The sequence below is a fragment of the Nuphar pumila genome, chromosome 5, assembly GCF_984573655.1.
Source record: "Nuphar pumila chromosome 5, dmNupPumi1.hap1.1, whole genome shotgun sequence".
Taxonomy (NCBI): domain Eukaryota; kingdom Viridiplantae; phylum Streptophyta; class Magnoliopsida; order Nymphaeales; family Nymphaeaceae; genus Nuphar; species Nuphar pumila.
The window spans coordinates 10878464-11022642 of NC_143253.1; the positions used below are offsets into that span (position 1 = coordinate 10878464).

At 37.2% G+C, this 144179-nt stretch overlaps 4 protein-coding genes and 1 non-coding gene across 5 annotated transcripts; 2 read left to right on the forward strand and 3 right to left on the reverse strand.

Annotated features, from left to right (window-relative positions):
- Positions 1-4215: 4215 nt before the first annotated feature.
- On the reverse strand, positions 4216-7946 carry LOC149836764 (GDSL esterase/lipase At5g45960-like). The gene is made up of 4 exons (XM_090007908.1): positions 7670-7946; positions 7423-7553; positions 5946-6179; positions 4216-4227 (listed from the first exon to the last, which is right to left on the reverse strand). Exons 1-4 carry the CDS (start codon positions 7944-7946, stop codon positions 4216-4218), a joined length of 654 nt encoding a protein of 217 aa, XP_089864034.1.
- An 8930-nt stretch (positions 7947-16876) lies between these two features.
- Positions 16877-24635, reverse strand: LOC149836765 (GDSL esterase/lipase At5g45960-like). The gene is made up of 5 exons (XM_090007909.1): positions 24341-24635; positions 23659-23789; positions 21319-21552; positions 18447-18711; positions 16877-17067 (listed from the first exon to the last, which is right to left on the reverse strand). The coding sequence occupies exons 1-5, from the start codon at positions 24633-24635 to the stop codon at positions 16877-16879; spliced, it is 1116 nt and encodes a 371-aa protein (XP_089864035.1).
- A 13921-nt stretch (positions 24636-38556) lies between these two features.
- TRNAE-CUC (transfer RNA glutamic acid (anticodon CUC)) lies at positions 38557-38629 on the reverse strand. The gene has a single exon. It is a non-coding gene; the product is annotated as a tRNA-Glu (tRNA).
- Positions 38630-39941: 1312 nt separating this feature from the next.
- Positions 39942-83712, forward strand: SNI1 (negative regulator of systemic acquired resistance (SNI1)). Its single transcript, XM_090007109.1, has 15 exons — positions 39942-40059; positions 40180-40246; positions 42200-42293; positions 42574-42657; positions 42786-42878; positions 57467-57538; positions 69636-69717; positions 69813-69862; positions 69975-70190; positions 70280-70350; positions 70436-70505; positions 73091-73156; positions 79346-79498; positions 82388-82518; positions 83429-83712. The coding sequence occupies exons 1-15, from the start codon at positions 39942-39944 to the stop codon at positions 83499-83501; spliced, it is 1440 nt and encodes a 479-aa protein (XP_089863235.1). The 3' UTR covers positions 83502-83712.
- A 10390-nt stretch (positions 83713-94102) lies between these two features.
- Positions 94103-98358, forward strand: LOC149836768 (peroxidase 19-like). The gene is made up of 3 exons (XM_090007910.1): positions 94103-94327; positions 94420-94605; positions 97276-98358. The coding sequence occupies exons 1-3, from the start codon at positions 94103-94105 to the stop codon at positions 97849-97851; spliced, it is 987 nt and encodes a 328-aa protein (XP_089864036.1). The 3' UTR covers positions 97852-98358.
- Positions 98359-144179: the final 45821 nt, after the last annotated feature.

Here is a 144179-nt window from a genome sequence, read left to right on the forward strand (position 1 = left end):
ATAACATATAGAGTTTTTTTACTGCCTTAGAACACATATGAACATGTTATATATCATTTATGATAGAATCACATATAAAATTTTTGGCTTTGCCTGCCTTAGAGCACATATGAGCATGCTATATTCACATATTTAATTTTTTTACTGCCTTAGCACACATACGAGCATGATCGAATCACATATATAGTTTTTTGTCTGCCTTAAAGCATATCTGAACATGGTAGAATCACATATAGAGTTTTTTTAGATGCCTTAGAGCACATATGAACATGCTATAATCACATATTCAATTTTTTGACTGCCTTAGAGCACATATGAGTATGATAGAATCACATATAGAGTTTTTTTATTGCCTTAGATCACACATGAGCATATGATAGAATCACATATAGTGTGTAATTTATTTCATTATATTTTGTTTATCAATACTGACTGTTCTTTTCTTGTGTAGGCTGCTAACGATAATCAGGGTAGTGGAGCTGAAGGGACAGATAAAGACAATGAACAAGAAGACGCACAAAATCTTGGCGATGATTAGAGGACTGTGTTGAAGAAGTTCTATTTTTTTTATTTTTCCTAATTGTAATTGTTGAATTGTAAATAATTAAACTTCTTAATTTTAAGGTGGAACGATTAATTGTTGTAGATTCTTGTTATATGAATTTTTTTGTGTGGTTTGTTTTTTATTTACAGGAAATATAAATTGTACAGGAAATAGAAATTGTACAGTTCTCGGTAATTAATTTTCAAATAAATTTTTTTTAATTTTTTTTCGTGTTTGCGACGGATTAGCGACGGAACCATCCGTCGCTATTCATATTAATCTAGCGACGGAATTAAATTCGTCGCCAAGCGGTTGTCGACGTTGAGTACCGGCGGATTGGCGACGGAATATAGCGCTCGTTATTCCGTCGCAATTAGCGACGGACCTGGCGACGGAATAATTCCGTCGCCAGTTAGCGTCGAAATATTCGCGACGTAAGCATATTGTCGCCTCGTTGTCGCTAATCCGTCGCTAACCATGTTAGCGACGGATTAGCGACGGAATGTGGTCGTCGCTAATCTACTGCTTTGTTGTAGTGGGGGATCATTGAACTTTATCATCGTATAGCCGATCATCAACCCTGTATCGACGAGCACATCCAACCAAAGAGTCTAAATGTGTTTTGCCACTTTCACAGGCAAGTGTACGTTGTTACAAGGGCCAAACCATGCTGCTGCGGACATTCCAACGTCTAACACCGGTCATAAGGTACCTAACACATCACTTAAGTGTTATTGATGTATGTTGTGCTTCTAAGTTTCATTCCAAAGATATGGTCATTTCAAAGTCAAAATGCATACCTCCCATGTCATGAAGCGTATAGCGATTACATGAGCACCGTTCATACATAACTTCACCCACTAATGGGAAAATTCTTCTGACCCCATCTAAAAGATCAATTGATAATTGAAGTCATAGTGATCACTATGAGCACCACCCAAACTCATTCACCGACAACTTTTATGCACTTGTACGGCCCCACGTGTCTCGCATGCATGAGACAACACTGCCGCACCATGAACACCTCAAAGGCTTGAGCTCACTTTCACTGGAGGATTTGCACTATGCAGACACCCTCAAACAGTTACATAGGAAAAATTTGTACCAAACCTGTGCCAAGATAGGCAAATCAGCTCAACAAGAAATCCTAAGTGTTTTGGGAGTTGACCCCACCATAGGAAGAACCTAAAAAAAACCTTTGGGAAACCATAAATTTTACAACTTCATCGAAACTCCAATCCAACACGTTATGAGTAGTTCATTAGTTGGTGAAATATCAATATTGGACCCAAACAACTCAAAATGCACATATTAAAATCTTCATATAAAGTTTTGAGCACCTAGTGCAGTGCCAGCGTCCTATGCATGCTACAGCATTTGTGCTGCTTGCCGCAGCACCGCACATGCTTGCTCTCCAACATGAAACTTCCGCCCAAATCAAATGGTTAAAGAAAAAGCCTTCCGAAAAATTATCCTAAAAATATGGTCCCACCGCATGGCATGCCTGCAGCTGCACGATGCAGGCTACGGCCTGAACACATGTGGGTAGGCCCAAAATGAGCCAAATAGCCACGGGGCTAGCCTGGCTGCCCCACGCACACGGTAGCCAGCCTATCTATGCTTTCTAAGAAGCTTCCTCACTGCACATCGCACACACCCTTGTTTGTGACCATGCACAATGCTGTCAACTTGGCACCGAGCACATTCCGTAGCATACAATCACCAGTTGTGGACCTCGCACCGCACCACTTTTTATTGTGCGGCACCCCCACAAGGGCTTCCAAGCTCGAGGTGTGACAACGAAAATCACCGCTGAAATGAAATGGACTCCTACTCGCTCTAGCTATGCCTACCCTACTTACTGTTGTTGTCCCGGTGGTGTAAACTGGAGGTGCACCCTGGCCTTCACGGAGTCAAGTTGCTTCGTTTAAATACTTGTTTTTACGTACCTAAGCAATGCACAAAACTACGTTTTCCTTTGTTACCCCAAAAAAAAGTCATTCAAATGCACATTAAACATTATTTACACTTCTTAACAGCACGTAGTAAAATTGAATCCGGTGAAAATAATTAAAAGCAAGCCTCCTAAGGGTAAAAAAATGCAACAAATTAGATTTTATCCAAATCCAAACGAAAAATAGTGAATTGAATCCGCTCTGAATCCAATGATAACTTGCTAAAGAAAATCTGAATCTGATCCAAATGTAAATTCAAATCTAACTTTGAATATTTTTATTTGGAAATGACTTGTCAAATTTGGATCCGATATCCATTTATCCTGTACTTGGCATTGGCCAAGTAAAATGGTGGGTATGTGTGAAGAGGGGATCAAATAGACTGGACATAATCAAATAATTGATCCGAATCGGAAGTAAAAATGGAGGGTATGTGGTAAATAGGGGACCAAACAAATTGGGCATATCGGATACTTAATCCGAACTATCTAATTTGTTTGGTTTGGGTGACAGGGAGACTTAAAGGGTCGGTTATTAAACCAACACCCACCATTGTGGATTATAAAAAATCTAACGGTTATGAATTTGGTACCACCGTAATGGTGGTATCGGACCACCATATAATCGCTCACATATATATATATATAAGGAAATGTTCTAGTCAGACCTTATTTTCGTTAAGCCCCAATTTAGGTTCCAGTGAAAAGCGCGACTGATTGATTTTTGCTTGATTTAAACTGTTAGATATGTTTATCATAATTTACTTAGCAGTTAACATATGATCGTAGCTTTCAGAGATTGGCTAAGGCAAGTTGGTTGTGGGGTCCCACTCGGGGTTTTATCTTGTTTCGACAAGGGTTCTTCGTCACAATAATATATATATATATATATAGAGAGAGAGAGAGAGAGAGAGTAGGGGTGGCAAAATCTGACACGACCCGCCAACCCGCTTCTTAGTCAGGTTCGGGTTTGGCTTAAACGGGTTCGTGTCGTAAATGGGTCGACCCGCCTAATTAACTTGTTTATTAAACGGGTCGGGTTTGTGTTAGGGGTATACCAACCCGGCTGACCCGTTTAATAAACGGGTTAGGTGGGTGGGTCAACCCGTTTACCCGAACCCGACCCGACAACCTGTTTACCCGACCCCGACCTGCCCGTCAACCCGTTTACTCGAACTCGACCCGCCAACCCGCCCGCCAACCCGTTTATCCGAACCCGACCCGCCAACCCACCCGCTAACCCGTTTATTAAACGGGTTAACCGTGTCGTGTTAGGTTACCCGTTTAATAAACGGGTCAGGTTCGTGTTGAGGTATGCTGACTCGCCAACCCGACCCGATTGCCACCCCTAAGAGAGAGAGAGAGAGAGAGAGAGAGAGAGAGAGAGAGTAACATGTATTTTTCGACATAATCCGGTACTTTTTGTGCCTATGATCACTCGTGATTTAAAAAAAAATTGCTTTGAAAACAGTTTTTAGGTGGTCAAAAAATGCCGCTAAGGACTTGTTTGGGATGCACGGCCGCATGTGCCCGATCATCGTTTGATACAAATCCGCTTGATGATGCGGGATTTCCTATCTATCTATCTATATATATACGTGTTTTTCAAAGGGGTGAAAAATCAACATCTCATGTTGCGCTAAAATTTGGTCACAGAGTATTTTATTTTTTTGGTAATTTAATTTGATCCAAAACATATTCTTTGACAAATAAACAATTATGAACACATCTGCAAGCTCACATCCAACAAAAAAATACCCACAACCACAATTTTTTGTTGAGACCCGACTAGAACATTTAGCATGTGTGTGTGTAGGAGGGAGCAGGGGTGGGCAACGGGTCAGCCCCGCACGGCCCATCAATAGACTAGCCAGGCCAAAGGCCCGGTTTGGACTGGCTCATTTTGAAAACCTCAGCCTACAGCCCGCCCATTAAGCCCGTGGGCCTTAACGCCGTTGGGTTGGGTTGGGCTGGATGCACGTATATATTTATATTGGTGCCGGGCCGTGTGGGCTCGCTTGTCGGTGCGCCATCAATATCGTAATAGGCACCCACGCTTGTTGGCTGATAATTAATCCCTCATAACTACGGTATCCAGGGGTCGGACATGACCCGAAATGGATCCGTACTGCATCCGGTAGCATACGGGCTTGGTAATAAAGTAGAAATGGATCCCTACTGCCCTGAAAGAGACCCTTTGTCTTTTACATGAGACACCATAATTCCACATTGCAGTTGGTGATATAACCAAAGTTTTTATTTCAGATTTGGACATACCCAACAACCCACACCCATATTTTGTTGCCCATGTGTGGTTAATACAACCATAAATGTGGACATAACGAGCCCTACCTCTCACTTGGGCAGCTCAACATCCTATTAAGTTTTAACCTCTTTAGTCATCAGTAGTTGTTACTGTATTATTTCTGCTATAGTAATGGTAGATATTTCTTAAGTACTATCCTTTCTTCCATGTTAATGGAGTATAATTTGTAGTGAATCGCACAAGTTCTCAATTGTCCTATGTATTAAACCATCCAAAACAGCTTAAAAAATTATTAGTAATGATAGGGGTGCTCCCGGAGTATCTTCTCTCACCTAATAAAAGCTTTAGATTTTCAAAAATATTTGCTTTTTTTAAATCGAAGACGCTATAAATATCATCTGCAAGCATTATTTAGTAGAAAACAGGTTTTGGATCATGTGATTATAGCATACAAGTAGGTCTTTTAAAACCTTTAAAAATCAATGGCTTAGATTGTATCAAAATTTCATGACTTAAAAAATCCTGTTTTTGTATGGAAAAAACATGATTCCTATCAAATGAACTTTGTTGAATACATCTATAAGGTCTGATTGAGAATTTACAACCTACAACTATGATTTCTAGTATGTGGGAGTAGGTACTCCCAGAGCACTGGATCAATACTCAAAAAATTATATGCATGTGTTTGCTTAATTTGAACTTACAGACGTATTCTATATAATTTACTTAGCAGAAAGCATACTTTAGATTGTGTATTTTTTATGTTTAAATTAAAGTGTTTTTAGAATGACGTGAGGCCTCACATTCTATTAGAACTTAATAATGAAAAATCAAATTTTTTGATTAAATCGATTGGATTCAAAGCATAATGTTTAGTAAATAAGCGACACTAAACATATCAATAAGTTTAGATTAAGCAAAAAACATATGTAACTATTCTTTTTCTTTTTAAATTTGAAGTTTTTAGGAGAACGTTGTATATATATATATATATATATATATATATATATATATATATATATATATATATATATATATATATATATATATATATATATATATATATATATATATATATATATATATATATATATATATATATATATATATATATATATATATATATATATATATATATACTTTTTATTAAAAAAAATGGACTATACTTTATATACACTCACCTCAATGTTCTGGCGCAGTCGATCCAGCACAAAGTCTTGGTATTCCTCCAAACTAAAGTTTAGCCTCCTCACAGGTAGAACAAAGTAATTCAGAATAAAATCGTTGGACCCGGCCGATATCAGCACCACCGAGTCATGTATGATACTCTCAGCTCTTGCCTTCCCCACAATCATCTCAATTCTAGAGATGTATTCTTTCATGAAGTCCACTTGCTGGCTTACAGGTATTACATCCTGGCACATACATAAGCACCAACTTAGGTTACGCGTACCCAATGAGATAGCTGGATGGTTAGGTCACACTGGGTCTTGGGTTCAATTCCCATGGGGATATCCCCAAGCTTGCCTGTTGTTGAAAAAAAAAAAACTTAGACAGAATGTACACACGAGGGCGGATCAAGTGCAATCACAATGTGTACTTTAAGTATATATGCTGCTGCACCTGACTGCCATCGCAATGTGATTGCACTTGGTCCACCGTTCATGCATACACATACATGGTCTGAGTAGGGGTGTCAATGGATCGGGTATGACTCGATCCTGACCCATACCGGATCCTGATGCAGTAGAAACCATGAAAGCTTTGCAAAGGAAAGCAGCAAAGGCTGCTTGTATATTTTGTTAATCTTTTGCAGCATAGAAATCATCTAAACTAGGGATGGCAGTGGACCGGTCTCCACCCCGCTCCGTACCCTTCATCCCCACACGGATTTTGATTTTAACCTTCGTCCCCGTTTCATGTCCTACATCACTAGTCCAAACAGGGCAAGGCAGGGCGGGACCCCGTTTCTCCTCAGTCCATTGCCATCCCTAAAGAAGGATTCGGGGCGGGGCCCAGTCCAAACTGGCAGGGCGGGGACCTGTTTTCCCCATTCCCAGAGTCCACCGCCATCACTACTTATTAAGATCCCCAACCATTTAAAAGCTAAGAGGATGATCATCCAGTCTTTTATTGCAATGAAATAGTAAAATTTTAGGAGGGGAAACTATGAGAAGATTAGCTAGAGAGAGAGAGAGAGCTATGTCACAAGGACACCATTTTTCCTTTATCTCTAGTGATACGACACTTGACATGCACATGACAAATATGGGAAACATTTTATTATTTAATAGTTTTGTATAATATTTTCAACAACATAATTTTTATATTAAAATATCTTTTTTTTTAGGCCAAGGGAGCACGTTGGTAGGTTGATAAATCTCTTGAGCGCCCCCAGCCATCAGAGGAAGGGTCGCCTCCACTGGCTTTCGAACTTGTGACGTCCCCATCAATTAACTTGATGGCATTCACAAGTCTTCTGCCAGATCAGCGGAGCTCTTGTAGGATTAAAAAAAAAACATTTTTAGTCATCAAAACAATGAATAATTTTTTGTATCCTCACGTCCTATTTTTAAAAGAATTAGCAAACTCACGTCTCAGATTCGGGTCGTGTCCCTGTTCGTGTCTGTGTCTTTGTGACAGAGAGGAGAGGCTTACACTGATCCTTGCCGTTAAGGGATCAAAACCAGAGCCAGCAGAGGCGAAATTTACACCAGTGAGAAGGTCGTTCTTACTGAGGGTGGGATCCAAGTAAGGAGGAATTGTATCTTTAAGCCCCAAGTATGAAACTGCACCCATTCAAGAAACAAACAGAATGCAGATAAAATGGTGATTCTGAACTTGTCCCAACAAATCATAACATCTATTTTCAGATGCATTTTCAGAAAGAGAACAAGAAACATACTCAGATAATCAGCACCAATCTTTCCATTGGTGAACCTTCCCGTGGGAATATGATCAACGAAATCCCTTCCATACGGTGGGAAATTGCTCTTGAATGCAGTCGGTATGTAGTTGTTGTTGCCGGTATCTGCACTCGAGTCACCAAACACAAAGAAGGCAGAAACGTTGTGCAGGGATTGCAGAGAGTTGGTTAAAGAGACTCCATGGATCAGCAGCAGCAGAAAGAGGAGATGATAATGGGTGGTGGTGGCTGGGAAGTTGGTTCTAGACCTCTCCATCTAAGTGGGTCGCTCTAGTTTGCCATCAAAACAAGCCTAAGCCTTATAATAAAGGCTCAAAAGAAGAGTCATTCAAAATTCCAACTGTTGAGCAGGCGAAGTACAAAACCATCTCTCTCTCATATTTATGGTCCTTATGGGGTAGGCAACTTTTTAGGTGCCCGTACGCTTCAAAATGTTGATAAACCGGCAAGTGTTTGTTGGAAGAGTCTATTTCCTATCTCATTTTTTTTTTTAATTATGGAGTTTAGCCCCGAATATAGAATTTAAATTGGATCTAAAAACCAAAAAATGTTTAAAATTTGGGTAATTTGAGAAAAACATCAGAATTGATATTTTTTTATATATAAATGCTTTAATCTGTGCTATATTGGATATAATTATAAAATTTTATAAAAAATTTATGGGTTTTTCACTTCAAATATGGATCTTAAATTGGATCCAAGTACCAAAAAATGCTTAAATTTGGGTAAATGAAGAAAAAATAAGAATTTTGATTTTTTATATACAAATAAAAAAATCATGAATACATCATAAAAACCTTAAAATAAAATAAAATAAATTATAAATAAACTAAAAAAAACCATAAACTACAAAAAAATCAAAATTAAAGAAACCATAAATAAATTCTAAAAATAAAAATAAAAATCTCTAATTCAAACCCTAATAAAAGAAAATCAAAGAAAAATAACCCTAATCAAATACAAGAAAATCCCTAATCAAATTAACTATAAGAAACTCTAAATAAAAAAAAATGATTCAAATCCCTAATCAACAAAAGTTTAAAAAATTATTAATAAAATAAATAAAAAAAGCCCAAATATAATTAAATATCAAAAGCCCCAATTAAAGATATTTGATTCAAAGCCCTAATTAAAAAAAAAAACAAATCAAACAAAAAACCTTAATCAAGTCAAAGAAAAGCTCTAATCAAATTAAATATCGAAAGTCATACTTAAAGCTATTTGATTCAAAGCCCTTATCAATGAAAATCAAAGAAAAAAAAACTTTAATCAAATCAACACAAAACTCTAATCAAACTAGACATAAAAATACATAATTAAAGAAATTTGATTCAAATTCCACTAGAACAATTCTGCGAATTAGCAATAGATGTTATCCATCGTTGAACTGTTTAGTGATGGATTGGCGATGGCTTAATGATGGATAGCGTCTGTCTCAATTCACTGGTTTCTAATTAGCGACAGAACTGATCTGTCACTACTTTTATCGCTAATTTGCGATGGATTAGCAAATGTCGTGATCCATTGTGAGTCTGTCGCTAAATAAACACTAATTTGATTTTTTGATAGATATATATCCATCCCTAATCCGTTGCTAAATTTACGACAGATATTATTCATCGCCAAATTCCGTCGCCATTTTGCGACTAAATTTTTTTAGAAAATCCATCGCTGAATATTAGTGACGGATAATATATGTTGCTAATCCATCATCAAATTAAAAAAAAATGTTTAAAATATAAATATCGAGAACAAAATTCTCATTATAAAATTTATATAACTTGTGTATAAAAGACAAAGTATACATAAAAAAATACATATACAATATAGGTGAAACAAATTTAACAACAAGTAGATGAACATATACAAAGAATTTTGTTTGAAACAACAAGTACATGAAGCAAATTCAACACATGAAGCTACTCCCTGCCAAGATTCAGAGCATCATCATCTTCATTCTCTCGATCTTCCCCTCCATCCATGCCTCCATCAGCTCTTCTACGCTGATCATCTCCATCATTTTACAAGAGAACCAAATGTTAGTATTGATAAACAAAATATAATAAAATAAATTATATGCAATGCACCTAATCTAAGGCAATCAAAGTAACATGGTTGAATGACACATAGACTAACAATAAAGTGAAGGACATTAACATAATTCAGAGGTTGTCAAAAAAAATTTATAGTGATGAAATCATGCTTATATGTGTCCTAAGGTTGTCAAAAAACTTTCATAGTGATTCTATCATGCATATATGTGTTATAAGGCAGTCAAAAAAATCTTATAGTGATTCAATCATGCATATATGTGTACTAAGGTTGTCAAAAAAAATTATAGTGATTAAATCATGCATATATGTGTTTTAAGGATGTCAAAAAATTTCATACTCATTGAATTATTTATATATCTATTCTAGAGCTGACAAAAAAATCATAGTTATTCAATCATGCAGATATGTGTTTTAAGGTTGTCAAAAAAATGTCATAGTGATTCAAGCATGTATATATGTTTTTTAAGGCTATCAAATAAATTTCATAGTGATTCAATCATCCATATATGTGTTCTAAGGCTATCAATAAAGTTTCATAGTGATTCAATCATACATATATGTGTTCTAAGGTTGTCAAAAAATTTTTACAGTGATTCAATCATGCATATATTTGTTCTAAGGTTATAAAAAAATTTATAGTGATTCAATCATGCATATATATGTTCTAATGCTGTCAAAAAAAATTTATAGTGATTCAATCATGCATATATATGTTATAAGGTTGTCAAAAAAAATTCATAGTGATGAAATCATGCTTATATGTGTTCTAAGGTTGTCAAAAAACTTTCATAGTGATTCAATCATGCATATATGTGTTATAATACAGTAAAAAAAAAATTAAAATGATTCAATCATGCATATATGTATTCTAAGATTGTCAAAAAAAATTATAATGATTCAAGTGATACCTCATTATCAATTATCCTACGGTACATTCATTCATGGTTTGCAGTCATTTTGTCCTATGATGTTACATATATTATCTTAACCAGTTAAAAGATAATCATAATAATGCTATAATGAAGAAAATATCTAATTTATCATGTATTGATGGCGAATATAATGATTTGATATATCACACACACACACACATACACATATATATATATATATGATGTTATTTTCCTCGAAGAAAACTACTGTCAAGCAAAAGTAGTTTTGCATAAATTCATATTAAATTACAAAGTAGGTTCCATTTTTCCAAGTTAATGGGAATAAAATAACTTATTTCTCTTTATTGGTTTGATATAATTTGCATATTGTAGGTCATAAAGTCTTCATTTTACATGTTGCTTGCGTTGAGTTGGTTAACACTTTGTTGTGATTTACAAATCTGTTAGAAATTCTTTTTTGGTGATTGTTGGTGAGCAATTTATTTATTTCAATTAATGCATAAATTTTTTTCTTTTTCTACCACAAACATGTTTAACATAAAATACAATTTCATGAACTATTATGCATGCATTGATAATTCAATATTTTCGTGTGTAACACCATCACACCATATTTACACACATCAAAATGATATTTAGAAAGATAAAATCACATTCACAAATACAATACATTTATTTTAAGCATATTTTCATGATACAATTTCACATGAAAGGCATAATCAAATAAAAAATAACTTCATGCAAGCATGGATACAGGCAAATCAAACATGACAATACAATCAATCATTCATACCACAACAATGTCAAACATGTACCTACAGCAAACACACTCCAATATCCCACTAACTACAGCCATGACTAGCATGGTCTCCGAACTACAAAAATAAGAGCATTTCTATTCTCATACATTTAAATTATGCTCAGCATAATCTCTAAACTCTAGCAAAATAGTCCTAGATATTTATAACTAAGTGTGTGCGTGAGCAAGAAGGTGTTGCATCAAAGAAAGTAAATAACATGTGATTCACTTGCGTCACTTACTCACTACGGGTATTTACCCAATTTGCATGCTTTTGACATTGTATTTTTTTTATTTTTTTTTCATGGCATTTTTTAGTCGCATACGATGCTTAGCACTAAGCATCGCGTAATTAGCTCAGTTATACACCTGCAAAGCACAAATATACAAAATAATACAATACATTTCTACATTGTCTCCATGGTGAGAATTCAGTGTGCGTACAAACTAACTTTGAGAATCTATCATACAACCCAGTGATTCAACATAATTTGAATTCAAAGTAGAATTTCATTTTTGGATTCCATTTGAAATTCAAATTCGAACTTCATCCAATTTCAATTCAATCTCAAAGTAAATTCAAATTTGAATTTAAATTCAAAATTCATATTCGAATACTATGCCAAATCCAATATTCGGATTCAATTTTGAACTTAAACTTAAATATTGAAATTTAGGTTTGATATTAACTAAAATTTAGACTTTAAAATCAAATTGAAATTCCAAATTCAAGTTCAAAGTTAAAATTTAATTAGAAATTTAGATTCAAAATAAAATTAAATACTTAAACCTGAAGTTGTATTAAACATGTAACTTAAAATTTGATTTCAAAGTAAAATTTAAAGTGAAAATCAATGATGAATTTTGAATTAGAATGTGAATTCAAAGTTGGATTTTTTTAATTCTAATTGAAATTGAAATTCAAACTTTATCCAATTTCAATTCAATGTCGAAGTTATTTCAAATTTAAATTCAAAATTTATATTAAGATAAAATAAAGGCAGGCGTGTCAAGAATCAGGGAAAATAAAATTTTCAATGATCTAACATTGGGTTGCAAAGAGCCAATCAAAACACCAAAGACTATTCAGTAGGAAAAACAGAAAAATCTGAGCCTATTTTTTCTTTTAAGCTTCCAATATAAAGTAGACAGAGGTGTTTTTTAAAATTCTGCCCAATAGAAGAAACAATCTAGAAAGAATAATGTTTCAAATGGCATAAGTTTTGTCTAAAAAAGATGTTGGATCACTAAGATATTATGTTGTGCCTGTGGTGCGAATGCATGTCACACAGGGCCTCTGTTTTCCCTAGATGTGTACTCATGCAAGCCAGAAGAACAAGGAGATACCCTTCGGCATTGGGCGATCATGCAGAGCTGGCGGAGATGTGGAAGTCTGGTGTCAGCGGTGGAGGCACAAGGTGCAGCTTGCTAACTGGCGAAATTCGGGGCTCAGCTAGGTTCACGAGCGACAACAGCTCGAAGATGGCTTTCGATGAGGGATTTACATCTGACGATAGATACCCAAACAAAGTAGGATTGCGGGTGGCGATGGGAGACCCAAGCGGCAGCGGCAAGTCACGGCACCGCTTCCAGTCAATGCTCGGACGAAAAGGAAAAAGTGGCGACAGACCAGAGAGAATAGAAGAAGAAAGATGGGGAAGAAGTTGACGATGACCCGATTCTGTTCGGTCTCTGGTCGAGGAAAGGAAAAGAGGAGGATTAATGGACTTTGGTGACTGCATGCGAGGGGGGAGAAAGAAAACAGAGGAGGTGGCGGTGGTGGTCACGACGACAGCGCGGTTCCGGCCGATTTGGGGGTAATCAGAGAGAGGGGGGGGATTTTGTGCCCTATATGGGCTATTTTATATCAAAAAGTAGCGGAGGATTGACGACAGAAATATTCTGTCTCAAACATCGTCATAAATTAGCGACGGAGTAGCGACAGAAAAATTATGTCACTCATTCATCGCGAAGTTACGACGGAGTTTGAGACAGAATGTTTTCATCACTAATCTGTCGCTAATTAGCGATGGATTTTGAGACAAAAAATTTGTTTCGCTAATTCTACAACTAATTTCAATTTTAAGGATGATTAGTTTTTTCTAGCTAATCTATCGCAAATTTGTGATGAATTATTTATGTCGTAAATTTACGATGGATTATTTTCGTCACAAATATTCATCACTAATTAACATTTTTCTTGTAGTATTCCTAATAAAAAAAATTCTTAAAGCAGGCCTTTCAAAGCAAGCCTCACTGCCATCTGATGCAGAGAGAGAAAGTCGGGTTAGACCCACTCTGCGGGTGTTTTTTAAGTGGTGTTTCCCGTCCCCATTCCCAATGTGGGGCTCTACCTATCAAGCCTTGTGGTACCCAGAACCCAAAGCAGCTTTGATTGTTTTCTCATGATTATGCACCAAACAGTTCTTATGCCCATAAACCTAACTCCTTTGTTAGGATGCCCTTAATTTAAAGGGAATGCTGCAGATTCCTGCCAACCACCTTGACATTAAGTGCCACATGGTTAGCTCTCACAGTGCTCAAATATGGGAATACTGTCCATGCAACATATGTAAGTCTACCTAATTACAGAGGAATTTATGAGGAACCCTTGGAATAAAAACCTTTTGCTAGCTAGCAGTTGGTCTTTGGCTGTTATGGGTTAGAATCTGGTTTCTCTTGTTGAAGGCCAGTATTTGTTTGCCTACTTGTGTTTTGCAACTTCATGAAAATAACGCTTCCTTTTGCTAATGGCCATGCAATTCTCTTTCAATAATTGCATCAGAGGATTTTATGAAACGAGCCAGTTGTTGCTTTTGGACAGCAGAAGCATCCTATATATCACAGGGATACGCAATTTTGGTTGTGTGCCCCTGGTGACACGTCCGGACACACTCGAACATGATGACACTCACACTGACATGTAAGGATACTAATATTAAATTAAAATTACATTTTTGTATGTATTAAAACATCATAAATTAGTTTTTTATTAATTAAAAAATAAAAAATCCATGTCCTCGTGTCTTTGGATCTAGTCTAATCTAATGTTGTCAGTATCGGTATAGGCTCTTAATTGTTTGGCCAACGATTCAGGTGAATCGACGGATCAAATTCTCAGGTGAATCATTTTAAATCGGCTATAAAATAGTTTAAAAATATTCTTTTGTCAATCATAATGTCACACGTGTTAAAATAATATTGAAATATTAAAATTTAATTTTAAGCATTTTTTTATATTTATTAAAAAATACCCCTGTTCAGATTAGTATCGTATTGATTTTTTACCGATACGATATCGGGATCTGATTAGACTAACGTTGTCAGTATCAGTGCATATCGGCGTGTATCGTTCGACATGTGTGGTATCGGCAGAAAATGGGTATGCTTCACCCCTGAATTGGTTATTTTTTAATAAATGTAAAAATTACTAAAAATTATTATTATTATTTTAACAGATTTAGTATGTGTCACGTTATAATTGGCTAGTAATATTTTTTTTTATTAATTTTTGTTTGATACAAAACGATTCACTTGAGTATCGGTATCGGCCTATATATACAGCTGAATCGTTGGCCAAACCATTCAGGGGCGATACTGATACGCTGACAACATTGGATAAGACAAATGAATACATTTTGCATGTATTGGCCTGGTCACATTATCAAAGTTCAATTATTTATTGGAGTTGATTTGTTTTACTAATCCGACTAAGCAGATTCAGATTTTAGTTGGATATCTTGCCAGAATCCAAACTATTTAAATCCCTAATACTGGAAGTTTCCCATGCCAAAGATGGCACGTTATTCTCAGTCAGTACCATAATGGTCTATATATCAACAGCTTCCCTTTCGAGATAACAAAGTGCTTGACTTGAGATGTAAGATTATTTGTAGATGTTCATGTAGAATCCTGGTTGATGAATGATCAAATGCACTACTTTGTGATTAAAATTTGATACTGTATGTGCCTGACATGAAGTGGATCCGAGCCCAACGACCCATACATGTTTTCCTCATTTCAGTCTTCAACAAGTGGATCTGAGCCCAACGACCCACATCGACTCGTTAGTTTGGGTTTGGGTCTAAAATTGGACTCAATTTGGGTTTCTCTTACTCAAACCCTGGACCAGGCTGCCTCATCTCTGCAGTGTAAAATCAATCTTGAAGACTAGAATCAATCCATTTTATTTGCTAGTGAAACGTAGAAGTGGAATCATGTGCATCTGGGATGGGAGTATATACATTTGGGATGAGAAGTGAGGCCCTTTCTCCTTTGTATTTACACTAAAGAGTGAATTTGGCAGATGCCACTTTTTCAAATGCATAAACGCACATGATTCCATTCCAGCTACCAGGTTCCAAACAGGGCCTTAAGGGAATCCCTACCTGTCATTGTCATTTGATAAAAAAATTAACGATAGATTTTGTGCAATATAGGTCTTACCTACACATGTGACTGGAATTTATGGATAGATCCAAAACTGAAAGAAACCTGACCAGACCTTGGCTTTTAAATCAGAAAATACAGACAGTTTTTTTTTCTTTTCTTTTCAACAATCAAGCTGGTTGGCTACCCCGGCCCCACCATGAAGGAGGATCAGGTGCAATCATATTGCACAAATGCATTGTGCCGCTGCACCTGATCTCCCTTCATTTTCTGTTGTAAAGCCTGTCAGAGTGGAGCCCAACAGCAGATTGATGGTGATCAGGTATAACGGCACATTGCATTTGTACAATGTGATTGCACCTGATCCCAACACTGTCAAATATCAGAAGGCGAAAACAATCAAATTGTATTGGGTAGCATAATTGGTTTCATAGGGAGGGCAGATCAGGTGCAATAACATTGCACACCAAAAGTGTGCTGACTGCCCTCCATCTCTGGGTACGGCCTGTCAGCTGTGGGGTTCAACAGTGAGATGGAGAGTGATCAGGTGCAGCGGCACACTTTTGGCATGCAATGTGATTGCACCTGATCCTTGGGCTCTCATAAGTGTTGAAATCTCCTAAGGAGGCGCTTGCTTCAGCCTCTTTCTTATGAAAGAGACTTTCTCACTTTCTTATGAAAAAGTGCCTCTGTCTCACAATTGGTGAAACAAAGGTCCCCACGAGAAAGAGCTGGTAGAGCCCTCAAAAATCCCTTTTCTTATGAAAACGGTGTCATGCCTCCTCCCATGGAAAAGCAGTTTTTCTCATAGGCATCCATTTTCATGCATGGGAAAGTGACTTCCTGTGGGTGGGCGTGTAACAGTCTCCTCCAAAGAATTTAAACAACGTAGAAAAGGATATAGAGGTAAAATATTCCTTGGTTATTCATATGGGATTTTCACATCACTAGATGAATTAAATATCCCATGATAAATACAAGAATTTTTTTATTCAAGATCAATGTTCTAACAATAGTTGACATTGGAGATGTCTAAAGGCAGCCTTCATGTCTATGTTAATCCAGCCATAATGTCTGAAATAACACTATTGAAGATAATATTGTAGGTTTGTTGTGTTGGGTGAACAGAGTCCCAGAATACAAATGTTGATGCATCAGGGCAAATAGGAGTTAAAGGGTTACACAAATAGCTGATTTCAAGCAAGCCTGTGCCACAACACCCTCTCTTTGTCTCCACGAAACCTACAAATATTAGCACAAAAGAAAGGAAACTGCAAGTTAGGTTTACTTTTTTTATTTATGACGAGAAACCCTCACCGGGAACCGAGTCACTTAATGAGCCCGGCCGTCGCGAAGTAAACCCTAGGTGGGGTCACCGTCGACACCCAAGCCCTTATGGAGCCCACCAGTTAAAGGCACCCGCACACCCGGTGATCTCTAGTGTCTTACACAGAGAACACAAATTAGTTTCCAAATTTCCAATCTTCTATTACTTTTTGAAACTCTAGGTTTCATTTATGCTCAGAAAACATAGATTATCATGACATTACTTTTGGTCTGAATGAAAGACAAAACAACAGAGAGTTTAGTGTTTCTAAGCCAAGAGAATGAGGATTAGATTCTAGACTACCCTAAGTCAATACCAACATCAGAAAGCCAAACATGCTCACGTTGCAAGTGCTAAAAAGTATGGCCCTGTTTGGAAACTAGCAGCTGGGATGGGAAGTAGCAGCTGCCAAATCCTGGATTTGGCAGCTACCACCTCTGCAATTCCATGTTTTAGTGTAAATACAATGCCACTTTCCATCCCAAATGCATTAACTCCCTTCCCAGCTACTAATTTCCAAACAGCCACCAGGTGGTAATTTGACCAACTTTTTGCCAAATGCATCAACTCCTATTCCAGTTCCTAGATTCCAAACAGGCCCTTGATGGCACGTCAACTGTGTCATACGCGAGTTCAAAAAAATTTTAAAAAATGAGACGATAACAGGCTTTTTTTAATGTTTCAACCAATAGAAAACTATTTTGTGATATTTTAATATATAAAATGTATTTTTTATTAAAATATTACTAAAAAGTATTCAAAATTATCAAAAAGATTAAAACAGTACCCCCCATACGTGTCAGAGTCGCATCTGTTTGCCATGGCACGTCCAACTCATGTCACCCATGACGCAAAGTGGCATGTCACTGTGACATAAGTTCAACCAAAGGCGCTTGGAATAGAGCCTACATCACAGGGAGACGCCGTTTTTGGCCCTATGTCTAGGGACACGATGATGTGACATGCCATAACATGCATGGACATATTATATATATATATATATATTTTTTAATATTTTCAATAATAAATATACTTTTACATATTGCATATATATAAAAAAAAAACTATCAACTAAATAATAAAAAAATTTGCCCCGTGAAGTATTTGTGAAACAATTCACAACAAACGCGTGTCCAAACTTATATCGAGTCATGGTTTGTATCCGTGTCATTGTGCCATAAAATAGAGCCCTGCAAAAAGGGCTCCTGATTGGCAAGACAATATCAGCGTAAGATTGGGCGTTTCCATGGCCAGCTACACCTATCAGAACATGCATTAGTCATTATAAACTTACCGTATTTATCGGGAAACTTTATCATATCCAGCAAAGGGCTATAAATATCGCCATAGACTAACTTGGCACCATCGAATCCACTCTGATTGGTCATGTTCAATGCTTTCTGAAGCTTTAAATTATAATTAGTTGCTATCACATTTCGACTTTCAATGCAGTTCCTTAGGATTGCATCTGCAAGGTCTGTTGTCATCTCCATTGGCAAGCAACCCACTGGTGGGACCCCTGCAACTATAAACCTTCGAGCTCCAAGACTATATAGTCCCTGAAAATGTATTAGACATGAAGAAAATATTAGAAAATACTGGCTTCTTAACAAATACATTAAAAAAAAGTGGGAGAGTCCAAAAATGATGTGCTATCACATAGGGTGTCAATGCAACCCAGACCCAGACCCACCCGAGTTTCAATTAAGACCCATAATTTTTCAATGCGAAAATGATAAAAAATATGGTTTTACCGGGTCTAGTTCATGTAGTTCTTATCGAGTCCTAGTATGGTTTTTCTTATAGTAGACTCGATTAGACCTGGGTCTGAACCCGATACCATACCGGAAAACCAGGTCCAAGTCTGGTTCCACCTGTGTCCGAACCAAACCCGACCCGTTGACACCTCTACACACAAGGGCACTGCCTTTCTAACTAGGGGTGACCATGGTTTGCCACCTAACATGGGATGACCATGGTCCTTTGCCACAGGGTCAAAGTTGGGTGTATTCCCCAGTAGGCAAAGAGACTTCAAGAGTTTTACTAACCCTAGGCCTGTCAATATCCGGTTGATGATTAAGGGGCCTTTTTTCCTTGGCCTAGACTCTAGCCAAAAAAAACAAGGACATGCGATCTAATCAAAAGAAACTGTTTTGAGTACATAATTCAGTGGCTCACAATAGAAGTTGATGCAGTGTTTGGTAGTAGTAATAATTTGCTCTATCCCACAGGGTCAAAGCTGGGTTTGGGGACCTCAGGGTTTTTACCAACAGATGGCCAGTAAGTGATGAAGGATTTTACCCTTGGGTTATTTTAAAATGAATAAAAGTTGGCTCTAGTATTAACAAATCAACCTTGGTTGCTCAAAGGTCAATGATACTCAATATTTCATTAAACTCATGATGTTTTACTGTAACATTTATTTTCTAAATCATAGATCGCTAGTCAGTTTATGATGGTAATTGAAGGCTATCAGACCAAATCATTTATTCTAAAGCAAGAAAATGTACTGGTACATCAAGTGAAATTCACCAATCTAGATATATGTTATTTTACTAGTGTAAGAATGTAGGTGGTATATCATCCATCGTGTCGTAAATTCGTAATTAAGTTTGTTAATATTCCCTTGGGTTTGTGATGCAAGGTCTTCTAGAAACAGAGCTCAGTAAACCATACTACATAATGGCGGTCTTTACTTCTCATTATAATATATATATATATATATATATATATATATATATATATATATAGGGTAACTGAAATATGTTGTTTTACTTTTTTTCAAAAATTTCACCGGATATGATCTGTACGTTTGATATCATATTGTCGGACCATCCCTCTACAATGTATAAGAAGGGTCTTTTAAAGGATGAAAATTAATGGCTTAGAATTTTTATAATTATTCAGGAATAAAAGATCGTATTTTTTTATCTGATTACGATTATCCAACAGTTGATTCCTAACAAATAGACCATGTCAAATGCATCTGTTAAGGTTAGATTTATAAAAAAAAAAATGAAAATCTCGATTCATATCAACAAACATATTTGACTGGTAAACGTATTTTAGTTTATATATACTACTGTGCTCTGAGAGCACTCACCTAGTAGAAATAACATATGTAGGCTTTATAAATGTATTGAACATAATCTATTTGATAAGAATCATGTCTTGGATAATGTTTTTAGGGCATAAAATAAGTTTTTTTTATTATGAAACTTTGGTACATTGTGGGCCTTCTTAAAAAACCTATACAATAATCACACTCACATGATTCAAAACTTGTTTTCTACTTAAAAATACATGTAGATCACATATATAAGGTCTGATCAATAAAAAAAAACTCAAAAATTTAAAAAAAAAAAACATAAAGCTTTTACTAGGTGGATGTAGGTGATCTAAGACCCAGAGTACCTATCAACACTAATATATATATATATATATATATATATATATATATATATATATATATATATATATATATATATGGGGTAATGTTTGCCATCCTCGTGGGTAAGGAACCATTTGTGAAAAATAAAATATTTTTTTTTTCTTTTTTATCTCAGCCTGCAGACGTGATCTACATATTAAGCTTAATAGAAACGGACTTTTAGATCCATCAGATTTTATGAGGTGTTGAGTAATCAATGGCCTACAATATACAAAATTTTGAAAGCTCAAAAAAGCATATTTTATTGATCCCTACTATTTTGACTATGCCAAACACATCCATGAGTCAGATTTCTTCAAAACAACCTCCCCTGTGAGTTCCAACTTGGAGGTTCCTTGCCACTAAGATAGCAATATATATATATATATATATATAAAGTGCAGGAATAAAAACTGATAAGTGATGCGTCATTTTAGTTACTTTTGCCCTTAAAGGGTGCGTTTAAATCGGTGGACAAGCTGCCAGGACATGTTAGCAGCTTTTGTCCAGAACGCAAATGCCAGACCCTACAGCAGGATTCGACATTCGAGTCCTGAGATTTTGTTACAAAACGGCCCCAATGAGTCCAATTTGTCCCGCGCAGGCATTTCAAATGCCGGATAATCGTCCTTGGGGACAGTCGTGTCCTCGAGCAGGATTTTCCCAGCGTATCAAACGTGCCTTAAATTCTCATGATTTGGCAAGGTTGGAAGGAAAGCAATAACATGTTAATTACCTTAAGGATTGCTAGAAGCTGATCGATTAAAAAATTTTGATACTCCTCCACAGTAAACCTCTTTCTTGTCGAACGAAAATTGAAGTAGTTGAGAGCAAAATCATTTGTTCCTGCGCTTATGAGGAAGACTGCATCTCTGATGACATTTGCTGCCTTTGCCTTCCCCACCATGATCTCCATTCTGTCCAGCCATTCCTTCATGAGTTCAACTTGTTGGGGCATCGGAATTGCATTCTGATATACAAATAGTTTTGTCATAGTGTGCAAATATTTGGTGTTAATGAAGGTATGGAACTATTTAGTAGAAATCACTTTCTTAAATTTTTTATTTTTATTTTTTGTACATCAGAATATACGTGTGATTGTGACATGCAAGCAGGTTTTTTACAAGGCTTCGGAAATCAACAGCCCTCAACGTAACAAAACTTTAATGACTAAAAAAATCTTGGTCTTATGTTAGAAAAATGCGATCCAAACAAATTTCGAACACTTCTATGTGGTCAGATTAATTCGATACATCTTGCACCTGTGATGTTCAGTTAATATTTATATATGGTGATGGATATCAAATATTTTCGCCGATGTAACATAAAGAGAACTATTTGATTAATCACAGACGAAGGACAATAAAAAATACGCTAAGGCTCAGTTTAGGTCTTGATCGACTCATTAATGTGCCGTTTTAGGTCTTGATTGACTCCCCGGGAAACATAATTTGTTCTGTGAAACTGCAAATACAAAGGAAACATGGGTCGCTTTCCACCAGGAAAAGGAACCCAGCATTTGCGTTGCTGTGGTAGGGCCCATAAAAAAGCACAGGTTTACGAGGTTTCCATGGCACACAAACGCATCCTTAGACAGCGTTTGATTCGCGGGACAAGTCCTTGCAAAGGAACGACAGACCTGTCTCGCATCTGAACCATTGTTATTTTTTAACAAGGGCAAGTGGGACGGCGGCAGCCCCCCCCCACACACACACACATGCCAGGCAGTGTTTGTCCAGCCAATCAAACGTGCCCTTTACAGATCATGCATGTTTATGATAGTAGCAAACAAGTAGACAATACTAGCATAGGCCCCGGGGGCAGGGGTCCTAGCCTCGAAGTTTTACACTGTCGGCACGATGACGGTAGGTATGACAGGCATGAGCCAGCACGACCAATTCTTCGGGTGCAGTTTCTTTGGATTATAATTAAAAAAAAGGTAGGCACTAATTGAAAATCATACCAGTACACTTTGATAGTAGCAGTCTCACAGTCCTGTCCGTCCCATTAAAGCCCCCTACTAAATATTGAGACCACCACCCAGTGGCAGTGGCTGGTGGGCCCTCTAACAGCTGGTAAATTCTGTGCCAGGACCTTTGCCACAGATTGACCGGACCTATCCCCAGACCTTGATATCTTGATTTTTACGTTCTACATGATGTTTAACACCACTAGCATTCCACCTTTTATCCCTAAAGTTTGAAAAGTAGAAAAGAACAGAAGACAAATCAATGCGTGGTGAACGTTCCAGTTTGCAGCTGTTGTTGGCGGATGCATGGGACATCTGAAACACGGCATCCCACGCATTCAGCGTTTAGGGGTCCCCCGGTGTTCCACCCCTCCCCTGGAGCTGTGGTGTCCGGGACACTTAAGACAAAAACCAACCCAAAAACAAAGAGCAGAACACAAAGGACAAAACTTGACTTGTCTAAGACACCACCGCACCCGACCAGCAGTGTCCAGACAGGCCGGTTATACACAGTTCTGTTCATGCAATCAGCCGCCCCCTAAGAAAACTTTTTCCTTTAGGCCAACGGCAAAGTCCATTTCTCGTTGGCCCTAATTAAGATGGGTGTGAACCCGGCTGGCCCTAGTGCAGGCCTTCGCAGATAAAACCACTAAGGTCAACTATTGTTTTTGGCTTTGCCTTACAGAATAGGAAAGGGTCCATTCGAGGGTCGAACTCGTGATGCAGGACACCATGCAACCCTCCGTAGCCATGCGAGCACCCCTCTCGGTGCTGACTACCAACACTTATTAAGGAATTTAATCCAACTACTACAACGTATGGACTGTTATCGTGTTGCTTTGACCTGACCCAGATCCAACACAGCCCCCGGACCTTCCGAACCCACACCCATTGTCCCAAACTGAACAGGACCCATCAAGTAATACAGAAAAGGATTCTCTAGGTAAAAGCTAAATAAAATCAGAAAATGTTCACATCATAAGTCAAGGATTGCCTTGTCTCTCAAGAAAGGAACATGGGGTAAACCAAAATGCATCATTAACAAGAAGTCATGGGGAAGAGATACAGCTACCATCATTCTAGAGAGAGAGAGAGAGAGAGACTTACAATGATACGGGCTGTGAATGGGTCATAGCCTGAACCAGCAGAGGCGAAGCTTACGCCAGTCAGCAAGTCTTCTTCAGTGAGTGTGAAATCCAAGTAAGGAGGTATCACCTCTTTGAGCCCCCAGTAAGAAGCTGCCAACGTCACACACATTAATTAGTCTTTTACCGTCCATGTCAAGAAAGAATAACTGTTTTTTTTTTTTTTTTTGATAATGGGTATAGAAACCAATGCCATGGTCTAGACATCTCCTTACAGGGAAGGTATATCAGATGCAATGTGATTGCACACTTTTAGCGTGCTGCTGCACCTGATCACCCTCCATCTTCTGGATATAGCCTGTCAGCTGTGGTGCCCAACAGCAGATGGAGGGTAATTAGGTGCAGCAGCACAGTAAAAGTTTGCAATCACATTGCAGCTGATCCTCCCTCCCTTACAGGCTTAGAAGTGCCATGTTAACCGGGGCTCTGCAATGTAAAACTCCTTGACTACTCCCTCCTGCTCACAGGCATGGTTTCCTGTTGGCTTCTGCCTAGCAACAAGGGATGTGCACCACAGATATCAAACTCTTGGCACTCCTTCAACTTGAACGCCTTAAGCCGACCCACCTAGCTAGATGTGTAGAGCAATTGTGGGCATAAAGAAAGAAAAACTCGCATCAGATTCATTAGTGAATATGAAATACCGATATAATCGATGACAAGCTTCCCATTGCAGAACCTTCCAGTAGGAACATGGCCGACGAAATCTATTCCATACGGCGGGAAATTGGCCTTCAAAATGGTGGCCAAGTAGTTGTTGTTGCCAGGATCCACTGTGGAATCCCCCAAAACGAAGAGAGCAGAGAAAGAAGCATTATTGGCTGCCAATGCCGTTGAGTTGGACAACAGTAATTGCAGAATGAAGATGAGAATGACATGGCGAAAGTGAAGGAATGGGTGGACATGAAGACTGAAGTTGGCTGTGAAGGCCTCCCCCATTTGTTGAGTGGGCCTTCTTTGGACACTTAGCCAATCTTGTATATATTTCAGAACTCTCTGTCATCACACAGGAATTACATGTTGTATATATAGTCGATAGAACCACCATCCTTATCATTGAACAAGAAAACAAAAGTGTAATTCACACGAAATAAAACGCAAGAGATTCGAACTAAGGACTATAGCAATCACCATCACTAGTCACCACAGTCATTTCTTATATAATATGATTAACTAATAACTATCTAAGTTAGGAGAGGAGAATTAATGCTATAGTTGTCAAATCACATTGCATTTTCAGCAACAGTACTGATTTATGAAGCTAGAATGGTATTCTTGGTCCGTATGGTATAATAAATTGCAGAATAGGAGCCGATAGATGTGGTGGCAAAGATCGAGAGGGTTGGTGCTTCACTGCATTTATTCTATCCAGCTTGCTTATGTAGTAGTTGCATTTATTCTAGCCAACTTTCGCATGCAAGTCTTCTGCAATGCAGGTCAGGGGGGAGATCTTATTCAAAGCAACAGTTTCCTTTTAGGGTGTGTTCGAATGCATGGTTCCCAGGAGTTTCATGAGTGTGTGGGCCCACACCAGGCCCACTCTGATCCATGGATTCAAATGCACCGTTAGCTGTGAGAATTTTTGTTTTATTGAAAGGCAAACTGGGGTTACGCAGACCCCACCAGTTATTATTCAATTGTACCACTGGGGTCTTGAACCTGCAACGTCCCACCACAGAGAGACGTGCACAAATAGCTCTTACCAAGGGTTGAATGAGCTAGCGGGATGGCTTGGGACTGAGAAGTGAAATCAGCCGCTTGTGGCTCGGCTCGGCTTGTGCTCCGCTCGCAAAGAGCTTGTTTGAACTCGTAAAGTGGGTTCGCAACCTCAACATCAACAGTTAGGGACATGACTTGGCTTGGCTCAGCTCATAGTCTTTTTAACTGATGACTGTTAACTTCTTAGTAAATTTTATATCATACAGTATAAAACAAATGGTTGACTTGTTTGGCTTGCAAACAATAGGTTTAGAGTTCTAATTTTGTTGTTTCTCTCTCTAAAAATGTATTCTTTTGTAAATACATCAACTCAAGCTCAGCTAATAGACCTAGAGTTCAAATCCCATTACTCTCAACTTTGCTTCAATGTATTAATTTGTAAATGAGTCAGCTTGAACTCGGCGTGTTTAACTCAATTCATCATGAACTCAAGCTCGGCTTGGCTCACTGCAATAACAAGCTGAGCTTTAACTCCTCAAGCTTGGTTCATTTGGCTCGTGCACCAGCCCTAGTTATATCAGATTATCATAACTGAGGGATCTTAGGTTCGAACCCCAGGTTATTTTCCTGCTTGCATATTAAAAAAACAAAACAAAACAAAAGGATTTGTTATATACTGATGTCTACATAGAGTGTCTCATAGATACAGGGCCACAAATAATGTGTCTCCATGATATAGCCAAACTGGCATTACCAATAACAGCAGATCAAGTGATCTGTCAAATCATGGCAGGAAAATGCTCTAACATTCCTACCATCCATTCATCATTGGAAGCCATGTTGGTAGCCGTTGATCTCCATAATGGACGTGAGGATGCAACATCATTTCCTCCACGTGATTTGGTAGATCATATGATCCTATGACACCGGGACATGCCATTTTGGTGGCGTGTTCCTAATGACAAGAGCAGACACGCTCGGACATGTGGACACTGACAAGGACATGTACTATCAATATTTTAATAGTATTTTTTTTAATGTTTTAAGGTTTTATTTTAATAAAGAACATTTTTACATTAAAATAACAAAAAAAATTATAAATTTTCTTTAATTTATAACCCGAAGAAATCGTACCCGGCAAGAAGACCTGATCGTGTTGGCTTCAAGGCACCAGGAAGAATAAAGATGTCACAAGGCTCAAGGTAACGTTGGGTTTCAAGGTGACGTTTGGGGTTTCAAAGTGACGTTGGGTTTCAAGGTGACGTTTGAAGTTTCAAGGAGGCCTCTTTCATCGCTCAAGGTGGCCCTTCGTTTTTTACCCATGTAATCAATTCTCTTTCCCTGTACTCTCTGGTTTCACCTATATATAAGTGAAGTTGCATAATGAAAATCATGCTTCTGGTGTCTGTGGATGTAGGTCTTATATGACTGAACCACATAAATACTCTCTTTCTTTTCTTTATCATATTTGCATGAATGATATGCTTTTCAATATGGTATTAGAGCCAGAGCCAGGTTGTTTGGTTCGTATTTTTTTATCAAGTGATAGCATAGTCAATGACTGAATCAAGCTCGTCATCTTCCCAATCCTCTCAACAAGCGATGGTGATTCAAGAGCAAGCCAATCCTTAGTTGAAAATCACTATGGTACCTTTAAATAGTTTTAACTATCTTCCTTGGTCAAAATTTGTTGCTTTATTTCTCAGTGGTAAAGGAAAATTAAGTTATGTAAATGAAAAAAAACCTAAACTTGTTGATAATGATGTCAAATATGAAGAATGAGAGTCCAACGATCACATGGTTATGTCGTGGCTCCTTAATTCTATGGAACCACATATTGTCAATGGGTTTCTTTTTCTTGATTCATCTAAAGTTGTGTGGGATGCAACCAAAAATCTATATGGCGAATTATATAATGTTTGGAGGCGATATCAGTTAGCTCAAGAAATTTATAATTTAAAAAAGAAAAATAAATCTTTCACTGAATATCTTGGTCTGCTTCAAGTCATGTGGGATGAGTTTAATTCTCATATTCCACCTATTACTGACCAAATTGCTTTTCAAAAGTGGTGTAAGCAGGAAAAAAAATTCAAATGTTAGTTGGGCTTGGACAAGATTATGAATAAAGTCTGGAGTCAAATTTTAATGACCCTTAAACTCCCTACCTTAAGCTCGGCATGCGCCACCATCATGAGAGAAGAGACACGTCAAAAAGTCATGAATAATAAAAATGAAAAAATTGACAACGGCAGGTCTGCTCTTGTCTTGAAACGTGAAGAAAGGCAGAATGGTGAGTTCTCATATGATTTAAACCACACAAAATTTAAAGAGAAAAAATTATTTTGTACCTATTGCAAGAAAGACAATCATACCAAGGATCGTTGTTGGAAGTTGAATAAAAACTTATTTTTCAAAAGGAAACAACAATCAGGATCGTCTCGAAGCCAACATAACTCGGTCAGATTCTAAAGAGGAGCCCTTAACTATTGAAAAACTAACTCAAATTCTCAAGGAGTTTACCAAATGAAATATGGCAGCGACAGTCTCCAAGGAAGCAAGTATGTCTTGTTCTTGCTTTATAATTGATTTCTCAAACTGCTCATGGATTATTGATTATGGGGCTTTTAATCATATGACTGGAAAAAAATCATGTCTAGAGAATGTTAAAAATATTAGCAGTATTAGACCAGTTGCTGCTGCCAACATATAGAGATCATCGAAAGGGGTGAAGTAAAGTTTTTTGAAAAACAACTTGATCATGCATTATATATTCTAAGTCTAACTTTGAATCTTTTGTCGGTTAGTAAGATTACTCATACTTTGAACTGTAATGTGATATTCACTCCTACTGAGGTTATATTTCAGGATCGCAAGACAATGATGACGATTGGTAAGGGGAAGGAATCAAAGGGGCTTTATATTATGGATTGAGAAAATAAGGCATTTCTTATCAATCGACATGATGAAGGAAAAGCATGGCATTTGAGACTTGGCATCAATCAGGCTCAATTTTGAAAAGGTTAAAACCTGATTTATTTTTTATTGCATCAATTGTGAAGTGTATCAATATGCTAAGACGACCCGACTTCCTTTTCCTCAATCAGAAACGGTGTCATCTCATGTTTTTGAACTCGTTCACTCTGATGTTTGGGGCCCCTCGCTCGTGACTTCTTATGATGGATTCAAATATTATCTAACCTTTATTGATGATTTTTCTTAAGTCACATGGGTATATTTTCTAAGAAGAAAAATGAAGTGTTTGATTATTTTCTAAAGTTTTACAATATGATTCAAACACAATACAGCTGCAAAATAAAAAATTTAAGGACAGACAATGGGACGAAATATATGAATGAAAAATTTATAAATTTCAGAAATATGCATGGAATGCAACACGAAACAACTTGTGTTGGCACTCCTCGGCAAAACGAAGTCGCATAACCAAAAAATCGTCATCTTCTTGAAGTAACAAGATCTCTTCTATTCCAAATGAATGTCCAAGAGACTTTTGGGCAGATGCAGTCAGTACTGCAAGCTATATTATAAATCGTTTGCCCACTCACATTCTTGATTTCAAATCTCCACTTGAAGTTTTTGATAAAAGAAAACATTCTATTAAACATTTGAAAACTTTTGGCTGCATTGCTTATGTCTGGTAACATCCTTCCAACATAAACAAACTTCAACAAAGAGCCATCAAGTGTATTTTTATTGGTTATGACTCTTCTAAAAAGGGATACCGCTGCTATGATGTCACAAACAAAAAGCTTTATGTTTCTCGAGATGTGAAATTTGATGAAGAGAATTCATTTTTTGAAAAACAAGGGCAAGAATTTCAGGAGGAGCAAGCTTCAAAACCGGGATTTGTTTTTCCTAATATAACTCAAGAATATGCGGTTACTTGTGAAAACCAGGTTGGAGAAAACGTTGAGCTTGGTGAAGGTAATTCTATTGAGAATGTTGGTGATGAAAATAGGTCTGTTTGGCGGTCCGAAGGAACTATTCGGATGCCAACAAGATACCATGACTTTGTCACTTATAGTGTATTGACATATCCAATTGAAAAATATTTGAACTATGCTCACGTGTCACAAAAATATTTTGTTTATCTTGATAAGGTCTCAAACATACAAGAACCAGATACATTTGAAGAAGCTTGTAAAAAGAAAGAATGGTGTGATGTTTTGAATGAAGAGCTCAAGGCAATGGAAAAGAATCATACTTGAGAAATTGTTGACATTCCTAAAGATAAAAAAACTTGTTGGTTGTAAATGGGTGTATAAAGTCAAGTACAAAAGTGATGGAACCATTGAGCGTTTCAAGGCACGGCTCATTGCAAAGGGATATTCTCAAACAACAGGTATAGACTATACTGAAACTTTTGCCCCTGTTGCAAAAATAAACACTGTTAGAATTTTGCTGTCTATTGCTTGCAATTTAAATTAAGATTTATTTCAGCTTGATGTTAAAAATGTTTTTCTTCAAGGAGATCTCAATGAAGAAGTTTTTATGCAAGTACCACTAGGGCATTCAAGCTATAATAAAACAAATGTTGCTTGTAGACTAAAAAAGGTCATTTATGGTCTTAAACAATCTCCGAGAGCGTGGTATGCAAAGTTGAGCCAAGCTTTGGAAGGGAATGGATTTAAAAGATGTGTTTCTGATAACTCATTTTTCGTAAAGAAAAATACTCAACATATCACTATTGTGCTCATCTACGTTGATGATATTATTATTACCAGCAATAATAATGATGAAATTACAAATGTCAAAAAGTATTTACATAAAGTATTTGATATTAAAGTTTTGGGACAGTTGAAATATTTTCTTGGTATAGAAATCGAGCATTCTAAAAAGAGGTTATACCTGTCTCAAAGAAAATCTGTAATAGACTTGTTAAATGAGACAAGAAAAATGGGTGCAAGGCCAACCGATACACCCATAGAAGTAAATCACAAACTCGAAAAGGCTGATGAGGAGCGAGTAGAAGACGTCAAGCAATACCAAAGAATTGTTGGCAGACTCATTTATCTCACAGCTATAAGACCAAATATAGCATATGTTGTTGGTGAGGTAAGTAAGTTCATGCACAATCCTCAAAAAACTCATATGAATGCTATTGACAGAATTCTATGATACATCAAGAAAGCTCGAGGACAAGGCCTTTGGTATAAAATAAATAGAAGGGTAGATGTCTATGGCTATTCTGATGCAGATTGGGTTGACAGTGCATTGGATAGAAAATCTATCACTGGTCTTTGTGTATTTGTTGGAGGTAATTTGGTTGCATGGAAAAGCAAAAAACAAAAAGTTGTATCTCGATCAAGTGTCGAAGCCGAGTATAGAGCTTTGACAACAACTGCATGTGAGTTAACATGGACTAAAGCTTTGTTAGAAGAAATTGGCCTTGAAGTTAAAACTCCTATGCCTATGTATTGTGATAATCAAGCAACTATCCATATAGCGGCAAATTCAGTTTTTCATGAAAGAACAAAACACATAGGAGTTGACTGTCATTTTGTTAGGGACAAAGTTCAAAATAAGGAGATATCAACTCCCTTCATCTCCAACTCAGAACAATTAGCTGATGTTTTGACTAAAGTTGTGCCAAAAGATCAACTTCACTATGCTTTGAGCAAGCTGGGAACGTATAATATATATGCTTTCCAGCTTGAGGGGGAGTAATGAGTTGGCGGTATCAATGCACCAGGAAGAATAAAGATGTCACAAGGCTCAAGGTAACGTTGGGTTTCAATGTGACGTTTGGGGTTTCAAAGTGACCTTGGGTTTCAAGGTGACGTTTGAAGTTTCGAGGAGGCCTCTTTCATTGCTCAAGGTGGCCCTTCATTTTTTACCCATGTAATCAATTCTCTTTCCCTATACTCTCTGGTTTTACCTATATATAGGTGAAGTTGCATAATGAAAATCATGCTTCTGGTGTATGTGGATGTTACTCTCTTTCTTTTCTTTATCGTGTTTGCATGAATGATATGCTTTTCAACATGGCTCAACCTGACATACCTACTAACCCCGTGCCCACTGCAAAAAACTCTGAGGGTAGGACCCTTCCCTCAGAGCCTATGCTATGCATTGGCTTGCGCATAGAGGTGATGCCCATAAGAATGGAACCTTGACTGCTCGTCTAACGGCCAAGGCCTCACCCTACTACACCAACCCCCCCTTTGGTGCATTTTTCTTTATTGATTAAAATTTAAAAATTTTAGTGTCCTCGTCCTATTTTTTTCCAAAAATACAAATTAAACTTTCACATCAAACCTGCATCATGTGGCCTCGTGCTCACGTGTCTGATGTTCTTTTTTTTATGACAAGGAACCTGCCTAGAAACGGGTTTACTTAATTGGGGGGCCCTCCTAGATAGTAAACCCCAAGTGAGTGCCCTGGCGGCAGACTACACCTACCAGATAAGCCACCAACACAATTCCAACGGGGGATTGATCCTGGGCAAGATGGGGTTCCACCATCTTTTCAAGACCGGCCTAACAACGGGGAAACCATCCATGTCAAGTGCTTTCAGCTTTGATAGTGGCCAAACTGCTTGCTTTATCTTTGTTTCTGAAAATTGGCTTGGAATAAAACATTTTTTACCAAAGAGATCTTGGAAAAAAGATTCACAGTGAAATCCCACACAATTGATGAGACCCGTAGAGGGATTTAAAGTGATTATAATAACCAATAAAAGTTCATCATGGTCAATCTCGTGACCATTCATCTGAACCGATGAAATCCGGTTCAGACGCTTCTTTTGCTATGCAAATTGATGTAAAAAGTGAGTGTTATCATCTCCATATACATAAACCAAGTAGTTCTTGACCTTTGTCGCCATTTGTGACGCAAGAAGATCCCTCTGCATAACAAGATTTTGGTTGCTTGATTGATCACATTAAGTTACAATGGTCTCATCTATTCGGCCTAGCTTTGCTTCTCACTTAGAAATATCCTTGAACTTAGACACTTTCATATTGGAGGCCCATGACTTCACATCATTACGCAGATGCTTCAACTTACCACATAGACAAAACCTGACCCATTGTCCATCAATATCCTCCCACCATGAATGCTTAACAAAGTCCATGTTAAACACAACTCTTTACATGATTAGATCTAATTAACACAAGAACAAACAAAACGTGCTTGACGAAGTATGCATGGTATCATGGATAAAAAAACCATTAAATATTTTCTTATATATACAAATAGGGAACCTTTTATTTATTTATTTATTTTGTTCATAACCTATCTAGAGGTCCACCTCTTCATGTGTTACATTTAAAGAGTGGTTCACTTTTGCAGTATGTTCTATCTCAAACCCCATGACAATGACCCAACAACAAGAACACGATTAAGGCATCAAAACGTTGACTTGCTTCAATATAACTTTAAAAGAATCAAACACCTTGAAAAAGCTCAATCACTGAAATTTATACGTTCCATCATGGAAGCCTTTAATGATGAGACATATTTCTTATTATTAGTCTCCAAAATAGTTTTTTAGGGAAAATTCACACCATTCTAGAAGTTCATATAGACTCTAGCTAACTTAAAGAAACAAACAATATTCTATTTTTTTAAAGTTTAGAAAGTTACTGTTCAAGTTGACTTTACTATAACTTTCCCTAACATGTCAATGCTCTTTAATTCACTTACTAGGCCTGTCTAGGAGCAGGTAAGTTTATGAAATTTAGATGCAACTCGTATATTCTTCTTTATTGCAAGCAAAAGATTTCCTCATGCCTTTTGCAATTTTGCAAAGACATAATTGTTTATCCAGCCAGCTTTTTTTTCTATTCTTTTTTAGAAGAAATATCAACAAAGTTAAACCATGGCTAGGTGCATCCAAACAGTTCTTCACTGGCCCAAATAAGATATTTGGACAAGTTAGAGTCAAAACTATCTTAACTATGGGATCTAGCCTCTTCCAAATAGAACTGCGAGCCAAATGAGCTGAGCTTGAGGCATTCAAGTTTGACTCCTACTTGTGGCAAGCCTAGCTGAGCTCGAGTTCATATATGACTAACTTGAGCTAAATGATCGGAGCTTGAGCTGGTTCGGCTTAAACAAAAAAATGCATTGTCTCATAGTTGGAAGTAATAGGATTTAAACTCTAGACTATTGAACTGAGCTCAAGTTTGCCCATTTATGAAAAACACATTGTTTTAGAGCTAGAAGCCCCATCCTCGATCCCTGCCCCGCCCCGCCCCGTCCCTGATCCTTCTTTAGAGATGGCAGTGGACCGAGGGGAAACGGGGCACAGCCCCGCCTCGCCCCATTTGAACATGAAGCGGGGATGGAGGAAATGAAACAGGGATGGAGGTTAAAATCAAAACCCGTGCAGGGATGGAGGCCGGGATGGAGGGTAGGTTTTTGAGATGGGGCGGGGGTGGAGACCTTGTCCCCAGCCGCAGTCCACTGACATCCCTAACTGAGCTCAAGTTTGCCCATTTACTAAAAACACATTGTTTTAAAGATAGAAACCATAAGATATGAACTCTAGATCTATTGCTTGCAAGCTAAAACATGGCAGCAAGTTGTTCATGCAAGGCACTAGACCTACCGATTATGTGGAAGAATCCTCGTCGAACTACATGATGTGAGATATCAAAAATATACTTATCACTACTTAATAAGTTCATATAATATACGAGCCTAGTCAACCAACACCTATTCATGTTCAGCCTCCTGAGCCTATTTTATGAGTTAAATAAGCTCTTTGTAAGTAGAACACAAGGTAATTATGAGTAGCTCATCTCATTTTCCAAGTCTACTTTCAAGTGCTAGTTGGAAGATAAACGTCCCTTTCACATATTTAAGTACTGATCTTAAGCAACCAAACAACTTCTTACAATTTGATTTTTTTCTTTCCTTTTTTTTGTTTTATGTGTGTTCTTTCTTGAGAGCTCCTAGTTTTTGAAAGCAAGAACTTTGTTGCAAGTGTCCAAAAAAATTGCTCTATTAGTTAGGGGAGCAGATCAGGTAAAACTATTTATGTGAAACGATGAATGCAGAAGTGACACCAGTCCTTTGTAGTGGGACCCAGTTCCAAACAGGGCCTTAATGTAATCCCAAGGAGGAGCATGAAGATAGTGATGCCATAGGGTATGGGTGAAACTGATTTGGAGTATACTCCCATATGAGGAGGAAACCTCAAGGGTTTTACAACCAGAGTCCTACCAATGTTGGAAGTGGGTTCTTCCCTTGACCTAAAAAAAGTAAAAAAAAAAAGTCTAAAAAGAGGACCTTGGTAAGGTAAGAGACACTTACCCAGTCTGCATTACTTAATAACTCTGTGATCCATGTCTATATTTTGAACTTGGACAGCATTAAATGTGTATTTGATAAACTACAATATCTCTAGGTTCACCATTTAGAGGAAGGTGTGCCAACCTCAACCGCAAGTGGACCACTGGTTTTCAATCTTTAATAGGTTTTTTTTTTGGGTAGGAACAAGTCCAATGGGTGCAGCAATAAATAACTAAGAAGTTTTCTTTGTCCTTTTTTCTTTAAGCATAAGATAAATGCTCTTGCTTTTCAAATTTCAAAATAGTTTTATACTGAGGAGAATAAAGGTTAGGAGAGGTATGTACTATCTAAGCAATAAAGCAAGACTGGAACCATATTTGTGTGGATTCTTTTCTCATATCCAGCAAGGGGTCATAAATGTCTGCATAATGGTATTTTGGCATTGAACATAATGCTGCAGTTTTTTTAGTATAAATGGATGCAATCGAATAGTAGTATTCAATGCATTTTCCTGTATAGATTGGCATCTCTACAAGAAACCGATTGGTTGGCCCTCCAACTCTGAACTTTGATCATCTGTTACCAAATCATACAATTTGTTTGACCACTGCGATGGTCACTCATGTCATCAGCAGGGTCTTTGTGTCAAGCTGAAGGCCAAAGATCTAATCTTGCTGGTGCATGAGAGCTTCCATTTATCACGGTTGGGGCAGGTAAGGCTGGGTTATTGTGTCCTCGCGGGCCCATTAAGTGACTCAGTTCTCGGTGAGGGTTTTTCTTCATCATATATATAGTCACTAGAATATGAGAACTGAAAATATAAGAACTAATGTGTGAACAATAATTTTTATGATTTTTTTATCCTTTTTTCTTGAATCTAACCATATGGATGTGATCTACATGTTTGGTTTCATAAGAAATCATCCGATTTTGATGCATAAATAAGATTTTTTAAGGCTTTAAAATCAATGGCTCATATTCTTCATAAATATTCAAACATTCAAAAATCATATTTTTTCATCAAAAATATACGATCCAATGATTTATTCCTAGCAAATTCATCATGCCAATCCCATCCACATGATTGCATTTGCAAAAAAAACGATGGAATGCCCATATTTTCAGTTCTCATATTTCAGTATATATATATATATATATATATATATTAAGGGCATGTTCCAACCTTGCTTCTCAAAACTGAAGGTGAACGATCTTCCTAATGATTCCTGGAAGATTTCTGGCCTAAATCTTCACTTTTAGGATTTCAATATATAAGTATAAATGAAAACACCCACAAGAGCTCTACACACCTAGTTAGGTGGGTAAGCTTAAGGCTTTCAAGTTGAATGATGTTAAGAGTTCGATACACAATGTGTCCTTTTTCCTAATGCTCAAGTTAAATGAGAAATTATCTCGGCAGGGCAGCTTTAGCAAGTGAATCACATATTTTTGCTCCAAATTAATCGGCAATTAGACCATAAATTTCGCTTGTCAATTTGTTTCTAACCTATTCATGAGATAGTCTAAGATACTTTGATTTCTTAAGTATTACCCAAGACGGTCGTATCTGTTAAGATAGGTTTTGTTAATCTATAAATGAATGAGAAATGACGTATAGAAAAAAGAAATAAAATTTATAAAATTATATTATATTCCTATTTCGAATCCATGCTTCTCTACATGTAACAGTAGTTCCACACGTGTCATATTAGGCAGACCGTGAGTAAGTCTGGACAATGGGAGGGCTGGGTCATCCTAGCTTGCCCGTCCGTTTAGTGGATGAGCTTGACCAGGCAATTGACGGGCCAGGCCTGGTCAAGCTCGACCCGTTGTTCAACCGGTCCGGCCTATGCCCAGTTCTGGTCGGGCTCGGGTTTAATACAAAACCCATGGCCCACCTGTTAGGACCATGAGCCTAATTCAGATCAGGCCGGGTTTTAAGTCATTCTATATTTAGAATATTTCACATTCCTTTCTTTGAAGTCAGGTTCTTTTAACCAAAAGTTAAAATATGTAAAAGAATAGATGGGATCCAAGATGGGTCAATTTTCATACTTGACCTGATTTCAATTTATATATAGAGAGCAATGGTACGTGCTAAATGTGTTTTTAGGGGTTTTTTAGATTTATTTCTAAATTCTGACCTTATAGATGTGATCTATTTACTTGATTTATAAGAATCAACTCTTTAAGTGTTCAATTCCGACACACAGGTGGATTTTTATAACGTTCTAAAAATCAATGGTCCAAAATCTTTGTAAAATTTTAAGGCTCTAAATATCATTTTTTTCATCAAATACACATGATCTAGGTGTGGATTCTTCATAAATCGATCATACCCAACACATTTATGAGGTTGAAACTGCATTTCATTTAGCACTAACCCATTACTTTATATATATATATATATATATATATATATATATATATATATATATATATATATATATATATATATATATATATATATATATATATATATAGCCCATTAACCCGCAGGTTGGCCTGATCCGAGATTTTGTGAGGTGGGGTTTCCGGATTGTGTCGGGCCTTCTTTCTGAAACTAGGCCCAAGCCCGGCCCATTCGAGATGCCGGGCCCATTGTCCGGACCTCATTTTTTTCTTGACAAAATTTCATTTAAGGGGCCTCGTTTTTGCCCCTCATTCCAAAAAGGACCGCACCTTTCTAAATTTTCTAATATGAACCTCTGTATTTCTGAAAACTGTCGAACAGAGACCCACACCCGTTGACCATTAACTCAGGTTACAAGTAACAATAATACCTTGAAATAATTAAAATACCCTTTTGTTTTTTTATGAGGGTAATAGGCATTTTTTAACTCAAAAGAACAATATAGAAAACTCAAAAGTCACGTTTTTCCAATATATTGGAGGTTAACCGGAGGTCTCTATTTGATTGACACTATGCAGAAAAGGTGTTCCCCACGTCAGGAAACTCAGAAAAGGGTGGCCAAATTTGCAATACTGATAAAATGTTAACCCTAAAATGAAAATTTCCATTTCCCCCCAATACATTTTGCAAAAACATAAAAACCCCTGGCAATCCAGTCGGGTTGGCGGGTCAGCATACTTCAACACGAACCCGACCCGTTTATTAAATGGGCCGGCTGTAGCAAACATGAACCTGACCCATTTATTAAACAGGTAACCTGACACGACACGGTTAACCCGTTTAATAAATGGGTCGAGTCGAGTAAACTGGTTGGCAGGCGGGGTGGCGGGTCAGGTTCTGGTAAAGGGTTGGCGGGTCGGGTAAATGGGTTGGCTGGTCAGGTTCATGTAAATGGGTTGACCCGCCTGCCTAACCCGTTTATTAAACGGCTAAGCTAGGTTGGTGGGTTGGCATACCCCTAACACGAACCCGACCCGTTTAATAAACATGTTAGGCGGGTCGACCCGTTTACGATACGAACCCGTTGAAACCAAACCCAAACCCGACTAAGAAGTGGGTTGGCTAGTCGTGTCAGATTTTGCCACCCCTAATCTCAACTATATATATATATATATAATTTCTAGATTTTCTTAAGAAAATATCACAGTATATGATAATACAAAATAAAAAAGATAAAATATACACATGCAAAATAAATAATACAAGAATATTTTTCAAGTCGTTTTGTCAAGTTAACATCATGATAAAAACACAACATTTTTAGAATGAGGTGATATTTCAAAGTATGGTGTCTCTTTCATATTATGTTGGCCTTTAAAAATATATGAATAAAGTCATAAATCTTGTAGGGACTTTACGCTCCACCTTTAGACAGTTCTTATTTCCCAAAACCTAAATTTAGATGATTCCTAAAATTCAAATTGTGAAAATCGTAAAGTAATGTACCGTTTTTTGCAATTAAAAAAAATCCCATTAAATGACGAGTAGCGAGATCCTCTTACAAAAAGCATATATTTAACAAAAAATAAATTCCGTTGCCGGGACTTGAACCCGGGTCTCTCGGGTGAGAGCCGAGTATCCTAACCAACTAGACTACAACGGATTTGTGCGATGAAATATCAAACACAATAAAATTATAGTATAAAATTAAGTAGAATTGTCCACCTGTACGGTAATCAAAGAACGATTCACCAGCACCCACGTATTCAAGTCTTGGCTACCTATTCCAATGGCTTCAAAGTCAAGCACCGAACCTGAACCGTATCAAGCCCGTGGCTATCAACTTGAGGCAAAACCTTCTAAATTTATCGTAGAGTTATGTCAAGCATGTGAAGCTTTCAGCCTCATTCAGTGGCTTCTAAATATAGCACCAGGCCGTATCAGTATCTCTTTTTTTCATGACTCGCCAAGAACGGGGTCCCTTAATTAGCCTGCTTTCTAGTGAGGTAAACCCTGTGTGGGGTCACTGGCATCCAAGCTCTTACTAAGCTCATCAGTTAAAGGCATCTGCACACCCAGTTATAGTTAAACATGAGATAAAGGGGGCAGCACCTTATCCCCAGCCTATATCAATGTTAGAGTAGGAATGGCAGTGGACCGGAGGAAATGAGGCTCCGTCCTGTTTCACCCTGCTTAGACTGGGGATGGTGGCGGAGATGAAGGTTAAAATCAAAACCGGTGAGAGGATAGAGGCGGGGATGAACTTACGCTTTCTTCTGCCCAATCCCGTCTTCGATTCCTTTTAATAAAATACTAAAATACTCTTTAAGGATGACAATGGACTGAGGAAAAACGGAGCCCCACCCTACCTCACTCCGTTTGAACCAAGGATGAAAGACATGCAATGGGGATGAAGGTTAAAATCAAAACTCGTGCAGAGATGGAAGGTAGAATTTTGAGATGGGGCAGGGGTGGAGACCTTGTCCCCCGCCCCTCCCCGGTCCACTGCCATCCCTATGTTAGAGTCTAGTATTGATTTTCTTTTTATTTTTTTAATAAATTTAAGTCATGGTATTTATGTTTTTTCATAAATCTTGAGGTATTTTAAAAATCTCACAAGAAATTGCTGTTTTAAACTTTCAGGCAATTTCTCGCTAGCGATATTTGTAACTATGGTTTTGAACAAGCTCTTTACTATCCGACCATGACTCAAGCCACGAGCGCCACGTCTTGCTTCCCAGCCCTACACACAGACATAGACCCACAAAACACACACATGAAAAGCCAAGTAGGGAAATTTTCACCGCGACAAAAACCTTATAATTTTCTTTTCAGGATATATTATGAAAATATCGCGTTATTTTAGGGTATAATACGTGCCTTTGTATGGCGGTGGCGTACGTCGCTCCTATTTGATCCCGCGCAGCATTCTTGGCGGGCGTTCCTTTTGAACTTAGGGTTGCTGCTGGGCTCCGATGGTGAATCGGAGGGGTGGCGATGGCGGACGAGGGAAGGGCTCCCTCTCCGAGGAGAACCTCATGGCCATCCTCGAGTCTTCCGGCTGCAAGGACGCCCGTGATATCCACGAAGACAGTGAGCTTTCCCCTTCTCCCAACCCCCAAAATCAATAGGGCTTTCCATGTTGAATTTGTGTGAAATTGGGATCGTCTGATTCCCTTTTCATTATCGTCTTTTGATCGATCGAAACCTCAGGGTTTTCCTTCCTAGAAGCTGTTCGATCGGCGTCGATCGTCAACGGCAACGGATCCGTTCCTACCTGGTCTCTTCTTCACACCTACCTCATCGCCATTGTTTTCTTTTTCTCTGTTTTCTCTGTTCTTGCATATCTGGTTGTGGCTTGGGGCTAGTTCGTTTGTTTCGTGTGTGCATGCGTGCGTGTATCTAAACTGTGCTTCTGTAAAATTGAACGGCGATTTAGTTTATGTAACTGCTGAAGTTCACAAACATTTGGAAAATTAAGGGTGCATTGAGTCACATGACTGATTCACGAGGATGGGGGGTTATACGAGACACTTTAGTAAGGGTGAAGGATCAGCGAAGGTTTCCATCTAATGCCCGGGGAATCGGTAAGGGATTTTCTTGGGGGAAGGGGTTGTTGAGGCAATAATGTAGGGGCATTAACCGATTAAGGGAGTGTTTGATGGTGCTAGGTAAGGGGGAAAGGAGAGGGAGGGAATGAGCTTGGATAGCAAAGAAGGGAAATTCGATATGTCTGCATTGGGAAGGTAGCATCACATGAAAGGCATCGAAAACACAGAAAAAGGAAGAGTAGAAACAGGTTGAGGCCCTGATGTGAGTCTGTTCATTGCCAAAATTGTTGCATGGAAGAAGTTTGAGTATGACCAACAAAAACTGTTAGCAAGAAAAGGGTCAGGGAATGGAGCTGCAGGTGATAGGTGATATGTTGGGGCTACCTCGGTGACCCAATATAGATATCATAGCCAAAATGCTGGTCTATGCTACTCCAGAAACCCTTTGAAGGTTCCGTATGTGTGTTTATCTTGTCTGACGTATAGATAACGGGCATGCAAAAATCAATCATCCTCACCTTTTCCCCTCTAGTACCTCTTGATTCGCCTCTTTGCTTATGTTGTGGGACACCGAGAATAATAGGATAGAGCTGAACAGTCATCAACACAATTCTGTTGTATGGCTTGCTAATAGGTATTGCAGCCCCACTATTCCACCCTCAAGATAAATTCTTTTTCCTTTCTGAGGATTCAGTTGGCACCAATGATGTGTAAAAGAGGACATGGATCCGAGTGGCATAACTGCCTCTGGTAGACCAGATCAGATTGTATGGTGGTGGAACTTCTTGATTTTTGTAGTTCGGCTTGAAGTTCTGTTACTAGCAACTGTTTTGATATGTCAATAGATCTCTTAACTTCTACCTCTCTCGTTTCCTAGGAGAAGCTGTTCATGTTGTGATTCTGGATAACATTTCTTTTTGTTATGTTTAGCTTCCTTTGGGAAATTACAAAGTGCTCTTCACAATGAAGAATGTGTAAGTACTAATTTTGTTGAATGTCTCCATGCAGTGTGATGAATTCGTTCACTCCCAATTCAATATTTTCTTTTATATTCTTCAGCATTTTCTTAATAGCAGCTCTATTGCGGATGGTCATAAACTGTGGATGATTGTAGCGTGGTGTCTATTTTTTCTTTTCCATTTTTGGCTGAACATGTCACTGATGTCCTAAACTTCTTTCTTTAGATAGTAATTTACTTGGTCAACCCAGTACTGAATCTCTCAATGAACCTTATGTTTGTATTTTCTTTCATTTTTGTCTATCCTCTTGCACACATTACATTCAATTCAATATGATAAACATCAATATTAATTTTAACCTTATAACTTGTGCTTTTAAGCTATTTTTGATGGACTAGAATATATATGCTTGTGTGGTCAATCTAGTCCAAGTGTAATATCCTTTAATTGTTATTATACATTTTTGAGTGAGGATCCAAGAAAGAATTCCAATGCCCTGGCTAATAAGTTTGCATAATGTTCAGATAATGTTTTATTGGGTGACAAACAACCAAATTACATTTCATCTGTCTAATATAATTTACGTGCCTTTGCTTGTTAGGGAGATGTTTAGTTTTTATGATATTTTTAATTTCTTAAGCCCAAGACTATTGAATAAAAAAACAGAACCTGAGTTCTTTCCTCCACTTTATGTACTGACTGTAATTGTTGGTCAATGCCAAGGAAAACTTTTGATGCAGTTTTCCAGATCCTTAAGGATGGCTCATCTTTGGAATTGACTATGGCAAGTTATAAACTTCTGGTGGACCTGGAGAAGGTAATTAACATCTGAAGTGTTCATTAGGTTCCTTTTTATTTTTCCCAATTATTTTGCCGTGATTATGCATTCTTAATTTCTGATGGGCTAAGATGTGTGGTTCAAAGGTCCTTTTGACTAATTTTATTAGTTCAGTGAAACGGTAATCTTTATAATTGAGGCTAGATGTTTTTTACTAGGGGAAATAAAAAAAACTTGGACTCAACTATATTATCACTAGTTGAAGTGGATAGACTGATTACTGTCCATGATGCTGACATAATTCTTATGTTTAATGCAGTGTTATCCTCGAGTATACTTGCCAACTCTAGAGAGTCCAGGATCCGCTTCCAGTGGATCAATTGATTTAGTTGTCGTCTCTGAGGTACCATCATTAATCACTTGCGTGCTACTTCTTTTATTGGGTTCCTTTTTGTTTTCTTTACTAGAAATATGTGAATGATTAACTGGGGCTGATTCATCTTCAATCAATTTGTTCTGTTGCATTTGTAGGCATGGTCACCTTTTATTTTTGGTCCCAAACAATTGGACTATTCTGGAGAAGAGGGAAAACCAAGAAATGCTACAACTTACATAGACCCCATGGTAAGATGTTCTATGAGAGTGAGTCAGTTGGTCATACTTTGTAGACATCCTTGTTAGTGAACCTGTGCTTTCCATGTCACGTTCTTCTGATATTATAGTTTAGCCTCCATTGGTCATTCACAAGGAAACTGTATAAAAAACATGTTATTTATTGGAGTGTTATTCCTGTGCTTACCATCCGTTAGTCATTTTAAAGGAAACTATGTACTAAAAACATGATATTTATTGGAGTTATTCCTGTGCTCCCTCTTTTGGTTAATTGGTGGCATTTCTCCATAAGCTGATGATGATATGTCATTTGATATCTACTCTTTGCTGTATCATCGAGTGGTTCAAAAAGTTTTTTGAAATTTATTGGTGAATATTCTCATAATTATTGTTATGAAGTTCTCTTTTAGGTCATGGCTTTCAACCTAGAACCTGCCCACTGTCTCTGTCAGATTTCTTCTTATATTATAGTTTATTAATATTATCCACTAGTCATTCTCAAGGAAACTGTATAGAAGAACATGTTATACAGTGGAGTGATATTCCTGTGCTTAATATCCACTAGTCATTTGTAAGGAAACTATGCATAAGAAACATGATATTTATTGGAGAGTTATTCATTCTTTTGGTTAATTGGTGGCATTTCTACATAAATTGATGATGATATGTTAAATTGTCAATTGGTATCTACTCTTTTCTGTATCCTAGAGTGGTTCAAGAAGTTTTTTGAAAATTATTAATGAATATTCTCACACTCATTGTTATGGTGTTCTCCATTTTAGGTCATGACTTGCAACCCACAACCAGCCCACTGGCTTGTATGTCACTTCCACACCGTTTCCCTATATCTAGCAACCTTCATAATGCATGACTTTGATAGAAATTATGCATAATATATTTTTATGCACAAGGTTGTAAGTATCATATCGTTACTTGTATCGGTCCGGCCCAAAATAAGATAGGTATTGTAGCATATCGTAAAGAATTGTAAATTTTTAATAAAAATGTTTAATTTTTTAAAAAAAACCAAGAAATAAAAAAATCTAAAATAAATCATAATACATAAAACAATGATGAATTGTATAAAATACAACCATCAAATCACATATGAAACATTTATGTCTCTATGAGCTGCATAAGACATCATCAAACATCAACTATCTCACAAGAACAATGCAAAATATTAAATATCTTGCAATTAAGAACATGCCACAAGACTCATACTTTCATATTACATAAATAAAAAACAAAATAACCAAGTTTATGAACACTTAAGTGTTAAATAACCAAGTTTTTTGAAAATATAACCTCAATCATCTTCAAACCGCAAAAGCCCTCTCTTGCGCACTGATCGGCCCGTAAATCGCTCTCACAACTCCTAGGGTGCGTGGATCTTAGTTATCATAGGTGCTAGGCGGAGCCTAGGCGGTGAGCCCTTAAAAAGGCCTAGGCGGCCTAAGTGGTACCCCGAATAAAAAAAACAAAAAGAACATAAAAAACATAACAAGAAACATGTATACAACATAAAACCAATCAACAATAAGCAATAGACAAATAATATGTCGTTCAATACTATAAATCAATTATATTATAGAATCATGTATACAAAAAAATTAACACAACAATAGACATAATACAAGCAATAGACAAATAATGTTTTCTTCTTCTTCTTGTTCTCAACAATACACATAATACAAACAATAGACAAATAATATGCCTTCTTCTTCTCAACAATATACATAATAAAAGCAATGGATAAATAACATGTCTTTTCCTTCTTCTTTTCCTCCTCCTCCTTGAAGAAGAAAACAAATGATATGTCTTTAAAAAAAAAACTTCCCCCCCCAAAAAAGCGGCGCCTAGGCGATTCGTAGGCAGTAATATAGGTCGCCTAGGTGGTGGGGCTGCGCCTAGGTCGCCTAGGCGCCGCCTTTGACAACTAAAGTGTTGATACCCCTCTAATGACCTCTACACAAATGAGGAATTCAGCCTTCAAGAGGTCTTTAAAACCCAAAAATAAAAATACGATTCAGCCCTTTTTAAAGTGCGTCGAAGGTGTATCACACGATACATTATGATTATCATACGATACACCCGATACAAATACGATACACCCGATACAAATACGATACACACTCCTATCGTGATACGAGTGTGTATCATATCGATTTTGCCCATAGTTACGATACATATCGTACGATGCGGTACGATACTTACAACATTGTTTGTGCATTCTTATTGAAGTTCAATGTGAAATCTTGTTAAGATATATGTAATATTTGTTTGATTGGTATATACCTAAGTATAATCATGTATAATTAGATGTATTTCTCCTTATATTTATGTATTTGTCCTATATATTCAAGGTATACTAAGGATATACCTATCGTTCATGTGTTTGAGACAAGGTATACTTAATGTATACCTATTAGATTTAGGTTAAGTATACTTAATGTATACTTAAGGTTGGATTAGTTTTTTTATTTCTTTTTGGTCATTGTTGAAATGATTAAGTATTTTATTTTTGTATGCTTTATTTTCTGGTTTTTGGGTAATTTTTTGAATGCCAACTAGTTGTTGGGATTGCTCCAACGGCTAGTTTGACTTGTCAAAGTAGCCATTAGATGACCTCTTCCATAATCTATGTATTTCTCCTTTTTGTTTTATAGTTGAGTCTGTGATGGGTGTAAATTTGAGTGTGTGCTTGATTGTTTGTAGCAGGGTTACCGGAAGCGCCTAGCTAAAAGGGGAAGCGCGCTTCGGAAGCGCGAAACGTCGCGCTTCCGAACCCCTTTTTTGGGAAGCGCGCTTCCCTTTAATGGGGGACACATTTCCCTTTAATGGGGGACGCACTTCCCTTTAATGGGAAGCACGCTTCCCATCACGCTTCCCCCACGCTTCCCCCTCGCTTCTCCTGTTTTTTTCAATTTTTTGTATTTTTTATTTTTTATTTTTATTTTTTTTCGCTTCCCCCTCGCTTCCGAGACACTTCCTAGGTCGCTTCCGAGACGCTTCCCAAATCGGTCCTAAGTGGTCCCACGCTTCCCCGCTTCCTAAAATTTTGAAAGTGCCTCGCTTCCCGCTCCCGCTTCCCGTATCGCTTCCCGCTCCCGCTTCCTCAACTAGCAACCATGGTTTGTAGTGCGGATGCGTTTTGTAAATTTTGTATATTTTTGTGATTTAATAGAATTATTTATTTTCTTACCTCTTGTTGTTCTTGTAAATGTATCAGTTTGTTGTTTTTTTCAATGTTGTCATTATCGATATCGGTATCGGCCTTGTATCATTTGGCCAACAATTTAGGTGAATCAGTTGATACTGATACTCAAGTGAATCGTTTTGAATCGGCCAAAAAATAATTAAAAAATATTATGTGTCAATCAGAACGTTATGCATGTTAAATCCATTAAAATAATATTAAAAATAAGTTTAAATATTTTTTTTATATTTATTAAAAAATAGCCGGTTCAAGGGTGAAGCGTATCGATTTTCTGTCGATACAATACGTATTGGCTATGTCACATGGGTGCGGGTACGGGTATGGGTGCGACACGGGTGCAAGGCAATTTCAAAAATTTTGGACACAGGGACACGGCTATATATATATATAAGAATAATAAGATTGTAAATTTTAAGGCAATAAGTTGATCAGTCAAAGTTGACAATATATATAGATATAGACAAAAATAGACTCTGTCAAAGTTAACCGAGTCCAAAATGTGGACAAACTCGGCCCCGGTGCATTGACTGAGTCTGACACTTCGTTGACCGTGTCCGCCCCGTGTCCAACACCGCACCTGTGTCAAGGCGTGTCGACGCGGGTGCATCGACCTTTTAGCCGAGTCCGCGTGACTTAGCGTATCGGTTGATACACACCAATACTGACAACATTGGTTTATTGTGTTGGGCTAAATGCATTGTGATAATGCTTTTGGTTTTTGTTTATTGTTTATTGTTTTCAACCTTTAGTTGTGTCTCAGGTTCTGTGCCACTTCATGTCAAAGCTATTTGTCAAAATTATATACTAGATGACATACAATATCAAATAGATGCATAAGCGCCTTACATGAGATTGCATCCTTGTAAGAGCATGTAGGTTGCTCTCCATGTATATATTTACGTGAAAATTATCAATTATCAAATATCTTTTTCCTGTCAAAGATTGGAAGAAAGATATAAACACAAGTAGGGCGCCTAATTGCTCCAATAGAACAAAGGGCAAAAATATTTCTGGTTCTTTTTATGGCAAAGTGTTATGGACCTTATACCTAGGGGCTGACATCAGGCGGGGTATCCACCTCGTGTGACCGGCCCAATGAGCCTGTATTCTCCTTGGAGCTTTTGTGACATCCAATGTGAAGTCCAGACACTTATAGTTGGTACACTATGACAAAATTCTCCATCAAGAGATGGAACTAAAGTTTGTGCAAGATGCTTTGGTTGCCTACTGCCAATTTATTTTTGGATATCATATCTTGGAGCTCACTGACCATATTCAACACCCTAACAGTTATAAATCTATAAATTTTGCATCTTCTTGCTGTGCAATCCTATATCTCCTTCCCCTTTCTTTCTTCATCTTCCTAACATATGAAAACACAAACTAAAGGCAAACAAAGAAACTGTCATTTATGCCATTATCACCAAAATGTTAAAGTGACAAAAATGCTCCTTGGTTCAATGTTATTGTTCTACCAACTTTGTCCCATTATTGGAGGCCATCTTATAGGTGAGCCTACTCAGCTTGATGACCATTACTGTGGACTACCGACCGATAAGCCCAATAACAACTATGTCACATAGACATGGACACTGGTACGGGATGTGATGTGTAATGAAATCAAGCGGAAAGCAAACCATAATGTTTATAAGCACAAGAACAAGTCCTACAAGGGACAATACAAATGCGAAAGGCAATACAAAAGCACCTAAGTGCATACAATGACTACAAAGAGCTTAAATGTGCACAAGCACAAGTCCACAAAGGGGCAATACACAAGTCAATCAATGACAAATACATGAGCTCATAAGAGGCACCAAAGAGCATACACAAAAGAACACAAAAAACATAAAAAAAAATCTTTATTGAGATAGAATGCTTAGGAAAGCATCCCATTTAATGGGACAAGAGGTCCCTATTTATATACAAACAAGAGGGCCAAGTGGAGCCATATAGCCGTTGGAGATTTCCAACTACTATATTCACTAAAAGAATATAGCTTGTGGAGATTCCCAACAGCTATATTAACTAAAAGACAAAACTGACCTTTACAAAAGTGTAAAGGACAAAATAAAAAAAGAGGTCAGTTCTGGCTCTAAAGGGCAGAGCCTATTACATGTACAAAATTACTATTCTGCCCCTAATGGGCAGAGCCTATTACATGTCCAAAATTGCCACAATACCTCTAAAGGGTATTACCTATTACAAAGGGAATAAAAACAATTTAAAATTCTATAATATAATGAATATATACACTTGTATATATATATATATCAACACATTTTAACAATATGGGCACACTTGGTACTACCCAAGGCTTTTGTGAGGGACATGACCGTATGTGTGTGTGTGTGTGTGTGTGTGTGTGTGTGTGTGTGTGTGTGTGTGTGTGTTGAGCATGTAACCATGTGCTCCCAAAATTCTTAATTTGAAGTAGCAAATGCTATATCATTTTAAGTGCAGATCAGATTAAAAATATTACTTTTTGAAAGTTAAAAATTAAATTTGATGTAATAAGTGGCAAAATTTAAAGCAAAAACACTTGAGAGTAAAAAAAAGATTAAACCTGTAAAGAGGAATAAATCAGTTAAAGATGCCGTGTTGACCTCATCCAACACAAGTTTGAATATGTCCATGAAGTGTCATGGGGTGTCCAGTGTCGTGGGGCCCAATTAGGAGTTGTTGGCCCCCCAACGGTCATATTAATGACAGTTGGGGGTCCCAACAACTCTTAGTTGGGACCCCCAATGCATTACAATACTTAAAATCAAAAGAAAAAGATAAAACTAAAAATAAGATAAAAAGAAATAAAGAAATAAAGAAATAAAGAAATAAAGAAATAAAGAAAAAGAAAACAAGAAAGAAATAAAAGACAATACTACCCCTATTGGGTAGATTTACAGAAATACCCATTATCGGGTATGAAGTAATATATATATATATATATATATATATATATATATATATACACACACACACACTTAAGTAGATATGTTTTAACACCCTCCCTCAAGCTTTACGGGGAGATGACCGAAAGCTTGTTGAGTAGAAACATAAAACAAGGAGCAACAAGAGCTTTGGTGAAGAAGTCCGCCAACTGGTACTCGGATGTAACGTATGGAAATGCGATAGTTCCTCTTAGATATTCATCACGTACATAGTGACAGTCCATCTCAATGTGTTTAGTACGCTCATGGAAGGTGTGGTTGCTTGCGATATAAATTGCGCTTTTATTATCACAACACATCTTCGAAGGTGTAGAGATGACTATGCTCAAATCACTAGGAAGACTTCAAAGCCACACAAGCTCCATGGTTGTAGTGGCCATTGCACGATATTCAGCTTCTGTTGAGGACAATGATACTTTGTGTTGATTCTTGTATCTCCAAGAAATCATAGTCACCTAAAAACACACAGAAACCTATACTTGAGACTCTATCATCGGGATTTCCTCTTCAATCAGTATCAGTATAAGTAAATAAATCAAGTGACGAAAATGAGGAAAGAAAAACTCCCTTTGTTCTAGTGTTTTTAATATATCTGATGATTCTTAAGACTGTACTCATGTGTACGGTTGTAGGTGCATGCATGAGCTATGTCTGACCGAGTGATAGATAAGTATGGCAAAGACTCGACAAGTTGACGGTAGGGAGTAGGATCTTCAAGAAGTGTCCCATCTTCCAACCTCAATTTGACATTAATAACTTCAAGGGTTTCTGTTTTCTTGTCATCTGAAATGCCGGACTTTGAACAAATGTCAGCTGCAAGTTTCATTTGAGAAAGAATGTACCCTCTGGGGGAGTACGCCACTTCAATACCTAAAAAATATCTTAAGAATCCAATATCAGACATGTCAAAGATTTCTTTTAAAACTTTCTTAATATCATTAATTCCCTGCTTATCGCTTTGAGTGATAATCATATCATCTACGTAAAATAGGAGAATAACCACCGAAGACCCTGTACTTTTCACAAAAAAGCAGTGTCAGTATAGCATGAACGAAAACCCAAACGTGTCATTACATTACTAAATTTATCATGCCAAGCTTTTAGAGCTTGTTTTAATCCATATAAAGCTTTGTTGAGTTTAAGAATTTTATCATTACCAATACATACCCTTGGCGGTGGATCCATGTAAACCTCTTCATTTAGTTTACCATTCAAAAATGCATTTTTAGCATCTAATTGATAAATAAACCATTTTTAATAGAAGCGACAACAATAAGGGTTCTAACACTAGTCATTCTTGCAACCAGCGCGAAGGTTTCCTTATAATCAATGCCGTATTCTTGAGAGTATCCTTTAGGTACTAATCTAGCTTTGTAGCGTTCTAAGGACCCATCACTCTTAGTTTTGATTTTATAGATCCATCTACATCCTATAGATTTCTTTCCCATAGGTAATGAAGTTATTTTTCAAGTTTTTGCTTTTTCAAGGGCACTAAGTTCTAAGTTCATGGCTTCAACCCATTGGGGAAGATCTTTAGCCTCATTATAGTGGGATGGTTCATGGAATGAGTGTAACGCAATTAGGCATGACTTATATTTTGGTGTTAGTGAATCATAGAAAACAAACCTATTAGGAGGATTGGAGATACGATCGAATCTTCTAAGTGAGGTTTCCTTTATGCTAGAATCTTGAGAGTATTTTTCCAAGGCATTCATGGGAACTTGTTGACCACGCCAAATATAGGTTTGAATTGGTCTACTATCATTGTTATCGTTTTCATGTATTATTTCATCAACATTATCATTTTCAATATTGTTAAGAGGAGTGTCCTCTTGGTCATTCAACAAATTTTCATTAGGAATCAATTCTTCTTATTCAACGAATTTTCATTAGGAATCAATTCTTCTTGAGGGAGAAGATCAAACAAGAAAGCATACAACAAACAACAACAACAACTACGCCTTCATCCCAAAACAATTGGGGTCAGCGATATGAACCAAAAAAGAAATTCATTTTGGGTCTTCCACATGAATCCTTTTCCTCCAATCATTTCTATCCAACGCCATGTCCTCGGTGAGGTTCAAAGCATTCATATCCTTTCCTATCATCTCCATCCAAGTCTTCCTAGGCCTACCCCGACCTCTTTTAACTAATATATTTTCCCATTTCTCCAACCTTCTAACTGGAGCATCATTAGGCCTTCGCCGAATATGTCCAAACCACCGTAAACGATTCTCTCGCATCAAACAAGAAAGCATATTCACTTTTATTAATGTCTTTAGTTTTCTCAGATCCATTTTCATTTTTCAAAAATGTTACATCTTTAGATATATGTAGTTTGTTATTTTTGGAGTCGAAGCATCTAAATCATTTTTTATTTTCTCTATAACCTAAGAATGCACATTCAATCGCTTTTGGTGATAATTTATCTCTTTTATGTGAAAGAACAAAGCATTTACAACAAAAAATTCTTAATCTATTGAAATCAGATATTCTTTCAAATAGTTTTTCATAGGAAGATATATTTTGTAAAGATGATGAAATCATTCTATTTATCAAATAGATTGATGTTAGAGCGGCTTCGGCCCAAAAACTTTTTGGAATTTCTTTTGAAATAAGAAGAGTCCTAGTAGTTTCCATAATGTGTCTATGTTTTCTTTTGGCTAAACCATTTTGTTGAGAAGTTCTTGGACAAGATTTTTGATGGCAAATTCTATTGGTTTCTAAATAATTTTGAAACTCCTTTGACAAATATTCTCCACTCGATACAGATCTAAGGATAAATATATTACTTAAAATTTGTTTTTTGACAATCATATGGAATTTCTTAAAAAATGAGAAGACATCAAATTTTAAGTTAAGAAAATAAATCCATACATATCTAGTAAAGTCATCAATAAAAGTAACATAATATGAGTATCTTCCTTTTGATACGACGAGAGAAGGGCCCTACATATCCGAATGGACTAATTCAAAAGGCCTCTTAGACACAAAAGTTCTATTTGGAAGTGGAGTGAATTTTATTTTTCCAAAAATACAATCCTTACAAACAAAATTTTTCTCATTACAATTTTGTTTTCCAACGGGGAAAATGGTACATTTTTGAGAAACTTGGATGTTCAAGTCTTTTGTACCAAGTATCAATATTTTTATCTTGGACATAATTACAAAAAGAGTTGGTGGGGAGTTTCAAGTTGTTCATGTAATAAAGATCCTCCCTCCTATGGCCTTGCCCAATCTGCTTCTCGGATCAGAGATTCTGCACAAAGCACCTCTTAGTTGAGAAGGAGATTTCACATCCATGATCGAAAATTTGAGAAACAGAAAAAATGTTTAAATTTAGTTGTAGAACAACTCTAACATTTGGCACCAGAATTTTTTTTAAAAAGTTTAATGTTCCAACACTTTTGATTTGTAAAGATATTTCATTGGCAGTTGAAACATAAGAGGTTTTTGAATTAGAACTTAAACCAGATAGCGCATTTTCAACTGGTGTCATATGAAAAGAAGCTCCTGAGTTAAGGATCTAATAAGATATACTTGGAGGAGAGGAAGAGGCAATGGCGGCACGCGATGTAGATGGAGATTTGAGTAGAATTTGAAGCGGGTTCGATAGTTGAGCAAGAAAAAAAGAATCTTTCCTTTGGTTGAATCTTCCTTCCTTGGTGTGGTTTCTTCAACGGAAGCAACTATAGGTTTGGGAGCTTTATTTATCTTGAGACAATTTGGTCTTATGTGTCCCGGTTCTTGACAATAGTGACATATGACCTTCTTATAGTTACCGTTATAGTCATTTTGCCTCTCAAACTGTGGAGGCTTGTAGGTCTTAACATGGTTGCCGGGTTTGGATATGGCTAAGACTTCATCTCTTCCTTTTATCATGCCAAGGCGGGTTTCTTCTTGGCATATTTTGGCAATCACATCTTCTAGGGGAAGAAGCTTAGTTCTATGGAGGAGAGAAGATCTAACTTGCTCATAATCGGGCCGGGCCTAAGCCCATGTAGAAATTGGAAAAAGTGTTCTTTTTTTCATTTGTTCTCTTCTAAGCTCTACATCCTCACTAGCCACCCACTTGGGTTCTAGGATAGATAGCTCATCCCATAAGGGACTAAAAGAGCTAAAGTAGTCACGAACACATGTCTCATTGCTTAATGGTGCAAATCTTTTCTTGAAGAAAGAATTGTCTAGCGAGGTCTTTTTGAGTGTACATACCTTTCATGAAGAACCATGCCTCGTTAGCTCTTTGGAATTTGACAATGTTTGCTTAAATTTTTAACTTCACATTGTTCATAAACATTACTAGTATCTTTGCATGTTTACTTTCCCAATCCTCAATCTTGGATTGATGTTCTTCTATCGCTTTGATTCGTGCACTTCCTTCCAAAGCCTTTTCTTGTTCTCCTTCCATTTTGGTAAGTTGAAGTTGAGGTTTCGGAATGGTGCCCATCACATAACCCCAAAGCTTTTTGCCTTTACCATATGGCTTGTACCATTTAGCTTGAAAGAAAGATCTATCTTTTGTTCACCCTCTATAGTGATTTAGAGAGAGGATGAGCAAGGAGAGAGATGTCAAATCACACAAGAGAACCAAATATGACTTTAACAAGAATCAAGAGCACAACCTAGCTTTGACACCATGTAATGAAGTAAGCAAAAATAGATATGAGGAATACTAAAGCATACACAATGTCCTGGAAAGGACAATCACAAGCGCAATCGCAATGAACAAGTCCACAAGGGACAAATACAAAAGCGCCAACAAGGGCTTACAAAAGAAAAGAAGATGTTATTGAGCACAAGGGCTTGGAAAAGCCTACTTTACAATGGGGTGAACACCCTTATTTATACAGCTGAAAAAGGGAGAGAGATGGCTGAAAAAGGAGACAGCATTGGGGGGCCCAACTAGGAGTCGTTGGGCCCCCAACGATCATATTAATGACCGTTGGGGGTCCCAACGACTCTTTGTTGGGACCCCCAATGCATTACAATATTTAAAATAAAAAGAAAAAAGATAAAACTAAAAATACAAAAAAAAGAAATAAAGAAAAAGAAAACAAGAAAGAAATAAAAGACAATACTACCCCTATTGGGCAGATTTACAGAAATACCCGTTATTGGGTATGAAGTAATATATATATATATATAATGTACTTAAGTACATATGTTTTAAGTTTTAACAAAGTGTTCGTCTAACAGAGAAGTTTAATAGTTGATCTTTGAGTGATTGTTTTTAAATTTTACAAGCTCTTTGTCATTTTGTGGATGTTCACTGCTTATGAATTTACTGAGATTTTCCCTATATTTGCTCAAGAAAATAAAAAAAAAATTAAATTTATTGCGAGATCTTCCCCAGCTTATAAAATCCTGGGACCGAGATTATGACTGATTATAATAACAATATGGTGGAAGTTTACGAGGATTCTACTTCACCTTCTTGTTGTTGCTAACTATTAGGATATTGTATTGGTTTCTGATTACCTATGGATAAACCAAGAAGGAAATGATATGGGAAGCAGAAGTGAGGCATTTTAAAATTTATAGGAAGCGGGAAGTGAAGTATCAATTTAAAAGCGAAATATTAAAAAAAATGAAGTAATATGGTAATTGAATAGGAATCAAATAAGAAACAAATAAAAACTAAAATAAAATTGATTATTCTTATATTTCATGATTTTTCAGTAAAAGAGTTAAATTTTTGTTAAAATCTAACAATGATGGTTACTAATTTAAAGAAAGTACATGGAAAGTGAGTGCAAGCGTGAGAAAAAATACATGAAAAACATGAAAAGAAACATGAGAAAAGCATATAGGAAGCATAAACCATGTGTGTAGGAAGCATAGAAGAAGCGTGGGGGAATTGAGATTCCCATGAAGTTTCCGAAGCGAGGAGTATCGTGCTTCCGAAGCGAGTTTCCGAGAAACGAGCTTCCCACCTACCTAAGAAGCTATGTCACACGGACTCGGCTGTCGATCCTTGTTTTGGACTCGGTCAACGTTGATTGAGTCCAAAAATGTCCATTTTTAGGGAAAAAAACAAAAAACAATTTTTTATATATATTTAAAAAAAAAATATAACCAGACTGTGCAACTGCACAGTCACTGCATTGCACAATCTGTGCAACTGTTGACGTATACAGCAAGATATTTGTTACTCACTTGGAATGTTATCAACATCAAGACACATGATCTTAGCCGTGTCCCCTAATGGGCTATATATATATATATATATATATATATATATATATATATATATATATATATATATATATATATATATATATATAGCCGAGTCCCCGTGTCCAAAATTTTTGAAATTGCGCCGCACCTGCACCCATGTGACATAGCTAAGAAGCTTCCGGTAACTCTGGGATAAACCACCCTAAAAGTTGTCTTGTACCATTGTTTGATGTATCTCATGCTAAAGACATTTTTTCATAACCACTTGGTCATGGAACTGATGGTATTCTTGCTGCTGGTTCTGATTGAGTGCTCGGGCAGGCTAAGGAGGCTCAACCTCTATTGCTTTTTTGTGATCATCTAGGTGCAAAATAATTTATCCTTTGATTGTGGGAGCTTGGTGTGTCTGTACCATGATTGAATTGGTGATGGATTGTCTTTAATGATTCTGAATTGGTAAAGGAATTATCTCCTTATAAGGGGGATTATCAGCAACCAGAATGCGGCAAGGATCAGCTGTCAAGAAAATATTTGCATCTGAATCCTGAAAGTTTATAGTGCATATTCAGCTCTATAGTCTCCAAATCTGTTTCAGGTTGCAGGTTTTCAACTTCCTAAATGTCTAGGTATGCTAGGTTATGCTGGATTTTGGGTCGTGGGTTTGGGGCCCATAGTACAGAATATTCCACTCATCCCTTTTCATGTTAGGCACACAGAATTTGAATAGGAACAAACTTGAGTTTTTTTTATCTTGAATGGTCTTGTGAAAGCTCGAGTGGCATTTGGGATGTTGAGGGGATACTTGAAAATTTTGCCCCTGTTTTGTGTTTTGACACATCCAAAAAATAGAGTTAGCGAATACCTTTCCTCTAGAAGATATTTGCCAAGTCCTTATGTTTATCTCTCAAATATTCTTTATCAATCTTGGAAATCCTTTTTGAGTAATAGGGATGATGGTGAATGAAAATTTCTATGGGGTTTATTTTAGTCACTAAGACCTTAAATCTTTGTTTTAACTGTAATATGCTGTATTCATTAATTGCTAAACCTGTTTGATGAAAAACCTTTGACTCCACAAGAGAAAGATATGAGAAGAAACTAAGGAAGAACATGGTTGACAAACATTCAAGAACCAAACTGTACTAGTTCTCACTGTCTCGTCTCGGATGTTTCCTGAACATAGTGAGTGCTCAAATGCCTCGTATATAGTTACTGACCGTGTTCCAGATCTCTGGGGACCTGCTGCTTGTACATTTGCCAGACTGCCGTGTAAAATTGTTTTATGTAGCAAAGTGATAGTAGCCTTTCTTAGAATTTAGCCTTGCTGCCATTTTGAAAGTCCTGACAACTATCCTTGGCAACCAGAGCTTGGTAACATGCCATAGCTACCAAGCTGTTAGCTTGATAGTGCTGACACCAGTTTTGAGGGAACAATTAATAAAGACGATCAGGCCCTATCTGATATATGTTGGATTGTTGGTCACTTTATCAGTTTTTCCACAGACGTTAGCCGGGAGATTAAGATTCTCATATTTGTTTAAATTATGGGTCATGTTTCCAACTGTAAAGGGGATATGTTTGGTAATTGTACTACCCATATGAACATAATCTTTGGATTACAAGAGGGTTGTGAGAAGGTACTAAGAAAAATGCCCTTATGACGGGAAACTTGTTATTTTGTTTATTATTTGTTGATTGAAAAACTTACAAGGATCATGGTACACTTACCCATTGTTGCCATCTTTCCTCCATATGTTTCCTGAACATACAGAGCATGGCCATCTTTAAAAGTCATTGTAAATTTCCTTCAGCAAGGACAGAACAAACTGGTCAACATGGCATAGTCACTGTGGGTCTGAGAATACTCATGCAAGTGATATTGTCAAAATGGACTTAAGGTTTAATATAGGCGCCTTTCATGGTTGCTGTGGTCTAAACCTGGGAAAGTGTACCCTCGTGAATGTGGCATCCTCATTGTTCAATGTTCAATATAGCCTACCTATATGACGTGTTGAAGCTTCAGGTTTGAAAATTTTCATTACAGTACATTCATTTTACATCCTTATGCTTGTAGATTTTTTTCTCAGTAATCGCAGTGGATTGTTGGGTTGCTGATTGTCTGTAAATGGATCTTTGAATGCGATGAGAATCATTTATTATAATTCATCCAAAATGTTTGTTGAACTGTTGTTACCTGTAGTTTCTGAATAGCGGTGGCCTTATCTAATCTATTTTTATTTTTTAATGTCCTACAGAGATTTTTCCTCTTAACTCAGGACATTGCTCAAGAGCTTTCTGAAATGGATGCATGTGCATCAGGATCCAAAGTAAGTTATGAGGGGATAGATTATGCTTAAAGTAGTCTCCAACTTCCAAAATTCATGGGAGCTTTCCTCTTTTTATTCTCTTTCTTTATTGTTATTCCTATGTCACCTGGGTATGGGTACAGAGGGTATGACACGACAATTCCAAAAAATATGGGTAAGGGGACACGACAAAATGTATACTGAAAAATATATATTATATATCTAAATTATACTGAAAATATATATTATATATCTAAAATATACTGAAAATATATATTATATATTGAAAATATAATATATAATATAATATAAGACACGACAAATGTCGTGTCCAGGTACAAGTACCCATGATAAATAAACTAAATCATGATATTTCAGTTTTTTGCAGACATGATAACATCCATATTCTCTTTTCTAACATGATATAATCTATTAACATGCTCACAACAATCTAAATCAAACAAGAAAACCATTTCACAAAAATCGATTTTGCCTTTTTGAAACTAGTTCTCTTCAAAAAACTTTTTCTCAAAACTGATTCACCAAAACACCGTTTTGGGTTTTTAAAAAATCTTTTTCATGCAAATCCAATAGCCATAGACGTTCTAGGCATAGATTGTTAAAAATATAAATATAACTATATATAATATATGTAATATTTTATTTATTTATTTATTTATTATTTGTTTAGTTCAATTTGAACTAGACTTTAAACTAGTCAAGATCCAACTAGATATTGACTAGTTGGTATAAATGTTGGTGCTAGTCCAATGACTACAATTAGAGCTATTGGATTAGCTCCAATGACTCTTTATGAGAGCTCCTTAAGAGCTCTTCTCTCCCACTATCTTCTTGTGTATAAATAGGGGTGAGAAGCCTTTTAATGTATTCAACTCCCTGTTTATCATCTCCAGTGATAATCATATTGTCCACGTAGAGGAGAAGGATAATAATACCTGCATCAAAAATTTTAACAAACAAAGATGTGTGAGTCAAACAAGATTGAAATCCAATATCCAACATAATTTAACTAAACCTGCCATACCAAACCTTTGATGCTTGTTTAAGACCATACTGGGCTTGGTCTAAGCGAAGAACTTTTCCTTTAGGGATAACTATGTCAGGCGGTGTTTACATATAAACTTCTTCAGCCAAACTTCCATTAAGAAATGCATTTTTATCATTCATTTGATATATAGGCCATTTTTTCACAGAAGCAAGAGCTACTAAGGTCCTAACTGTGGTCATTCTAGTAACTGGAGCAAAGGTTTCCTCATAATCTATTCCATACTCTTGGGAATATCCCTTGGTAACTAATCTGACTTTGTACCTTTCAAGAGTTCTAACACTCATGTTTTAACTTTATACACCCATCGACAACCTATAGGCTTCTTTCCTGGGGGAATGTCATAAATAGTCCAAGTATTCGCCTTTTCTAAGGCATCTAATTTCACTCTCATAGCTTCTACCCACTTAGGATGTTCCGTCAGCATAGTTGGAAGGTTCTATATGAGAATGTATTGATGCAACCTAAGCTTGATACTTAGGTGAAAATGACTCATAGGACACAATTTTTTCAGGAATTTTTGACACTCTTGTTGACCTTCTCGTTTGTATCTCTCTGTTTTTTCATTATTGGCATATTTTTCAAGAGCGCATGGATGTTATAAATTACCATGTTTGGAATATTGGTTACAATCTTGATCTTTATGAGATGGTTTTTCACTTATCAAATCATTTTTAACTTCTTGGTCTTCATCAATATCACAATCACTAATCTTTGGAATTAAATCCAACAAAAAAGAATACTCATTTATTTCCTTAGTTTTCTCGGTTTCTAAGAAACTTTCTTTTTCTAAAAAAGATGCATTCCTTGAAACATATAGCTTTTTAACTTTAAAGTCAAAACATCTGTAACTTTTTTTATTATTTGCATATCCTAGAAAAACACAAAGAATAGCATGATGAGAGAGTTTGTCATTTTTGTCTGTAAAAATAAAACACTTGCGTCAAAAAACCCTTAACCTAGGATAATCAGGGATTTGTTTGAAATTTTTTTCAATAGGAGATGCATTTTTTAAGGAAGAGGATGACAATTTGTTAATAAGATAAACTGCAGTTAATGTGGTTTCGGCCTAAAAATCTTTAGGTACTCAGTTTGTAATAAGTAAAGTCTTTGTTGTTTCTATAATATCCCTATGCTTCCTTTCAACTAAACCATTTTGTTGAAGGGTATAAGGACATGATTTTTGATGTGTGATACCATATAGGTCTAGGTAATCTTTAAATTCTTTTGATAAAAACTCTCCCTGAATTAGTGCGAAAGATGAAAATATCATTCTTAAATTAATTTTTGACTAAATTATGAAATATTTGAAAATATAAGAAAACTTCAAACTTATGATTAAGGAAATAAATCCATGTGTGTCTCGTAAAATTATCCACAAAAATTACATAATATATAAAACCACCTTTTGATATAACCGGTGCAGGTCCTATACATCCGAATGTATTAACACAAGTGAGGGAGAAAAAACAAAGGTTCTTTTTTGAAATGGTAATCTTCTCATTTTACCAAGAATACAATTTTCACATGTAAAATTTTCAAAATTAAAAAAAAATTGATCTTAAAAAAAACTGAATCTTGGATATACTAGGATGGCCAAGTCTCTTATATCATAGATTCAAATCCAATTTTTGAACATTACAACAAAATGTATTCTTGAGTATTTTCAAAAAATCCATATAGTAGAAGCCTCCTTTTCTATTGCCTTCCTCAATCAGCTTCCCTGATTGACGATCTTGCACTCGACAACCGCGAGAGGAGAAGAAAATATTACATCCATGCTCAGATAATTGAGAAACATATAAAATATTTAAGTTTAGTTTAAAAATATATCTAATTTTTGGAATACAATTTTTTTTTTGAGTTTTGAGAAATGTTTTCAAAATTTTTTATTCCTTTTATTTCAAGAAATGTTCCATCGGCGGTGAAAATATTTGACCTACTTGAGTTATGACATTCAGACAACATATCACTATTTGGCCTCATCTTAAAAGAGGCACCTGAGTCAAGAAGCCAAAGAGATTTACCAGAATCGGAGAAGCCGAAGGAAGAGACCACGACTCCAGTGGATGAAGATGCTCCTTTGAGTAGAGGTTAAAGAGCCTCCATTAATTGTGTTAATGACATGTTTCCAATAGATGGTTCACTCAACTCCCGTGGAGATCCAATAGAGGCAACTTTCTCTCATAAGGTTTCTTCAATTTAACACAATATGTTTTGACATGTCCCGGTTAACGACAATAGTAGCAAATAACTTTCTTTCATACTCATTGCCTTGCTTCTCATCATTTGGCTTTCCATAGTGTGGAGGTTTGTAGGTACAAACATAGTTTTTCGGTTTAGATACGGCTAGAACCGAGTCATCATCACTCTTAGTGATTCTCTTTTTAAGACCATTTTCCTCCATACTTAATTCTTCTATCGTGTCTTCTATCGAAGGAACTTTCTCTCGATAAAGAAGAGCGGATTTGGTGAATTTAAATTCCGATCTCAATCCATTAATAAATTAAAAAAATTGCTCTGTATTTACTTGATTTTAACAGAGTTCTGTCTTCCGGATAATACCACTTTGGTTTAAGAAGAGCTAATTCTTTCCATAATTCGGACCAACTATTATAGTATTCTCTAATACTTTTGTCCCTTTGAACCATATTCCGTATCTTATCTTGTAAGTTGCATACATGCGCAATATCTTTAAGAGAATATATTTTATTAAGATAATCCCATGCATTGTTTGCATGTTCGAATTTAGCAAGACTTGAAAACTTCTTGATGTCGACGCGACTAATGAGCAAAGACATAATCTTGGCATGTCCCATTCTTCATTCTTTTCACTTTTTCTTATAAGTGGTCATTGCCTTATTTTTCTCAACCTTCGTAAGAGGTACCTTTTTCTCACCTTCTACTTTGGTAAGAATTAATTTTTGTTTCGGATCGGTCCCATCCACTAATCCCAACAACCCTTTTCCCCATATAAAATGCTTCATAATTGAAACCCATGTTATATAGTTAGAATCATTGAGCTTAATGGGTTTTATGGTGACATTATCAGTCATCCATTTTTACAAGGGTACAAAAAAGAAAAGAAAAGAATAGAGAAAGAGGAGAGAAAAGAATAGGAGTAACGGTGGAAGTCGCGAGCACTCTACCACCAAGCAAATGCCACCAATCATGAGCACTTCAAATAAAAATTGCAAGAGAGCTTCAACACTTTCAATTTTGGAGTGGCATGCTTCCCAATATTCCGAAAACAATTTCATTTTGATCTCAACACATGCAAGGAACATTACAAATGGTGGGGTTTTGACCCCATATTTATACATAAGAAAAGAGACTCAAGAGAGAGACGTTGGGGGTCCGTTGGACCTCCAACGACTCTCAATATTGACTCGTCAACAAGTGTTGACTAGTCGTATCTCAACAAAAAAATAAAAAACTAATCCTAACTAGACCAACCCTAGTTACTAACTTAGATACACAATATATATATATATATATATATATATATATATATATATATATATATATATATATATATATATATATATATATATATATATAACAGTGGACACTCCAAAATTAATGAACTAAACATATCAAGATGGATTGTCAGTATGTGCATGAAGAATATTTGAAGAAGACTATCACCTTGCCTTTCGTCACATTGGAATATCAGTTGGTCGACTTCTTTACCAAGCCATTCCCGTTCCCTTAGTTTGACTTTCTACTTGATAAATTTTTGGTGATATCACCATAAGTTTGAGGGAGAATGTTAAAATAGTATGTATTTCTTTGTAAATAAATATAAAGATTGCATATGCATATACGTGTTAATATATGTATAGTAGGATTATATATATATATTGTTTCTTATGTATTTTTCTCTTTGTTATTATTATTACTGTTTCTTTATTGTAATATGTAGTGCCTATGTCACAGGGATTCGGCTAGCAGGGTGTCGCACCCGCGTTGACGCGACGCGACGCGACGCGACGCTGGTGCGGTCAACCCGACCCTGGGTGCGGTCAACGCACCTAGGGTCATTTTGGTCCAATTTTTCAGGCTTAAAAAAAATTTGCCAAGATTTTTTTTAATATATGTCACAGGGATTCTCCAACTAGGTGCCGCACCCGCACCCGCACCCGATGCGGTCAACCTGACCCTGGGTGCAGTCAACGCACCCAAGGTCATTTATGTCAAACTTTTGGACTATATATATATATATATATATATATATATATATATATATATATATATATATATATATATATATATATATATATATATATATATATATATATATATATATATATATATATATATTTTCCGCACCCCCGCACCCGGGTTTTTTGGAAGTGCCGCATCCCCGCACCCGCACCCACACCCACACCCTTGTGACATAGGTTAGTGCCCATCAGGGGCACTTTTGTAATTAGTCTTATAGCTGTTGGGGTTAGGTCAACTAGCCGGCTAGTTGATCTCTCTCTCCTATTCCTTGTATAAATATGTGGGATCTAACCCTAATATTTTATGCTTCTCTTAAGCATTTGTGATAATAAAATTATTTATTTTTTAAGTGTGTTTCATCCCTTTAGTGGCCTTGTTTGTGCTATCTATTGAGGACTTGTATTTGCCCATAGCTGCTCTTTGTGTTTGCCTTGTGTAGGTTTGTATTTGTATAGCCCTTAGTGGCATCTACTTGTGCACACTCTTGTTTCACTACTTGATAAAGTATCCTTGCGATTGAGATTGCTAAGTGGCATTTTTTTTGGGTCCAATTCTTCGGCTAATCTGTGTGCTCTTTGGGGCCTCTTCGTTTCCACATTCTCTTTTTCTAAGAGGCAAGATGATTAAGTTGCCGATTATTGGTCGCCTTCAATTGGTTGGAATATTAAGCTCAGGTAGTAAGCCTATGTGAACTTCAAAAGCCTATCGTTTTTGCTTCAACTATTGATGCATCTCAAGGTGAAAGATTATTTGGGGTGGGCCATCTCCTTTAGGGGTGTTTTCTCTATTAGGTGCTATTGTTATTCACTATTATCCACAGAGTCATACCTTTCCCGCCTAAGTTAATGGGTTTTGGCTCCTCCTTGGAGCCAAGGCCTTTGGGTTGTTGGCCCTGCACATTGGTGTTTTAAACAAAAAGAACAAAAAATGTAAAAGATGGGATTGCACCAAGCTTCTATGTCCGTCCTTTGTTATAGCTAGGGAGTGGACATTGATTACTTATTTGGTACATACCTCAGTTATCAAAACCACTAGTCCCTAGGTGGGACCAAAAAAATAAAACATTAAGTAAAGCAAAAATAATACAATAAGTAGTTAAATTTAGTAACAAAGATATGATTGTAACTATAAATGAAGTATAAGTGTGTAATTCAGTGTAACATATTACAAAATTCATAAAATCGTGTCATTGAACATAAAACATGTTAAATTGTATATACATATAATATATATAACATTGAACATAAAAACATGTTAAATTGAAAATACCAAAAAAATACCTTTTGTTGTAATGCTAAAAAATTGGATTTGGACTTGTAACGCAAAATACTTGGTCACCCTAATGTATTCAAAATTCAATATTTTTCAGGTTTGAAAAAATTTTGTAATTCTTAAATTTTTACTTGTAAAGATTGTATTCTTGGTAAAATGAAGAGATTGCCATTTTAAGAAAGATCTTCTCTTCTAGATCACTTGAGTTAATACATTATGATGTTTGGGGCTCAATATCAGTTATATCAAAGGGCGAATATGCATTCTGTGTAATTTTTGTTGATGGTTTCTCTAGGTATACTTGTATCTACTTCCTTAGACATAAATTCAAAGTCTTTTTATATTTTCAAGTATTTCACAATTTGATTAAAAATAAATTTGAAAATGATATTTCTATCTTTCGTACCGATTCAGGGAGAGGAATTTAATCATAAGAATTTAAGAATTATCTAAATTTGCATGACATCACATATCAAAGATCTTCTCACACACCACAACAAAATGGTTTCATTGAAAGAAAACACATACACATTATGAAAACTACAAGAACCTTATATCAAATCAAGTACTAATAGATTTTTGGTTTAAACTGCTCTAACCGCTATATATCTCATTAACAGAATGCCATCTTCTTTGCAAAATATGATCAGTTGTCAAACTCTTTAAATTAGTTTTTGATTATTCCAGACTAAGAAATTTTGAATACAAATGCTTTGTTTTTACTAACAAAAATGATAAACTTTCTCTTCGTGCCATCTTTTGTGCCTTTTTAAGTTATGCAGATAATAAAAAAGGCTACAGTTGCTTTGATTTAAAGAATAGAAAAATTATATGTTTCAAGAAATGTATCCTTAAAAAAAGAAAGTTTCTTTGATTTTGAAATTTCTAAGTAACCGAGTATTCCTTTTTGTTAGTTTTAATTTTGAAGTATGATACTGATGATTGTGATTATGAATGTGACATTGATAATGGTAATGACTTTAGAAATGATATGACAAATGAAGAACAATCCCATAATGCTGTGATTAGTGAAGAGCAATCCCATAGGGACATGAATTGTTTGCAATACTCTAGTCGTAGGGATCCTAAGCATTCATGTGCACTAAAAAAATATTCTGATATTGAAAATCAGTCTAAAGTACCAACCGGAAGGTCATCTAGAATCTTAAAACCACCTAGAAAGTTTGTCTTATGACTCATTTTCACCCAATTACAAGACATATATTACATTAATTCATTCATATGTAGAACCTGTAATGAAATAGCGGAAAAAATGCCACTAAGGGCTTTCTAAGATTACAATAACAAAAGTGCGTAAGCACAAACCATGCCACTAAGGGCTTACAAGATCACAATCACAATGTGCACAAGAACAAGTCCACTATAGGACAAAACAATAGCCAACAAGGGACAACAACACAAGCACTAAGTGCATATAAAACATTAAGAAACTAAATAGAAGAACACTAAATATAATAAATATTCATCTTTATTGAACATAAATGCTTAAGAGAAGCATTAATTATGAGAGAGGGGTTCAACCTCTATTTATACACAAAGGGAGAGCATGCAGCTCTATTGGGGAGCGCCAAATAGAGTCGTTGGGAACTCCCAACGACTCTATGGTCTTTTGACCATAGAGCCCATGCTCTTTAGAAAAAGGACATTAAATAAAAAATAAATAAAAGAAAAATAGTTCCTAATGAACAATATTGTTACACGAGTAAAATGTCAAAAATACCCCTAGAGGGTATTTACCTATTACACACACACATATATATAAACTTAACATAACCTTCAACCTATGCTCAAGCTAAAAAACACTCTCAGTGAGTAGAAGCCAATGGGTGGAGTTAGAAGCTCTAGAAAAGGCCAATATTTGGACTATTTAAGATGTCCCACATGTAAACAAACCTATAGGTTATAGGTGAGTATATAAGGTGAAAACTAAGAGATAAAACTCTTGAAAGATATAAAGCCGGATTAGTTGCCAATGAATATTCTCAAGAATATGACATATATTATGAAAAAGCATATGCTCTAGTTGCTAGGATGACCAGTGTTAAGACCTTAATATCCTTAGCCTCTGTTCGAAAGTTGACTATATACTTAATGAATGCCAAAAATACATTCCTTAATGAAAGCTTAGTTGAAGAAGTATATATAGAGGCACCACTTGAGGTGAATATTCTCAAGGGAAAAACTCTTCATTTAACAAAACAGTTTATGGTCTTAAACAAGCACCAAAAGCTTGGTATGACAGGTTTAATAAGGTTACACTTGATATTGGATTTAAAGCTTGCTTGACTAACACGATTTTGTTAAGATTTCTGACGTAGGTATTATTATTCTCCTCTTCTATGTGGACGACATGATCATCACTGGAGGAGACAAATAAAACATTAAAAAACTTCTCAAAATTAATTTTGAAATGACTAATTTGAGTTTCTTAAGATACTTCTTAGAAATTGAAGTTGTTTATTCTCCTAGATGGTATTTGTTATCTCAGTCTAAATTTACTTTTAATATTGTCTGCAGGTCTAAAATTACAAGATAGTTGATACTCCCGAGGTTGTCAATGCCAAGATGATAATTGATAATAAAGAACCTCTTGAAGATCAACTCATTGCAGACAGCTTATCGGAGCACTCTCTTGCCTTTCAATTTCTAGATCTGATATAGCACATGCTGTGTACATACAACCAAATAATTTTAGCATGCTCCTACTTATGTTCATATGAAAGCGATTTTATGTATTATTAGATATATTAAAACTTTTTTTTTGAGGCCTCTTTTTGCCTGCTTCATCTAAGTTGGATTTAATTGTTTATACTGATTCTGTCTGGGGAGGTGAACCCAACAATACGCTAAACCACGATTTTTTGTGTCTTTTTAAGTGAATCTTTAATTTTGTGACGGTGCAAGAAGCAATAAAAGATATCTCTCTCGTCAATTAAAGTTGAATATCGGGTCATAGCTACCACAACGATGAAGGTGGTCTGGCTCAAAAGATTGCTGGTGATATGAGAGTTCAAGTAACCGGAGCCTTACGAATGTGCTGTGACAACAAAAGTGCAATCTACATTGCCGGCAACCATGCATTTCATGAATGCATTAAGCATATCGAGATGGATTGTCAATATGTACAGGAGGAGTATTTACATGGCAATATTGATTTGTCCTATGTTACATCAGAGTACCGGTTGACAAATTTCTTTGTTAAAATGTATTAATTCATATATATATATCTAATAATTTTAAATTATTTTTCTTTCCTTTGCAATAGGTAATACCTTTTAGGGGTATTGTGGTAATTTCATATATGTGTTAGGCTCATCTCATTAGCGGCAAAATGATAATTCTGTACATGTAATAGGCTCTGCCCTTTAGATGCAAAACCAACATCTTTTTTATTCTGTTCTTTATACTTTTGTAAAGGAAAGTTTTGTCTTTTAGTAAATATAGTTGTTGGGAATCTCCAACAACTATATTCAGTTTTGTCTTTTAGTGAATATGGCTGTTGGAGATTTCCAACAACTATATTTCGTGTTGGAGTCTTTCCCAACAACTATATGAGTCCTCTTGGCTCTCTTGTCCCATTAGATGTAATGCTTTTCCTAAGCATTCTACTCAATAAAGATGATATTTTTTATGCTCTTGTGTTATTGTTTTGACTCTTTGAAGTCTTGTATATGCACTTTGTGCTTGTGTAGTGCTTTAGTGCTTTTGTTTTGTTCTTTATTGAGTTTGTAATAGTGTGTGCACTTTGTATTTGTTTTTTTACATATTTCATTACATTCTTCACCAAACCTCTCGTTGCTCCTAAATTTAACTTCTTTTTAGGCAAACTTTTAGTCATTCTACCGTAAGTTGGAGGGGAAGTGTTAAATTGTATGTACATGTAATATATATGTGTATATATATGTATTATATATGTATATATATTTATATTTTTTTGTTGTAAATATTTTTCTTTTTTATTTATTTTTTGTTCTTTTTGACTAGTCAACTTAAAGTTGACTACTTTGACTAGCTCCAACGACTCTCTTTGGCTCTCTATGATGTATATAAAAAGGGGTGAAACCCCTCATTTGATGTAATGCTTCTTACATTTTGCGTTATCAATAAAATATATATTTTTTACATTTTGAGCTTTCTTGTGTGTGCCTTTTGTGGGTTTTGTGAGTGTTTCTTTAGTGGCCATTTTGTTGCTTGTCCATTTGGATCTTTGGTGAACACTTTGTTCGTAATTGAAGGCTCTTGATTCATTAAAAACACACACACACACACACACATATATATATATATATATATATATATATATATATATATATATATATATATATGTGTGTGTGTGTGTGTGTGTGTGTGTGTGTGTGTGTGTGAAAAACACTGGCATACATGTAAGGAACAAAAATAAATAGAAGGAAAAAAGAAGAAAAAGGGGAAGAAGAAGAAGAAGAAGAAGAGAGTGAAGTGGTGAGAGGAGGAAGAACTGAAGAAAAGGAAAAGAAAAAAAGAAAAGGGAGAGAAGGAAAAAAAGAAAGTAAAAAGAAGAAAAAAGAAATGGCTTGTGGCGAGTGGAAGAAGAAGAAAAAGAGAGGAAGGAGAAAAAAAGAAAAAAATGAAACCATGCCCCCATGGACTAGGTAAGAAAACAAGGCCCTACTGTCGATACCCATAAGCCTAGGCGACTCCTAGGCATAGCTTTTAACAACAAAGGTGCATGCTTGATCTTCTGCCAGCTCTATCAACTTTATCGGTAGCAATGTCAATGCATCAGATTTTATCCGATATTCGACCAAATTAGAATTTGTTTAGTTGCATTGGTAAGCCAAAACAATATCTGATTTTAATTGGATGCATATATGGTTTTGATTTTTTGTGACCGAATCTGACAAATATCCGAATTTGATGAATATCTAAATCCATTTACATGTAAAAAAGTGGATCTGGTATGCACTTTTCACCATCTGTATCCTAATCCATTTAGCCAACAACCAATTAGTCGGATATGGTATTGACGACATTCGATCTGAATCTGAACCATTTACATACCTCCCTATCGGGGAGATGAAGTGAACTCTGTTGATCTGGTTAGAGACCTTTGATTATTTCTCGTCTCATTCTGTCATAAAGGAAAAAGATGTTTCATGATTTGGAGACGGTGACTCCATCAAACATGGTGGTTCATCTAGTAGAAAGAATATGCAGATTTCTGAAGGAAAACACATGCCAATTACTTCTTGGTGCAGTGGGAGGTTTTCATGTGCTAGGTTGCAATGGCCATGATCTAATCTGACACAACTGGCACATGGATATCATCAGCTCATGCCAGTTCATTTATTTAATTCTGTTTCTTGTTGATTTCATGTCATCATGAGATTTCTTTGGTTTATGTGTACTTTTTCGTCAAAAATGATTCTTTGGGCTTTAATTGTGAAGGTTTGTGACTTTACTGGAACATGAAAACCTCAACCACCTTGCAGCTTAAACTCTATGGTCAATATTATCATTATTTCTAAAAAATGGCTTAATTTGCTTGCTCTACAGACTTTGGGTAACTTCTTGTTATTCAATTATCTTATCACCATTCTTGAAGAGGATTTCTTGCCTCGGTACAAGAAATATAAAGGTAATTTGTGCATTGGTCTGCGTCATTTAATTTTATCTTTGCCAGTCTTTGGCTGTTTCATGGAACTAATCATTCTTTAAATAATCCTGTGACAGAAACATTGGACTGGGATCTTCCAAGGGAATGCTTACTCAGCTTGCTTTTGGTAAAGATATTGCTGATATCATCAAATGAATAGAGTTCATGTGTCTTAATTATATGTGATGATACACACGGGTCTGCCCAAATGCAAACTAATTTAAACTGAGTAAATGCAGGGATCACGAAGGATAAACTTTAAAAGCCTGATCAGAGAATGTTTATCAATTATATCCAAAGTTTCTTATCATCATAGCAAGTTCAGCCATGTCAATGGAAATGTGGCACAAAATCTCCCACATACATCAACACTTGATAGTGATACTCACCTACAAAGTGCTGCTATCGAATATAGAGATGAAGTTTGTATCGCAGTGAAGAAGTTTTTGATATTTGTGCGTATTCTTCTTGCCATCTCCAGTTGAAATGCATTTCTGATATTCAAGACCTATCTTGCAACTTAATTTCTTCTAATGTGTGCTAGATCATGGAGCTTGACAAGATAAAAAAGGAAGCAGATGTGAAGGGCTTAACAACAAGATTGGATGGTTCAAGGTTGAAATATCTAAAATTATTCATCAAGCATTTAATTGATCATCACTTTTGTTGCTGTTCTGAGTTTATATTGGTACTCTTTTAGAGCACCTCTTGTTGAGATCATTGTAGATGAGCTTACTTATAATAAAGAAATGGTGTCACCCTTTCTCCAGGTGAGTTACATACATACATTAATATCACACTTCTACATGCCTCTTCAAATTTTTTGATAGACCGTCATAAGGTTTTGTACTATATGTTTGAGTGTGTGAATTGTCATATATTTACTGAAAGACACTGATACTGAAATTGTGTTAGGGATCAGCGATCATAAGTTCATTATTCATGATTCAACTAAGTTTAAGAAAGATCCAGTTTCTTAGTTTCGAAATCCATATTTTCTTTGAATCGTGTTATGGACTTTAAAGATCAAGCACTATAGCCTATGTTACATAGGTGCGGGTGTAAGTGCGGATGTGGCACTTTAAAAAAACTGGGGTGCGAGTAAGGTGTGTGTGTCTCTCTCTCTCTATATATATATATATATATGGGAAAATATACGATGGTTCTGTACCATGATACCATATGGTGGTACACACTCTTATATATATATAAACTCAGGATCAGACTTGGGCCCTGACCTAGGTCTGAACTAGTTGGAACCAGACCTAAACCCAAACCCAAGTCTGATTCAGACTGAATGAGACTTGGGTCCAAACACAGGTCTCACTTAGTTGAATCAGGCCTGGGTCAACGTCCTGGTCTGATTTAATCGAATCACACCTAAACCAAGACCCAAGTCTGATTCAGACTGAATTAGACCTAGGCCCAGACCCAAGTCTGGTTCAGACTGAATGAGACTTGGGCCCAAACCTGAGTCTCATTTAGTTGAATCATGGGTCAACACCAGAGTTACCGGAAGCTTCTTACGTAGGTGGAAAGCACACTTCCAAAAATTCGTTCAGAAGCACAATACTCCTCTTCTGAAACTTCATGGGAATCTCAGATTCCCCCATATTTTATGCTTCCCACACGCATTGTCCGTGCTTCTTATATGCTTTTGTCACATTTTTTTCATGTTTTCCATGTGCTTCCTCTCCTTCTTCCACTCACTTCTCAAGTTCTTTCTCTAATTGGCAACCATCATTGTTAGATTTTAACAAAAAATCATTTCTTTTACTGAAAAATTATGAAATATAAGAATAATCAAATTTATTTTAGTTTTTGTTTGTTTATTGTTCGATTCCTATTCTATTCTCATATTGCTTCCTTTTTTATTCCGGTTTCGCTTTCAAATTGATACTTCGCTTCTCTCTTATAAATTTTAAAATGTATCACTTCTCGCTTCCTAGTTTGGCAACCTTGGTCAACACTTAGGTTTGATTTTGTTCGAACCAGACCAGGTGAAAATCCAGGTCTGATTCATGTTGAACCAAATTAAACACCTGTCCCTGCAGGCCTGGGTGTTTGTGTTAACACCTGGCCCTACAGGGTGAGGTGTAAAAGTCACAGAGAGAGAGAGAGAGAGAGAGAGAGAGAGAGAGAGAGAGAGAGAGAGAGAGAGAGAGAGAGAGAGAGAGAGAGAGAGCTGTCGGTGAGTGAAGGAGGAGTGCAGCAGGAAGGAGAGTTGGGGGAGAGGTGACAAAAATGTGCTCTAAGCCCCCCCCCTTTACCATTTTTTTTTATTTTTTTTATTTCTCACTAAATTTGGACAAAGATGGACTTCATCAGCATTGACCGAGTTCATTTTTGGGCATTTTAAGCCTCTTGTACAGACTTTTTTGGACCCAAGTCCTCCCGCACCCGCACCCGTGTCGAGTCGCGTTGACGCAGGTGTGGCAGCCTCTAAGACAAGTCTATATTACATATACTATAGCTAATTGACCCAACTCAAATGGCAACAACAGTCTATTGTGTCATAAAACTCAAGCTAAGAGGTAATACACAGATATCAATGCAATCACAGCTGATATGGACAAGATTGGTGTGAACATGATAATCCTTTTTTTTTTCTTAATGGATATGCAAAAAATTAACTCGGGCTCTAATGCATAGTGATATGAAGCAAATAAATAAATAAACACATGCACGCACACACATGTATGCAGCATAGTAAAGTATGATCTTACTCATTATCAAAGTACAGACTTGCTCTTAAATGTATGATATTGCAAGATACAAACTGAATGTTAGTACACAAAAACCTTTTGCCCTCACATAGAAAAGGTTTGATACCTCACAATCTCACTTGTACTCAACTGTCTAGATTTCATATCTGCATGATTGCAGATCTTGTGATTGTGTGTGAGCTACTACAGATGGGAAGCTGACTGGAAGTAGTTTGTATTGATGTGGATTTCAAAGACCAGTTCCTTTTTTTTTGTAATCCATGTCAAGTTTGAAGCAACCAACAAACACAAGTTTGTTTTATCTTCATTTTACCTGTAATAGCTTTATCTGATACCTTGATTAAATAACCTATAGCCTAGACTTCCTTCCAGCCCACTGTCCAAGCTAACTCGATTCTTAAGTAATGTTTTTTAAAGAGTTGCTCTAATATGTGCTCCAGACTGATGGTCTTATCCCTTTATAATCCAAAAGAGTTTAAGCTCGAAATTGAAACTGGTTTGATGCATAAATATGTGATGTGGATTTACAAATTTGTGATGTACATGTTTTTGTATCTTCATCTTTATTGGTGTATCCTTTTCTCTTGTCAATATTATGTTTTTTAATGGTTGATTTTATGTTTCTTCAGGCCTTTACTGATCCAAAATGGAAGTTGGAAATAATTTTGCAATACTTTTGGAAGTATTATACAAAGGTTTGTGTGCCTTCAATGCATTAATCATATCTACTTCCATGTATCTGGAAGTAACTCCTTGGGTTTGTTTTTTTTGTTTTGGTTTAAGAATGAGAGAAATTATGTATGCTGTTTATGTGGAAGATACATTGGTCATCTTACTGGCCTGTCATTGCAGGGTCTATTGTTTCCCTGTTGTATTATGATATACAGATAAGTATCTATCTGTTTATTTGTTATATACATGCATAGAGATGTAAAATGGTTTGGTTTCAGGTTGGATATCCAACTGAGTCCAGATCCATTTAGTTAGATTCATTTTGCAATTAGCATATAATATCATATCATGAATCCAATTCGGATCTGGTACCAAGTTTTGGATCAAATTCAAATCTGAACTGAATCTCAATCTGATGGTTATTTGAATTTGATTACGTGTAAAATCATAGTCACCAATATCCTTCTCTGTAATTTCTTGGCAAGGTTCTTTTCAGGATTTTTTTTTTCAAAAAGTTGTTTTGTGTAGGGAAAATATTGGAAAAATATTGGGGGTTTTAAAATTGGAAAGAATATAGAGAATAATAAAAAAGATAAGAACTAATAGATTTTTCTTAAATAAATGTAAAGAAACAATTAAAAAAGTTTTTAAAATATAAAAGAAAAAAATATAAAACAAATGCTTAAAGTACATAAAAAAGACGTTTTTGATATTCTTGTGAAAAATATAATGATAACATCACTTTCAAAATATCGGCGATAAGGTGACTGTGTAAAACAAGGTTGTAAAAAGCGTAGCGTAACCTGTATCCGATCGGCCCAAAATAAGGTACGTATCGTAACAAATCGTATGTTTTAAATAAAAATTAAACAAAACCAAAATAATAAGAAAAAATCTAAAAAAATCATAACACAAAAAACAATGATGAATAGCATAAGATAAAACTATAATATCACATATCAAAGCATTTATGTGCATTGAATGACATGCATAAGACATCAAAAGATCAATAATCAAGATAATATGCTATAAATGACATGCATATCTCACACGAAAAATGCAAACTATGAAATAATATGCATATTAAATAATGAATCCAAGCTAGTAAGTCACAACATTCATAATAATGTGTTTACATAAACAAAAAAAATCATAAATTGTTTTTTTTCAATACTTAAAAATTTTATATAGCCAACAACAACAACAACAACAACAACAACAACAACAACAACTACACCTTCATCCCAAAACAATTGGGGTCGGCGATATGAACCAAAAAAGAAGATCATTCTGGGTCTTCCACATGAATCCTTCTCCTTCAATTGTTTCTATCCAATGCCATGTCCTCGGTGAGGTTCAAAGCCTTCATATCCTTTCCTATCATCTCCATCCAAGTCTTCCTAGGCCTACCCCGACCTCTTTTAACTAATATATTTTCCCATTTCTCCATCCTTCTAACTGGAGCATCATTAGGCCTTCGCCGAATATGTCCAAACCACCGTAAACGATTTTCTCTCGGCTTATTTTCAATGGGTGCAACGCCTACCTTCTTACGTATCTTCTCGTTCTGAATCTTATCTTTTATTGTATTTTCACACATCCATCTAAGCATACGCATCTCAGCTACACTCATTTTTTGAATATGATGTCTCTTGGCAGCTCAATATTCCGTACCATATAGTAAAACATACCTAATAGTCGTCCTATAAAACTTTTCCTTCAACCGCAATGACATTCTACGACTGCACAACACTCCAGTTGCATTTTTCCATTTCATCCACCCAACCTTTATCCTATGATTTACATCTCCATCAATTTCTTCATACTTTTGAATGATAAATCCCAAATATTTGAAACAATCATCCACCGGTATTTCTTGCTCACCAAGCTTCACTACACTCCCATCACTACTTCATTGCATACTAAACTGACATTCCATATATTCTGTCTGACTCTTACTCAACTTAAAACCTCTTGCTTCCAATGTCTGTCTCCATTATTCTAACTTAGCATTAACCCCAGCTCTAGACTCATCAATCAAAACAATATCATCAGCAAACAACATACACCACAACACATTTTCTTGTATTGATCTCGTAAGCTCATCCATCACTATAGCAAATAGGAAAGGGCTTAAAGCAGATCCATGATGTAACCCAACCGTTATAGGAAAATTGGTTGTCACCCCTCCACAAGTGCGGACATTGGTTACTACTCCTTCATACATATCTTTAATTATTTTAATGTACTTGAGAGAAACACCTTTCTTCATCATTGTCCACCAGAGAACGTCCCTAGGTACTCTATCGTATGCCTTCTCTAAATCAATAAAAACCATATGCAAATCTTTATTCCTCTCGATAAGTTGTCTAAGAAGATGTATAGCTTCCATAGTTGATCTTCCAGGCATAAAACCAAATTGATTCTCCGATATCATGACAACCTTCCTCAACCTAGACTCAATCACCCTCTCTCAAAGTTTCATAGTATGACTCATGAGTTTTATACCACGATAGTTTGTGCAATCTTGTATATCACCCTTATTCTTATATAGAGGCACCAAAGTACTCTTCCTCCACTCATTAGGCATCTTATTTGTCCACCAAATCTTGTTAAAAAGATTTGTCAACCATTCTAAACCTTTCTCTCCCAAGCATTTCCAAGTCTCGATCACATATACGGTTTTAGACGTGAGAAAAAATACTTAAAACTACTATTTTTGAAAGGGCCTAACAAGACCTAACAAAAAAGGAGGTCTGAGGAAAGCATTACTCATATATATATATATATACAACAACAACAACTACACCTTCATCCCAAAACAATTGGGGTCGGCGATATGAACCAAAAAAGAAGATCATTCTGGGTCTTCCACATGAATCCTTCTCCTTCAATTGTTTCTATCCAATGCCATGTCCTCGGTGAGGTTCAAAGCCTTCATATCCTTTCCTATCATCTCCATCCAAGTCTTCCTAGGCCTACCCCGACCTCTTTTAACTAATATATTTTCCCATTTCTCCATCCTTCTAACTGGAGCATCATTAGGCCTTCGCCGAATATGTCCAAACCACCGTAAACGATTTTCTCTCAGCTTATTTTCAATGGGTGCAACGCCTACCTTCTTACGTATCTCCTCGTTCTGAATCTTATCTTTTATTGTATTTTCACACATCCATCTAAGCATACGCATCTCAGCTACACTCATTTTTTGAATATGATGTCTCTTGGCAGCTCAATATTCCGTACCATATAGTAAAACATGCCTAATAGTCGTCCTATAAAACTTTTCCTTCAACCGCAATGACATTCTACGACTGCACAACACTCCAGTTGCACTTTTCTATTTCATCCTCCCAACCTTTATCCTATGATTTACATCTCCATCAATTTCTTCATACTTTTGAATGATAGATCCCAAATATTTGAAACAATCATCCACCGATATTTCTTGCTCACCAAGCTTCACTACACTCCCATCGCTACTTCATTGCATACTAAACCGACATTCCATATATTCTGTCTGACTCTTACTCAACTTAAAACCTCTTGCTTCCAATGTCTGTCTCCATTATTCTAACTTAGCATTAACCCCAGCTTTAGACTCATCAATCAAAACAATATCATCAGCAAACAACATACACCACAACACATTTTCTTGAATTGATCTCGTAAGCTCATCCATCACTATAGCAAATAGGAAAGGGCTTAAAGCAGATCCTTGATGTAACCCAACCGTTATAGGAAAATTGGTTGTCACCCCTCCACAAGTGCGGACATTGGTTACTACTCCTTCATACATATCTTTAATTATACTAATGTACTTGAGAGAAACACCTTTCTTCATCATTGTCCACCAGAGAACGTCCCTAGGTACTCTATCGTAAGCCTTCTCCAAATCAATAAAAACCATATGCAAATCTTTGTTCCTCTCTCTATTTCTCTCAATAAGTTGTCTAAGAAGATGTATAGCTTCCATAGTTGATCTTCCAGGCATAAAACCAAATTGATTCTCCGATATCATGACAATCTTCCTCAACCTAGACTCAATCACTCTCTCCCAAAGTTTCATAGTATGACTCATGAGTTTTATACCACGATAGTTTGTGCAATCTTGTATATCACCCTTATTCTTATATAGAGGCACCAAAGTACTCTTCCTCCACTCATTAGGTATCTTATTTGTTCGTCAAATCTTGTTAAAAAGATTTGTCAACCATTCTAAACCTTTCTCTCCCAAGCATTTCCAAGCCTCGATAGGAATACCATCTGGGCCAACTGCCCTTCTTGATTTCATTTTCTTCAAAGCCTCTGCAATTTCTTTCTTTTGAATCTTGCGCATGAAATCAATAATGTCAATCATGAATTTCATCATCATTATTCTCTTCATTTTTTTTGCAAAAAAATCTTCCTAAATCACTCTTAAGCTCTTTAGCGATGAATATGAACTAGGCCCAAGGGGTCTTATATGTTTTTGCAAAAATTGAAATGAGTGCACTTAAACTGCATTTATAGCGTATCTTAAGATACGTCCTATATCGAGATACGAGTGTGTATCGTATTGGAAAAACCCATATATACGATACATATCGTATCGTATCGTATGATACACTATGATACTTACAACACTTACTGTAAAATGTATATCAAGGTTATAAGTATTGTATCGTTACCCGTATCGATCGAGCCCAAATTAAGACCGTGTCGTATCGTAAACTATCATAATTGTTTAATAAAAATTTCCAAAAAATCCAAAAAAATCAAGAAAAAACAGAAAAAATTAGCAAAAATTCTAAAAAAATCATATCACATGAAACAAAGATGAATTGCACAAAATACAACCATAAAATCACATATGAAGCATTTATGTCAGTATGAGCCGCATAAGACAGCATCAAACATCAACTAATATAAAATCATAGATAATATTGCATGCATATCTCATAAGAACAATGTAAAATATTAAATATTTTGCAACTAAGAACATGCCCAAAGACTTATACTTTCATATTACATAAACAAAAACAAAATAACCAAGTTTATGAACAATTAATTGTTAAATAACCAAGTTTTTTTTTAAACATATTATATAAAACCTCAATAATCATAATCATCTTCGTCATCATTGTCTTCTTCTTCTTCTTCTTCTTCTCCTCCTCCTCCTTCAATATCCACATCATCTTCCCCTAAAAAAACTCAATAAGAAGCAAAAAATAGAGATTTTTTACCTTAACCCACTTCCTTTAGTGAAAAATGGTAGAAATACACTCTTGAGAAAATCGTAAAAGCCATCTCCCTAGTGCACGGATCACCCCCCAAATTGCTCTCACGGCTCATAGGGTGCATGGGTTCTCCTCTAATGGCCTCTACATAAATGAGGAAGTCGGTCCTCAAAAGGTATTTAAAACCCAAAATTTAAAAATTAAGTTTTGGTACCTTTTATACCTTTTAAAGTGCGCCGATATTGTATCGTATGACATGCTCTATATCGTACGATACGGGTTGATACAGGGGTGTATCGTATGATACACCTGATACGAGTACGATTCACACTCGTATCGCGATACAGTACACGATACAAGTGTCTATCGTATCGAGAGCCTCAATAATAACGATATGTATCATACGATACAATACTTACAATATTGATGTATATATAAATGGCTATTTAAGCTAGCTGTATTTGCATCTAGTTTTAACTTTTTCCATCTGAATCTGATTAAGCAATGCCCGTCATGGCCATGTATGCATAGACATGGTCTGTCACAGTGATATGCCATGTAAAGTGCATGTCAGTTTCCTAATATTTTTTTCAATGAAAGTAGCTGGGAGAAGTTACCTAATAAATTAGAAACTGCATTTCCATCCTGCAGCTTGGGAATTTGTTGCACTGAAGCGATATTTTTTTTTAATTGGACAATCTTGAAAGTTTTTGAATAATCAGGTAAATGATTCCTTAAACATCTGAAATGATAAGGTTTTCTCTGTCCATTCATGCTCTGTTTTTTAGTTACATCGTTACTCAAACTCTATTTTCTTATTATTAGTTTTTTTTAATGAGCTTATTTTTTTCAAATGTACTAATAGTTTTTTTTATAGCTGGTAAGTTTGGAGAAATCTATAAAGCATATAGCTTTAGCAAGGTCCCACTTTTCTGAATGGCGAAGATACAATGAAGTTTCCATTTATTGTTGTCTTGTTTGTGTACTGTTCAGGGTTCTATTCGCACCAGGAGTTCAAAATTTTCCTCAGATGATGCAACACTTGAGGGTGTGTTAAAATGCTTTTTACATGGAACAAGCACAAAAAGTATTATTAAAAAGATTGGCATGGAAATTGTCCAATTGCTTTTAGCACATGCATTTCAGGTAATTCCCTTTCTTTACAGTTTAATTGAAATTATTGTATCTACATTTCTTTATATTTGCATTTTAATATATGATATTCATTTCACCTCATGAGGAAGTTGGCCAGTTTTTAGAAATAAAAAAGTCAATCTGGGTGCCACTATTTCATCTAAATATGATAATCCAATTCAGGAAAATATTTTTGGTTGCTGAAGTGCCTTAAACAATTGAGCTTGGGGTAGACAATTGCTTAATTCAGTGCCATACTAACATTAAAACATAACAGTCACCTCACATTGCAACTTCTAAGTAATCCATATTTCATTTCCTAGGTCCCCACATAATTCCTTTGTAACAGGCTTTATAACCTACCAGCAATCTGATTTTTTGATAAAATAAACATGCTTCCATCTCATAGTCATTGTGTGGCTAATCTGAATGTGCTTTATGTTCATATGATATGCTCTTAAACAATTTGGTTATCAGACAAAAGTTGGTTCTCTTAAGGCTCGACTCTCTTCATTGTACTTGCATTATTGTGGTAGCCATTACATGGTTAATCAGGCAGCTGGACTCATGCCTGGTGATTTTTTTCTTCCCAATAAGCTTAGCCTATCATGTTAGCAAGTCATATGTAATTGGCACATGTTCACCCTACGCTGAGCTCAGGTAAGATTCAGACTTTCAACTAGGCCACACTGGCCTTTGGAGCTAGAATCCAACCTTGGCCTATCACATTTGACGTGTCTTCCCCTTGTTATTCAATGGCATTGGCTAGTTGATGTTAAATGTGATATGAGGTTAGCCAAAGTTAAGTACGGATGAAGCCCAACGAGAATTTCAAAGTTTCATAAATTATAGTTAATATATTGAAAGATATCCATCCCAAGCTTCTTTATTGGCGCCTAGTGGTAGAAGTAGCTAATTATGATCCCCCTATCTTCAAGTGGTTCTGTTGCATATTCATGTGAGAAAAACATCATCTTATCCTGCTTTCTTCACCTCTATTATCTGGAGATACTTAAGATTTTCCATATCTTTCACGTGATGCCTTGATGAATAGTTTAACTCTGAGATATTCACTCAGTAGTTGGCCATGGTGATGACATTGTTGACATGAAGGATAAGAGTGATTAATGTTCCTGATGGGTAAAGAAAAAATGGATGACTTTGCTTATTCATGTTATACAGTTACTACAAAGCTTTGTACACATATGATGCTATTCACAGAAAGTTTGGCAACATTTATAAACAGACAAGAAGATTCAATCTTTGGTTATATACTATGAGAAAACATTGTTTTACTTCGACTTGCTTTAGATTGATCTTATTGGTGGGCTGTAAACAAGCTGATCGAAGCATCTCATGTTTAAACAAAACTTAACACTTCTCAAGCTCCACTTATCATGCTTTAATAGCTCTCAACCTCTTCTTGCTGAATATGCTTTGAGCTTGGAATGACACAATATTTGCTTGTGAGGTGGTGAAGATTTTCCGGCTTCCCAAACCTTTAGAAAAGGTACTTAGGTAAAATGACGTGAAACTATTCTTTCTATCCCTTCTGGGAATAAGCCGAAAACATTTTGTATGATTTAGAGTGGCTGGAAAGATGGAATTCTCCCTCACTACCTTGATCCCATGATGACATGGGGGAAATGCCATGACAATGCTACCTATTTCTTCCCTGCACATAAAGCTTTTGTTTTCTGTGACAGAGGGGAGGAAATGATGGTCTAGGCCTCATCCTTGTTTTCTACATTTGGCACAAGGTGGAAAGTTGAAAATGATTTGTACTAGAGTTACCGGAAGCTTCTTAGATAGGTGGGAATCCGGCTTCCCGGAAACTCGCTTCGAAAGTGCGACACTCCTTGCTTCCGAAACTTGATGAGAACCTCGATTCCCCCACGCTTCTTCTATGCTTTCCACACGCTTCATCTATTCTTCTTATATGTTCTCTTAACTTTTCATGTTTTTTATGTGTTTTCTCTCTCTTCTCACTCACTTCCATGTGCTTTCTCTAAATTGGTAGTCATAGTTTTTATAAAAAAACATGAAATTTAATATTAGTCAATTTTAGTTTTTATTTGTGTTTCATTTTGATTTCCATTCAGTTCTTTTATATATATATATATATATATATCCTTGCTTCCCACTTCCTATACATTTTAAAATGCATCGCTTCTCTCTTCCGCTTCCTGTATTGTTTCCCGCTTCCGCTTCTTAGTCTGGCTACAAATCTCCCCTGGACCCTTTGTTGCCACGGACTTTTCTCGTGTGTGCAGTTTCCTGTCTTACATCAGTGGTAAATGCCTTTTCCCAATGCTACTTCTTCCTACCTTCATCAAAAACTCAGGATTTCCACATAAAACAGAGAAGGGGTAGGCAACCTATTCATATGAGATTGGGGAAATGCATAAGTGGAGCTTCACCTTGTCAAGCCTGTTTGGTAAGCAATATTAACCAAGCTGCTCTCAAGCAGCTGTAAATCACATCGTTCAAAGTTTTGTTTTTCAAAGCTGTACATTCCACACTGGATTTGAGATGAAAAAATTGTTACAAAGCAATTTTTGAATATGAATTTTGGTGTCCGTCAAACCTTTAGGAAAATGTAATTTTCCACAAAAAAACTATGTATTGCTGGAACTACCCTTAACCTTTCAAGGATTGGAAATATTTCAAGTTATTTTCTTACATCATTGTATTTCATGTATGTTTTCGTCTGTCTTTACATGTAATCAATGCTTGATTTGCTTGCTTTCAACTTTCTTTTAGCCTTCACACCAGAAGATAAAATTGTTCATTGTTGTGGGAATACCTTGGTTGATACTAATGAACTGAGTACTAATTGATGTAACTTTTTTTTTTTTTGGTTTCTTGTAATTCTTTTTTCTGCTTATCTATATTTTGCAGGCCTTTCTCTCTATTCAGGCATTTGCAAAGCAATTCACCTTTTCTTGTGAAAACGTGGGTGGTCATGGTTCTGTCACAGAGATATGCAGGGATGTGTTGATGGCCTTCCATAATCTTAAAAAAATTAATGAGTAAGGGCTCTTTTTCTGTTCCTTCTGTGCATGCTACACTGTTCTGGAGATGCTCTTGTCAGACCATAATTACCACGGAATGAAATGGATACAGGAAGTGATCCTTGGATTGGAAGTAGGAAGCAGGTAGTTTAAAATGTGTGAAGCATGAAGCATGAAACTTTTAGTGATAATGGGAGTGAATGTGAGATGAAGAAGCTACAACAATGCAAAGTTGGAAGCATAATGAAAGTGGAAGTAGCTAAATTCAAGTGAATAAACCCAATACAAATAAAAAAGGTGGTCCATCTTTTTGACTAGAAGTATTGGCAAATCAAATATAATGAAGAATTTAAAATACAAAAAAAATTAAATTGTATAAAAAAATTGCAACCCTTATTTACCCAAATGGTTGTCATGTAAGCCAAAATAACAAAAGGAGTTCATTGGTGAGGATAGTCTGGCCTAATTTGGCCAAATTCGGGTCTAATGGATCAGATCTATTGTCAGCCTTGGCTTTTGACAATCACCCACGTTATCTATTGTGTTGTACATTCATCCATTAACACCAGATAAAAAAAACTCTAATCTAAGGAATCAAACTAAACTCTCCTATGGACTATCACTAATAATCCATGTGCTACTTCCAAGTCTAAAAACAATAAAAGGTTAAAAGATATAAAATGAATTATTTTCTTCAATATTTAGTAATATGTTTTCCTTCGGTGTCCATTGTCCAACTTATGAAGCTAGATTTTTACACATTTGACAATCAGATTTGGCATTTTCTCCCTTGAGGTGTTATGATGCTAAATTTCATACTGAAGCTTCATTTCCCTCGGAAAAAATGTTCCATCCATGAGTTAACAGCATTGTGGAGATAATTTCATATAAACTCAATATATTTTTTTCTGGTTGTTTTGCTATTCAGGAAAGTGGAGATCATACCTTTCGCAAAGGAAGCTCTCTTCACAGCAGAAACCCTTAGTTCTGGGAAATGTTAGGCTTCTGATGTTGCTTGTCTCCTTGAAAACAGCTGGCTCAGCTGTTGGAACGGTAAGGTCAAGTAGTTTCATGAGAAAGGAGAACTTTCATGTTGGTTCATGTGTCCCAGTAACTTGTTCTCAGGACCTTAGACTTTCCTGCCCTAAATCCTCAAAGTCTTCATTAGACTTTTTGTCACAGCCGATTTTGGAAATTATTTTCACTGTTCCATTCCTAGAACTTATTCAGTCAATTTTTGCATTTATCACTGTATATAGCTGTTAAACCTTGTATGATGCATTTTTTTTTAAAATTCCGAATTGTTGGTATACAGGTGTTTGATAAGTGGCTATGGTACAGTATGCACCCCATCTTCTAATTTTAATAGTAATTGCACTTATGTTATAACTCTCTAAAGGTCATTTAATGTTGTGGTATAGTATGGTTTGGGTACATTAGGTACCTATCCCTATGTCTGACCCCTTCACAAACATACCCTTGCCCAATTGTGTTCAGAGTCTTCAGACTTTATAATTCTGGTCATACTGAGATACTTAGACCCAGCTCCTAATCTGATGCAGGTTCCCTCAAGTCACTAAAGTCTCATCAAGGTTTGACTTGATTTGATGCATGTCAATCCCATTACTGTTTTTATGGAAACTTTTTATGGGATTGGATAATTGTACCCAGTTCGTCTAATCCATGCGTTACATCTTTTGAGATTTCTTATAGCACTTTTTGAGGAATAAGTTCTAAATTTTCATTTGGGTAATTCTACCTGTCACCTCACAAGACTGGTTTCTCGATTTCAACTGCAACCTATTGCAATATGGGAATAAGGAAGTGCAAATTGCTGGTTCTTTTTTCTCTTTTTTTCCTGAAAGAAGAAATAGATGGGCAAATGTTTAATGACTAAACTACCAATGGACAGCCAACAAATCACCAATTCATAAAGTGGGCTCAACTTTTCAGTCATTGCATTCAACCATTTGTGTTTCAACTTTCAAGTACCTGCTTAAGGTACGCAACCTTGTTTTGCCATTTATCATAAAAATGTACTCATGTTGTTTCTTTTGTTGAATAAGCAAATGCTAAGGACTTTTGCCATTTTATTTCAATAAACAAGTTCAGCTGATTGATCTTAGGATCAGTTTCAAGTGCCTGCTTAAGGTATGCAACCTTGTTTTGCCATTTATCATACAAACTTATTCATCTTAGTTCTTTTGTTGAATAAGCAAATGCTAAGGACTTTTGCCATTTTATTTCAATAACCAAGGTCAGCTGATTGATCTTAGGATCAGGTATGTCTATGTGACAAAAATGAAAAACTCTACTCAAGCATTCAAAATGTAGTAAGATACATGTTGGGTGACGGTGGGTGAATAGGTGATAAACTCACTCCATATTTCATTAAATGTTAATGATAAGGTGCTCCCGGAGTGCCTACTCCCACCTAATAAAAGTTTTAGATTTTTAAATTTCTTAAACTTTTTTTCTTGATCAGACCCTATAGATATGATCTATAAGCATTATTTGTATAAAACAAGTTTTGGATCATTTGATTATAGCATACATGTATGTTTTTTAAGACCTTTAAAAATCAACGGTTCACAATGTATCAAAATTTCATGACTTAAAAAATCCTATTTTTTGTGTCCAAAATCATGATCCAAAGCAGGATTCCTATCAAATAAACAATGTTGAGTACATCCATAAGGTTTAATTGAGAAGATACAACCTCCAACCATGATTTCTAGTATGTGGGAGTAGTTACTCCCTGAGTACCGTAGCATACCTCCACTCTTCAAATAAAGCTTAATGATGCTAAAGATAGATCATGCATACATTTGTCCTTTGGAAAATTTACCCAGAAAACCTAGAAGGTGGCATGATTTCGAGTACTTATTAATTACTTATAATTTTACTTGAAATAATAAGGAATTTCAAAGAGGGCCTCAGTCTTCTGAAATTTTTGATGCAAGTTCCATTTTTCTTAAAAATTGTGGGACAAGGATGTCAGGTTAACTTCTATTAGGGTGTCAACAGGTTGGGTTTGGTTCAGATTCAGGTGAAACCAAACTTGGATCCAATTTTTTGGGTATGGTATCCAGTTCGGACCCAAGTCTAATTGGGTCTACTATAAGAAAAAACATACCCGAACTTGATAAGAACTACATGAACCATGCTTGGTAAAACCATATTTTTATATTTATCACCATACCTGGACCCTATAGGGTTTGGTTCGGGTCGGGTCCGGGTAAACCCGACCTGACATCAAAAATATTAATTTCTCAAATTGCCCTTCAGTGCTGCAAAGGCATTTACCTTTGTGCTGTCAGAAGGGAATTTTCGGAAAAGCGTGGGTACCCGTAAAATAAATAGATGCTGGTGACCGTGGGTATCTGTTTGACAATTTACAGGAAAAGTGTGGCTATATCACTAATTTCAGAATTAGTCTGCTTTTGGAATTATAAGTAAAGGTTGGTCAGAAATGAAAATTTGGTCCAAAATAATGGTTAGCTTTATGTTTTTAAAGCTTAATGCATGAGTTCGAAAGCCACTGGTGGCTTACCTTGCAGCAAGGTGTGAGCTGGGTGTATTCCCTGGTGGGGAGAGGTACCCCAAGGGTTTTACCAACTTTAGGCCAGCCAATATGGGGTCGGTGATGGGGGGTTTTCTTTTAAACTAAAAAAAACCTTGATGCTTGAATTTTATCACAAACTAGTACTTGAGGAAAGCACAAGGCTCTAACTAAACGTCTTAATTTTACAAAATTTTGCATGCCTCTTTTTAGGATCATGTAGCAATTGCTTTTTAAATAACGAACATCAACCCCACACAAGTGATGTCATGTCCACAAGGAAACCATCTGGTGGCACTTGCCTATCCATCCAACTGCAAGTCACCGTGTGGCATCCCTTGCCGTAAGGTTGAAGCTGGGCGTACTCCTCAGTGAGCAGGGGTTCTCAAGGGTTACCAACTGGAGGCTAGACAATATGAGGTCAGTGATTTGAGGGGTGGGGTGGGTGGGGGTTTCTCTTGGACTATACAAAAAAACAAAAGACACATTCAGCAGTATCACTGAGCCACAATTGATCAGATCACTCAACACTAATTGATGGGATCCACAAAAACGGCATGCATGGCAGGAGGTGCATATTTTCTCAAAGGGATCCACCAAAGCAGGTTTTAGTGGGCCCGCCAACCACAATCAGCAGTAGCACTGAGAACCCCCTCATTCATGTTCCCAACTAAGGCTGGTCATGGCGTCAGGACTGTGGCATGAGACGCCATAAAATCTCAATCAATGTGGCCTGTTTCACTTTGACACCAAAAGCCTTCTGTGTCTATTAAACGTTAACACATTTCAAATATGCAGGGCCCCCAATAACCAATGCAACAAAGGAGAAGCAATTAAAGACGTGGGCCTTCACGATGATAAACGGCAGAGAATCCCTTGGATCTCGAGGATGAACAACCCACCCTACAAAAAAAAGAAATTTCTGTACATGACTATCGGAAATAAAAAAAGGGAGAAGCAAATAAAAATTTACTAATTTCAATCCATGTCTCATAGATGCGAGCGAGGTGTGAGACACGACACATGATTAGCACAACATAACTGTTTTATAAATTAAAAATTTTCTTAATTTAAAGCTTGGAGTTTGCACTGTCTATCACAACTTTGAATGTGTTAATGAACTGTCTAGTATTGTACCTTATCGTGCCAATACGAGCACGTATGCTGAGTGAAGTGTCCCTGTGACAGAACTTTAATTAAGGGCGTCATGATATATACCATCTGCCAACCCCCCAAAAAAGTTCAGATTACGTAGGCCAACGGCTTGTTTACTTTTGTTTCATACCCATGTGACAAAAATATGAAAAGTTCTGGGTCATTCTACAATCTAGGTATGGCACGGGATCAACTAGCCCAAGTCCTTGTTAGAATCCCGGTCTAACTATGTGGGATCAACTTGATTAGATTTGGTTATATCTAGATCCAAAACAAAATCTATACCCTAATTTAAAGCTTATCATTTTCTTTCCGTTCATTTGGCTCAACTTTTATTAGCATGAGTTTGTATTGTGAATGATATAGCCTTTCCTTTCCCACTATATTGCTGCACATGGTATGCGAATATCAAGTTTTTTTTTTTCGATAAACAAAGAGAAAAATCCTATCACTGACCACACATTGGCTGGGTTCCGGTTGGTAAAACCCTTGAGGTCCCCCTTGCCCACCGGAGAGTACACCCAGCTTGGACGGATATAACGTTATTGGGATAGGTAGATTGCACACTGCATTGGTTAGCCCGAAGCATTTCCTGTACTCAAGCTGGGTTTTATAATGTCTTCTAGTTTAGTCCGAAGGATTCTAATCGGGGTTTGTGTTCATGGTTCCAATTCTACCGATGGTTCTCAGTTTTTTTTTTCTACGATCATTGAAACCTTGGGTAGTAGGGTTAATTTTTATAAAGAACTAAACTATGTCCAATGTTTGCAAAATGCACATCGGCAAAATTTTGAATAATTTGTGAAAAGCATGATATTTTGGTCATCATTTTAAATGGCCACAATATAGCGATATTTTCAAAATATCATGTTATCGCTTAATGCATTTATGTTTTTATTGGCTATATCTTGGGAAAAAATGCATTGTTTTGTTTTCATGTATTCTTGTTTGTGTCCTTAACTTTTTAATGTGTCTTTTTGCTGATATCTTGCCAATGAAAAATGCGAGAAAAAAACACGAAAACTCAATTTCTGACGAGAATTAACTGCCAGATTTTGGTATTTTTTACTTTTTGTCACTGTGACTCATCCAAACAGGAGAAAGTAATATCCTTCATGGTATTCATGGTCCCATCGACCCCCTTGATCAACAGCCACAAAAGTACCAAATATTTAAGCCTAAAAAACAAAAAGAATGCAAAGAAGCTGCTGAAAAGGAAAACACCTTGGTTATTTTTTTTAGCATTAATAACAGAAATTCGTATTGGCTGCAACTTATCTGCAATCCGACGGTTCGGATTGATCTGCTATAGTCCTATCCTATTACCTTGCTCATAGCATGTGCTGAGCATTTGCTGCCTAGGTTTGGGGACCCTAGGGGAGGCATTCTCTGGGCTAGCTTAAGAAAATGCCCTTGCTTTCAAGCAGAATTTCTTACCAAATTTCTTGGCAAACCGTGAATGGAGTTTTGAACGAGTGCAGATCCCATCAATTGACATATAATGGGGTTCCTCTTGCATTCAATCCTATCTGTCCAATCAATGGTTAGGACTGGTCCACATTCTTACCCAGCAGACGTGGACTGATATAGATGCATAGGATGCTTTTGTCTTATATGTCAAAGGAGAGGATATTTTTTTGTTTTGAAATAGAAGATATGACTTTAAAGGGTAACTAAAATAGGTAAACCAGTCAAATATGCAAACTGGTATGATGCAAGATTTTTATAGGTTTTTTTTTTATCTAAAATTTCACTGTACGGTTGTGATACAGATGCATGGTTTTATACAAGCTAACTCTTAGATCATTGGATTACAGGGATCTTTTAAGGCTTGAAAATCAGTGGCACAAAATTGCCATAAATATGCAAGCATAAATTTTTATTCGATTACGATGAACCAATGTCTATTCCAAGCAAATGAACCACGCCGAATGCATCTACAGGGTTAGATTTGCAAAAGGAACTATGAAAATCTCGGTATTTTGCTAGTTTACATATTTCAGTTTTCCTAAATCTAAATATTTACAAATTAGGCATCTTGCCGAAATGAATAATCTCCAACAAGCTTTTGTTTGCCACTAATTGACAGTAATCCTCTTTGACAAGGTAGGGCTAGGGTTCGTTTAACCCTTGTGGGGTTGTCTAGTTGGTTAGGGTGTGTGCTTGGATGTACAGAGGTAATGCACAACTTGTGTACTATTCTTTTTGAGGTTTGAACCTATGACAAGAAGCACAAAGGTTCTGCTCATCTGGTATAGGTGACTCTTCATCAAGTTGAAGGGTTGTGGCAAGTTCAAAACTCACAGGTGCGTCTCTTATCATAAAACTGAAGTTGAGCATATGCATGGGCGATTACTTTTTATTTTTTTTCCTAGTCAAAACAGTATAGAAAGGAACTAGAACCAATGTTTTCATATCCTTTTTTTTTCAAAGGAAACCCTCACCGCAAATCGGGTCACTTAATGAACTTGCCTTTCTATGAGATCAAATTCGAGGTTGAAGACACCACACATGATCACCGAGCATTATGTGCCCCAACTGTAATAAAGCAAGGGCAGCCCATGCACCAGCAAGGTTCGATCCTGAGCCTTCACAGGACCCGCAGACCACATGGGTAACCACCGTGGTTGTAAAACTAATGTTATCGGTATCGGTGCGTATATCAGCATAATTTCAATATCTATTTTTTAATACAACAACTACGCCTTCATCCCAAAACAATTGGGGTCGGCGATATGAACCAACAAAGAAAATCATTATGGGTCTTCCACATGAATCCTTCTCCTCCATTCATTTCTATCCAATGCCATGTCCTCGGTGAGGTTCAAAGCATTCATATCATTTCTTATCGCCTCCATCCATGTCTTCCTAGGCCTACCCGACCTCTTTTAACTAATATATTTTCCCATTTCTCCATCATTCTAACTGGAGCATCATTAGGCCTTCGTCGAATATGTCCAAACCACCGTAAACGATTCTCTCTCATCTTATTTTCAATGGGTGCAACGCTTACCTTCTTACGTATCTCCTCGTTTTGAATCTTATCTTTTATTGTATTTCCACACATCCATCTCAGCATACGCATCTCAGCTACACTCATTTTTTGAATATGATGTCTCTTGGCAGCCCAACATTCCGTACTATATAGTAAAGCAGGCCTAATAGTCGTCCTATAAAACTTTCCCTTCAACCGCAATGGCATTCTACGATCACACAACACTCCAGTTGCACTCTTCAATTTCATCCACCACACCTTTATCCTATGATTTACATCTCCATCAATTTCTCCATACTTTTGAATAATAGATTCTAAATATTTGAAAGAATCATCCACCGGTATTTCGTGCTCACCAAGCTTCACTACACTCCCATCACTACTTCGTTGCTTACTAAATCGACATTCCATGTATTCTGTCTTACTCTTACTCAACTTAAAACCTCTTGCTTTCAATGTCTGTCTCCATAATTCTAACTTAGCATTAACCCCAGCTCTAGACTCATCAATCAAAACAATATCATCAGCAAACAACATACACCATGGCACATTTTCTTGAATTGATCTCGTAAGCTCATCCATCACTATAGCAAATAGGAAAGGGTTTAAAGCAGATCCTTGATGTAACCCAACCGTTATAGGAAAATTAGTTGTCACCCCTCTACAAGTGCGGACATTGGTTACTACTCCTTCATACATATATTTAATTATACTAATGTACTTGAGAAAAACACCTTTCTTCATCATTGTCCACCAGAGAACGTCCCTAGGTACTCTATCGTAAGCCTTCTCCAAATCAATAAAAACCATTTGCAAATCTTTGTTCCTCTCTCTATTTCTCTCAATAAGTTGTCTAAGAAGATGTATAGCTTCCACAGTTGATCTTCCATGCATAAAGCCAAATTGATTCTCCGATATCATGACAATCTTCCTCAACCTAGACTCAATCACCCTTTCCCAAAGTTTCATAGTATGACTCATGAGTTTTATACCACGATAGTTTGTGCAATCTTGTATATCACCCTTATTCTTATATAGAGGCACCAAAGTACTCTTCCTCTACTCATTAGGCATCTTATTTGTCCGCTAAATCTTGTTAAAAAGATTTGTCAACCATTGTAAACCTTTCTCTCCCAAGCATTTTCAAGCCTCGATAGGTATACCATCTGGGCCAACTGCCCTTCTTGATTTCATTTTCTTCAAAGCCTCTGCAATTTCTTTCTTTTGAATCTTGCGCATGAAGTCACAATTCATCCCATGAAAAGGAATTGAAAAGTCTCCAAGATTCTGAGCATGACTTTCATTAAATAGCTTATCAAAATAATCTTTTCATCTCTCCTTAATCTCCTCATCTTTGACTAAAACTCTTTGCGTTTCATATTTGATACATCTAACCATACCCAGATCCCTCGATTTCCTATCTCTCATCTTTGCAAGCCTATAAATATCCTTCTCACCCTCTTTGGTATCCAACTTGTCATAAACCTCCTTATATACCTTATCCCTCGCATTCCGAACTATTTTTTTAGCTTCCTTCTTTGCTATCATATACTTCTCCAAATTCTCATTATCACGATTTTTACTTAGATTTCTATAACACTCTCTTTTAACCTTAATAGCTAATTTGACATCCTCATTCCACCACGATGTATCCTTACCTAGCGATGCACCGCCTTTAGACTCACCCAATACCTCCTTAGCCACCTTTCTCATGCCACCCGCTATCTTATTCCACATAGATTCTGAATCCTCCTCGAGACACCAATCAACTTCCTTAACTACCCACTCTACAAACATTCCTTGTTTAGCTTCTTTCAGTGCCCACCACTTAATTCTAGGATCTATCATATGTCTATCACTTTTGCGGTATTGTCTAATTCTAAGATCTAAAATTAAGACTCTATGTTGTGTAGCTACACTTTCTCCCGGTATAACCTTACAATCGATGCAACAACCCCTATCTCTCTTTCTAAGTAGGAAAAAATCTATCTGACTCGTATTAACCCCACTTTTAAATGTTACTAGGTGAGACTCCCTCTTCCTAAATCAAGTGTTTGCTAAGATCATATCATAGGACAAAACAAAATCTAAAATCCTTTCTCCACTTTCGTTTCTTTCTCCTATACCATAGCCTCCATGGATACTCTCAAATCTATCCCTACTAATGCCTACATGCCCATTAAGGTCACCGCCGATGAAAAGCCTTTATCCATAAGATATCCCTTGTACTACTCCATCTAAATCTTCCCAAAATTGATGCTTAATGGAATCATCTAAACCTACTTGAGGTGCATAAACACTAATAATATTAATAATATTCGTACCTAATACTAATTTAATAAGTAAAATCCTATCACCCTTCCTACGGACCTCAACTACATTATCTATAAACTCACGACTCATAACAATCCCTACTCCATTCATATTCCTATTTATTCCTGTATACCAAATCTTATATCCCCATGGTTCTATCACTTTTGCTTTCTCACCTACCCATTTGGTCTCTTGTAGACATAAAATATCAATCTTTCTCCTACACATAACATCTACTAACTCTACCAACTTACCCGTTAAAGATCCTATGTTCCAAGTGGCTAATCTAATTTTATGGTCTTGGACTAACTTCTTTACCCCCACCCGTCCAACAAAGTGAGGGAACCCTTGCCTATTTGACACCATACCCGGGCGCCGGTGTGACGCGTCGCTTCCGGGCGACGACCTAGCAACCCTTGCCCATTTATCACTGCCTCCGGGCCTATAGAGTACAACGTGTCGCTCAGTAGGGAACGCCCCAACGAAATTCTCATATTGGTTCATATTCATAGGGTATGACTAAGTTTTTATGCTGGCTGTCACAGGCCTACCGCAACCCTCCTCCTTTATCCGGGCTTGGGACCGGCAATGTATAACTAAACAGTTATACACAGGCGGAGTTAATATCTATTTTTTAATAAATATAAAAAAATAATATTTTTTAAATATTTTTTAAAAATATTTTAATAATTTTAACACATGTCTTTGTGTGATTTATACAATAACCTTTTATTATTTTTGGGCAGAGACAAAATAATTTAGCTGAGTATCGGTATCGGCCGATATAGCTGAATAGATGGCCCAAAATCACGGCCGATATCGATATTGACAACATTGGGTAGAACTAGGGTTGTCAACGGGTCGGGTTTACCCATACCTGACCCGTATAAGGTCCGGGTATAGTGATAAATAATAAGACCCAATTAAAACCCTGGTCGGGACCCTAAAGTCCAATTAATACATGGACCCGGGTATAGTTTGTGGAATTTTATACCAGACCCGGAGCTGACTAGAATTAAGACCCGCTAATTTTCAATGTAAAAATGATAAAAAGATATGGTTTTACCGGGTATGGTTCTGGTCTGCTTCATGTAGTTCTTATAGGGTCCAGGTATGGTTTTTCTTATAGTGAACCCGATTAGACATGGGTCCAGACCCGATACCATACCGAAAACCAGGTCCAAGTCTGATTCCAGACTAGGTCCGAACCAAACCGGACCCGTTGACAGTTGAAACCCAGTTAATCAATGTTTTCATGTCAATAGTAAGCGAAGCCCGGCTCTTAGAGTTATACCAAATAAAGTCACGGCACTAGGGTGTCCTGTGATTGGTATACTGAAATTGAAAACAAAAGCAAGGACAATTGCCTAAAGCATTTATTTATTTTTTTCAATATATATTTACTATATTATATTATATGCGATGAAATGATTTCTTGCTCTTTTCCTTCAATTATGCATCCTTTGTTCGGCTGCATGTTTTTTGTTGTTTCTTTACGTGTATTTGTACATGGCTGTCTGCCCTGCAACTTAACACCTCTCTCTCTCTCTCTCTCAGAGCCTGAAAGAAGAGAGAGAATGCCTTTCTACACCAAAATCTCCACTGCTTCAACCATCTGCATTGCATTGTTTGCCCTGTGTGTCTTCACACAAATCTCCCACCAGCTCACTGTTGATTTCTACTCAAAATCATGCCCCCAACTGGAACAGTTGGTCTTCTCTGTCACATCTCAGCGGTACAAAGAAGCACCCGTCTCTGGGCCTTCAACCATTCGCCTCTTCTTCCACGATTGCTTTGTGAATGTAAACCACCAATACCAACATCTCGTTATTTCTGATCATTCCCTCCTTAATACTTTTTTTTTCTTGATAATCCCTTGTTTGTTGCATTGAAGGGATGTGATGCGTCGATTCTGATAAGTGGGGCTGGTTCGGAGAGAGAGGCCTACGATAACAAGAACCTGGCAGTGGAGGCCTTTGAGAGTGTAAACAGAGTGAAGGCTGTGGTGGAATCAAAGTGCCCCGGAGTGGTCTCCTGTGCTGATATTCTTGCCATCGCTGCTAGAGATTTTGTGCATCTGGTACTCTCTAAAACCTCATTACCATTTTTTTTTTTGTTTATAACCCGAAGAAACCACAACCAGCACGAAAACCTAGTCGCTCTAGCTCAGCCTGACATACTTACGATCATCATGCCGCCGGCCGCTTAAACCTCCTAGGTTAGGACCCCGCCCCTGACATTTTTTTTTTCTGGTTCTGTTTGGTTGTTTTTTGCTGAGCCGCTGCGTTTCCCAATGTGTGTGCGCCCACTTCAGGAATTGTCCAATTCATCCCATATGATATGACCACTAAAACTTGGTGGAGGTCCACTATCAAAAGAGAAAGGTAGAATGGATGATCCCACGCTGCTTTCTCCTTTTTTGTTCACTCAAAAGTGAGACTGTGAGTGCGTTTCAAAAGTTCCAAATTATGCAGACAAGCATGTAACTTTCAACCAACAAATCATTTTTTCCCCTCTTGAGTTTGAAAGTGAAGAAAGGGTTAAAAATACGTACAAACTCTCTCTCTCTCTCTCTCTCTATATATATATATATATATATAATGAGAGTCATTATTGGTTAAAGGCTTAAGGCTATAGAATACCCTTATCCTACTTGAGGAATATTTTTACTTGAGCTCTTTTACTATGCATCCCATATGCATCATCTTCCTAAATGACAAATTGGCCGTTTCGAGATTGGCACATAAGGACAGCTAAAATTATGTCAGTGACTTATAAGTTAGAACACTCTCTCTCTCTCTCTCTCTCTCATGTCAACAGTGACCATCCAATCTAGCTGAAAATCATGGGTGTAAGCCCGTATTCTCTCAGACAATGTGTGGGGTAGAATATACTTTATGTAAAACGATCAACAAAACAAGCAACACCTGTTCTGTATGATGGGACCCACCGGTAATTTGGCACACTTTAACCTGTTCCTGTCGCCCATAGATTTGTCCATGGTGGTTTGCTACTTGTTGGAAAATCATATTTTGAATTATGTTTTCCGGAATAAAATTATGAACTTTTGGCTTGCAAATTTTTGCTAAAATCAACCAGTTATTGTCAGCGAAGGCAGTTAAAATGTTAAGCGTATGAGCATGCTGTCGCCAGTTTTGCAAAAATATTAGATGTCGATAATGTCCTTTTAAACGAGTACCAATTACATCTGTTTTCAGCATCACCATCAATCTCATAAATTTCTATACGGGCAGTCGTATATGAGTTAAAATCATACCCCTGTAAATACACACTCCCCCGATAAACCATAAATGGCTACTACACATTCAGAGCGTCTCTTTGTGTGTTGTGTGTGCGTAGCGGGTGGGGGACTTGGCAGCTAGACGGGTGGTCAAAGTTCAATTCTCATGGCGTCACCATATATAGTGACAAATATGGTGAGATTTAAGAAAATCTCGTGATAATATCATGAGAAATTGCCTGAAAGTTTAAAATGAAAATTCTCACAACAATTTCAAAATATCGCAAGATTTATGAAAGAACATAAATACTGTGATTTAAACCTGATATTTACGTTTTAAACGACTATTTATCATGAAAAAACCATGCATTTTTATTTTTAAATAAATTTTATTAATATTTTCTTATAAAAAATATTTTTTATATTTTTTATTGCCAAGATTTTGCCTCTAAAAAACATGAGATTTATGAAACTTTTTCAAATTCTCATAAGATGAGGAAAAACAAGATTTTGCCATTTTTATAACTATGGGCTTCTCCCCTCTGATTAAGCCAATGCCCAACATAGGCCCCAGGGGTGAGGGTTGGGTCCTAATCTCAGAGTTTTACATCCTTGACATGACGACTGTAGGTATGGTAGGTTGAGATAGGGCGACGAGGTCTTTGTGCTTGGTGCGGTTTCTTCTGGTTATAAAAAAAAGTGTTAAATATGTGAATAAATGTATGTGTGTATCCAGTGGCGTAGCTAGGATTCATGTGAGGTGTGTGTGTGTGTGTGTGCGCGCGTGGCGGGCAAACAGGGGTGTAGCAAAAAAAAAAATTTGGTGTGATAGTCGGGGGTTCGGGGGCAGCACCCCCCAAATTTTTTTTTTAGATAAAATAAAAAATGGCTACAATTATTAATAAAAAATTATTTCATATGGACAAATCAAACTATTTGCTGCAATCAGGGCTGGGCTAGGACTGGACTGGGCTAAAAAATGGATAAAAATCTATTTCATATGGAATCAGGGCTGCGCTAGGACTGGGCTTTAAAAAAAAAAATTTAACTGTTTTGGGAGGTAGGACTGGGCTGTAGCCCAGTCCCCCCCCCCAGCTCCGCCTCTGTGTGTATCTATGTGCATGTGTGTGTACATGTTAAATATGTTAATAAATATAGACATACATGCTTGTGTGCATGTGTATGAATGTTATCAAAATAGGTTTTTGAATTTAATTGATTTTCCAAAAAAAAAAGACCAAATCTGTCTGAATTGAATTGAATCAAATAGTTTTGATTCGGTCCATTTAGAAAAACTATAATCTGATTGGGTGGAATAAAAGGAAAAGAAACATACATATGTTAATGTCGGATTGAATAACCCTATACAACTGAACCGAGCCTGAATTGGTTGATTTTGTAGGGAGGGGGGGCGGGCTGAATCGGCACCTACATTGAATTTGGAAACTGACTAACTTGATCCCATTTTGATAACGCTGTGAGTGTGTTAAAATGTGTTAATAAATGTAGGCAGGTGGCCCAAATTATCCATTGAAGAAAGGAAGGAGAGATGGGAGAGTTTCATTGGCATCAAATGTGAAAAATAATCTACCTCGTCCAAATTCAACTGTGGATGACCTCCTCAGGCTGTTCTCTAGCAAAGGGCTCAATAAGTCGGACCTAGTTTCACTCTCCGGGGCACACACAATTGGATTCGCACACTGTGACCAGTTTGTGAACCGGCTCTACGACTTCCACCACACCAAGCAGCCTGACCCATCCATAGATCCTAGGCTCCTCAAGGCTCTGCGAATGTCGTGCCCACCGGCCGGTGGCAACACCGACATTGTCGCGCCATGTGATGTCATGACTCCGTTCACATTCGACCATATGTACTATGGGAACCTGGAGGCCAAGATGGGCATACTAGCAACTGATCAAGCACTGTTCCTGGACCCAAGGACCAAAGGCTTAGTGCAAATGCTAGGGAAGGACAAGGTCAGATTCTTTGAGGCTTTCTCACAAGGGATGGAAAAGATGGGCCGCATTGGGATTAAGTTGGGAAACCAAGGGGAGATTAGGAGGAACTGTAGTAAGCATAATTAACTAACAGAGTTCCCTATGTTAATCCTTTTTAGGCAATAACATTATTTTAACTTGCAATTTTTGGGAAAAGGTGAGACATTGAAGTAGACTGAGTCCAAGCCCACTTGTTGAACAAGTCATTGAGTCACTAGCCAAGTTGGATCACTAGAATGGTTTAGGGATCCTTGGACAAAGTTGTGGTGATTGTCCTCTCGTATGTGTTGGAAGCGAGTCAGAACAGGAAGGAGCATCTTTTGGTGTTTTTTTGTGCTTGTCTTTGTTGTGGGACTAAAAGGGCTTCTCTTATTTCTTTGTATTATTTTAGTGGCTAGTATTAGTAGGCTTTGTGGAAGGGTTTTGATTGGTGATGTTGTCCCATTATGTGTAGCAGACAATAAAGGGGGAGTTCTCTCTCTCTCTCTCTCTTTTGTCTTCTTTTTTTATTATGTTTATTCTATGGATTTGACTGTTGTTTGTGTAGCTTGAGCTGAAAATGCTGACAATGCCAAGTTGATAATATGCACGGACATATTCTTATTATTGTTGGCAGTTTATGTCATTTCTTTCTTTTTCTTTGTAATTTTTAGTAATAAATTGAACCAGTTTATTAAGAAGAAATTAGAAACATAGACATGGTGGCGAGGTCTCTTGTCTCCGCAATCTAAAACAATGTATAATGACCCCACTGGCACAATTTCCTAGAACTTCGTCACTACCCGTCTGAGGACCAGTTGATGATTCCATGTTATAGTGAACAACACCACCCAGATTAGTTCTTCTCTGCCATGCACTCATTCACACGTCCCCGTGCCACCCTGCATGGTTGAAACCGCATCGTCACACCAAGAGCTGCCTACTCTTACACCCAAAGCCATTACCTATGTTCTATGAAAGATTTGCAATACACAAGCGCACAGGCTGTAATGCACCGCATAAGCATGCGCGCTCTCACACACACACAAGCAGAGAGAGAGAGAGAGAGAGAGAGAGAGAGAGAGAGAGAGGTAGGACCAAGGTTTCTATTTCTTGGGCTTAGCTCGTTTATGCATAAAGCTTGCTTATGTTGGTGTCTAATCAGCTCGCCATTTGTTCAAACAAGGGCCTTAGTTAGGGATGTAAACAGTTTGAATTAGGTCAGATGGTTACACAGGTTCGGATTGGAAAAAGCTCATAACAAATCTGAATTTTTCCACACAATTGTATTCAGATATCCATCAGATCTGGTAGAAAAAATCAAAACCTATTCAAATCTGATTATATGATTATATTCAGATATGTTTTTGGTTTACTAAATCCAACTAAACGGAGTCAGTTTCAGTCAGATATCAGATAAAATCCGATCCTTTTAATAACATCCCTAGCGCGAGTTAGATTGACAATAAAAATGTGATTATCATATTTAGTTTTTACATTCTTTTTTTGGACATAATCTTATAAAAACTTGTAACAAATTGTAGAATTGAGTACCATGTAACAGGGGGCTTTATTTTTCAAACATTCTAAACCAACATCCAGGATCCTTGACGCCCACAAAGGTATAGCTGGGGGCAACTGTGATTTGTCACCTGATATGTTGAGTATGATTTGACCAATATTAACATAAAGCTTGCACCTAAGTCCGTATCTAATAAGGTCAATGATACACTTGTTAAAAGGGCTGTATCCCTCAAAATGTATCTTGATTGGATGTGAACCTTACTCTACCTGGTTGTAGACTGCAAATCTCTGCTAACTCTAGTACAGATTGGTAGTTGATCGGTGAAATTTCTTTTGTTTTCTTTCGATGAGATGATTAGTGAAATATCAAGCATGCATATTTGAACGATCTCTAGCATAGTATAGTAGCATATAAGCTAACTGAAAGATCCTATTCCTACCTAAGTGGTTCAACACGTATTTTGGTCATGTTCTTACAAAAAATTGGTAGATGTAAGCATGGCAGAGCAGTTACTGTCATATTGTGTATGGCCTTATTCACATCTCACATAATGGAGGTGCGTGGCCCCAACTCTCGCATGTCTCACGATTCCCAAGTGCGATGTGTGGTGAGGATTGAATATAACTGACGATGGATCCTATGCAATATGGCCACAACTGGCGGACATAAAAACTTTAGTTGTGACGCTAGCACCGAATTAAGGGGATGTAGCTAGATTGGAGGAAACCTTTGGCAAGCTACGAGATTCCGCCCCAAGGGGGTTGGCGTAGTTAGGGATGGCAGTGGGGCGGGGCGGGGACAAGGTCTCCATCCCTGCCCCGCCTCAAGATTAGAACCTCCATCCCCGCCGGGGATGGATTTTAACCTCCACCCCTGCCTTCATCCCCGCTTCATGTCCTCCATCCCCAATTCAAACGGGGATGAGGCGGGGCGGGGAAAAGGGTACGTCCCGAACGGGGATGGATTTTAACCTTCGTCCCTGCCTCCATCCCCATTTCATACCCTTCATCCCCGGTCCAAATGGGACGAGACGGGGCGGGGCTCCGCTTTCCCCCGGTCCACTGCCATCCCTAGGCGTAGTGGGGTGGAACCTTGACTGCTAGATGGGCAGTGAAGGTTTGATTCTCATGGGTGTCTTATAGGGGTGGCAATGGGGTCGGGTTGGCGGGTCAGCATACCTCAACATGAACCCTACCTGTTCATTAAACGGGTCGGCTGTGGCAAACACGAACTTGACCCATTTATTAAATGGGTAACCCGACACGACACGGTCAACCCATTTAATAAACGGGTCGGATCGGTTAAACGGGTTGGCAGGTCGTGTTCGGGTAAACAGGTTGATCCATTTGCCTAACCCGTTTATTAAACGGGTCAGCCGGGTTGGCATACCCCTAACACGAACCCGACCTGTTTAATAAACGGGTTAGGCAAGTCGACCCATTTATGACACGAACCCGTTTAAGCCAAACTCGAACCTGGCTAAGAAGCAGGTTGGCGGGTCGTGTCAGATTTTGCCACCCCTAGGTGTCACCTCTCTGTCATAGCCTAGGGGTCCAGCCTGGAAGTTTTTAGGCGGACCCACCTAACCAGATATTTCGGTGTCCTTCGGGCAAGATTATCTGCTTAATTATGATTATACTCTTTTGCTCACTTTCAGAAACTAAAGATCCTATCTAATCAGCTGACAAAATGGCCAGTTTTGTTTATTAAAACAACGTGTGTTCATAGATCCTCAAGAATTCTGGGGCATATTGAGTACCAGTGTGAGTATATGCGTAGATTTCTTTGAGATTTTGCAAGTTTACCTAAATGAAAGGCAAAAGACAAAATCCTCTAAGTTGGCTCTTTTTTATTCCTGTCTTATGTAATAACTTTGAAGTCATTCCCGCAATGATTCACCAAAACGGTAAAATGATTCTTCGACCTATCCATGTTAATTTTTTTCATAAGTATACTAAGGATGACAGCGGACCGGGGCGGGGGCAGGGGATAAGGTCTCCACTCCTGCCCCGTCTCAAAAAATTTGCCCTCCTGATTCATCCTCGTGGCAGAGGGGACTTTGAACCTCCACCCCCGCCGCATCTCAAAATAATCACTTGATGTAAATGCATTTGAATTTCATTTAATTTCATGCATTTCCTTTACATTTCATTTAGAATAAGGGTGTACGGGGCAAAACTCGGCTAGGTTCCTGTATTGGGATTGGATCCAAGTTCAAAATATACTTCAATAAGTTTAATGGCTTCCATTGTAGAGGTACATTTTAAGAATTTGAATTGAAACCTAAGAGCTCTCTTTCTAGCTCCTCTCTTGTACTTCTTTCCTCATTCTCTTATAAGATCTGAAATTCAGATCTCTATAGTGAGTTGAACCCTTGCTCCTCACGTTTGGATTGAGTAGAGCCCTTGCTCATCCGATTGGCCAAAACCATGTGCTCGCCTCTTGGATTGAGCGAGCCAATTGCTTTCCTTCAATTATAGACCAAATCACGGTGGATCTAGCCACATATTAAGTGTAGAACGTGGATGTGGTGATCAGATGACCAAAATGCAGCAAATTTGGTGCGTTACAAATAAAACATTCTCAAATTTAATTTATTTTTTTAAGTACAAAAATAAATTCTATCATTTTGTTGGTTAAAAATTACTCAAATTGAGTCTAATTACCTGATTTTTTTTTATTGAATAAGTTGCATTGTTTTGGTGATAACTTTTGACTTCAATGTTGGATTGAGCTTATTTGATTTTTGTTTTATTTAAAAGTTAAGATCCTTTAGTTTAATTAATATTTTGTATAAAAAACTTTAAAATTTTATTTTGACAACCAAAATGAAGCTGAAGTTATAATAGCCAAAATGAGAAAAAAAAACACAAAATTTTTGGGATATGACTCCTAAACTGAAATAACTTTGGTGAAATTTGGGGCATAACTTGCTCCTCATCCAATTGGACCAACCATGCACTCTCTTCTAGGATTGAGCTAGCCGGTTCGAGAGATCAACCGTGAGATGAGATTTGCCTGCAATTACATATCAAATCACTATTGGTCTAACTGCATATCAAGTGTATAACGTGGATTTGGTGATCAAATGCATCAAATATGTTCGCCAGACGATGGAATTCATGCATATCGGTTCAACTAGTGGGCGATTCATAACCACCGGCAAGTTCAAGGTGAGATCCGGCCATCTCAACGCCAATTCCAGCTCTTCCCTTGCTAATTAGATCAGATCTGAGCTTGTACAGCTAAATCTACAATAGATCAAGCTTAATTGAGTGAAATCCTCGATAATTCATGAGTTTCCCGAGGTAGATCGAGCTCCTTGTGAGTTCTCTATCCAGATCTCACGTTCGGTGTGATTTTCCTACATGATCTGATTTTTCAGCAGAAATTCTGGTTGTCTGAGCATATATCCAGCCAATTTCCAGGCATTCGCTTGTTCTACCAGGTGTATGTTGGATCATTTTTCAGATCACACAGTTTCACAATCGTCATCATGATATAAAACACGATATTAAACATGAAATACAACAGTGTAAATAACATGATGAACATATGATCGAAACAACAACAGGGTGCAGGCATGTCGGTTTCCACATACAACCAAAATCCAGACGATAGCATAAGAGCAAACAGATGCACAAAACATAATGAAAACAATAGAAACATGTTTAGATTATGTAACAGGCTAAGGCGTACGAAAGTACTCCCCTTAGAGAAGATTCACCCCCACATACATTGCAAATCAGGGTTCGGCGTCCTTCCCCTAGGATACAATAGCCACAACGAACCGAACGGTGCACTTCGGCGGATCGTCCGTCGAAAACAACCTTCTCGAAGCAAATGTTGCAGAACACCCCTTTCAGAATAACTCAGAAAAGAGAGAGAGGGGAGATGGGAAATCGCAGAGCTTCAGAAATGCGTCTGTCTCAGCCTGTAAGTAACCCCAGCCCTTACCATGCTTTTATAACCCACGAAAGGTTATGAAACGTGGAAGGACCCGTTACAGATTCTAAAGAGACGTGATCCATTAATGGACTTCGAAAGATCGAGATCCGTTACGGAATCCGAAGAGCCATAACGGGCACGGACTATGAGGAGTCGTGACCCGTATCATTTCCCATAACCCGTATCCACAAAAACTTTGGGTAAAAAGGTACTTTGGTCTTGAATGGATATGGCCCTAAAGGGCCAATTACCCAAACCCGAACCCAAACTCGGCTCAGCACGGCACGACGCAGCGGGCGGGCGCGTGTGTGTGTGTGTGTGTGGTGGTCATCCCACTCTTTTGTTCTCAGGAACAAGTGTATGAGTTCACAAGTTGCTTATAAAGCCCTCAACAAACTCAAGCACAAGCAATATGAGACTATTTCACTTCATCAAGACCACTTCCTCTAAACAACTCATGCTTCTCCTTTGAATTCTTTCTCCCTTCCTTCTTACACCTAACATTCCCCCACAAATTCAAAGAATGAAACGGGAGGAAACCAAGGTGCAAGATGAAACAATCTGCAACAGGACATATCATGCTTTCAGCAATGGTACCTTCCGGTTTGAACCACTACCTTAGTTGACTAACTTTACCCCCACAGGAACGAAGTGAACTGAAGTCTTGAACTTGAACCTTTGGTGTAGAAGTGTCCATTAGCAACAACATGATAAAGGTTCTGGTTGTAATCTTTAGGGGCGGCGCGTTAAAGGCCATGCGCCCGAATCCTGTTTCATGAGTGACTTCAGGAATAACCCAATTCCTTAAACTGTGGTCACACAGTCACACTCACATAGGTGGGCTTCTCCAAAGATGCACTGCTAACATCTCGCCTAGAAGGCTTTGAACCCATTTAGAGTTTTAACTCTTCCTTAACTTGCAGCTACAACACCTTTCCAGAGTAAACAGGAAACATACACAGATACATAGTATCTCATAAATAAGGTGTTATCCAGTTCACCCTACAGCTTGTTATTACCACATTGAACCTACTTTGTGGGATCTCCACTCAGATAGGTTGGGTTGCTACTGCAGATGAACTACAGATGGGTTTCAGTCTCATCCCCTCTCTGGATTTCAGGACTAAAGACTTATCTAGTCCTTTCGTTAATGGATCAACTGTGTTCTCTTTGGATCCAACATAGTCCACAACAACCACTAACTTAGACACCAGTTCCCTTACAGATTTTATTTTGACTTGGATGTGTCTTCTCTGCTTTTGGTTATATTTTGTGCTTTTAATCTTTGCAATAGTGGCCATATTGTCACAATACACAGATATTGCAGGAATTGGCTTGCACATTAAAGGAAGTTCCTCAAGAAGTCCCTTTAACCATTCAGCTTCCAATCCTGTGACATCTAACGCACAGAGTTTAGCCTCAAAAGTAGACCGAGACAAGATGGTCTGCTTTACTGATCTCCAGGCGACTGCGCCGCCACCCAAGGTAAATACATATCCTGTCACGCCATAACTGCCAGAGTTCATGGCTATCCAGCTCGCATCACTATATCCCTCAAGAACTGCAGGGAATCTCTTGTAATGCAAACTCAAGAAAATACTTTCTTTCAGGTATCTAAGTACCCTGTCCAATGTCTTCCAATGAGTGTGATTTGGACAACTTGTGTATCTACTTAATTTTGTCACGGAGAACGAAATATCTGGTCTCGTGCAATTTGCAAGATACATCAAACTTCCAATAATCTGAGAATACCTTAATTGAGACACAGGAACGTCAGTCGTATTCTTATGAAGAGGAATAGAAGGGTCATATGGAGTTGCTACAGATCTCCCTTGGTTATAGCCAAATTTACAAGTACTTTCTCAACAAAGTGAGATTGAGAAATGACTATTCCCTCAGCTAAACGAGTCAACTTTAAGCCTAAGATCACATTAGCAACACCCATATCCTTCATATCAAACTTACTACCAAGAAACGACTTTGTCTCATTTACAATTCCCATATTGGAACCAAACAATAGAATATCATCTACATACAGGCATAAAATAATACAACCATCACTTTTAACTTTGCAATAAACACATTTATCAGATTCATTGACAACAAAGCCAAATGATAAAATAATATTATCAAACTTCTCATGCCATTGTTTAGGGGCTTGTTTTAGTCCATATAATGACTTAACAAGTCTACAAACTTTATCTTCATTATCAGGAGCCACATAACCCTCAGGTTGATCCATATAGATCTCTTCTTCAAGATCGTCATGCAAGAAAGCGGTTTTCACGTCCATTTGATGGACCGAGAGATCATAAATGGAAGCCAGTGCAATAAACACTCTAATAGTGGTCATTCGGGTAACCAGAGAATAGGTATCAAAATAATCTATTCCCTTCTTTTGTTTGAATCCCTTGGCAACCAGTCTCGCCTTGTACTTGTCAATGGATCCATCTGGTTTCAACTTCTTCTTAAAGATCCATTTGCACCCAATTATGGAACTACCACGAAGGAGGTCAACCAGTTCCCAAGTACCATTAAAGACAATGTAGTCCATTTCACTCTTTATGGCGTCTTTCCAATGCATTGCTTCAGGTGAAGCCATTGCATCTCGGAAAGTGGGAGGATCATTCTCGATAAGCTAAGTGATAAAATCACTTTCCAAATCCTTAGTAATCCGTGGTCTCTTGCTCCTAGGTTCAACCACTTCCTCAGACTCAATGAGTCTAGAATGGGAACAAGATGGTTCTACCCCCACATCTGTCATCCTTTCTACATGTTCGAGAATGAAACCAGAAGTAGACGGTATATCTAAAGAAGAAAGATTCTGAGGTACACCAACTTTCATGGGAAATACATCCTCAAAGAATGTAGCTTCTCGAAGCTCAACAATAAAGTTTACATCTATGCTAGATATCTCAGACTTAATTACTAAGAACTTGTAGGCATAGTTGTTCTCTACATAACCCAAAAAGACAACATCTACTGTTTTAGGACCTAGCTTCTTCCTATTGTGCTTTAGGACAAGTACCTTAGCAAGGTACCCCCACACTTTAAGGTATTTCAAGCTAGCTTTCTTATTTCTTCAGAGTTCAAAAGGGCTACTATCTTTATGCTTCTGAGGTACTCTATTTAGAATATGGCAAGCCGTATTCAGAGCATCACCCCACATATAGGTAGGTAATCCAGACCTCCCAAGTAGAGTATTTATCATGTCAGTTAGGGTTCTATTCTTTCTTTCTGCAATCCCATTGGATTGAGGAGAATATGGAGCAGTAAACTCATGAACTATTCCAACAGACTTGCAATATTCATCGAGTTTATTAGAGGTATATTCTCCTCCTCTATCAGACCTCAATCTTTTAAGTTTTCTACCAGTTTGTGTTTCTGCTTCATTCTTAAAAATAAGAAACTTATCAAAAGCTTCATCTTTTGATTTTAGCAGATACACATAACAGTATTTAGTGCCATCATCTATAAAAGTGATAAAATACTTTTTATGATTTCTGGTTAATACTCCATTAAACTCACAGATATCTGTATGCACCAGATCCAATATTTCAGAATCTTTAACAATCGTATGGAATGGTTTCCTATATTGTTTTGCTTGCACACAAATTTCACATTTTTTAGTTTTATCAATGGAATGCTCAGGAATCATTTTCAAGTTCATCATGAGTTTCACAAAATTGAAATTCATATGACCTAATCTATTATGCCATAAGTCAGATGATTCTATGTTATATGCAACATTAGACAATAAATCAAAAGAAACATCATATTCTATTTTCTCACTGCAAATATGTTCAACACGAAGTTTAAACAAACCATCATCTAAATACCCCTTGCCAATAAAAGTTCCAGAATGTAAAATAATAACTTTATTATATTTAAAGTTAAATTCATAACCCTCTCTAACAAGACATGAACCACTTACAATGTTCCTTCTAACTACAGGCACATGGTGCACTCTGTGTAAAGATAGAACTCGTCCTGAAGGAAACTTCAGATCCACGCGTCCAATCCCTAACACTTTTGCAGTCGTTGAATTGCCCATAGTCACGGATCTGCCTGCAGTAGCCTGGTATGAGACAAAGACAGACTTATCAGCACAAACGTGCACATTAGCCCCAGCGTCAACCAACCATTCTGTTGGCTCATAAACGTGATAGATTTGTGGGTTAACAGAAACATACCCAGTACTGGTCCCAACGACCTCAGTCACCATGTTGACTTGAGGCATTTCGTCTGTGGTCCCATGAGCTTTGGCCTTCTTGGAAGGACATTCCTTAGCACAGTGCCCAACTTGCCCACAGTTCCAGCACAGTTTGTTCTTTGCCTTTTTCTGGATTTTGGCTTTAGGTTTGAATTGGTTTTTCATTACAGATTTGGGTTTTTGTCCCTTGCCCTTAAAAACTCTGGTCATCATGTTCATCTTAGGCGGTTCAGATGGCATTACGATCTGTTTCTGGCTCCTATGCTCTTCTTCAATAGCAATGGCTACCATAAGATCATCTAAGGAAATCTTCCCTCTACGGTGCTTGAGAGACATACCAAAGTCTACCCAAGACTTAGAAAATTTCTCCACGATGGTCATAACCTGAAACTTCTCAGAAAGTTTCATTTCAGCCTCAGCCAAACTATGGAGCAATAGCAAAAACTCGTGTGCCTGCTCAGTGACCGACTTGCCTTCTACCATATGATATTTCAGAAACTTGGCAACAGAGTACTTTTCAAGACCTTGGTCTTCGGTATTGTACTTCTTATCAAGCTGATCCCATAGACCCTTAGCAGTGACAGACGAAGAACAATACACATCGAACAATGTATTGGACAGAGCCAACAGTATGCAGCCACGACATATACTGTTCTTTTCTTTCCACTAGATTGCCGTAGTGACTGCAGCAGGGTCAGGGTCAGTATAAAAAACCGAAGGGCAGTCGATTTTCAGAACCGACAACAACCCTATCGTAGTGAACCAGATCTTCATGCGTTGCTGCCAATGCTTGAAGTTCTGACCGGCAAACTTTTTCGGCATACTAGACATGTCTACTTTTGGTACAAACGCAAAGGAAGACGACATGCTTAGAATCTTCTCTAAGACTGTTGGATCATTTTTCAGATCACACAGTTTCACAATCGTCATCATGATACAAAACACAATATTAAACATGAAATACAACAGTGTAAATAACATGATGAACATATGATCGAAACAACAACAGGGTGCACGCATGTCGGTTTTCACATACAACCAAAATCCAGACGATAGCATAAGAGCAAACAGATGCACAGAACATAATGAAAACAATAGAAACATATTTAGATTATGTAACAGGCTAAGGCGTACGAAAGTACTCCCCTTAGAGAAGATTTGCCCCCACATACAGTGCAAATCAGAGTCCGGCGTCCTTCCCCCAGGATACAATAGTCACGACGAACCGAACGGTGCACTCCGGCGGATCGTCCGTTGAAAACAACCTCCTCGAACCAAATGTTGCAGAACACCCCTTTCGGAATAACTCAGAAAAGAGAGAAAGGGAAGATGGGAAATCACATAGCTTCAGAAATGCGTCTGTCTCAGCCTGTAAGTAACCCCATCCCTTACCATGCTTTTATAACCCACGAACGGTTATGAAACGTGGAAGGACCCGTTACAGATTCTGAGGAGACGAGATACGTTACGGAATCCGAAGATCAAGATCCGTTACGGAATCCGAAGAGCCATAACGGGCATGGACTACGAGGAGTCGTGACCCGTATCATTTCTCATAACCCGTATCCGAACCCGAACCCAGCCCGGCGCTGCGGGCGCGCGCGCGCGTGTGTGTGTGGTGGTCATCCCAGTCTCTTGTTCTCAGGAACAAGTGTATGAGTTCACAAGTTGCTTATAAAGCCCTCAACAAACTCAAGCACAGGCAATATGGGACTATTCCACCTCATCAAGACCACTTCCTCTAAACAACTCATGTTTCTCCTTTGAATTCTTTCTCCCTTCCTTCTTACACCTAACAGTGTATAGATGCTGTCTATGCATTTGCACGGCCATCCGTCGTCTGAGTATCCCGGAGCAGCCACCGGAATCCGGTGACTCCCACGCATTCTGTTTTGCAGCAGAGTTCTGTAATCACAGAATTTTCGTCATCTTTCCGGATGAGCTACGTGACGTGCCAATACTTATTGTTGGAAAGTTGCACTTGTCTATTTTTTAGATCCTATGGTATTGGACCAGATCTGGTCGGAATCTGTCGTTATAGTAGATTTTCCGGCAAACTATCCTTTTCATGCTCTGTATAGTTTACTGCACTACTGTTTCAAATTCACCAACACAATTCGCAAAATTCGAGTGTGTTCTAGTTCCGCAAATTGGCCCACAACACGTTTGGAGTGTGTAGAAGTGAATGGAAGAAGATGCAACGGCGGATCTTACCGTTTTCCTTCTCAATTGAGCATTTTCCGGCCGACTGTCCAGAGCTTAACAAAATTCAATACTATATATATATATATATTTCTATGTGTAAATAACATGTAATGCTTTTGCACGAGCGAGATCGTGTTTGGCTCGTCTCGCCAAGGAACGTGCTGAGCTTGAGCGCAGCTCGGCTAAACATGAACATGAACCCTGTTCAGATCGTTCTCGTTTACTAGCCCTAGTTGTACCACTACTAGGAAGGCATCTTGGAATTTCTTGAATTATTCCTCGTTAAACTACTACTCAATTATAAATTTTAATAAACAATAAAATTTTCTGGCATGAGTAAATTGTTTCTTCAACTATAAAAACCTTGAGATGATGGTATTAGGTTAGGATGATGCAGGCTGTACCTTAGTTAGTACAGCCTGTCTTTGCACTGTGGTCATAGAATAAGTGGAGTTCACAAGTGATGAGCCTCTCAAAGTGGTTTCCAACTTCAGGTCTCAATGCGGTAAGAGAATGGTGAATTATTTTTTTACCAAATTTTGGTAGCCAAGATTAATGTTACAACAACCAACTCTGGTTCATATTTCCAGCATGTTTCTTCTAAGAAATTATTTAGTGCATTAAATTGCTCAACTTCATCAAGGCAAAGTTCAAATAAAATCAATAACTCTTTGCTTAATTAGAGACAAGCTGTACATGTTTATTGTCACAATATGTCAAGTAGCTCAACTCTTACAGCGTGACGACTCCCTAGGGGCAAGGGGGTAGGATCACGGAACCTTATGCTGCCAGGACAGCGACAGACAGACAGATCTTGCACAGCTAGATCTTTGACCTGAGAGTGGTTTCTCCATGTAAATATAAAAAAAAGAGAGTAGCTCAACTCTGGTAAGGGTGTCAACGGGTCGGGTTTACCCAGACCTGACCGGACCAAACCTCATAGGGTTTGGGTATGATGACAAATAAGACCCGGGTCCAGACCGAAAGGTCCGATTAATACATGGACCCGGGTATAATTTTAAGTAAAAAATAAAGATTTTAAATATGCTTTTACTTTGAATAATGGGCTGTCCCACATATGAATCACTGCTCATTTAAGCATGCAACAAAATTTCTTAAGAACAGTTAATAGATTTAACGTCGGTATTTTCTCTAACAATTGTCCAATATAGAGGCCTCTCACCAAATGCAGTATGTGGATGTTAATCATGTTCGCTGATTGCAGTAAGTGCATGCTAATCACAACCCTTTACAATTACTAAATGCTTTAAAAATTGTTTATAATCCTTTACAACCCTTTATAATCCCCCCAAAATTTACTTACAATACTTACCAGTTACCATTGCAATTCTCTCTCTCTCTCTCTCAAACCAATCCAGGTATCCAATCCAATCGGGTGCACCCAAACCACCCCCTGTTGCCCCACTAGTTGCTGGAGGTTTGGGTAATGTTGGATCATGAATGGATCCCAAAGTTGAATCCGTACAATTTCAAGAGCCAATATTCACTAAAAACACATACAAAGTACTCAGGTCAAGCCGGGTTGGGTTGGATATCCGATAAAAATAAAAAAACAAACACAACCCACATATTAGTTGGGTCAAGTTCGCGTTGACCCGGATAGTATTTGGGTCAGTATTTTTTGTGCCCATATCTGGACAATTCAGGTTTGGCTTGGTTGTACCCCATTTCAAATTAACCTGACCCGTTGACAGCCCTAGTGGAAATGGTGAGGATCCTTTCACATTACCGAATAATGTGAAGAACAATAAATAACGAAATTTTAAATTATTTAGTAATTGTAAAGGGTTGTGAGTAGCATGCACTTACTGCAATCAATGAACATGATTAACATCCACATACTGCATAAGGTTTGGACAATTGTTAGAGAAATTATAGATGCTGAATCCATCAGTTACTCTTATGAAACTTTGTTGCATGCTTAAATGAGCAGTGATTCATATGTGGGACATCCATTATACAAAGTAAAAGCATATTTAAAACCTTCATTTTTCACTGAAAATTAAGTCTTCACTTTGTCTCTTGTTCCCCCCTTTGATGTTGCAATTAGACCAACCTCAGGAACCAGCAGAGTTGAGCTACTTTTTTTTATATATATTTACACGGAGAAACCGCTCCCAGGATCTGCACTGGCTCTGCCTGCCCTACTTACGGCAGCTGTCCAGGCAGCGTAAACTCTGTGGGCTTACCCTTACCCCTAGGTAGGGATGACAGTGGACCGGGGCGGAGGCGGGGGCGGGGGACAAGGTCTCCACCCCCGCCCCGTCTCAAAATCCTACCCTCCATCCCTGTACGTGTTTTAATTTTGTTGAGAAAAATGCCTTTCTCCAAGTATAAATCAATGGAAGCAATGTAAATATGACATCAGAAAATAAAGAGGCACATAAGATTTACGTGGTTCCCTCAAACTGAGGTACGTCCACAGCGACCGATAGGTCAACATGTAAAACCAGTGAAATTTAAGAAATTTTAAATGAATAAAAGTGAAGCATTTGTGTGAAATAATAGGATTTTGTACTCAGAATCGTACCTATGTTTTATGGGGCCTGAGGCGGAGGGAAAAAATGGCCCCCCTATTAATAGTAGGAGTTCTGGGGCAGCACCTCTGATTTTTTTTTTAAAGAATCAAAATAACAATAAAATTTGCATTCACATTAAACAAATATTTATATTATATTAAATAAAAATGTATAAAATATTTATATAAACTACTTAAACAATGGACCCAGGGGCCTTGAGGCCCAAGCCTCATTGGCCTCTTTACAAGTCCGGCTCTGTTCGTACTATGCAATGCAATTTTGATGACTTGAGGATTACTAGAACGAACCCAGTAACAAACGCTAGAAAGGGGTATTTGGATCCGAACTTTAGTGAGATCCATTGATCCGACCTGGTTCACAGGGCCAAATGGGAAAATCCGATGGTTCCAGGATGATAGCGTGAGATCTGAAGCACATTTAAGGTGAGGGAGTGCAAGGTTGGAACAAACGGAAGAAAAGTCTACGTATGTAACGGGAGAGACCCACCAACAGGGGAAAACGTCTTAACAAGACATAAAGGAGATTTCTTTGCAAAAAGTAAGCAAAAGTAGTGGTGTGGTGTAGTGGTAGGATACACGATTGTTTGGAGCCTCAACTCAAGTTCAAAACTCACGGAGCGCCCATGTAGAAAGGTAAAAATGTTGTTTTTTTGCATAAAACCTAAAACTGAACAAAAGGGGTTAAATACAATTTTATTCACATACTTTGTAACTAAATGAGTGATAGTACAAGTGGTGGAGTTTGTTGCCCCTTTGGTGGAGGACCTTAGTTAAAAACCCCTTGTGCATGCATTTTTTCTCCTTTTTACACAGAAAGGTGATTTTTACCATAGTGAAAGGGGTAAAAATGTAGGCTAGTAAAAACCTTTCTACCTCATAACCCACCTCCCACCAAAAATGTGTGAGAGTTGGTTTTTAGTTTCCTCTTTTCCAAGAAACAAGGGGAAATCCCACCAAATGGAGGAAGGTACCACTAAGAGAGAGAAATTGGAAGTTTGAGATAATTTTTGCTTATGAGAGGGAGGGGCGGTTTTGAAAATTCCAAGCACCCACTAAAAACGTGGATTGAAGGTTAGGTTTTTGAAAACCAAAACTCCCCCAAGTGGGAAGGGACAAAAATAAAGAAGAGGAGGGGAACTTTGGACGTCCCACTCATTTTCTCTCTCTCTCTCTCTCTTAACGTTTTTGGCCCATCCATCCTTCTCTTCCATCGTGGTGGTTGACCATTGTTGCTGGATGTATCGACCTCCTCTGCTGATCGTGTGGACTCCATTATCGAAGTGGTGTGCCACTCCAACGAAGGAAGGAAGTGGCGCAGCTGTGCCGTCGTGAGACTTCAAAGAGGTAAGGGGTGTGTATTTTATGTGGATGTGATGGATGCCTGGTTGCATAAATATGTTGCAGCAGTGCTGAATTCATCACGGACGACACCACCCACCTTTATTGGTAGTCGGTGTTATGAGCTATGTTCAGTGATATGCTGATCCGTTCCTTCGTCTAGACAACGATGACCAACGGAGGTTCAGTCAACAGCCCTCACCATGATGGACACAGAGGGTTGTGTGTTGCTGTTACAAGTATGCATGTAACCTCGTGCGAAGTCGCATATAAAAAAAAAGATGAACTGGTCATGTTGTTGACTATCCCACTTAGTAAGCAATGGGGTGTTTTCTTTGAATGGTTGAGAGACGTTACCTGATCATATTAGGTTTTGGAAATGATAGGGTAGACAAACCATTTAAAGGATGTAAGTTGAAAAAGAAGATTGATGAAAATCTGCACGATAGGCATGTAAAACCCACAAAATTTTGATAATTATCAAAATGAATAAATATTACCTTTCTTGGAAATAGATACGGTAAAGTGATATAGAGTCAATCCAAATGGATTTTGTATCCAAACTTGATCAAATGGATCCAGTATTTGGATTAGGATATGATGTATGGATTCAGATCTTGGATGGATCTGAAACCCAATTAAAATTCAATTTTAAATTTTCAAATACAACTAATTTCTCAAAGCACATCTTTGAATTTTCATCTCTTGAGAAAATTGTACTCATTATGACCTATATCCTATCGATATACGCTTTCCAGTAATTCACATGAAATAACGAGTTTTTTTCCTCGTTTGGGTCCCAAATTCGGGGATTGACTAATCTTATATATTATGAATTTGACTTCTAATTCTCGGTAATTGATTTTTCATAAATAGTACTCATGCCACTTCGTACATCTTACTTACGTGATTTCGAACCTCGCTCATCAATACGGTATATATATATATATATATATATATATATATATATATATATATATATATATATATATATATATATATATATATATATATATATATATATATATTAGAAAAAAATCCTATGAAAATGTACATGATAGGGACTTGGATGGATTTTCATAATAGGATAAAAAAAATTTAGTTGCAAGAAGGAGCAACTAAAGAGGAGTTAGTGTGGTGGTCTGGATGGTTAACTCATAGGGAGGAGAATGCAGGTTTAAATCCCTTGAGTGCTAGAACGTTTTTGCTAAAGAAAACATTTTATTAATAAAAGCCATTCTGCCATAACGAGGTTAAATATAATTTGGTTGTAGGGATTTGCAATGAAATCAATCCTGGCGCACTGGTGGGGCTTGTTACCCCTTAGGGAAGAGAACCCTAGTTCAAATCTCCTTGTGTGCTAGGATATTTTGCTAGGAATACCTTTATAAAGAAATTTTTGAAATTTAAATTGTATAATAACTCCTCCATTAAGAAGACCTTAAAAAGGGAAACTCATTTTTTTGGAAAGAAGGTTGAATGAATGGACATTCTTGGAAACCCAACCATCCAAATGGGAATGTCCCACGATTTTCGAAATGGGAAGGGGGAGGTTTCAAAACAAAGAGAATAATGAGCCACCCAAATTTTGAAATTTGGGTGGGGAGTTTGAAGACCTCAATTAAGGAGGTCGGTTATAAGGAAAAAAAATACATATAAAGACGTCATTTTGAGAAAATTTGTCAAATGTCTACAAGAAGTCAAATAAATTTTTGTTGCAAAGATATGCAACGAAATTGAATATGGCATACTGGTGGGGCTCGTTACTCTTAGGGAGGAGAACCCTAGTTTAGATCCCCCTGAGCGCCAGGGAGATTTTTTTACCAAAACAATTTTTTTGAAATAGGGTTTTGAAATTCAAAATACATCATAAATCAGGTATTGAAGAAGGCATTAAAGGGTGCATTTTTTTTTGTAAGGACGGTTGGGTTGGGTGACCAAGGTTGAAAACCCAACCACCCATATTGGGAGGAGTTTCAAGGCTAGGGTGTTATGAGGGCAGTTACAGAAAAAAAAAAAAAGAGTTTTGAGAGAGAGGGGTTTCATCTTCCTCCCTCTTCATGTCTTTTCTTTCAACTCCAGCCATCCTCCACCATTGATTCTCTCATTCCCAGTAAGAACCAGCAAGGGGGAGACGTGCAGAGTGGGGGGAAGCCATGTTGCAAAACTCCTTCCCTTTCCTTTCCTTCCCATTCCAGTCGGTCCTCCTCCATTAGGAACTTGAAACAAGCCTTCCGTGTACCATCAAGTCGAACAATGCAAGAGGACACCGAACCACCATTGAGCCCGCTGAGGAACCTGTACGGGAGTACCCGACATCCACGAGGAAGATGAACATTTTTTTCTTTCGGGTTCGCGTTCTCACAAGGTAAGGGCATAACTTTTCTATGCATGTGTGCAGTGCCATGGGGCATGTATATGCATTTCGCCATGTGAATATACATACCATGATATATTTAGTTCAACAAGTAACCATGAAATTAGACAAATATGCATATTTCTCTGTAGATGTAAGTCTAAAACCATGTATTCACGTGAACCTAAGTATATACATGTGAATGTAGGTTCCATGAAATGTCGATTTTCCCATGTTAATTCCTGTAAGTTTTCAATTCGATCGACCTTACTATTGGTTGACAGGTTGGTCGGTTTTGTTTGTCATATTATGAACTTCTGAAAATTTCATTCTTAATAGCCATGTTATTTGACACGGAACGTTAAATTCTTGTCTATAGATTTTTGTTTTTCATGTAGTATGTTGTACATGACAACATGTGTTATTGCTGGAAATAAAATGCTTAGTTGGTGGTTTTATCTAAGGTGACATGTGGAGTATGTTGGCAATTAGATTTGCTTATGCGTGTAAGCATCCCTTATTTCTTTTAAGACATTTTTCTGGTGTAACAATGAGATTTGCAACGTATGTGCAAACTGCATTTTCTTGAACAGTCCAATGGGTGTTGGTTTGTTCTGAAAAGAAAAAAAAGGTATCAAACGCGGTGATGTTCAAATAGTGTTTCTGTTAAATTTGCATATTCATATGCTACTAAATGTGAGCATGCATCTGAATCGGTTGTGTTGACAATTAGAACCGTCAAATAGACCTTAGATTTTTTTTTGCTGTAATCGCAACTGAACAGATCTGACCAGTCTGGTCGATCTGCCCCAACCGATCTGAGTTGACTCAGCGTGACTCAAAGCGGGCTGGTGCTACAGGTTGCATACTGATACGAGTCTGCCATATCCATCAAGGTTAAAAAAAAAGGTTCCCAGCGTGTGAATATAACCCCATTCAAATCACGTTAAAGTTTATGCTTATGCATTCCATGTGTTGGGGATTTACTTATAATCCCACCATAACGTTCAGCCTAATTATATTTTTCCTATTTGATAATGCGTTAAGATTAGTTAGCTATAGTCAAATTATGTGTAGGATTCCTTAGTAAAAGGAACAATAGTACCATGTAGGGTATTGATGTCATCAACAAAAAGGAAAAGAATGGAGTGATGACACTTCTACTTGAGAGAGATTACAGGCTACTAAAAAGGTTAGGTGAGTCAGCCACCTTTGTCTTGCAAACAAACACTTTCAAAAGACTTAGGTGTTAACTCTACACTGTCTATGCTCCATATATACTGTCTTTTATCTTGTCTGGCCGATCATGTTTCCATACTTCTCATGCCTTATGGTGTACTTGTTAGAAATGATTATGATATTGCATGCCAATAGGATTGGTAGTTCTTTTGAGTTCTTGAAGATTCTACGTGCCCATATAATAGAAATGTGATGCTTATGGTTATCATATCAGCATATGTTTGTGTGTCATAGTGGATGTACCCATGTTACTTCATTTGAAATATTGGAGTAACAACCTTGTTTCACTTGCTTCCTCTTTTATACCAAAACTTGGTTTCTTAAGCTAGATTGAAGACCCAAGCGAATGTAGTAAATAAGTTGATCCCAAATGAAATGAATCAGTTGCATACCTACTAACATGAGTCATTGGATTTTTAACTAGGGCATTTATGTGAGGTTGCTTGTGTCATTTTTTTTGGCCTTCAGCTTTATGTTGTGTGCTTCCAACTTTCTGCTTGCCTTGGTTTCAAAACACAACTTTACTCTTAATAGGTTTTTATATAAGAGTAGTGCAAGTTCATATTATGTTGTTTTGCTCAATTTTGTGAATTTTAGAATGATGGCTTGCACTCATTTACCTGTGAAACTCATCCATCATCCATGTAAAGTCCATCGCCACTTGCCATGTAATATCTGAGATATGACTATATCACTAAAGCTTAATGAGGACATTGAAGCTCTATATTTGTTATTTTAAAAATGCACTACGTCACTAAATTTTGATATTTGGGCTTAAACATTAGGCATTCAGAGGCAGCCAGTGATGTCAATTTATGACCTTCATGCTTACGGTTGGGTGGGGATTTCATACATACCATAGGATTCTGAGATGTACTAAGATCTTCTGAAATGTCTATTCATAGAGCTCTTCACCCTTTACAAGTTCATGGTTTGATGTACTTGATAACCTGTGATGTTAGGCTTGGACATTTTTTGGATTGGCTCTTCTACTATAGGGATTGTTTGATTTCACATGATACTTTCCCTTCAAATGATAATAAGTATTTTATGGGAAATTCATGACCATGCACATGCTCACCTTAGGTCTTAAAACTCACTAAGGTAGATAGACATTGGTAATGGCACACCTTGCTACCACACACATATTTAAATAACATGATGAATTTATTATATGCTTGTGAAAAGAGGGTTATTCATCAATGAATGAGATTTCGATCACATATTCATGTTAAACATAGTTTACATATGTAATTGTCATCTGAAGGTTTCAATGCATGAATTGCCTCTGGTTAAATACATATTCTTGTTATAATGGCACCAATAAAAGAAAAACTACAAAGGAGTGATGATACAAATTAAAACTGAGCATGTCAAATCCTTGTGATGCCATATAGGCACCTATGATGCTATGTGAATTGAATATAATTGAATCATGATTTCATGTTATGACATGTTTACGTGCTAGTGATCTATGTGTGTTCTGCAAAAGTTTGCATGATAAAAGATATTTTCATGCCATGATCATGTGAAAGCTTAAAATCGAGCTTACAGCTTCGCAAAAAGCTGATAGTGCCATACGGGCACTTATGAATTGTTAAAGTTGGGTCATGCCATGTTGCGGCACAATCAGTGGGGTACGATATGTATACCCTAACACCAAAAATAAAAGCTAAATTAATACATGATGACATAAATGAAAATTTTACATTCTGGGTATACCTAAAAGACGATATATGTTACTAGTTTCTATTTGAGATTCTAGGTATACCTGAAAGAAGGTATATGTTACTGGATTTTCTCAAAGTTTTGGGTACACCTGAAAGACAGTGTATGTTACTGGACCCAAATAAACAAGAATGAAAAATATGCACATATAAAATAAATAAGGGATTCTGGGTATACCTGAAAGACGATATATGTTACTGGTTTCCCGGGATACTTGGTATACCTGACAACGGTATATGTTACTGGTTTCTCAGGGCTATGGGTACACCTGAAAGACGGTGTATGTTACTAGACCTATGGTCTACCTTGGAGAGGGTAGATGGTAGAAGCTCAGTGGAACAATTTTTGTTTTGTGAGAGTGAGGCGTCTCACCCGGTCTACCAATTCGTCGTAAGTGGTAGATCCAAGTCTTCTGCAGAAGTACATGGTGCATCCTAAACTTAGTTCTAGCCATTGGAGAGTACTCTCTCGGTCAAGAACCGTCCCCTTTGAATATTCGTACGGCTAGTCACACGGGTTACGAAATAATAGACCCTCGTGTGGTCTTGGTCCGCTACGATATCGAATGCCTGTGCGTATCCACAGGGTAATTAACAAGATGAAACATAAAGTTAGTGCATTAAGAAAAATATTCAAGTAGTTGCATACGACTTGATGTTGCAATTGTTTGAGTAAGCTGTGATTCCTGTGGTGCATGCCTAAAATCGGTTTTCCTTTACATGAAAAATATGATAACTTATTTATGATGTGTTGACCATTGGTGTTTGTGCTTTATGCAAACTTTACATGAAATACTTTACTTAAGTCAGATGTATATCCACATTAGTTTCAAAGTTGTTATTACTTATATAACTATGGTTCATGTATATATTATATCGTGCTTTGATGGATTATATCATGAAATACTTGACTTAGTGACCTGTACATATATCACTTGTTAAATGGTTATTAGTTCTATCTAAACATGTTGCACATATACTTATACACATGACACTGAGCACATTCATATGGATATTATGCTTCTTACTCAGACGGAATAGTCTGACCCCTTCTGATTTAATATTTTTCAGAAAACAGAATGACGAGCAAATGCGGTCATCGCTGCAGACAGTGCCATGTGACCATATCTTCTTCGGATGTCCTGAGGAATTCTGACTTGTAATAAATCATTAAGTTGTAATTGATAGCTTGTAGTATTTCAATGCAAGAGTTTATTTTACTTAATGCCTTGAGTCTGTGCTATTACTTGTAACCCGCCCAAATAATTTGACTAAGGATTTAATAAAGCTTTTCCGTTGTTGTTTAGAAAAAAAAAATTATTCCAAAATTTTAAAGTTAAATATTTGGGGCGTTACAAGGCACATGATGGATTCAAATTATATTGTTGTTTTTATGCTTGACGTCTTTTATTTCATTCTGGACCATTGTGATCATGAACCATACTTGCAGATCTAGGTTAGCTACCACCCCACTAGATCCAAATTTCTGTTGATGTACATCTGGATTACTTATATGCATGATGGTTACATAGTTGAAGTAATATCTGGAAAAAAAAAGAGAACAAACAAACAAAACAAAACATCTTATATGCATGATGGTTACATAGTTGAAGTAATATCTAGAAAAAAAAAGAGAACAAACAAAAAAAACAAAACATCTTATATGCATGATGGTGACATAGTTAAAGTAATATCTGAAAAAAAAGAGAACAAACAAACAAAACAAAACATCTTATATGCATGATGGTTACATAGTTGAAGTAATATCAGGAAAAAAAAAACTGCACTATAGGCATATGATGGATGCAATTCATATTTATGGTTTTTATGCATGTTAAACAATAGTTGTTAGGTTCATATGAAAGAACCTGAACCAACACCAGAAAGAAGGGAAATGGGGCTTTCCCAAAGCCACTATATGATAGGTTTAATGAAGGGGTGAACTGAATATATATATATATATATATAGAGAGAGAGAGAGAGAGAGACAATATATATTTATACACAGAAATACAAGGCAAGACGTTAGATTTTCAGTGTAATTGTAAGTCCAGAAGCGTTAATGATGAGAGTTTTTGTTGTGTATGGTAGCAATGATGCAAAAAAAAAACACCCAAATGTAGGCAGGGGTCGATTGACCCCAGCCTTACTCGGTTACCCAGGACAGTGGATCGATTGATCCATTCGATCAACCTGTGTCTGTCCTGTATCGCTGCGGCTCGATGCAGGATGGCCATACCAACAGGTGCTGGTGTTGCTAGGTAACCCAACGTTCTGTTGGGGGCCTAAGCCGGCTCCAGCAGCGGCTAGGATGCTGCGGATGGGCGGAACCGGACCCGGGTGAACCCGATGTGAGTCACTGGGTTCGGCTAGAGTTGCGACCCTTCTGTTTGGGCGGTGGGAATCATTATACTGATGTGGATGCACTACCAGTCTGAAACGTGCCAGTCTTGCAAGGCTGCAACAATGGAACGAGCTGCAGCGCGAACCACTATGTTGCAATTTGGTCATGCGGGGGTTCACTACCACCCAGCGCATAGGATATAGTACTGTATCACTTTCGTGGATGCTGGGACGGACCCCGTTCCGACACTAACTAGGCTTGTGACAGTCAATATGTTGGGTGAAGTCCATGTGAATTCACTATGGGCGTACCTAAGTATATATATATACTTAGATGATTTGGTACGCGGGATGCAAGTGCATACACCCTTGCTCCAGACTTAGATGACACTGTGGGCTTCGAGTAAAGCCATGTTCTGAGAAACGCTAGTTGAAGGTGCTTATGACACTCTGGCTCTCAAATACATATAAGGCTTGTAACCCCGAGAAGGGTTCGGGATTGTGGAAATCCCCATGGTGCGAGGGCTTACATAAAGACATAATTGAAAAAAATAAAAATGTATGCCTAATCATGAGGCTTGCTGGGTTCTGGGTATACTTGAGAGATAGTATATGTTACCGGACCCCTCGTGGTGCGATGGTTCGCGCATGGTTATAAAAAAAATGTGAAATGAAACATAAGACATAAAACCTTCGAGATTCTGGGTACACCTGAAAGATGGTGTATGTTACCGAATTCTCCGGGCTCTGGGTACACCTGAATGATAGTGTATGTTATTGGACCCATGGTCTACCTTAGAGAGGGTAGGTGGTACAAGCTTCATGGACATTCTTGTTTTTGTGAGAGTTAGGCGTCTCACCGGGTCCTCAGTCTACGAAGTTAGGGGACCAGGACTACCAATGTATCATAGGTGGTAGATCCAAGTCTTCTACAGAAGTGTCACAGGGTGCATCCTAATACTTGTTCTAGCCACTGAGGAGTTCTCTCTCGGTCACGAACCGTCCCCTTTAGATATTCGTATGGCTTGTCATACGAGCTATTAAATAATGAACCCCCGTATGGTCTCGGTCTGCTATGAGGTCTATACCTATGCGTACCCACTGGGTAAGAGTAAGATAAACATTAAATAATTTAAGGTGACTGATAACTTATTCCTGAAGAATTATGAACCATTGATATGATAATTGTAGAACTTGTAGAACTACAACTTATACTAGTTCACCTAAACATACTTTTAGTCCAGTTATCTCCTGTATTGTATCATGAGGTAGAAAACAAGTGCATTTTCCTAGAATAGTGTCAAATTTACATGATAGTTATAATGTTAAAATGTTGCACATATTTGTACACAGGACACTGAGCACCACATATAAATACAATGCTTCTTACGCAGGCAGGGGTGTCTGACCCTTCTGCTTTAAATGTTTTTCAGGAAGCGAATGAATTGGAGCATCGGAGCGTCGTTCTGGATTGGGTCAAGAGATCTCCATTATTTAGTGTTTTTGGTTATGTTGGACTCTGATTAGTGTAGCTACTTTGATTGATGTAATGGATATTTTAATGAATGAATGAAATTATTCAGTATTACTTTGTGTCTTACCTGTAATGCACCCAACTCTTGTTTTCGCACTTCCGCTATTTCAAAAAAAAAATTACTCCAAAATTTTTACTATAAAGAAAGTTGGGACGTTACACAACACCTTCTACTATTATCAACCAAGAGATTACAAATACCAAAAGGCATAAGCCTTACAAACACACAAAGGTGTAACAAAAAACAAGAGGAAAGACCTCACCGAATGTTCTGAAGAACTCACCAACTGAAGCAGTCCAAAAGAAGTGAAGAAGCACTCCTTGCTAGCATAACCTCTCGTACTGCACTCCTACAGAAAACATGCACATTGTTGCCTTCTGAATAACACTATGATGCTCCTGTTAAAAAGGCACACACACACGACACACAACAAAATACGCTCTCTACTCTACAGCAGAACAAGGCACACACACACGACACAACTTTGCTACCTGCTAAAAACCTCTGAACTACTGTAGAAAAACAAAGTACACTGTTGCTTTGCTTGCAACGACTGTATGCGCACACAGTCCATACTTCCTCTTTAAAGAGTTGCCAACAATAGCATTTAATGAATAGAGGGAATATGAACAACTGTAGTGACCTCCAAGGTCGTATCCTGAAAAATCCTTCAAGTAATAAAGGCATATGGCAGTACCGATGACTGTCATTAATGTCAGTCAATCAAAAAAAGTAATTTTAGCATGAGAATGAGCCCCACTAAAGAAGGAAATCCAACAATTCTCCCCCTTCCGACTTATGTGGAGGCCTCGACCATTTCTGCCAAGAGTCGACACTTCTCATGTTTGTCCTTAGGCAATGCCTTAGTCAACATATCTGAAGTATTATCATCAGTGTGAACTTTCTCAAGTTGCAACAATTTATCATTCAAGACATCACGAATTCAATGGTATCTAACATTAATATGTTTCGATTTTGAATAAAAAGAGGAATTCTTGCTCAAGTGGATTGCACTCTGACTATCACAATGAAGAACATACATTTCTTGTTTTAAGCCCAATTCTTATAAAAATTTCTTCAGCCATAGTAATTCCTTGCTTGTTTCTGTGATGGCAATGAAGTCAGCTTCTGTGGTGGAGAGAGCTACATATTTTTGTAATCTTGATTGCCATGCAACTTCTCTCCCTGCAAAAGTAATCAAATAACCAGAAGTAGATTTCCTACTATTGACATCACCAGCCATATCAGCATCTGTGAACCCATCAAGAATATGCTCACCTTTTCTAAAACTCAAACTCATCTTTGAAGTGCCCTGAAGATACCTTAGAATCCATTTTACTGTTGCCCAGTGTTCTTTTCCCAGATTTGACAGAAATCAACTAACAACCCCAACTGCATCAGCAATATCCGGTCGAGTACAAACCATGACATAAATCAAAGAACCAACTGCTGAAGCATAGGAAATTTTCTGCATCTCATTTTCTTTTTCATCACTTGTAGGACATTGACTTGAGCTAAGTTTGAAATGGCCTGGAAGTGGACAATTAACAGGTTTTGCTTTTTCCATATTGAACCTCTCAAGAACCTTTTTAATATAATTCTCTTGTGATAACAAGATTAGCCTATGTGATCTGTCATGAATAATTCTCATCTCAAGAATTTATCTTGTTGGACCTAAGTCCTTCATGGCAAAGGACTTACTCAGTTCTAACTTCAACTTGTCAATCTTGCTTATGTCTTGGCCTACAATTAACATATCATCAACGTAAAGCAAGAGAATAGTAAAATTATCATCTGAAAATTTCTTCACAAACACACAATGATTTGTAGTGGTTCTTGAATACCCATGCTCAGTCATAAAAGAATCAATTTTTCTGTACCACTGTCTCGGTGCTTGCTTCAATCCATACAAGCTCTTTTTTAGTTTGCAAACCAAATGATCTTTACCCTTGTCAATAAAACCCTCAGGTTGCTCTATAGAATTTTTTTCTTCTAAGTCACCATGTAAAAATGTGGTCTTCACATCAAACTGTTCAACTTCTAAATTCATACTTGCAGCTATACCAAGAACAGTTCGGATGTAGGACATCTTCACAACTGGTGAGAAGATCTCATCAAAATTAATTTCCTTCTTCTGACCAAAACCTTTCACAACTAGTTGTGTCTTGAATGTAGGTTGAGAGTTATTTCCATCATTCTTTTGCCTGAAGACCCATTTGTTTTTCAAAATCTTCTTTCCTTTAGGTGGTTTCACTAAATCATAGGTGTGATTCTCATGCAATGACTTTATTTCCTCTTTCATCGCCTTAAACCACTCAGTTTTGTTTTCATGCTCCAAAACTTCTTGATAAGTCTTTGGCTCTCCTTGATCTATTATCATCACATACTTGTGTGAAGAGTATTTTCTAGACGGTTGTTTCTCTCTGGTAGATCTTCTTAATGGTGACTATAGAGGTAGATCTTGGGGTAATTGCTCTCCCTCAATCTCTGTCTTAATATTTCCTTGTTCTATATTATCATGAGATGCTTGCATCTTCTCACTGATATCCTGAACAACAGGTGAATCAAGAGGATCTAAGTTAACAAGATCTTCAGCACTAAACTTAGTTGTCTCAAGCTTGTCAATATCTTCAATAGTCTGATCTTCCAAGAAAACAACATCTCAGCTTCTGACAACCTTTTTATCAATTGGATCAAGAAATATGCACTGCTTTGCTTTAAGATTAAGCTTGGACCTCTCATCCTTTGGAATATGAACAAAAGCTCTACAACCAAATACTCTCAAGTAATCAAAGGAGACTTTCTTCCCTGTCCAAACTTTCTCTGGAACATCGCCATTCAACGGAATAGAAGGAGATAAATTGATAAGATCAACTGTTGTCCTCATTGTCTCACCCCAAAAAGATCTTGGCAATTTGGAATGTGATAGCAAACATCTTACTCTCTCAAGAATGGTGCGATTCGTTCTCTCTGCAACCCCATTTTGTTGATGTATCTTTTTGACTGTCTTTTCATGCCTGATGCCATGATTGATGCAATACTGATCAAATAGCCCAATGTATTCACCACCATTATCAGAGCGAAGACATTTCAACTGTCTACCAGTTTCTCTTAAAACCATGGTTTGAAAATGCTTAAATATATCTAGAACTTGATATTTAGTTTTCAGTGTATAAGCCCAAACTTTTCTAGAGTAATCATCAATAAAAGTAACAAAATATAGTGCACCACCAAGAGTCTTAACCTTTAAAAGATTACATACACCAGAATGTACCAAATCTAGAACATAAGATTTTCTAGATGCAATGTTTCTACGGAATGATACTTTATTTTGTTTACCATGAAAGCAATGAACACATGTTTTCAAAGATGTACCTTTTATCCCCACGAGAAGCTCTTTCTTGAACAAAACTTGCAATCCTTTCTCACTCATATGCTTGAGCCTTCTATGTCATAGATCGATGGATGAGTCATTTTCCACAGCAGTCACAACACCCTTGCAAATCTTTGCTTGCATAGTGTAAAGAGAGCAAGTCTTCTTTCCTTTTGCTAACACCAGATAACATTTAGATAGCTTCCGCCTTCCATCACTGAAATTGTTGTTGTAGCCTTCATCATCCAACTTTCTAGCAGAGATTAAATTTAGTCGAATATCTGGTACATGCCTCACATCTTTAAGCAATAATTTGCAGTCAATATTTGTTTCCAAGCAAATGTCACCTATATCGATAATTCTTTATACATCTTCATTTCTCATTCAAACATTTCTGAAATCACCTTGCGAGTAAGAAGTAAAGAAATCAGCTCGCGAGGTAACATGAAATGAAGCTCCAGAATCAATTACCCAATTTGTCTTTTGTCCAATCAAATTAATGCTAGTACCATCATAGATAATCATTAGTTCACCATCTGTGACTGCAGTTGTGTCATTTTGCTTTTTCACTGATTTTTTCTCTTTGTTCTGCTCTTTGAACTTAAATTTTCTGCACTCATATTTCATGTGCCCTTTCTTGTAACAATAATAACACTCGACGTCTTTCTTTAAACTCGAGTTTGAACGACCTCTAGATTTGTCACGATTGTGTGAAGCCCTACTCTTACTTCTTCCTCTCTCCCGATTTTCCATCACAAGAGCCTCAAAGTGAGAAAAACTTGATGATTTTCTTCTTGTCTCTTCATTTAACAAACAACTGGTAACTTGGCTCATAATTACCATTCCATCAGGTGTGGAGTTACTAACAGTGACCACCAATGTTTTTCAACTTTCAGGAAGTAAACTAAGAAGTAACAAAGCTTGCAACTCATCATCAAAAGTAATTTTCATGGTGGCCAACTGATTCACAATGCTCTTAATCTCATTCAAATGTTCTGCAATAGAAGTACCCTCTTTATATTTGAGATTCACAATCTTTCAAAATAAGAAAGTTTTATTCACTGTCATCTTCCTATCATAAAGACTCTCTAGTTTGGTCCAAAGACCATGTGCTGAATTTTCAGTTGAGATATGATAAAAAACACTATCATCAATCCATTGCCGAATGAAACCGACAATTTTTCGGTCTAGCTTTTTCCACTCGTCATCTTTCATTTCTTTTGGTTTGCCGCTATCACCCTCTATGGGTCCATACAAATCTTTACAAACTAAAAGATCTTCCATTTTTGTTTTTCAAGTCATCCAATTTGTGTCATTCAAACTAATCATACACCCAACATTGCTTTCCACAATTTTCACACACAAAATACAAAGAATCATAACTGGATTAGCTCGGCTCTGATATCAAATGTTGAGAAAAATGTCTTTCTCCAAGTATAAATCAATGAAAGCAATGTAAATATGACAACAAAAAATAAAGAGTCACACAAGATTTACGTGGTTCTCTCAAACTGAGGTACGTTCACGACGACCGATAGGTCAGCACCTTCCACTATTATCAACCAAGAGATTACAAATACCAAAAGGCATAAGCCTTACAAACACACAAAGGTGTAACAAAAAACAAGAGGAAAGACCTCACCGAATGTTCTGAAGAACTCACCAACTGAAGCAGTCCAAAAGAAGTGAAGACACACTCCTTGCTAGCATAACCTCTCGTACTGCACTCCTACAGAAAACATGCACATTGTTGCCTTCTGAATAACACTATGATGCTCCTGTTAAAAAGGCACACACACACACGACACACAACAAAATACGCTCTCTACTCTACAGCAGAACAAGGCACACACACACGACACGACTTTGCTACCTGCTAAAAACCTCTGCACTACTGTAGAAAAACAAAGTACACTGTTGCTTTGCTTGCAACGACTATATGCACACACAGTCCATACTCCCTCTTTAAAGAGTTGCCAACAATAGCATTTAATGAATAGAGGGAATATGAACAACCGTAGTGACCTCCAAGGTCGTATCCTGAAAAATCCTTCAAGTAATAAAGGCATATGGCAGTACCGATGACTGTCATTAATGTCAGTCAATCAAAAAAGTAATTTCAACATGAGAATGAGCCCCACTAAAGAGGGAAACCCAACAAATTTTAACCTCCATTCCCGTTTCATGTCCTCCATCCCCGGTCCACTGCCATCTCTAACGAAGGATGGGGGACGGGGTAGGGGCGGGCCAAGGCGGGGATCGAGAACGGAGACGGCGTGGGGCGGGGGAAAGCGTAAGTCCATCCCTGCATGGGTTTTGATTTTAACCTCCATCCCTGCCTCCATCCCCATTTCATGTCCTCCATCTCCGGTTCAAACGGAGTGAGGCGGAGCCCCATTTCCCCAAGTCCACTGCCATCCCTACCCCTAGGGAGTCGCCACAATTTAATAGTTGAGCTACTTGATATATTGTGACATTAAACAAATACACCTTGTCTCTAATTAATCAAAGGATCATTAATTTGTTTTGAACTTTGCCTTGATGAAGTTGAGCAATTTAATGCACTAAAGTTTTCTTAGAAGCAACATGCTGAAAATATGAACCAGAGTGTGGTTGTTGTAACATTCATATTGGCTACCAAAATTTAAGGAAAATTAATTCACTTACTCTTACCACCAAGCAACCCACACCAAGGGTCCAAATGAATTAGATACGGGCTGAATCGTGGTTGATTCGAATTTGAATTTGGATTTTAAGGATAAGTCTGAATTTGAATCTAAAATAGATCTAATGAAGTTGACCTCTATCGGGATCTGAATTTTAATATGGTAGCGTTGGACCTGGTAAATCAAGTATAAACAGATCGGATTTGATCCAGATCCAAACATGGACTCGACAAAAAATGTGTACAAAAATTATAAGCACACAATCGTCAACATTTCACTCGAATACAGTTTCCTGAAAAATGGGCTTCAAACACACGTAATTAGCCTGATAAAGAAATCTTATTATACTATATTTTATTATTTATTATTTATCTATTTTTTCGGTTAGCTAGTTGGGAATAACTTCTGAGCCCCCCCTTCACTGAGATAGTGCTTCTCTACCAATACAACTGTGCCATCCTAGACCCACTTTGCTGACAATATTTATTTTGAAGTTGATGTTTTAATTGTTAGAAATTTATATTTGATGAGGATGTTTATTGCTTTTGAAAGGATAACACCGTGGCGGTCCCTCGCGGGGCCAGCGTGGTGGTTGTGAAGGTGTTGAGTTGAAGGTGTACGGGTGTTCAAAGGTGGGTCACTGAGATAGTTCCTAAAAAAAAGAAAGGATAAGCATCAAGATGTAGATGTTCATTATTCAACCTTGATATATATATATATATATATATATATATATATATATATATATATATATATATATATATATATATATATATATATATATATATATATATATATATATATATGATTTTTTCCCCTTTTTGTGATTGCAACGTATATATGTTTTTTATTAGAATTGTAGGCTGAAAAGAATGCAACTTGGGCATCAAAATATATCTAAAAGAAAGAAAAATTGAACATGAAGACCATGTCGTCAGCTTATCCTTTAAATGCAACCAACTGATCCCAAATATAAAAGTGATGGCTGAGAAAATCAAATCCACTCAATTCTCATTCTTTAAATGGGATCACAAATGATAGCAAAGAAAATTTCCTTATTTAAAATGGGTGAAAATATAGACAATCTGAAGGCAATGTGGAAGAAGACAAAGTTCCCACTTAAAATTTGAGGCAATGTTTAGGGCATTATTGCTTTGGTCATATAAGGAGGGATGAGCGATCACAGCTGAGAATTTAAAAGCTGTTATTGTTGGTTAGAAGGTCAGCCTTATGACCAACTTTCACAGGATTTAAGGGAAAAGCATTCTCAAACAAGTGGGTTCTGTAAGGGGGCATTATCTTGTGTCTGGTTCAACTCCCAAACAAGTGGGTGCTGATCCCTTCGTCCCAGGTTCAACTCCCACTTGTGTACGGGTGCCTTTAACTTGTGGGTTCTGTAAGGGGGCATTATCTTGTTACGGAATGGGGTGCCGCGGCACCCCTTCCGTGGATTCCACTGCCGTGGTAACCGAATCAGACTGCTTTAGGGGAACTGTTTCCACGGAAAAGGGGGGTCCATGCATAGTGTAAAATGGCACACACGACGATGCAAATCCGTGATGCCATGTTTGTTTTGGCATTTTGGGCTCTGCAGAAACGCACTTGCCGATGTGTTTCCGCAGAAAACCCAAATTTTCTGTGATACGCAAACGCCGCCTAAGGGCTTGAGTGTTGGTGACCCCCACTCAGGGTTTACCTCGTAGCGGGGAAGGCCCATTAAGTGACCTAGTTCTCGATGAGGATTCCTCATCACAAAAAACAATATTAAATCAGAAATTTGTCAAAGAAAATAATGAAGAGAAAAGGTGATACCATAAGTCTAGTTTGCTGGGCATGTGAATTTGATTTGGAGTCATATGAATCATAATCACAACAGACTCCATGTGATTCTGATTCTCACATAAATGAAAAAGCAATTCTGACCATTTATAAAGGCAAATGAGAGGTTCATTAATTTCTCACCACTCATTTTCTCATGTTTGTCTAGCCAATGCCAATGAGATTCATTCTCTCGTTTGCATGATAGTCTAAATCTGATGAGACTCAACTAAACATGAGCTTAAAAGGCTTTTTGCAAGGGTTTTCCAAAAGGAAAACAAAAAAGAGAGGGTGATTGTGCAAATGAGATGGTGTACAACCGATACTGTGATCATTCATGACAGGTTGCAATCATGAAGCTTATCATCGAAAAAAAAAGGTTGCACTCATGGAAGGTGGAGAGGAAGAGTCACTGTCCTCTGGCATTCAATGGAAGTATAATAGCACCCTGTTGCCTCTGGAATGCCTCCTTTTATTTGACTAGTTATATTTACTCATTATTTTTTGGCTGTATAGAATATTTCTACTGATAAGAGATGTAAAGCCCTTATAATACCACCACAACCCAAAGAATGGAGTTTTGCAGAAAGAAACTTTACTGATCATGATTGTTATACACACCTGATGAAAAGTATTGGGTTTCACCGGTTTTGCCAGAACCTTTTTTTTTTTTTCGAAAGTTCTCCCTGCAATCAGACGGGTCTAAAAATCAAGATAGAGAATGTGCCAAGTAGTTGGGGATGCGAATCTTGGGATCCGGGCTGGTGCCACCATTCTTGAAATCTAACCATAACTCAAGAAATCAGTTGCATAATTTGATAAAGATGTAAATGGCACTCACTTTTGACACCATTCCATGTTTTGGCTGAGACAAAAAATATATATATATATGTCCAAACCAGTCAAGGAAAAAGTATATCTGCCATGTTCGATCGTCATATTTTCTACTTCACAGCCAATTATCGATATTGTGCTAAGAACCACAATTATAAGTGTGGATTAGATAAACCATCATTTTACAAGATCATTGTAAAATGCCCGTGCAAGATGTTACACATTCTATTTGACATCGAAAGTCAGTGGATGCCACTACATAAGACAGGTGTCACTTTTATGTTGATGTTTCACGTAAAATATTGTTTTACCTGCTCCGGATACTCGGCTTGTTTGGTAGGAGAAGCTAGTGCACGTCACCTTGTGTTGGGATGTTGCAGGTTCAAAACCCAATGGTATAGTTGTATATCTGGTAGGGGTCTGCCAAACCCCAGCTTGCATATAAAAAAAAAAATTATCTAGCACCCAAGTGATTTTACGCTATTTATCAAATTGTATATCACATTTGCATGCTCATGTACTGCCAAACAGCTTCACAATTGTAAGAAAAAAAAAAGATTTCAGCTGAACGATGCAACAGCTACTAATATGGTGATCTCCTCCCCCCACCCGCACACACACACACCAAATTAAACAACTGTATTCATAGATTAAGTATTGAAATGTACATCATCATTTATGATCCAACGGGTTGTGGGTCTATCCTGAAGTAAAGGCTTTCAGATCACACTTTGATGAATAGTCACTTCCAAAAAAAATATTATTAAAAAATGTAGAAATAGTTATTGGATATATACTTGCTGTTGATTATTTTATGCACAATCTAGGTGAAAATTAAATCATAGGTGGGAGTTGTATCCACTCAATCTGACCTTATAAATGTATTCAATATGGTTTCTTCACTAGAGACCACACCTTGGATAATCTTTTTCCTATATAAAACTATAATTTTGAGACATAAAATTTTAGTACGTTATGGGCTGTTGATTCTTTGGGAAACCAACTTGCATGTTGCAAAACCATATTCCAAAACCTTTTTTTTTTGTACTAAAGAAACTATATAGTCCATATTTACAATGTTAGATCTATAAAAAAGGTGAAAAAATGTGAAAAATATTTTTACTATATTACATGTAATAAATGACTAGCAAATTTATATCCGCAATTATTTTTTTTATAAATACCAAGAGCTAGACTTTAAAGAATCAAATAAATTTTAGTGTGGCATCGTCAAGTTGATAGCTGTTACTTCTACTACAAGGCATGCCTGACAAATGAGCAATTTTTGGATTTTGTTTAGTGATGAGACGAGCACCTATTTCATGCATCAATTTGAGATGAGTGCATCAGAAAACATTTGTTCCCTATCTATTTCAACGGTGGATTCTTTAATCAGAAACACCATGCAAACATACAAGATGTAAACCATAAAGCACAATCTATAAACACATTCAATATTGGCAACAATTTCAGTCTTGTTATCAAGTAATCTCCTTCATGATCATGCATGGCTGGGAATAAAAGTAAGCTATCTTAACTAAGGGTCCATAAAAACACATCTTAAGGGACCTTGGGCTACCCATCCACTGTGACTATCCTGGCCAATCCCCAACTCCGGGTTGGGATCAGGTGATTTTCTTTTTTTTTTGGACGGAGAAAGCTGGGGTTATGCAGACTCCTACCAGTTATACAACCATACCAATGGGATTCGAACTTGCAACATCCCAATACAAGGTGATGTGCACTAACTGCTCCTGCCAGACAAGCGGAGCCCGAGCCCCTGTTGGTGTTGGTGATGACTTTCAATATCACCTGATCTCAACCCACCAACTCCTGACTACTATTCCCCCACCACTCGGCCTTGCTTGAGTGCGTGTATGTGTAAGGTGATTTAGTGCACCTACATCACCTAATAGAACTCATAGGTGCAAGCTGCATCTTTTTAATCAAACCACACAAATGTACTCAGCATAGTTCATTTGATACGAAGCACCAGCAAACAAACCAAGGCCCTGCTGGACTGCCGACGAAGAATAGGTACCCCAGCCCCCAAACCTTATACATTATAGGCTGTTGATTTTTAAATATCTTAAATAATCTACATGCACGTCAGAATCACTTGACTTAAAACTTGTTTTCTACTAAGAAAGGTATACAGATAAAATATGCAACATTTTATTGACAAAAAAAAATTAAAAAATATGAAAAGTTAAAGTTTTGAATTTGTGGATCGATGTAGGTTCACCGAAGTTAACCTACCAATTCTCCTAAAATTAGGAGGGTGTGGAAGATGCTGATTTTCGATGTGCTAAGCTATTTTTTGCAAATCAAACCCCACAGACGTGTTAAATAGAGTCCATTTACTAGGAATCAGCTCTTGAATCATGTTTAATTTCTTGATTAAGAAAATACGATTATTCGAGACTTGAGAATTGAAAAATTGGGACTCTGACTTTTGAAGTCCTTCAAATGCCTACTTGCATGTCATAATCGAAAGATCCAAAAGCTGATTGCTAGTAAACCAGCCATGTGGATTACATCTGTAAGGTCAAATTAAGAAAAAATGAAAAAAAATCAAAATTAATTTCATCTTCAACCTCTCCTATTGTTAGGAGGAACGAGAGAGAGAGAGAGAGAGAGAGAGAGAGAGAGAGAGAGAGAGAGAGAGAGAGAGAGAGCTTCTTAAACAAGTGAACTTCAGTCACTTCCAAACCAACTATGACATGATCGTTCAATAACTTCCGTTTGACATATATAGATTTTGCTATCCATGGTTCGAAATGGATGGCCAATTATTGAAATCATGTTTAAATTAACAGCAATTGAGTGGATAATTCTAACTAAGAATAATGATCTGATTTGACTCGGATGACTCAGATAATTCTACCTAAGAATCAAAAGATCTGAATTAATAGGGATGGGTGTGTAAGAGTTGTATCAGAGTCGGATGCCAAACGCACACTCACACTCGTGAAGAATAAACACACACGAAAAACAAAATTTTACGTGGTTTGGCAGGCTGCCTACATCCACGATTGAGAGAGGGAGTTTTCCTTAATATATGACTAGTTACAAGTCAATAAAGATTTAGCTTGATCTTTTGATCTCCAAGGATCAAGCCATGATCTTAGGTAGTAAGGATTACAATTTCCTTGTCGTACTTTCCAAATGAGAGTCCAACCTTATTTTCTTTCTTATCTTCAACTTTTTCAAAGTTATCTTATTTCTTACCTTCTTAGTTGGAGCTGAGTTATCTTGATCTTGAGATAGACCATTTGGATCATGCAGCAGGTCCAGAGCACATCTATTTTAGATATGGATATAATCTGGATCTGGGGATGACTCGACTGGTCCAATTCCTTAAACACGCCCCCTCAAGTTAATCTCTTTGAAATTCAGCTTGTCTCTCGGGTACTTAAATCTTGGCACTGCTAGTGGCCAACTACCTATTCTTGGGATAGAACAAACTTAACTTCAACCTCTCGGTTTGCCACCTTTTTTCTAACAAAGTGAAAATCTACTTCTATATACTTAGTTCGAGTATGAAACACAAGTTTGCAGACAAATAAGTTGCACTGAGTTTATCACACCATATGACTGGAGATTTGGCTTCTTGAACTCCAAGTTCAAATAACAATTGTTGTAACCATAAAAGTTCTGAAACTCCTCCGGCTAAGGCTTTATACTATGCTTTTATGCTGGACTTAGCAACAATTTGTTGCTTAGAAGATTTCTAGGATAAAAGATTTGATCCAAGATAAGATAGATACCCATTTGTGGATCGTCGGTCATCTGGACATTCGAACCAATCTGTATCAGTGTATGCAGACAAGATACTATAGTTAGACTTGGATATTTGAAGCCCTAAATTGAGTGTACCTTTGCGATTTCTTAATATTCTTTTCACCAACAACCAATGAATATTTGTATAATCATGCATGAATTGACATGCCTTATTCACTGCATATGATATATCTGGCATGGTAAAAGTAGTATATTTAAGAGCCCCTACTATGCAGCAATATCTGGTTGGATCCTTTAGCTTTTCACCTTCATATCTTGATATTTAGATATTTGTTGTTGCAAGTGTAGCAAGGGGTTTACTACTTTCCATCCATGTTTTGACAAGAAGTTCATAGATGTTCTTTCTTTGGGTGAGAGCAATCCCTGAATTACTTTTTATGACTTCGATACCGAAGAAAAAATGTAAAGCTCCTAAGTCTTTAATGGAGAATTTTGTACCAAAATCTTTAATAAGTTGTTGAATAACTTCTTGAGAGATTCCTGTAATTATTATATCATTAACATAAACCGACACATATAAGACCATTCCATGATATTTCTTGAAAACTAAAGAAGTGTCAACCTTTGACTCAATAAAACCTAGTTTTTCCAAATATAACCTGACTCTCTTAAACTAGGCTCTTAAAGCCTACTTTAATCCACAAAGCGCCCAATTTATTTTATAAATATAATAAGGGAATATTTTATTTTCAAATCCAGGTGGTTGCAACATATATACCTCTTCCTTCAAAAAATCATGGAGAAAAACATTATTTATGTTGAGCCATTGTAAGAGCCAATTCTGATTTGTAGCAATTAAAAGCACCATGTGGATCGTAGTTGGTTTGATAACAGAGCTATAGGTCTCAAAATAGTTTATGCCCTCCTAGTGACTATATCTTTTAGCTACCAAATGGACCTTATACCTGGCTATAGATCCATCAACATGTTTCTTGATCTTATATACCCATTTGCAGTGAACAATATTGAACATTTTGTTAGCTGAAACTAGGGTCCATGTATTATTTCTAATCAAAGCATCATATTTCTCATCCATGGCTTGACACCACTTTAGATCCTTATGAGCCTGATTGAAATCAATGGGTTCCTCTTCTTGAACCAATTGAGTAATCAAGCCATATCCAAACTAATAAGGAGAAGCGTCAATGTTTTTTTGTCTTAGAGTCTCATCTTGGGACCGAGTCACCACAGAATGAGTCCTCATAGAACCTTTTCTTTTACTACAAACGAGAGGGTGGTGAGTCCATATTGTAGCAGACTTCTTTCAACTACAGTAGAGGCTTTGATGTGCTCTCAAAATTGGTTATGGGCTGAAGCATGAGGTAATGAAATAATATTTTTATAATGAGTGGATGTTTATGTTATAATGTGTAACTAATGTATTATTTTTTCATTTATAAGTTCATCATCATTGAATGGTCCACAATGTTACACATTATTAAAGGATATGGATGTGGTGAAATTTATCTTTTACTCACTCTTTTATCTGCTACTATCACATGGTAATGCAATCTATGTTGTTTGTTTAATAAAAAAGTGAAGTAGAAGATACAAATGCTATCAATGTTGATGCTATTTAGAGTTTAATGAGCTAATGTTAATTCTTTATTTGCAACCAATCAAGTTCATTGGCAAATTGTTAAACTTTTCTCTTAAGCAATTATTGCAACTATTTTCATTATTATCAAGCTTTTAATATTTTTTTCTTTGGTGTTGTCAAGTGAGTTTGTTGAATTTCGAGTAGAAGAGCTTGAAGAGAGAGGGAGAATTTTTTTGAAAGATGATAATATCTTGTTCTGTGATACTTATTTGGTTTAATAATTTATTTATGGAGAGAGATTTAGTTTGTTTAACACTCTTCACATTGAAGCTAGATTTGTAATCGTTATTAGAAAGGTGTTACTTACCCTTGTTATCAGGGTTACATTGCTTGATGCAATTACTTTTGTGTTGTGAATTGTGATATAGCTTCCTCTTTTATATGAAAAAGATTTGCTATCAATTTTGGTTTCTAGGGTCATTGTATGCTTGTTGATAGTTGGGTTCGTAGTTTCTGGATGCATTGCAATAAATTAGTAGGGTTCAAATTTTTTTTAGCCTTTCACCTTTAAGCAACACTTTGGTTACTTTTGAGATATAAAAATGAATTCAATGATGATTTTTTATTTCCTCATGCATTTATGTTGTTAATTGCCATCTACATGTTGGTTACTTTTGTCTTTTTTTTTGTCACATTAAAAATACTTCTATTGGATATATGTTGGGCAAGATTTTGAAAGAGATTGGATGAAAGCTGACCCTAGATTCCTTAGTTAGTCATTTACATACTGGCTATTTTTCTTGGCTTTCGTGATTTAAGTGGTGGATATATGTTGGGCAAGATTTTGCAGAAGATTGGATGAAAGCTGACCCTAGTTTTCTCAGTTAATCTTTTTTATTTTCTATTTTCAGATTATTCGATATTCTTTTGCTTGAATGTGCTTTTCTTTCCTCAAGTAGTTGAAATCGTCATCTTGATTGTATTATCTAATAATGATTGACTCATTTGATTAGTAAGCGCTTCAGCTTTTGGATCCAGTGATGCTTGATGTTTCCCTATTTTATTTTTAAGAATTGTTACTGATGAATTGTGATATAGCTTCCTCTTTTCTATGAAAAGATTTGCTGTCAATTTTGGTTTCTGGGGTCATTGTATGCTCGTTGATAGGCTTTGTAGATAATGTTGAGGTAGGTTTGCCAGTAAAAATTAACAGTGCACCATTTATGATTTGAGAATAAAATGTTCAAAAAGATAACTTTGCCTTCCAAAGTAGTAGATCATAGTACGAGGATGGGGACGGGGATGAGGGCAATTATTTTGAGATGGGGCAAGGGTGGAGGTCCAAAGTCCCCCCGGCCATGTGGATGGACTAGGGATGGAGTGCAAAATTTTGAGACGGAGCAGGGGTGGGGACCTTGTCACCCACCCCAGCCCCAATCCACTGCCATCCTTATTAAAATCTGAAGTCTCTTCTCTTGATTCAATAACATTTCATAGATATCAATAAAGGATGGTAGGGGTGTCAAAATTGTGATAGTAGTCACAAAGCTTTCGTATTAAGATAACATGCCATTTAGAGTGCAGCTCATAAGATCATTTTTTTATACTCTTTTATCAACAACACTTAACGAAAAAAGCTAGAAACTTAATTTCATTCAAGTAATCAACCATGAGTTTTTTACTCATTGATATTTTGGTCTCTCATAAGTTGCAAAATACACAAACTTGAGTGTGAAGCATATGTACGTTCCAAGGCAATCCAAGCCTCACTTGCAGAGGGAATATAAACAATTTGAGAGAGTACAAACTCACATATTATAGCCTTGATCCAGCTTAGGGCAAGCTGATCTTCCCTCTTTCACACGACATAGTTGGGATTGAGAACCTGGGCTGATTTGATTGTTTAGATGAATTAAGCAAGGGCATACAATGTCCCATATATGTATTTTTTTAGATCCTATGAATACATCAAGGATTCTATTTAGGATTTTCATAGTAGATAGTTGTTCTGATCGAGTTTGATGAAGATCAAACTCGAGAAAGCATTCCATTGAATGATCTGATCTGATTGGAAAACAATGAACCAGACAAAGACGCAGAGGATGGCACAGTGGATGACGCCATAGGCTCTAATACCATGTAAGAATTGGATCAGACTCGATGATGTGCTCAATGACCCAAATACACACTCACACTTGTGAAGAACAAACATACACGAAAAACAAAATTTTACGTGGTTTGGCAGGCTGCCTACATCCGCGATTCTCCTTCTCTCAATATTTCACACAGAGAGGGAGTTTTCCTTAATATATGATTAGTTACAAGTCAATAAAGATTTATCTTGATCTTTTGATCTCCAAGGATCAAGCCATGATCTTAGGTAGAAAGGATTACAACTAGAATGTGGTTTTGTTTCCTTATCATATTTGCCAAATGAGAGTCCAACCTTCTTTTCTTTTTTATCTTCAACCTTTCCAAAGTTATCTTCTTTTTTCATAATCGACCCTAGCTTCTTGGCTGGAGCTGAGTTATCTTAATCTTGAGATAGACCATTTGGATTCTATAGTAATTTCAGAGAACGTCTATTTTGGATATGCGTCTGATTTGAATCTAGAGCTGACTTGATTGGTCCTATTCTTTCAACAAGGTGCGGGAGACAAGCTCTCTACCTCAGCTTCGTTTTGAAATTTTTTCCTTTATCTCCACACAGATTTTGATTTTCACCTTCATCTCGATCCATTCCACCGTTTCATGTCCTCCATCCTCGCCCCAAATGAGGCGAGTTTGGATAGATATCACCCCATACACACTGCCATCCCTACCCATTAGCAGCAAAAGATAATGAAGCAAGAAAAAAAAGGAAGAAAAATATGATCAAGATAATTTTGCTAAAGCACTTGGTGAAAAGCCTCATGACAGCAGTAGAGCTACAGACAAAAAGTACCATTTGGTTTATACGCAAGCAGAAAACTTTGTTCCCTATTGTTGGTCTACTGCAGCTTAACAAATACCTTCCTCTTTAACCACTACATGAAACTTCCAAATCTCTTCTTTTTCATGTTACCCAACCTCTTTGACCAACTCTTTGAGGCTTTGTACTTATTACAAAAAAAGGTGACAACCACTACAAAATCAAAAGTTTTTTGTAAAACACACTCCTCCCTTGCCAACTGAAGCATCGATAATCCAATTTCGTGATGGGAACCTAATCGGGCCCTTGATCCAGTAAGATGGCGGTGGATATTGAAAATCACCATTGATTCCATCTTGAATCAACCTCTACATCGTTTCGGCAAAAAGCTGATTCCGATAGATTTTTTTTCTTAACGAGAAGGAATCCTCTCCAAGAACCGAGTCACTTAATGGGCCTATTGTTGGGTCGGCTGGGAGTTTTCGGCGAAGCCTCAATCGGCATCCCTGTGTGGCGGTGGTCCTGCATAAAAAAAAACAAAAAAGCAGAGCGTACCTGAGGCGGCCATTGCTGAGCTACGGTGGTTACCGAAAAAAGGAGGTCGCCGAAAAATTTCTCTACTCAACCGGACTGCTGCCCTTCACGAGCCCAGGCTTCCGGATGCAGTCGGTGAGTAGACCCGTATTTCCCTTCAGCATACACTTGACATGGGTCGCTCATGATACCCAGTCTTTATAAAGCATACGGTGGGAACGGTTTACGTAATCGTTCCCCCTTATCGTATGCACATTTATCAGATGGAGCATCCCTGATGTGGGGATGTATCCACATCGTGAATAACGACCACGTCAATCGTGGTGGTTAATCCAACATTCTCACACTTGATCCGACGATAAATCTTTTAACCAGAAAACCTTATGGGAATAACTTGATGAATAAAATGGCCTTTATAATCTATTCTAAAGGTCCTTAGTTGAATCTCTAATCCTTAGGAGATTGACAACAACCATAATGAGAATAAAAAACTGAAAGTGGTCACTTTATTTATATGCATATGTCAAAAAGAGTTTAACAATCCCATCCTCATTACATGTTCGGAATATAATCCTGGTGCTAGCCCTTTAGTAAGAGGAACATCAATCATCTCTTTGGTACCAATATTGACAATATGCACTAAATGATTCTCTGTCTTTTCTTTAACAACAAAATACTTCAATTCCATATGCTTGCATGACGTGGTACTTTTGTTGTTGTTCGAAAAGGACACCACAACTTCATTATCACAGTAGACCTTCAGTGGCTTCCCAATGGAATCTACCACCTTTAACTGTGATATGAAGTTTTTTAACCATATAGTCTGTGAAGTAGTCTCGTACAATGCTATGAATTCTGCCTCCATGGTGTGGGCAGCAGTGGTCGTCTGCTTTCCACTCCTCCAAGAGGTCGTGCCCCCAGCAAGTAAGAAGACGTACCCAGTAGTAGACTTTCTACTATCAAGGCATCCTCTTAAATCCGCATCTGAGTAGCCAATGACCTCGAGGTGATCAACTTTATGATACGTTAACATATAGTCTTTTGTCCCTTGCAAATACCGCAAGACTTTCTTGGCAACCTTCCAATGGGGTAAACCTGGATTAGACTGAAATCTGCCAAGTACCCCTACTGCAAAAGAAATATCTGGTCGAGAACATGTCTGCGCGTATTGCAAGCTGCCAACAACTGATGCATTTGGATAAGCACTCATCTGTGTTTTGTCAATATCGTTCTGTGGACAATCCTTTAGGCTCAGCTTGTCACCTTTTGATATAGGTATAGAAGTAGGAGAACAATTCTCCATCCCATATCGCTTTAACACATTTTCTATATAGGATCTCTGAGAGAGGCCTAGAACACCTTTTGCTCTGTCTCGGCGAATCTCAATGCCAAGAACATAAGCAGCGTCACCCATATCTTTCATATCAAAATGTGATGCAAGAAACTATTTTGTCTCTAAAAGTAACTTTATATCGTTGGTTGCAAGTAAGATGTCATCCACATACAACATCAATATAATGAACTTACTCCCACTTTCCTTAAGGTATATACATTGATCAATAATGTTTTCTATAAACCTGAAAGTCACAATGACTTGGGAAATTTTAATATACCACTGTTGGGAGGCTTGTTTAAGTTCATATATTGATTTGTTAAGTTTGCAAACCAAACAATCATTTTCAGAGAAACCAAGAGGTTGTTTCATGTATACCTCTTCATTCAGATCCCCGTTGAGGAATGTTGTTTTCACATCCATCTGATGTAGCTCTAAGTCATAATGGGCTACGAGGGCCAGAATAATCTTCATTGACTCTTTAGTTGAGACAGAAGAGAATGTCTTATTATAGTCAATGCCCTCCATCTGGGTGAACCCTTTAGCAACCAATCTTGCTTTATGTCTCTCTATGTTACCTTTGGAGTCCTTTTTGGTCTTAAAGACCCATTTACACCCTACGGGTTTTACTCCTTTAGGTAACATGACAAGATCCCACACTTGATTTTTAGCCATAGAGTTTAACTCTTCCTTCATGGCTTCTATCCAGTAGGAAGATTGTTTGCTTTCAACAGCTTCCATAAAAGTCAACGGGTCATCATCCATATCTATGAAATCACCAGGCCCCTGAAGGTACACCACATAATCAGGATGTATGGCAGATCTCCTAATCCTTGTGGATCTCCAAACAGGTCATTCCTTAGGCTCAGATTGAACCTGATCATCCTGTTCGTGCTCTTCCGAATTGTCCACAATAGGTTCACTTTGGATTTGTGCATTAACAATCGAATGATCTACCACACCATCATTAGGAATAACAATGTGGTATCTTTCGATGTTTTCCTTAACAGGTGACGAAACTGGATCCTGTACTTCCTCAAAACCAAGGCTTTGAAGTGCACTTAATCCTACTGAACCATCTTCTAGGAATTTAGCCTTATCTGTTTCAATAATCTGTGGTGAGTGAGATGGGCAATAAAGCATATATCCTTTTGATCTTTCTGGATAACCATTGAAATATCCACTGGTTGTTCTTGGATCAAAGGCTTAAATATGGGGGTTATACAGTTTAGCCTCTGCAGGACATCCCCATATGTGCATATAAGACAGTGATAGTTTCCTACCTGTCCACAGCTCGTAAGGAGTTTTAGGCACAGATTTTGTAGGAACCTTATTCAAAATATACACAACAGTCCTTAAGGCTTCACCCCACAACTTTATGGGAAGTGTTGAATAATTCAACATGGCCCTGATCATTTCTTTAAGCGTACAATTTTTTCTTTCAGCTACACCATTCTGATAGGCACTACCAGGCATGATATATTGAAGCACAATGCCTTCCTCTTTAAGAAATCGCACTAATGATCCTTCCCTTTGCCCCATCTTAGTAAACCTACCATAATATTCGTCACCTCTATCAGACCTGACTATTTTAATAACCTTATCAGTTTGTTTATCTACTTCTTTCTTAAATTCTTTAAACATTTGAAAAACATCAGATTTTTCGAAAATCAAGTAAAAATACATATACCGAGAATAGTCATCAATAAAGGTGACGAAATATTTTTCGCCTGTGTAACAGGGGAAAAACGGTCCACATACATCCGTATGGACTATTTCTAATATCTCACTATTGCGTTTGACACCCTCTTTATATGTGTTTATATGCTTAGTCTTTATCCAATCAACACATGGGTCATTGTCAGTAAAATCTAGAGATTGCAAGATCCCTTCATTTACAAGTCTCTTTATTCTCTTTTCAGAGATATGACCCAACCTTCGATGCCAAAGCATGTAAGATTTATCATCTGTCATGCTACGCTTATTTCCAACTAATGCATATTCAGAAGTCAAAGACTCCTGAGTTTGGATCTTCAAATTCAATCTATATAAACCATCATAAACTAATGCAGAACCAATTTCAATTGAATTTCTGAATATGAACAATTTGGAATTTTCAAACTTAAAACAATATCCAAATTTATCCAACTTTGAAATTGAAATTAAGTTTCTACTATACGATGGAATATAAAAGACATCATGAAGGTCTAAAACTACGCCCGTATCCAGAGTAATCCTGCAGGTTCCAACACCATTCACATGTGAACGCATCTTGTTTCCCGAATAGATGCTTTTCTCATGCATTGTTGGTTCCCTTCTGCTCAGGAACAACTGCAGACAGTTGGAAATATGAACAGTAGCACCTGAATCAATCCACCAGCTATTTTTAGGAATATGTAATAAATTACATTCATGAGAAACTAATGACAAATTACCACTCTTTTTCAACCATTTCTTGTACTTTATGCAATCTGCCTTTATGTGTCCCTTCTTCTTGCAAAAGAAGCACTTTATGGGTGCAAAGTTGGATTGTTTGTCTTGGGATGACTTATCCCCAGTTGGCTTCTTCCTAGCATTTCTCTTAAATGCATTTTTCCTTGGTCCTACCTTGGATGTATGAGAAGCCATATGTGC

Excerpts from the sequence above, each read along its gene's own strand:
- LOC149836764 (XM_090007908.1), bottom strand. The coding sequence starts at position 7,946 with ATGGAGAGGTCTAGAACCAACTTCCCAGCCACCACCACCCATTATCAT. Across the intron at positions 7,554-7,669 it reads GATTGGTGCTGATTATCTGA|TTTCATACTTGGGGCTTAAA; the intron begins GTATGTTTCTTG and ends GAATGGGTGCAG. Across the intron at positions 6,180-7,422 it reads CCTTAACGGCAAGGATCAGT|GATGTAATACCTGTAAGCCA; the intron begins GTAAGCCTCTCC and ends TGTATGTGCCAG.
- LOC149836765 (XM_090007909.1), bottom strand. The coding sequence starts at position 24,635 with ATGGGGGAGGCCTTCACAGCCAACTTCAGTCTTCATGTCCACCCATTC. Across the intron at positions 21,553-23,658 it reads CATTCACAGCCCGTATCATT|AATGCAATTCCGATGCCCCA; the intron begins GTAAGTCTCTCT and ends TTTGTATATCAG. Across the intron at positions 17,068-18,446 it reads AAAGTTTCCCGATAAATACG|GTTTCGTGGAGACAAAGAGA; the intron begins GTAAGTTTATAA and ends TAATATTTGTAG.
- SNI1 (XM_090007109.1), top strand. The coding sequence starts at position 39,942 with ATGGTGAATCGGAGGGGTGGCGATGGCGGACGAGGGAAGGGCTCCCTC. Across the intron at positions 69,718-69,812 it reads TCGGTACAAGAAATATAAAG|AAACATTGGACTGGGATCTT; the intron begins GTAATTTGTGCA and ends ATCCTGTGACAG. Across the intron at positions 79,499-82,387 it reads TTTTAGCACATGCATTTCAG|GCCTTTCTCTCTATTCAGGC; the intron begins GTAATTCCCTTT and ends TATATTTTGCAG.
- LOC149836768 (XM_090007910.1), top strand. The coding sequence starts at position 94,103 with ATGCCTTTCTACACCAAAATCTCCACTGCTTCAACCATCTGCATTGCA. Across the intron at positions 94,328-94,419 it reads TCCACGATTGCTTTGTGAAT|GGATGTGATGCGTCGATTCT; the intron begins GTAAACCACCAA and ends GTTGCATTGAAG. Across the intron at positions 94,606-97,275 it reads CTAGAGATTTTGTGCATCTG|GCAGGTGGCCCAAATTATCC; the intron begins GTACTCTCTAAA and ends TAATAAATGTAG.